Raw genomic sequence first — 144,179 nt, forward strand, 5'->3', positions numbered from 1 at the left:
TTGGGTGAATACTGTCCAATCATCGATAAATGGATTTTCTGATTAAAAGGACATTACTGATTTTTTTTTTTTTTTAGAATTTCAAGTGAACAGTGACGTAAAAGTCAAGTTCTTGAAGTCGAGAAGTTGGTGTAGGATAAAAGCAATAAAGGAAACTTATAGAGACTCTTTGAGGCTAGTGAGCTGATCTCCTCCGATTTCTGTGCCCATGAGCAGTTGACTCCTAAACCTCTGTATTGTTCAGTGGCCTCACTGTTGACTCTTGGTCCAAATAGATGTCCCCAGGGAGATGTGGCTCTTTGAGAAGAGAAGTGTTCCAGATTAAACCCAGTTCCTTTTTTTCATCAGCCTCCTCTAGTTCCTTAAGATCATTTCAATGGCTGCAGCGTTGGCATCACCTAAAAATCTCTCCCAGTGCCTCATCGGTTCCTAGATCACTCATCTTTCCTCCTCTTGCTGCTTCTGAGTTACTTCTCCTCAGTCTTTGAAGAGGCCGTTGGTGGACCTTCTCCCTGACCAATGAGACCCACACATATCTGCCCTAAAATACACGTAGGGTTCCAAGACTCCACATGAACTGAATTGAGTTCTCACAGCCTGGAGCTTGTCAGAGGGGTGCTCACCCCACCACCACCACCACCCCACTCATCAACCTTAAAACTCAATTTTCTTCCCTCCCTCCCTTCCATTCTTTCTTCTGAAACCTATCATGCTTTCGCTCATTTCCCATCCATGTTTTTTTTTTTTTTTTTACCTCAAGAACCCACCCCGATGCCACCTTTCCGGTTCAGTTCCCTAAAGTCTCCCGGTTGCATTGAGTTCCTCCTTCCTCTCAGGGGTAGAACTGGTGTCCTCGTTAAGTGCTCCTGGCAAATAAAAATACTCTGGTAGTCTGGCTAGTGCTGGTTGTTGTTGGACTCCAGCCAATCCCAGGAGTTTGATTGGAGCCGGTACAGACTGGGCAGTAACTGTGAACAGGGCAGGTCCAGGAAACCCCGGTGTTCTATTAATTATGGGGTAAGTTCCTGGAGATGTTTTTGGTAATGTATTCCTTAAGTTTTGGGCTTCTTAATTGTATATGTGTTGAAGGGAATTTGCTTCTCATGTCGAAAACCTAACAAAAAACATATTTCAAAATGAGTTTTATAAGGTAGAATAGAAAAGTAACATTAATCTTGGTTGTTGATTTTCCTAACAAGATCTGGTCTTCTCTGATGTACTTCCACATCCTTTTGAGATATCCTATTGCTTATTATGGTTTTATAGAAAACATGTATTATACAGATGTACTAAAACGACAGATCCACAGGTGATCACAGTTTACATTTTCGTATTTTCCGTCCAGTCTTTCACTTAAAGAAACTGAAAATTACAGGAATGTGTTCTATATTGAATTTTCCATACCTGGCTGTAGTGAGTTTGTCTGAAGCCTGAAGGTGCATTACTTTTATTTTCTCTGAACTTCAAACCGTGTCGCTCTTTCTCTATTTGAGAAAAAGAAATAAAACCCAGAGAAGTGGGTCCACCCCACTGGAAGGGCTCCACTAGTGCTGGGTTCCTGAATCATGGCCGGAAACATGCTTGCCCATAACAGTACATCGAGGAGACAGAAGGCTCTTCCTTTCTAGACAGAAATGACGGCTCAGGGGAGCGAAAAGCAGCAAATGGTTTCTTGTTTGCCTTCTGAAGAGGAGAGCAACAGCCTTAAGATGTGATGAGGCCGTGGAGTGCTCCACAGGGACCGCTCGGGAGTGCCTTGCTGGCCCCTCCATCCTGAAGCACAGCCAAGGCCAAAGCGAGCCTCTTCTGTGGACAGAGGCTGATGGGGTCTGTGAACCAGCTGTAGCCAGGAACGATGAGCACTGGACATCTGGACATGCATTTTCCCACAGCATGGCTTTGCTCCATCGTGGGGTTAAGAGCCCTCCACCTACACTTTGGCTTAAGCAGGCTTTTCTAAACTGAATTGGGAAGGACTGCTTGAGGATTTATGTTTGGGGAATAATTGCCAATGATGACTTACATACTGCTTACATACAACTACCTTGCACATGACCTCTGCGTATATTAGCCTGCTCCTGAGTCTGAGGCTGCCTGTGGACGCCAAGCTGGTGACTAACAGTGAACAAATAATAGCAGCATCCCTCTTATGATTTAATCTCCCGTGTAACTGACAGGCTATGTGCAAGTGTCTCTTTTTTCTTAGATGCCTAAACTGTTCTTCATTCTATCTTCCACAGTCTTTTCTCGACCTGAGTGGACAAAAATGTCCAGATGATGCCCTCCATGCCTGACACCTCACTTACCTACAGGGCATGCATTCTAAGACAACCCCCGACCCCCTGCAGCAGATGCCTGAAACCTCAGTTAGTACCAGACCCCATCCATACTAGGTTCCCCAAACCCCAATACATACAATCTGATTGGCTCATGGTTGGATCTGAACTGCTCTTCACAAGCTCGTGCTTTGACCAGTTGTCCCCTGACTGGTGGTGCTGTTTCACGAGGCTGTGGAACCTTTAGAGGGTGGTGCCTCTCTGATGGTGTAGGTCAGTGGTAAGAGGCAGGCTTCTGAAAGCTATAGCCCATCCAGTGATTCGGCCTTATTCTCCGCTCCCTGGCCCACTCTCGCGTGAACAGCTTCCATCTCACACTCCTGCCATCATGAACTCCGTGGCTTCTCAGCCATGCTGGGTTGAGGGCTCTGAAACTGTGAGCGGAAGTTAATCTCCGCCCCTTTCATTTGTCTGTCAGGCATTCTCTCATAGTGATGCAGCTATGACTCATACACGCACACCAATGATAATTCTGATATATAAAATAGTAAGATGTTAACAAAAATTAATAATAAGCAATGGTGATAATGCACTGTAATGAAATTTTCAGTCCCATTACTCTCGTGCTCTGAGCACCATCATTAATTAGATAAGGATTACTCAAGCTTGTGGTGGCTCTCCAATTGTTCTGGTAACCAAGATGGCTGCAGAGTAATGAACATGTAAGTAGTATATGGAGCAAGGGCACACTGGCAAAGGGGTGACTCGCATCCTGGGCAGGATAGAGTGACATGGTGTAACACTTTATCACGTTATCCAGAACAGCATGCAATTTAAGACTCACGAATTATTTATTTCTGGAATTTTCCATTTTGTATTTCCAGACCATAGTTGCCTATGGGAATAACTGAAACTGTGGAAAGCAAGCCTGAAAGTAAGGGGAGAGCTACTGTGAGGAATGCCTGGACTATGCCAGAGAGTCGGGCTGTGCTTTTGATGTCTGTTTCCTGTAATTCTGACATCCACATCTGCAAGGTTGATCGCATCCCTACCTACCTTACAGATTAGAGATGTGACAATCAGAAAGGCTAGGGAGTCTAACCCAGAACACACAGCCAGGGTGCAGATGAGACTGAGGTTCTAACTAAAGTCCCTCTGTCCCCAAGGCTATCATGCCATGTTCCTTAGTATATGTTCGCTAATTTCCATTGTCTAATTTGATACAAGACCTCTGTTTATGTGGATTTTGAATTTTGTGTGTGTGTGTGTGTGTGTGTGTGTGTGTGTGTGTGTGTGTGTTTAGATCAAAGAACTTGTAGGAGTCTGTTCTCTCCTTCCACCACATGGGTCCCTGGGATCAAGTCAGATCATCAAACTTGGTCACAAAAGCCTTTACCCACTCAACCAGCTTTCCCCTGTTTATATGGATTTTGAACAAATCTAAAAACATAAAGGATCATGAAGATTAAGGAATCTTTTGTTTTATTCACCATTAAAAAACATCTAGAAGACTATTTGGTACATTCTATTTAAAAGTTTAGTGAGCATGCATTACATGCAATAGACAGCTAGTCTCTGGGGCCAGGGGCTCTCTTGAGCTGGGCTGCTCTCCCATCTTAGAGTGGGCAGAGAAACGATAAAGATATAAAATCTTCAGGGCAGGAGTTGCCAGCAAGATGGTAAGGTCATCTGTGAGCTCCTATGAGCCCAGGTTAGTTGATTCCATGGGTTTTCTTGTGATGTCCTCAACTACTCTGGCTCCTACAATCCGTTCTCCCTTTCTTCGGCAGGATTCCCCAGCTCTGCCTAGTATTTGGCTGTGGGTCTCTGTATTTGTTTCCATCAGTTGCTGGATGAAGCCTCTCTGATGACTAGTAGGCTAGGCACCAATCTATGAGTATAGCAGAATATCGTTAGGCATCATTACATTGACTTTCCCCCCTCCACTTGTGTTTGGTTTTATTCTAGGTCTCGAGGCCATGCAGCCTGTGGCTCCTGGTGCTCCAGGCAGTGGCAGGGATGGGCTCACTCTCCCGGCATGGGTCTCAGGCTGGACTAGTCATTGGGTGGCCACCCTCACAATCTCTGTACTGCTTGTACCCCTTACCAGCCTTTCCAGGACATCCCAGAGGCAGGACAGATTGTAGGTCGAAGGTTATGTGGCTGGCTTAGTGTCCCAGTCCCTCTACTAGAAGCCTTCCCTGCTCACAGGAAATGACCTACCTTTCAGGCTACATATCTGCTATTGCTAGGAGTCTTAGCTGAGGTCATCCTTGTAGATTCCTGGGAGTTTCCCTTGCCCCAGGTTTCTACCTGACTCCAAAATGCCCGTCTTTTTCAATCGACTCTTTCAGTACTCCCCCCCAAACTTGACTGCAATTTCCCCTCCCTCCTCTCCTTCCAGTCCCCACCCCCCACCCCCACCTATTCACCCCTTTTCCCACCTTCCCTTTTCTCCCCTCCTCCTTAGTTTCTCTTCAGAAAGGGGCAGACCTCCCGTGGATATCACCAGCCACGGAGAATCAAGTTGCAGTAGCAATAGACACTTCCTCTCCTATTAAGGCTGGATAAGGCAACCAGTAAGAGAAAAGGGTCTTAGAAGCAGACAGCAGAGTCAGAGACAGCCCCCTGCTCCCACTGTTAGAAGTTCCACAAGAAGACCAAGATACATAACTGTAACATGTGCAGAGTGCCTATGTCAGTCCCATTCAGGCTCCCTGGTTGTCAGTCCAGTCTCTGTACTCAATTCTTAATATTTTGTTATTTGCGTATTCCTCTCTCTAAACACAGAGAAACACGTGTGTACGGTCTCTCCATCCCTATCTCCTCTCCACCCCTGTCTTTTGCTCTGTGGCCTCCCTCTTCCCACATGTGAAGATATATGTATGTACACAGACATGCACACACAATTTTATTGGAACCATTTAGAAGTTGTGTTACAGATGTAACACACCATTAAATAATCCAAATGTGTACTTAAAAATAAGGCGTCCACTCACTTCACTACATTACCATCACCACACCTCGGAAAGTTAACGCCCAATCCAAAATTTATTCAATAGTCTGCCCATGTTCAGCTGCATAGCCTTATTTACTTTTCCTTCTAGAATCTAGAATCCAGTTAAAGCTCATACATTTGGTCAGCATGTATCTTTAATTACCAGGGGTGGGTTTTTTTTTTTTTTTTGTAGCAATGATTTTTTTCAAGTCTCTAGAAAGCTCCCCAAAAGATTACTAAATGGATATTAGCTGTGTGTAAGTGGGAACTACATATAATAGACATTGTAGTAAATCTGTGCCTCCCACTTCTCCTGGGGGATTGACACAGTGTTAAATGGTTTAGCTCTGAACTTGAGCTACCAAGATGAGGGCTTTGCTGGAAATCGTAAATGTGGAGAGGTCTCAGTGGGTAGAGAAAGCAGATGAGAAAGTACGGGATGCATCCTTTGTAATTAAGAACGTGGTTGTTCTTGCCTGTGCCGGTGGCTGGCCTTGGTTAGCTCTTGGCTCGGTGGCTCTTCCTTCTGGCTTTGCCTCTGACTAGGGCTTGGCTCTTTTCCAGCATCATTAGGTTACAGCAAGGAGTTGGAAACAGACCTGCAGTCATTTAAATCTTCCAGCCCAAATCGCCCCTGCTGGCTGCCATACAGAGCTTGTATGTTTGAAGGCTGTGTGCTGAATGGCGTGCCGTGTTCCAGGGTGCATGTGTGCATCTGGGAACGTGCAGAGGAAGAATACCTCCTTGTTTGTACTCACGATCCCGGATCCAGGATGCCATAGTCTTGGGGGACTGCGTGGAGGTCAGAGGCCTGTCCTTTATTGTGGTCACTGATGGTTCCTAGAGAGCACCTACTCACTTCCTCCCTTTCCTGAGAGGTACTCACTTCAATCCAGAAGACACTCAGATGCCCACTGAAGCCCACCTGGCATCTGTACTGGTCACTGCCTTGTTTGGAGTTGCCTTCTTCAGGAAAGGGGATGTTTATGCCTCTGAAATGTGGACTTGCAAAGCAGGGGTGTGCCTTATTCTGAACATGGCAGCCTCTGAGCCAGTGTGGTCTTTTGAGAGTTTCAGAGCCAAAAAGAATGGGAGAGAGACAGAGACAGAGAGAGGGGGGAGGGAAGGAGGGAGGGAGGGAGGGGGGGATGGATGCGAGGACATACTTGTGTTAGGCAAACAGGAAAGAGAAAAACCGAGGCGGGGAAGGAAGTATAGAGGGAAAGAGGGAGAGACAGAGAGGAGGAGGAGGGCAGGAATTTAAGGATGGATGAATAAGCATAAAGAACTAGGAACTGGAGAGGTGGAACAAGAATAGCTGCTTTGGGGGCTTAGAGTTTTTACCTCTGGACAATCCCCATTCCATCTCTGTGATGAGTTAGCTGGGATGCAAGATTAACTGGTTGATTCAGTATGATGTGTAACTGCTCTGTGTCTCAGCTGCCCCTGACTCCTGCAGCCTGCTTTCTACATCTGTAAGACCCTCTGAGATCAGTCCTACCCTCCACAGTCCCACTGTCCTTTGGTACTGACCTCAAATTCCGTGCTTGGATTCATCAGACATACCACACTGTTTTGCCGCCTGCTTCTTTTGTTGATTGTAATCTTGGGCCATTGCATAATTGTTCTAGGCTGCAGATCACTCATCTGTCAGTTTAGGATAAGGTGGGCAGGGATTAAAAGAGTTAATATAATAAATGCAGCCCTTGGGAGGATGTTGGTCACATAATATGGGCCATAGAAAGGTCAACAACTCTCTACTGTTGCTCTTTAGAGCCCAAGCATGTTAATTTTTTATTGCCACATTAAAAATGACCATAAACGAGCATCTCAGAGCAATACCCATTTGTTACCTCACATTGTCCATAGATTAAATGTCTAGATAGGGTGAGACAGGGCTCTTTTTGCTCAGAATATCACAGGGCTGAAATCAAGATGCCTGCAAGGGTGCAACTCGGAGCATCTCCCAAGCCCATCCCAAGTTCATGGCGGTTGATGACATTCAAGCCTTTGCATCTGTGGCATTCAGGGCCAGCAGAAACTCTTATATCACCCTCTGTTTAAAAGCTCCCTGATTACATCAGTGCCAATCAGATGATCTTTCTCTTGGTTAACTTAGAGGCAATTGTTTAGTGCCATAACCTTATCACAGTCATGGCTTTCCCTTGTTCTCAAGGGGAGATTACCTAGAGCGTGTTCAGCTGGAGCAGGGTTCTTTGGGACCTGAGAGTCCTGCCTACACACTGGGTAATTAAAAATATTATCTTTGCTGATCCCTTTGAACTACCTGGGGTGAAGTGGGTAATCACCACCCTCAGTTCTGTTGTTTACAGCAGTTTCTGTCAGCATTCAGAGGGTTTCTCATTGATGTGGCTCCTGGGACCTGATAGCCCTCGTCCTGCAGTTCTAACAAATTGATGGAGTCAGTCCTCAAGAAGAGGACAATTAGAGATTCGAGGCCATAAATCTGTTGACCAGTTGTCCTGGGGTCTTCAAAGGATGACCCGCACAGTTTGCATTCACTTTCAGAACCATTCATTTACTCCTAGGACCTCCCGTAGATGAGCAGCCCAGATGGAATCCTCCTTAATGGAGAGTACAGTTGTCAGCCAATCCAGCTCCTCTGCTGGTTCGCAGTGAATCTGTGCCTGCCAGGGCATGTTCAGCAGGAGGAGGAGGGTCTTTGCATTGTTCTCAGAAGTCTTCCTTGCTCTCAGTTTCCTTCCCAATCAATCTAGGTTTTTTTTTTAATCAATTTTTAGCAAACCAAGTAGCGGGTTTCTTCAGGACATCTTCCTGTATGGCATTGTATCTTGTTCCCTGCTCTTCTCCCCCACTCTCCCTACCTGCTGCTCCCCCCCCCACCACCAAATACTCGAGAGATGGCAGTGGAACAAGTGTGACATGAAAGAAGGGACCAGATTGCTTTTATCTTGTAATTCATCTCGCATTCCATTAAAAGGGTATTTTTAGCCATGACCCATAATGAATGTATGAAGGGTGTAAAAACCTGAAAAGAATATATTTAAATTAATTAATAAGAAAAACTTGAGGATGAGAACACCTGAGGCAACAAAACCTTTTATGATTTTCAAATTATCTATTTTTACAATGTCTACTTTTGTGTGTGTGGTGTATGTTTGTGTGTACGTGCATGCATGAAGTTGCATGTGTACACATGTTGGTAGAGGCCAGAGGTCAATGTTATGCCTCTTCCTCTGTTCCTGTTTTTTAGTTGCTTTTCTGTTGTTGTTTTGAAATGCCATGGCCCGCGGAACTTAGACAGCATTAAATTGGGCTTATGGTTTCAGAGGGTTAGAGTCCATGATGGCAGTGTAAAGACAAGGCAGCTGAGAGCTCACATCTTGACCTGTCATCGGGAAGCAGAGAGAGCACGCTGGGACTGGTGGAGTCTTTCGAAGCCTCACAGGCTACCCCCACTGACACATTTCCTCCAACAAGATCACACCTCCTCCTCCTCCTTCCCAAACAGCTCCACTACTGGGGACTAACCTTGCAAATACATGAGCCTATGCAGACCATTCTCGTTCAAACCAACACAACTGTCCACTTTATTTTTCTGATACAAGATCTCTTATTGATCCTGAAGCTTACCAGGAATCACCAGGAGTTCTTCTGCCTCCAGCTTGCTGGAGCTTGGATTTCAGGCATATGCCATCATGCCTGGTTTTTCCCTTGGGCGCTGGGGATATGAATGTGGGGCCTCATGCTTGTTCAGCAAACACCCAACAACTAAGCCATCCCCTGCTCTACTTGTTAAAGTATCTATTGAAACCAAGTTCTAAGCAATGAGACATGGGGAAAGGATTTAGAAGCCATGGAAAATACCTGGCTGTTTAAAGTACTCTTCCTTAAAAAGATACTATGTTCTCTTTATAGCGGCATTTCACTTACAGTTGTTTACAGATGTATCAAGCTAAGGGGAAAATTAAATTTGCCGTGCCAAGGATTTTGGAAACCTGAAGTGTCTGTTTATTCTGGTGTTTCCTAACTGCACTTTTGTTGTGTGACACACCATGATTTAGATGTGACTGTAGCAGCCATGATGGCCGGCATCTTGACAATAGCACTTTGGGCTATTGATGAAGTGGGACATCATAATCTAAAATAACACTTGGGCTTCTTTGCTTCCTTCCAGGACAATACCATCTTATTCTTGAGGGGCTGTAAAGAGCTTGGCCTTAAAGAATCTCAACTCTTTGACCCAAGTGACCTCCAGGATACGTCCAGCAGGGTCACTGTCAAGTGAGTAATGCCTGATTTATGCTTAAAGGAAACCCTTGATGTTTCGATTTGCAGTTTTGTGAGGATGTTGTAAATTCTAAGAGGTAGAAGATTACATGTTCCTAATAAAATAAAAAACACACAAGCAAAAGTCAAGCTTTCGCAACAGAACCCAGTGTCTTGTCCGCTGTGTGGAGCTCTGATTCTGAGCTAATATAATTTTTCAAATGCATATAGAACCAGAATTTTGAAGAAGAGAAAACATTAAGTAGAATTTAGCGGTGAGGCTACAGAGAAATGTGCACAATATCTGTGCACCTTAGACAGGAACTCTGTTCTTGGCTCCCGTGGGACAGTTGAATAGGCTCTTGGCAGACTGCACTGGGCCCCAACAGATTGAGTGCTGTTGATGATGAGGAGTAAAGTGAGCTGGCTCCTGCATTTACACTTGTAGCCATTTTCTCCCATGTGACAGTGATTAAGCTTTTCAGAGATGGCTCATTGGCCTCTTGGCCATTTCTACCTATATCTGTTTAGTGAAGCATATTTGGGGGCAAAGAATTCTTGCAATAGGATGCGTTTCTGTATAAAGAGATAGCTCATGACCAGAGTAAGAAGATCCATCCTTATGAGAAAGCAAAAATAAGTTGCCTGTAGTTCGGGAGTTCTTCAGAGCCTGTGATGTCATATAAAACATTTGTCATTTTATTCAAACAGTATATAGTGTGAGTATGGTTGAGCAATAAGTGGGATTCACTCCTGGGGCTGGAGAGATGGCACAGTGGTTAGGAGGGGGTCACACTCTGGCAGAGGACGCCAGTTCGATTCCCAGCACTCACGTTAGGCAACTTACAACCTCCTATAACTCCAGCTCCAGAGGATCTAGCTCTCTCTTCAAGCCTCCATGGGCACCTACATTCATGTACACATCCATACACTGATACACATATACATATAATTTAAAAATAAATCTTTTAAAAAACATCTAAAAGTAAGGTGTGATGCCATATCCTGTAATCCCAACACTTGGGAAACAGAGGTAGGAGGATCTCTATAAGACTAAGGCCAGCCTGGTTTACATAATGCATACACCAAATAAACCAGGGCTCCATAAGGGCAACTCGGTCACAAACAACAGCAATAACAACAAGACTCAATTAGCTGAATTGAGTCGAGGGGATCTGGGATTTGATAGTTTGGGGCAGTGCCATCTTATCATGGAAGAACACAAAAGGGAAAGAAGCCACAGTTTAGAGGATTTTTGTGGTGGTGGTGTTGTTGTTGTTGTTCATAATTACGATGATGTTGTTGATTTCATAATTACGATGACAGGAGACCTGAAACTCCTGAATGAATTGAAGTTGGGAAGTTTACAGTGGATTTTATGATGTGTGGCTGGGAACAAGGAGAGCCAGCCATGATGGATGATCTGAAGTTCCTTCTGGGTTTTTAATGTGCCGTTCTTTAGTACTTCTCATGGAAAGTGGATGTTGAGTGAAAAAATCCACAAAAGGTGTAATATTTCACTGTAGACACCTTCATAGGCGTCACTGTAACCATTTCAGGCTCCATTTGTTATCAAGCCTAAATCCGGCCTCTGCTAAGCTCATCTTCACTTTGGGAAATCGCTTTAAGTTCTGCCTCATCTCGTGTTCCGGTTTCACCTGCTTGGCAGGTGACCAGAAACAATAGCAACTGTGCAACATCATAGGTAATAATAGTTGCTTGGAGGGTGAAGGCAAGTTTACTCTGGTGGTTTAGCTCCTTTTTAAAAAAAAATTTTTTTTTTTAATTTTTGACTACCTTTAAACAATCGATTACCAGAGCAGGAGAGTTCTGAGGCCAGTTGGTTTCAGAATGAAAACAGAAACTCAGATCTTCACCGCTCCTCTGCGACAATGAGGGAATCAGAAACCTGGGTCGAGCTCCAGGTCTGGAGCTGCCTGGACCTCTGGCTTGCTCAGCACCTTTGCTTAGCACTGTGCTGTCCCCTGCAGAGGAGGACCGGATCAAATCGTTCCGAATGTGACTCTAAATAAAGCTTGGTCATTGTAGACCTGGGAAGACAAGGGGATCAACTGCTAAAGGGATGGATTAGCTCAGAGACACGGGAAGCAACGGGCTGGGAGAAGGTCACTGAGGCCAGTCACAAGTGGTCACCATCCCTTTGTTTACTACGGCGGCATCTTCATCTTTTCTTGTCCTCTTGGTCTTTTCTTTTTTCTGTCTTCTCCTTCCTCTGCCTCCCACCTCCCTTCCCTTCTTTACTTTCTTCTCATCTACCTCCCCTTTTGCATTTCTTCTGCATCCCTTCCCTTTTTAAAATGCCCTTCCCTTGGACACTGGAGTCTCTAGATACTGCTTCCCATCACCTTCCCTTATATCTGTATCCCTCCAGTCAGCCATTGAACAAAGATTCACTCAGTAGCTCCTGTGAGGAAAACGCACAAACAAGATGACCAGCGTCCTCTGTTCATATTGAACTTCCACTGCAGTGCCAATAACTTAGACACACATTAAGTAAGAAAGAAAATAACTATGAGAGTGCTGGGGAGAGCATAAAATAGTGAGGCAGGAAAGCCAGTGGTCCGTCTGGAGGGGGTCAAGGATAGGCTAGCTGAAGGGGTGGGCACTTCAGCATCAGCCTTGGGGAGATTTGCTGGATGTTTGGGGTGGAGGCAAAGCAAGTCAGAGGCCAAGGGCGAAGCAGCTGTTGGGGCTTCAAAGGACCCAGTGAGGGTGGAGGGTTGTGCTGACGGGCAGGTGTGGTGGGAGCACTCATCACAGGCAACGGGGCGTTGGACTTGGAATCATTTTGTAGGAAGATTGCCTCACCAGATTGGCATTTAGAAAATCATAAAGAATTTATACTCAAATTATGTCACAAATTAATTTGTGGAGCTCAGAAAGGCATTGCTTCTGGGTTTAGCAGGGGCGTAGGAGTGGAACGTGGACTAAGCTGTTAGCTTCACAGTGTTTTCATAGGTGATTCTGCTTTCTGGCACCAGTCGGGGACTGGTTTTTAGAGTGTTGATTTTGTAGCGCAGAGAGATCGAGTACCACGGTTGTCATTCTCTGGTTTCTCTTCTGAGAGCCCAGCAGCTCGCCGCAGAGATGAAGAGCATCATCTTGACGAGAGTTTGTAGCATCATCAAGGAGATACATGATCAGGGATAGATCCCATGGGGGAAATTTGTACTTTTTAAAATTGTCTTTAAAAAAAAAAAAAACAAACAACTCTAGTTTTAAGTAAGGTAATTTTTCTTACCTTTTCTGTCCAAATGTAACTTGAGTAGAAAAAAAAATTAAGAGGAAAAACCCTGCAGATTATTACAATACTGACTGTGTAATTGCATGAACCCTACCTGTAATGAATGCCAGACAACTTTGATGGAAGTGGAAGCACAGTGCAGAGGGGGGCGCAGCACGGGGTGGAGCCCCCCCCCCCCAGCACGGAGGCGGGGGCACAGTGCAGACCATCCAGGGAATCAACACAGTTGCACAGAAGTGTGGAGAGGCTGTGGATGGCTCCTGGGGCAGGAAGTCTCCTTAAAAAATGGGAAGTATTCCAAGTAATTGGTGGTTACAAGAAAACCACTGTACAAATATTTTGTGAGGTCCTACTGTGTGCCACATATAACGTTTTAGCACCCAGTCACAGTTTCAGTCAGTGAACTTTTATTGTCAATGCAGAAAAATGGTCGTTTTTGTCCACATTTTTGTTTTCCTAAGACATGGATTTTTTTTTAATCTTTCCATTGTTAAATGGAAAAAAAATCTGCAGATATTTAAGCTGAGGATAGCATGCCATTACTTTCCTGTTAAACTCAAAAGTATAGAAACATTTTCTTGAACAAATGCAAATTGGATGGCTTCTTGTCTTAACTGAAGCCCTGGATCCTGAGCTGCTCTCCACAGAGTGGGACTAATGTTGACTGGTCCTTCCAGTATCAATAACTTAAGCCTGTCCACCTCTTCATCATACTTAGTTTGTTAGAATATACTAGCAGCAAGTAATCATGGTCTAAATGCTTTGCAGTGTTCTCGGCTAGTTTATACGATGGATTTTCTACTCCCTACGCCTCACCAAAGTGACCAGAGAAAAGAAATCCAGCATTCATTTTCCTAATATTTATTTGTTGATGTGTTCATGGAGCTTTCAAATACCTTTAGAAATATTTTGATATTTCATGGTGTGAATAGTCAGAGCTTTGGTGAGTTTTAGTTAGAGAATAAACATTATTATGTGTTTTTTTTAACACATGTGCATACATTTGAAAATAGCATGCATATTTTCCTATTTATGACCAATTTTTCATTCTAGTTTGTAGCCAGGGGGTGGGGTGGGGAGAAACCATTTAGATAGTATGGCTTCTTACACATGTATTTTCAGGTCTATTTCACTAAGTTGTCAGACCTGTATTAAATGCATGAAGAAGACTTAGGAGATGTGGTCAAATTTCCTTCAAGACAGTATCTTCAACAATCAAGTTTGTAAATTCAAATATAAATAGTCCCAGTTTTAAATGGAATTCTCATCTTTCTTATGTTAAAAAGCATTTACCTTTCCTGGCATCCTGCAAGACTTCAATCCTCCCTGGTCCTCCTATGGGTTTTTGTTTGTTTATTGTTTTGCCTACAAGTGAAACTACCAGCCATAGGCCTTAAAAAGCCTGCCATATTCTTCTGATTTTATTTTATGTATTTTTTGCAAGTGTGTCTTTGAGGTGTTTAAGGAAAGACCACACTGAAGAAACTGCTATTCTAATAATGTTTTGTTTTTCTTTCCTGACCTAGGAACCTTGACTATAGCCGGAAGCTAAAAAATGTAAGTGTTTTGACATCTCTCTCTAAGTTTGTATACTTTTGACTTTTAATGATGCAAGGTTGATGTTTAGCTAAATGCAGTGCCTCTAATAGGCCTCATTAGAAAGATTCTTTCTTAGGAAAAATGTATATGCATCTCTTATAGAATAGTTAATAACTGCGCTAGAGCTAAAAAGAGTAGATTTGGAGGTTTTGCTCTAACCAGAGTTCAGTCTAGAAACAAACAAATAAAAGCTTGTGTTCCGTGGCTGTTTGTTTTCTTAACACACACAGCGATAGATTTCAACATTAACATTTCCATTTGTGGCCCAGATGGGATCTCAGTCAGCACACGTTAGTTATATTATGGTTCTAGTTAATGTCCTTACATTTGGTATTGTCTGTTCTCTGGGAATTTATTTGTAAGAACTCAGTTAATAAAAGACCTTCTGGAAGTTTTGAAGGATTCATGATGTAAGAGTTTCCCACAGCGGTAGAAAACTGAACCGCATCATAATGCTCATGCACATAGCTATACTTCGGGCCCATGGCCAGCTGGACCCATATGCCTATGTCCCATTATCCAGAGCATTTTCTGGCCCACTATGGGGAAGGTAGTGCAATAAGTCCTTTCCAGCATAGACGAAGCAAAATAGACAGACTATGAAAATAAAGTCTAGGCTTTTGCATGGGCTTCTCATCCCTATGATTCTGCTAAGGAGCATATCTTTAGCCAACCCCTGATTTTTTTTTTCTCCAATTCAAAGTAAAGAAGATTTTTGTTTTTGTGGACAGTTCTTTGGAGAGACAGCATAAAACAAATGTTGGACAGTAACCTCAGACCACTGGATATCCATGAACAGTCCTCAGCATCCAAGTTTGTTTAACTGATAGCAACTGTGTCAAGGCTAAAATATTCCCATCTCAGATTAATGGGGGTGTGGCGACACTCTGATGCGAGAGGCCAGTAGGTCCCACTCTCTGGGTATTGCTGACTCTGACGTCACTTAGATGTACTGTGTTGATCCTGTGCCGCAGAGCACTCAGTAACCTTAATCACTCCTTTGGGAGTTTTGCCATCCATCCCAGTAGGTTCTCCATGTGCACAAGTGGAAATTAGGGGCTCTGAAAGAACCCATCTCAAATGGAGCTGACAGACTCCTGCATCGCTTGTCTGGGTAAAGACTCCAAAGAGTTTGTGGGACAATGCTGTCTGATGAGAGCATCATTTTGGAGGATTTATTTTCCCTTCTTGCTCACTCAGAGATCACTTTCTCACAACCTCCTTTTCCCTAGAGCTGGAGACTTGCTTGACTGAATCGTGTCTCTGGGTCAACCGGGACAGCATTGGGTTCCCATTACCACGATCTCACCTTAATGGGTGCAGCATGACTGATTTTCACGAGTCGGTGGTGCTGAGCTGTTCCTTCCTGCTTAGCTGTTCCTGGAGGGTTCCTGAGCCCCATGCTGAAGTATCGTTCCTCAGGACAAATCCTCCCACCCTTATGCGTTGTTCTGTTCCATAGGTGTTGGTGACCATTTATTGGCTGGGGAAAGCCGCAAACAGCTGTGCGTCCTACAGTGGAACCACCCTGAACCTGAAGGAGTTTGAAGGACTCTTGGCTCAGATGCGAAAGGTAGCTTGGCTTTTCTTCCTCATCCCTGGAGGGTTGGACAAAGCGGGAAAGCAACACGTTTTTAAGATGATTACAGTTCTGGGGCTAGAGTGCTCAGCAGGGAAGCGCATTTGATACTCTTCCAGAGGACCTGGGTTCAGTTCCCAGCAGCCACGTGGAAGCCCACAACCTTAAGTAACTCCAGTTCCAGGGGATATGATGCCCTTTTCTGACCCCTGTGGGCATGCATGCAGAGAAAACACTCACACACATAGAATAAAAAAAAAAAAAAAAAAACTTTACTAAAAGGAAGATAAATATAGTTTCACATGGCAGAACTGTACTGACCCAAGGTATACATTCAAGAAAGGGTCCGTTTGTCTTACCCAGAGCATATTTGCCTCCTGAGTCTCAGTTTTATATGTTACAATCTTTGGTGATTGGAAAGTCTGAGCCGGCTCCAACTGTAGTTTCGAAAGAGCGAGTTTGGTATGTTGGTGCGTGGCTTGGTACAACCATGGAGCTCATGGCTTGTGCATCTGGGGGAGGCGATGCTTGAATTAAACAATGTGGCATTCTGTAAAAACAACCACTGGCTCTGCACTTTCAGCCTAAAGGTCATTGTGTTTGCCTGTTAGGGCCGTGATGTGGGTGAGGTGATGCCAGCCATGTCCTTGCCCCGGGCCCCGCCCTGGACGGGCTCTGAGAAGTTAGACGTTTCCTTCTACTGGGTCTGTCTGATGATCGTTGTATCTGAGTGATCTGGAAACTCTGAAAATGGTTTTAAAGCTTGATGTGTTTATTTGACAAAATATTTGATGGCATATCATTAAAAACTTGGTTTGTTTGCTTGTGGGGAAGATTGACAGAAGGTAGGAGTTTGTCAAAGAAGCAGCAGAATGCTTTGTATGTGCCTGCCTTTAAAGGCTCCACAGTGGTTCAGCCTCAGTAAGCAGGAAGGCTCGCTTGAAGTTATCATCCTTGTATTTTGGTCAGGGCCGTCTCAGAGCATAAATAATTGAGGCAGCTCTTCCTTGCTTTTCAAAGTAAATACAAAATAAATCCACTAATGAGACTCAAAGATATCCAAAGGGCCAGCAAGTTGGCTCATTGAGTAAAGATGCTGCCACCACGCCTTATGACCTGAGACCCACGTGGGGGAAGGAGAAAACTGATGCACACAAGTGTTCCTCAGACCTTCATGTATATACCCAGATCTCACACACACACACACACACACACACACAGAGAGAGAGAGAGAGAGAGAGAGAGAGAGAGAGAGAGAGAGAGAGAGAGAGAGAGAGAGAGAAATAAAAATTTTTCAGGATATTCAGACCTTCATGATTTTAATTCTGAAGGCAAGAATTTGTTCCAACTTTCTAATAAATTGTTCTTCTTTCCTTAAAGCTGTGGTTCGCAATCTGTGGGTCATGACCCTTAGACAGGGTCGCATATCAGATATCTTGCATATCAAATAGTTACATTATGATTCATAACAGTAGCAAAATTACAGTTATGAAGTAGCAACGAAAATAATGTTATGGTTAGGGGGTCACCACAACATTTGGCACAGTATAAAGGGTCGCAGCCTTAGGAAGGTGGAGAAGCACTGCCTTAAAGCTAAGAGTCTCTACATTTGCCCGAAGCCAGTCTGGCTCACATATCTATAATGGATAAAGCAGGGTTGAGTGTGTACTCAGTGTAGAGGACTGGCCTGGCATGCAATAGGCCCTGGGTTTGCTCCCTAGCACTGAAAACAACAACAACAACAACAACAACAACAACAGGACAACCTTTGTATTTATCATGACCTATGGAACAAATACACCCATACAGTAAGTACAACCCACTGTCTCTTGCCTTGGCTCTATTACCCTCCATCTTTCATCTAACTAATAGAGTGCCATTGCTGGTTGGGAGTTGGACGTGTGAGTGGTTGCTTCTATATTCAGTGGTACTTGGGCAATACTAGGTGGGTCATCTGTTGAAAGCTGCTGAAATCTCACAGCCCTGCTGATGGATGAGGAAGAACCTAGTCTGCTTTGCTAGCTCCCTTCCTGCTGAGACTATGCCTGCAGCTGCTTCTCTTTGGAGTGAATGTAGACAACACCACAGGAAATGATGCAGGGTTTGGCACGGCTAGGCAAAGCATGGCTCTTCACGACTGTGGCCCCATGTGGTACTCCCATGCCATAGCGGTGCTTGAGACCAGACGACCTGGAAGATACTGGTCTATCCAAACACTGGCAATATTTTGTATCTGATCTGTATTCTTCCATGCTCTCACTTTCTGGGTTCACCTGCAAAATGTAAGAAACTCAAATTAACAGCTGAAAGGAATATTTTATTTTTTCTCATATAAGTGGGTGTGAGCATGCAGTCCAGAGCTAGTGTGGCAGTTCTACACCTGGACGATGCCAGAAAGCCCAGACCCTTGTGTCCCATGTGCCATCATCCTCAGCCCACAGCTTTTCCCTGCTGGCTCAAGCTAGCTAGCTGCTCAGACTTTTTCCCTGTCATGTCTGCATTCAAGTCAGGAGGAAGGAGGAACAGAGAAAGGGGCTATCTTGTGAGCACGCTTTTACAAAATTACACACTGCATCCTGCTGTGGTTTGAACGCCCCCGCCCCTATAAAACTCATGCTGGACCTTAACTGCAGTGGTGGTAACAGGAGTTATACTCTCAGGGCTATTTGGCCATGGGGGGTACAGTCTCACAAATGGATTGATGCTATGGTTGCTAGAGTGGGTTTATAATCCCAGCTGTGTTATCAAGGCACACTGTCCATTGCATACACATTCTCTGGGTAAAGAATGGCTTCTATCATGTTAGGAAGGTCTTTCTCCATGACAGCACCTTGACATTGGATTTAGCAGACTTCGGAACTTTGATGTGTAAGTTCTTTTTAAATTACCTAGTCTGTGGCATTCTGTTCTAGCAGAAGAAAATGGACAATAACAACTCCCAGCTTACATCTCATTGACTTGAACTTGGTCACAAATTCATACCCATCCACAAGTAAAGGCTTGGAAAAGAAAGGCTTTATTTTGGCATATATATATATATATATATATTTTTTTTTTTTTAACTAGATGAGAAGTAGACAGATTTTTGGGACAACTGAACACTGTGAACAGAGGCTGGCTGAAATAAATTTGAAATTAAATTTGTGTCTTCCTCAAAAGGGACTAACTAGAAAATTTTAATATTAATTTTTTCAGTGGAAAAATGTGTACAAAATCAGTAACTATAGGGTACTTACTCTATAATTAATATGTGGAGAGCCCTTAGCAAGAATCCTGAAGTGGAAGGGGGCTTGGAACTCTCAGTGTTGTGAACCATGTGGGTTATTTCTCCATGACCTTCACTCATCATTCCCATCTATCCTGGAGTTTATTCTCCTTCCTGTAAGAAGTCAATCCTCATAAAGGGATGTAGCTAACAGCATCTCCAGGGAAGATGCTTCTAGTTCCTGGAAAGGTAAGGAAGTAGTTCCTCTAGGTCCAGAGGTATAATTCCAAGGAATGGGTGTTCTGTTCTACACTAGTCATTGTGACCATGGGTGGCCCACCCCATTCCTGATCCAAGAGGCGAGGGCATCACTAGGAGGAAGGGATAGAAAGGGGGAAGTGTGTCTAGCAAACAAAACCTGGAGAGACGAGTGCATGAAATAGCCACTACCATCATACTCATTCTCCAATTTTGTATCTACTTACCTTTTTCTGTTTATCTGTGGTCTTCCCTTTCAGAACACAAGGTTCCTACAAATAAGGTGCCCGTTGATTTATTTTTATGATGCTGTGTCCCTGGGGCTAGAATACTACCTAGAAGGCCCTTGGGCAGTATCAGTAGAATGAATCGCTTATGTTGGAGAAGTTAAACCTCAGACATGTTGGAGCAGCACTCAGCCACCCTATAAATCACACAGCAAGCCGAAAAATGTTGAGGTGTCCAGAGAAGGCATCTGGAGTGTCTTAGATACTGTCAGTCACCCACAGGCCCTTGCTGGCTCTCATTAACACTCACAGAGGGCCTAGGAAGAAGGGGGATTAGTGAAATAAGCCGTGAGTTTGTGGAGGCTAGAGGCGCCCATTCCCTTTATGAACCCTTTCACCAGAACAGCAAGTAGTTGGTCCAGTGGGTTGATTTCAGTCTTTCCTGCCTTCCCTTGAGAGCTCTGTGGAAGACAGGGGCTACTGTGCTCCAAGATGAAAGGCACAGACAATGCAATTAGACCCCGTGAAAGACTTAGACATACCTGTCTTTGTTGGTTTATATTTTCCACCCTCCCCCAGATCCTCACTCTAAAGTCCTCCCAGCCCCCTCCCCCCCCCCAAAGTGTGGTGGCTTGATTGAAACCAGTAAAACTGGAAGTCCAGTGGATAGCCACATTTTTTACTTCTGGCTAACAAGTCAGCCTCTTGGTTTACCTGTGGCATTCCTGGGAGGCCAGCGTGGCCAGGTTGGCCACAGTGACCTACTTTCTGCTTTTCAGACTGTCCACGCCATTTATTTCCCCACTGGGGACTCAATCTTGGCTTACTACGTAGTCATGAACATGGTAAGCTTTCTATTTTTCTTCCCCGTGAGCATCAGGGAGACAGCTGCTGAGGCTCCAGGAACAGACACACTGATCCTCTTTCTTCCTGAATCTTCTCCTGCAGTTGGGAGTGCAGGGAAGACCCAGGCTTCATGGAAAGCCTTTCTGGTATTTTTGTCATGTGGCACCAAGCAGTCTGTAAGCATGTCACTTCCAGCTGCAACCAGTGGCCCCACCCCCTGGCTGTCTGTTTTTTACAAGGCACTGAGGTATAAGTAGAAAAAGAACAGGTCAGTGTGGAAAGTGTTGCCTTTGACACCGGTGTATAAATATTGTATAATTTCTATATTAAAATGTATATGCCTCAGTGAAGGAATAGTAGTTAAAGTCCTTACTCTGCATCATCCCGTTCCGAATACTTTCCACAGATCACGTGTTTAATAGTCCCAGAAACTCGGTTGGATGGGTACCTTTGCTATGTCCCATTTTATAGATGAAGACCCATGAGGCGACGTGAGTTGCCTATATCACACAGCTAACAAGATTTAAACCCAGCCATTATGGCTTCTGAAGCTAAGCGTTTGGCCATGGCCCTAACTTGCATCTCTTTTGTGACATTTCTCCTTCAGTCATTTGGTCGTAAACAGCATCAGTTAGGAGACATAACCCAGATTGGCAAGCATTCACAAGGATGCAGGCAGCACCCAGTCTTGAGCCATCTTGCCAAACCTAGAGATGAATCGTTTTAGGTTTTATTTTTAAGTATTTACTATTTACTGTGTGGCTTAAGTTAAAGTAACTCTTTGATTCCTATTTTTCTCTTCTATAAAATAAGGGTATTATTAACTACCACATTGGCTGGGTATGGGGGTGAATAACACGATATGCAGAAAGCATGACCCAGACATATAGTAAGTGTTTAATAAAAGTATGCTTCACCTTTTAGTCATTTGGTTGATGAGTAATTTACAATAATATCTTGTATTCCCAAAGAAGCTAAATTTGACCCTCTGTCTAATTCAGGTCTGTTTTTCGGTGAGTTATACGTTCTTTTTTCAACTTCTCAGGCCTGGATTTTATTCCAAATTCTGGTTAACTTTTGACCTGCACATAATTAACCTTAATTTCCATAAGTGGCATTTCTGAGCCGTGGTTCTGAACCTGTGGATCTTGACCGCTTTGGGGTTGAACGACCCTTTCACAAGGGTCAGATATCAGATCCCCTGCATGTCAGGTATTTACATTACAGTTCATGACAGGAGCAAAATTACAGTTATGAAGTAGCAACAGTTTTATGGTTGGGGGTCACCACAACCCTGAGGAGCTGTATTCAAGGGTCAGAGCATTGGGAAGGTTGAGACCCACTGCTCTAGTGTCTTGTTGCTGGACTCACCCAGGCATTTGACAGCCTAGTCTTCTGGGGCACTAATTGGCTGGGGCTGCAGGGTCCCCCCCCCCCCCCCCCCGCCAGCCCTGCCCCTGTCCTCTTGCCCACTCCTTCCTCCCTGATGGGAAACCTGAGTGTGCCTGGTGAATTACAACCATTCCAACCCCATGCCTGTCTCCCCAGGGTGGGGAATGGGTCAGAAGCGCACCCCTCCATAATTGTTAGAAACAGCCGTCAATTATAGTTCCTGCAAAGGCATGGGCTCCCAGGGCCCCTTAGACAGAATTAGACCAGCAACCATCTCAAACTGCAAACAGGGAGAGTGGTGATTTTTTTTTTTTTTCCTTTTCCATTGGGAACGCAGAGGGGACCTCCATGTGCATCCCAGGGAGATCTGCGGGGCAACATTCCAGATTTTGTCCGTGAGAGCATACTCCTCTGCCAGTGTGCTCTACAGGCTTGATTTCTAGTGACAGTCTCGGGGATATTAAGCGGAGGTTTATCTTTGAGTCCCGTCGTCCGTTCCCCCCCCCCCCCAGCCTGGACTATTGTAATGAATGCGAAGGCACTGGCGGGAACAAGGCTTTTATTATAATGCGAGGGTGAGGATGATTTTGACTGACCTTTCTTCTGCTGGAGTTTCAGTGTTTTAGTATGTGCCGCTTGTGCTGGAAAGAATTTATAATCACAGGCTGTCAAAGGCAGCCATTGTTCTCCTTGCTCTGAACATGTGGGTCAGCCACAAGTGCCTGCAGCTCCCCCAACGCCAAGAGCTGGCGGAGAGAGAGCATGCCTGGATTCTTCTGAGGCATCAGGAAAAGCGTTTTGCATATTTTTCATTGCTTTTTTTTTTTTTAACTTTTGCCTCAGAAAGACAGCTCGCTTTCAGAGCAGGAATTTCCCTCCAAGGTAGCAGGAGAGGGAAGCATGCAGCTCCAGAATTTCACAGCCCTGATTCTGCCTGCATTTGCCAGACAGCCTTCCCCTGGGCAGTAGCACTGAATTAGGGACTCGTCCCAGAGACATGCGGTTATGGATTCCGAAAGACAGGTCAAAGGTTTTGTCTTTATTGTCAATGATTATTGCATTTTTGTGAACCCAAACTTTGTGATTCTTTATGTTTACTTTTTTAAAAAAAAATTACGGGATATGAGTTTCTTGGGGATTTTTTTTAAGTTGTGCATGATTTTCTAATTGAAAGAATGCAGCAGAGAAAGGCTGAGGAATTGGATAATCACCTGTTGATTAGCCTCATGAGCTAGCTGCTCCGACTTTTCCACACCAGATTGCCTAATGCACGTATCTTGCGGACCCCCGGAGGCCGGATAACATATGTATGTTGCCGTCATATCTGAAATTCTTCCGTTTTATTTTGGGACAGGAGACTGATGACATTGAGAGTCCTAAGCGCAGTATCCGGGACAGTGGCTATATTGACTGCTGGGACTCTGAACGCAGCGACTCTCTCTCTCCTCCTCGCCACGGCCGAGATGACTCCTTCGACAGCCTGGATTCTTTTGGCTCCCGCTCCCGGCAGACACCTTCACCAGATGTAGTTCTCAGGGGAAGCAGTGATGGTAGGTTGGCTCTTCATACACCGCCCATCTTGGAGTTAATCGTTAACAGGAGTTTCAGGGGCATGGTTAGAGAGTGCAGGGCCGGGAAGGCAGTCTCCAGACCCACCTGGCTGGAGCCTGGGAATTCTATAAAACTAGTAGGGGGAAGGGAAAAGTCTTTGACTCTTGTTCTTCGTGGCTTTCAGAATTTTGCTTGGCTTTGCCCGCGGTTCATTCGAACACTGCCTCCCTCAGTGAGTGTATCTTCTGTTGGAAAATGTGTTACATCATTCTTCCCTGAAACAAGATGCTGTGCAGACCATTAGCTCATAAAGTGTACTCCCGTTTATATACTGTGGGTGCAAGAAAGGGAAATGTTTAGTGAGTAACACACTGTGGAAGGGAAAATGAAACAACTCCCCAGCAAATTAGAAGTACGCTTTACATCCTCAAAGCCCAGGGGCCCCCGAGGCTGTGCCCCTCTCCATTAGCACCTGTTTTATCAATCAATTTGATGCTTAGCATGTCTCACTGGTGGGCTAGCTCAGTGCAAATGGCCATGAATGAATAGTACATAGCCAGACTGTTTGTTGGCCCCAAAGCTGAATTTTATTTAAAGCCTGCAGATTTGATATTACTTGTATGGAATGATCATTATTTTCTCTCCAGAAAAAAAAAAAAAGTGTGGTCCTATAGCCTGATGTGAGTTCAGTGGCTGTTACTAAGAGCTGCTTGCTTTACTTCTCTTACACCTTGGGGCTTTTAACGAGAGCAGGTAGCTTGGTTCTGCATGTAAACTTGCAGAACAACAGTAAGGCTGGTGGGGGATTTTTGTTGTTGTTGTTTCTGTTTTTGTGTATGTTGCTTGGTTGATAGTAATATTTTGGGATAACCTTCTACTGTCTGAGATCAAGATTATCTTTTGTGGCTGCAGTGTTGACATTAAATTCTTACTATAGTTTTTTGTTTGTTTAGTGAAGTACTAGAGATTGATGCTAGGCCTTGTGCGGTCTAAGTGAGTGCTGGACCACTGAGCTGCATCCCAGCCCCTGAGCTGTGCAAGTCACTGTGATACTTGACTATTTTCCAGGTCCAGGTTCTAAGTTAGACTAGATGCTTAACGCTCGCAGTGTCTTAATCTTCAGCCTAGATGTTGGTGTCTGGCAACATCTTAGGTTATCCTTGCATGGAGCTGGGAGACACCTTACAGATGTGTCTTCGGGAGTTGAAGTCTGTCCCAACATTTCTAAATGAGGAAAATCGCTGTCTGTCTAGTAGTTTAATTGTGTCAGCCTCAAGAAGCATGGGTGCAAATGGGTACTCTTAATTTACCCGGGCTACTTTGGTCTTTACCCAGTAGAAGTTTTATTCTAAACTCACTGAACAAATGTGTTGGCTCAGAATATATACTTTTCAGCTGACAGATTAGCCTCAGGGCCACATAGTGTGCGACTCCTAAAGAATTCCATGCTACATTGTGAGCTGCTTGAGAAATATTTCTGAAATTTTATTTGACATCTTAAATACCACCCACAGCACTAGAAGTTAAAATACCAAGTCCGTGATCTAATTATGCTTCAATATAACCCAAGCATGGGTTTCCTTTTACAAAAGCCATCTTGACCAAACTGTTTCACCCATACTGTTTGTTTTAACCTCTAAAAAAAAATGTGACTGTTTTTCCACCTCTTTTTCTATAACTGGTATTGTGGATGCTTTAGTCTGTCACCAGCTTTGAGGGGTTCAGAGTTTAAACCACATCTTGAAAGGATTTGAGATGGTGATTAGTAACATTATGCTAAAATATCCCAAAGCACAGTTTAGTTGCAGCAATTAAAACTGATAAACTAGAGCCTATTTATAAATGCTTTCTCCATCAGATGAACAGTGGGGAATACAGCCCTACCATTTCCCCACTCTGTGCATCTCCATAGGTTTTACCAATCAATCTGATACCTTCAGGCATATCTTCCTATAAACTAATCAAGACCCAGTGAAGCTTTAAAAGAAAAAACACATTTCTTAATCTTCCTTTCTAGTTTGTTCCTTTAAAATGATGCTCATCAGTAAGATTGCTAGTTCTAATAAATAGTTCCATGTTCGGAAGATTTCGAGGAGGGGGGGCATGTCTTTGCATTTTTTTGTCCCCAGACTCACAACCAATCTGGGGCAATTTTAACATAAAATTCTCTCCCTTTGTATTGGGTCCATATGGAAGGCTTCAACTGTGTTATTATGGATGGGTACCCACTGACCAATTCAAAAGAGACAAGCCATGTTCAGAAGCGCCATGATTCTGATTTGGATACAGTTTCCTGGTAGGCTTGCTTCAGCCAACATGTCTTGCCAGCCAGGTACCAAGTGCCTCCTTCCGCTTCCACAAGCATCACCTGTGAAGTCACTCAGGAAACTTCAATGAACAGAAAACACAACCTTGTACTCATGTTGCTTTAAAAATTAGTAATAGTTCATAAATATGACTCATTGCCTTAATTCAGTATACCAGTATTTTTTTAAAAAAAGATGTGTTACAAAAAAATATATAAAGAGTAAGTACAAGTAAAGTGCTAGGAAAAAAGTGACAAAGTCTTTGTAATTTGGGGGTGTTTGGCAGCAGATATGTGGAAGGAAGAGGGGGTGGAGGAGGGTAAGGAAACCAAATGGCTCTACTTGCCGATAGGCACATGGAAAAGAAGGGTGAGACTTTGATAAAATGATAATGCACCGTGTGTTCTGTTCTGTTTTCCTAACTCTGAACGTTTGGGGAGAAGCCAGCCTGGTAAATTTCCAGGTCCACAGGATGAAGTGAAGTAACAGTCTTTTTCAGGTCTAGCCTTATAATTACCCAGGCATACCATGCCAGCCTCCCTGAGGTCCTCTGCACCATTTCACTGGACCCTCACAATACCCCAGGGGAGCACTAGTGTCTCCTCTGTGAAGGCCACGGGAACCGAGGGGACCTGGGGTTTCAACTCCCAGTGTCGTGGAGCTCTCGAGTGGTGCAACTGAAATGCCATCTTGGCTGTGCATCTTTGAAGCTGCCCACTTCACAGCTCAGACCAGGGACTTCGGCAAGTTAACATTTCTTAAAATGTCTGTCGAGACCATCCCGAAGAGTAATTCAAGGAGGAAAGGGGTGTGCTTACATGCTAACACATTTTGAGACTTTTGGTATATTGCGATAATATTTAGAGATGATACAGAAATATGGCCCCTAGACTCTAGGTTGAGGGATCCAAGACAACTGTAACCATCACTAAGCTGTCATAGTAAATGCTTTCATTCATTTATTCAGCACACTGGAGTAGTTCCCCTAGCCCGGGACACTGTAAAAAGACGTTTTTCTCAAGAGCAGTGTGCTCACAGGACAGAACGTTGGGTGTCTGGAGAGCAGAATCCAGTCTCCCCGAGCCCACACTAGTCAGCCATGGGGAGGGGAGGACCTCTGCGAGCCTGTTTCTATCCTTATAAAGAGAGGCTACTATCAAGTGGGGAAACAAATCCATGTGCTTGGCACGGCCAGGCGGTGTGCGTATTTGTTTACAGGCAACATTTTATTTTGGCTGACAGATATACTTGTTAAAACTTGTGGTGGGAAAGGGGCTAAGTAGTGAATCAAACACTAACAAGCCAGGAAGTGGCCAAAATTTCAGAAGAGAGACCGTAAGTAAGTGCCATGAATAATTCATAGTCTGAATATTTCACATACAATGAACAACTTGTTCACAGCCAGTGCTTTTTAACTTTTACGGTCTCTTAAACATCATTTTATTGTCTAATCTTTGGGGCAAATCCTTTCATTCCAGTCTCACAGAAGAGGACATTTAAGTGTGTTAGAGACAAACTTAGGAAGCCACAGCGCCTGTGTGATGGACCCAGACTGTTAGGACATAAAGAGTGGGCGGCGTGTATTAAACACTAGGTACCGGATACTGGGCCAATAGTTGTAGGTGGATTCCACCCTTCCAGTAGTCCCATCAAGCAGATGGCGTTGTTACCCTCACTTTACAGATTAGTAGTCGGGTTAACAAGACTAATAAATAACAGAGCTGGAGATGGAGTGGCTCTAACCTTACATACTTACTACCCCCTCTGCCTTGTTGCGGCTCTTGGCTCTCTTCCTAAGCATAAATGTCTTTGTTATCAACAGAGTCAGAATGATGTCATGCTCTCATTCATTGATTAAGAGTTTTCAACCAGCTTTATAATAGCAGCTACTCATGTGATTGTGTTTGTCTTCATTCTAATAGACCTTAGAAATCTAACAACATGAGACTTGGGCTTTTCAAAAAGAATATATTACAGTTACTGGGGCTGTGCTCTAGGAGCAAGGCTGGTGTTGGCAGAGCTGGACTCCTTTGCATTCAAAACAAAACAAAACACTTTTTCAGCCAAACTAATTCATGTCTCCATCTGAGTGTGAGATGCCCATTGGCTGCAATGGCATGCCTTAGAAGCTGTATACTGGGCGACTCTGGTTCTTAAAACAAAGGGAGAAAGAACCATATCTGGGGAGAGAAGACATGACCATGGGTTGGTAGCCACAGTAGGAAGAAGATTGTCCCCAGCTCAGGGAACTGGGAAAAGTGTGTAGAAGAAGGTGTAACCTCTTGGAAGGTCAACCCTCAGTGAAGTCCAACTGGTCACTTTTCTAAGCTCTGCCATCCTTATCTGTCTTTGCTACTAGATAATTCGCATCTTCTCTGTGTTCTGAAGCAGAGTGAAAGGCACAGGATGACAAATCACTTCTAATGCATACTTGTCACAATGTCTAGGACAGTACACTCTGGCTAGACATCAGTAAAAACCCCACTGGAGAACTGATGAGATTTTCTTTTGAGAGTGGCCAAAGCGCAAGGCTTGGCAGGCAAACAAGTCCACACAACTGTGTCATTTAGTGTAATTCCAGACACATTTAAGCATATCTCTACGGAAAAAAAAGAGACAGAGAGAGAGAGAACAACAAAAACTACTACCACCCTACTACCTCCAATAAAAAAACATGTGTATAGTTTTTTTGGTTTTTTCCTCACTGAAATTGAGGCCTCTTTCCAGAGGAGGTTAATGTAGACATTTTCCAAGTTACTAGCTCAAGGTATGAATTCCAGAACACTCAAGAGTTACCCTTGATTGTATTGGAGATGCCACTGCGCGTCTCTGCTAGCCCAACACACTTTCCCAGCCTTTATCCTTCCTTTGCCAGGAAGAGGAAGCGACTCTGAATCCGACTTGCCGCACCGGAAGTTGCCGGATGTGAAGAAAGATGATATGTCTGCACGACGGACTTCCCATGGCGAGCCGAAGTCTGCAGTGCCTTTTAACCAGTACCTCCCGAACAAAAGCAACCAGACCGCCTATGTCCCGGCGCCTCTGAGAAAGAAGAAGGTGGAGCGGGAGGAGTACAGGAAGAGCTGGAGCACGGCCACCTCCCCCCTGGGCGGGGAAAGGCCCTTCAGGTAGGAATGAGGTTTCAGTACTTCGATGCACCATTTTGGAGGAAAGTAAGTGGCCAGTGCATCCCGGAGAGCTTGTCATAGAATACCGATTTCTTGCGCCGTGCCTGGCACAGAGTAAGGTACCCAAGAAATACTTCCGCTGAGGAGCGGATGCTCTGGGCCGGTTCTGTTGACAGAAGGTGGAAAACACACATGTCACGTGTGTCCTGTTGTGGAGGCTGCCCGATTTCTGAGCCCGTTACAGTGGAGGTACAAAGACTGTGCACAAAGAGTCTTGATGCTCTCGTGTAGAGCAGGTAAAGTCGAGAGAACAGCACCGATGGGCCTTGACAATCGAGTGTAGACAAGGGTCAGAATAAACAGAAGACATGTTTTACGTTTGGTTTAGAGAAGGAAACTGTTTCCTTAATCTCCGTATTAAGGTACATCTTTATTCTGCAAGTATTTGTTAAGTGCTGAGTATCGATTACATGCTGGGTGCGGTCTTTTAGGACTTGGGGACCCAATAGTCAAACAGTAAGAAACAGTCCCCATCTTTAGTAACCTTATAAGGACTTTACTATCTCATTTTTATTATCTATGATTTTTTTCACTGAGGAAATGTTTAGTTAAAAATTTTGCTTATTGATCAAAACCAGTGAATTTTACCTTTCCAGCAGAAGAAGTTTTTTGCTTTCAGTATCAAGTTTACAAGAGTCCTTGTTCAGTGTGTAGGAGAAATGCCTTGTATTAATTAGCTACACTAAGTTGGCCTCACATTAGCAGGATCCCATTCTGGGCTGTGATTGTTAATTTTTTTTTTTTAGTTAAAAGTGATATCAGAATGTCTTGAAAGCGATGTCCGGTCTGTTCCCTGACCTGTCTGTTAGCTTAGTAAACTATGTTGTCCAACTCACTAGTTATCCTGAAACAATAGAGGAGGAGGAGGGGAGTGAAGCAGGGTCTCCTGGTGAAGATGACCCCAGCAGCCAGACGGCCCTGGATGGGTGGCTTCACGGTGGGTTAGAACCTCCTCCCAGCCATGGTGAGGAACAGTCTCCTGAGGTTGTTGCTGCGGTACCGATTGCCGTTCCTGAAGACAGAGATGCCGTGGAAAGCCAAAAGCGCCGAAAGCTGGAGCAAGCTGGGATCAAGGTCATGCCCGCGGCACAGCGCTTTTCCAGGTTAGCTCTGCCAGCTGAGGGCTGGCCTGGCTGGCCTTCTGCATGCCCGCAGGTTTGGACTCCATCTAGCAAGTTGGACTTCTCATCTTGTTTCCCCAGTTGCTACATGTCCATCGCATTACTCTTCCCTGCTCTGGACAAATAGAAATAGATATTCTGCCTTGGGGCATGTCTCTGCTAAGTCCTTGGCTAGTTAAAGTGGAGATAAAGTGTGAGCTCCTCTGTGCTTCATTAGACGCCATCCCTGTGGTCAGTTATTATGGGCTGCAGGGTTTACCTAGCAATAACATTTTATTTTCCTATTGCCTGTGTCTTGTTAACTTTTATACTACTCCTAAATGGCTCATTACCTCATGTGACCGACCCATCATTAGACTATGTTCAGTGTCTTGAAATAGGGGGCAGTCTATTCACAGAGAATAACTGACTGGCAAAAATACACATTCTTTTAAGGAGTAGTAAGGACTGGATGTGTCGATGTATTTTCTAAAGCATGGTGATTCAGAAGCTAAGAACAGAACAGGGATGTCATTGCAGCTAAAGGCATTAGTGGACAGTGCTTCTGGCTTTGAAGGATAGGCAGGATGAAGTGTTTTAACAATCAAAGCCAAGAAATTCTACAGGTCTACAGTTTTATTGGGGTGGGGTGGGGTCGAAAAGCTTGTTTTTTTTTCTTATAAGAACCACAGTGATCCTCACAAATAATCGTGCATTCAATGCTTATGTAACAAATGGATGCTCTGAGAAATTTGACACTTGAAATTCCTTTTCATTTAAAAAAAAAGTCACTAATACACTCACTTTTTTCAAAAGGAGAAACAAAGGATGGGTGATTATATTATATTACTTTCCTAGTGCTGTGAGAAAAAGTACCTGACCTAAGCCACTTCAGGGAAGAGTGATTTATTTTTGCCCATGGTCTCAGGGGATATCTTAGTCCATCGTGTCAGGGAGAGTGTGGAGGTGGGAGCAGCGTGGTCGTATTGACAGGAGCACGAGACAGCTGGATTTATTGTGGCAGGCAGTAGAGAATGGGATCAATAAGGTCCGGCTACAGCCCCTCCCCCACCTGCCCCCAAAGCCTTGTTCCCAGTGATTCCCTTCTGCCAGTCAGATCCCGTGTCTTATCTCCCAAAACAGTGTCACCGTCTAGAGATCAGGTCACCAAACACATAAGCCAGTGGGTGTTCAGGTGACAGTTCACCTTCAAAACATAGCAAAGATGGTAAGTGACCTGTAGAGCTGGCCGGAGCTGGCCTGGCAGCCAGAGTCAGGTCCTCTGACCACAGCACTGCATCTGCCTCCCACACATATATTTCTCTGTATGCGCCCTGTATGGTTAGTTCCACGGTCTAGTTCTTGACTGAAGTATTCAGTGTTGGCTTTTATCTATTTAATTGTAAGATAGCTTTGTGTTGATTTTTTTTTAAAACACCCAAAAAGAATATATTCCTTCCCCGTTGATGGTATCCCACAGTTAATCTTCCTACCTTAAACATGTATGTGTATCTAGAAATTTTGGTGTAAAGTCTGCTTGTGTTATAAGCAGGTCTCTGAAATAATGAAGAATAATATCACACTGTGTCTTCTGAATATCCAAATATTCTTTGGCTGTGTTGGAAATATACTTTCCTGTTTCTTCCAAACATCTGCCTATCCCAGAGACCAAGCTAAAAGCTAAATACAGAAATGAATACCATGCCCTCACCCTGCACCATTTTTCAAACTTGCCCGACTCCCCTCTTTAATCTTAGAACACAATCAGAGTATTACTAAGTTATACAGATAAGGGCACAAACCTGCAAAATTAAGTTTCTACGTCTCGGATGCATATACCTTATTTTTAACATATCTGTGAAGTCTTTTAGCTAAAATTCATCAAGAAAATCTTTGTCTTTGCAGTCTTTGAAAGAGCAGTAGAGGGTGAGCAAGGAAAGGCAGGGTGCTTCGGGGCACACACAGGAATAAGATGACAGAGGACACAGTTGTGTACTTTTGGGAGTCCCCTCAGTGACCTGTGCCACTCAGTGAGAAGCGTATTTTATAATAAAACATTGAGTTCTTGGATAACGATTCTCGCTCAGCATACAAACATAGAGTTGTGCTTTAAAATGTGATTCTGGTGGGGGGAGATCCTGTATTTAGGTGGTCATTTATGCTTCCATGCTTGTTTGGTTGGTGATACCTGATTTACTTCTTACCTGTGTCATCCGTGTTAACTCTGAAGCAGAAGTCTGCAGCTTGTTAGCGTCATCCCACCTCAGACCTTCTCTCACAGCATTTAAAATGGTGTCGGGGCAGCTATGAATATTCCTAGAGAATGTCCCGCAGAGAAGCACCGTTCATCCGCTTCAGTCACCAAGAGTTCATTTGCTAGACAGTCCTTCAGCGGCTAGCTCACTCCCCAAGCCACATGCACCATGCCACCAGCCCAGCGTGTCTAGTTTTTGTCACTTAACCTTTTACAAGGCACAGTAGAGTTGGGAGTCATTCTCAGTTTATCCGCACTTGGGGTCCTGCTTTTAATGTGGCAAAACGTTGCTTGACTGGAATGAACTGCAAATCATGACGGGTGTGCGTGTGTGTGTGTGTGTGTGTGTGTGTGTGTGTGTGTGTAGTCTCAGTGTGGGGAAACGTAAGACTATAAATCATTGAGCTATGCCAGTGTCTCTCAGAGCATTTGACCTCAAGTCTCTTGTTTTGACATCCAGATGGATTCTGGCCATTACATTTTTGGACCCAGCAAGAAGCTAAAGATATTTCTTGAGGGCTGTTGCTCAGTTGGGAAGGGCTGTTTGTCAGGCATATGCTGTACAAGAAAGGGACATACACAGGAGGGTGGGGGACACCTTTATAGCCAGGCCACTTTTCTCTTTCCTTCCCACGGATCCTCACATACATCTGTGCATTACTTTTAAGCCAATATATACACAGAGCAAAGGTGCATGTCATTCCATTTCCCATGAGGTTGGAAGCCAATAGGACCCATACTGCTTGTGAAAAAATGAATCAGGAGGTACCTTAGCATCAAGGAACAGAAAATAAGACTTCTCAGTAGACATGTGGCAGTTAATATTTATTAGAATTTCCATCAAAGTTTAAAAAAATAGCATATAAACTGCTTTTTCTTCTGTTTTATTTTATGATCATGTTAACTTAATTACTCCTCCCCCTAAGATTCTGCCAAAGAAGCCAGATTTCTGTTTTTAAGAGGGTAAAATAAGAACCAAGATTCACTTCCCCCTAAATTAAAATACCATAGAGATTTGAGTTCTCTTATTTGGTGTTTCCCATTGGAGAAGTACATTTTTTAACTGAATTATAGGTTTCACGTGACCGTACTTCTCTTCTAATTATTTGCACGTGTTTCATCACTCAGTATTTTCCACTAGTCTGTGAATCTTCTCAACCACATGGTAATTAATGACAGAGGGAGACAACCCTCCAAGGGACAAGAGACATTTTAGAACTCTTTGGAGGAAGAACAGATGTAGCCCAGTGCCAGACACATACTTACTCTTCCGTGGCCCGCTGGACCAGATGCTGGCTTCCTGCTGATTTCTGCACAGATCCCCCAGTCTAGGGACCAGACAGACACAGGCATGACCTTTGTGACTCTGCATGTGTCTGCTGTGCCTGGAGACAGGGTAACAGGGAGGTTTCTGCTGTTGCCCATGACATTCCCAAGAGAACGAACAGGCCTTTCTGGAGAGCCCAGTTTCTTTCAATAGAACAGACTCACTGCCAAGCCAAGCTGTCTGCTCATTGCCAAGGAAAAGGGGTGAAAGAGAATGCCAACTCTTCCTTAGTTTATTTCTGTTTTGTGTATGTGTATGTGTGTGTTGCATGTGCGTGTTTGTGCTCTTGAGCATGCAAAGGCCAGAGGAGGACATCGAGTATGTCGCTCTGTCAGTCTCCATCTTAGCCCTTGGAGCAGGGTCTCTGATTGAATCTGGAGCTGGGCTGGTGGCCAGAAAGTCCCAGTGATGCCATTGTCTTTGCCCCTCCCCCCAGTCTGAGATTATGAGTACATGTGCAGCTACTCCCCTTTAAGTGGGTACTGTGAATTAAAAGTTGGGTCCTCTTGCTTGTACAGCAAGGGCTCACCTACAGAGCTATCTCCCCAGCCCCCTTTGCCCATTCCTTAGTTTTAATCCATAATCTCTCTTATCATGACAGCATTCCTTTGTTTTGTTTTGTTTTTAGATGAGACTGGCAGAGTTGCCAGATCATAAGCTGGGCTCTGCATTTCTCCGTAGTTGAACCAGGTCTTGAACTTGTGATCTTCCTAACTCAGCCTCCCAAGTAGCTGTGATTGCAGACCTGTGCCCTCGGGGCCCGCTAGGCTTCTGCATTGCAAATTACATATGGATTGTATTACTTCTAGTGAGCACTGTCCACCCAGCAACTGCCAACCCTATCAGTAAATGTAAGTCTGAGCAGTCTGACTGATGCTTATGGTTAGTTAAAGTTACTTAACTAAGTTCGTAAAACTTGAACTAGAGACTTTAATATTCTCTGCAATGTAGATATCATAATTCCTGGTTTGTAGGGTTCTCTTGGTCATCAGTCTATGCACCAGCTTCTCAGACTGGTAGTTATTGAAAATTAAAACTGTATCAGAGTTTAACAATAGGCTGCCTTGAAGGACTAAGTAATACAGAATAGAAGTCATTGAAATATTTTTGGTTCATAGATACTTGTGACCATTCTTCTACATATCTGCCTTCAATGCATTTTTATATCGTGGTCAGTAGTGCCAGCCAATAATTTACATCATTTTTCATTTCTCTGAGATGGCCACAAAGCTCTGAATTTATAGAATTCATACAATGAACAAGAATTGCTCATAGTAACAGTTTTCCAGTTGGAGTAGAGATATTCCAGAGCTGGGAGTATCTTAAAGTGGCCATTGACAGAAACTTTATTCAGTCTCTTCTTTGAAGCACGCATATCTAAATTGAGATCACTTGAAACAAGTCCTGCCACACTGGGCAGTCAGCCTAGAAAGAAACACTAGGGGAATTTGCAGCCCAGCTGGGCCTGCAAGATGCATAAGGTACCAGATTTGCACAGCTCAGATTGGCATTGTAAATTGGCAGGGCCATTTGCATACATGCATACTTTTTATTTTAACACATTCTTCCAGAGATGAAGACCAGGCCTCGCAGTCAAAAAATGGAAAGAATTTTAGTCTTAGACTTGATTCATCCTGATGATCTGCCCCACACAGGGGTGCGAGACTGTGTGAGGTGCTTGTCAAGGAGAGGGTTTGTATAATAGTAAATGCTGAGCAAAGTTGGGAGGTGTGACTAGTTAGCATTCTGCTATCATCAGTCCTCTCCATGTTCTGTGCAGTGCAATTTACAACTCTATTCTAAGCCCAACTCACAAAAATCCCTTTATTTAGTAACCAAATTACTTCCCTTTTTCCTGTTCTCATAGGAATGATAGTGCTTTCCCCCCCCCCTTCTTTCTTTTCCTTTTTTTGATATGGTGCTCTGCTTTCAAAGCTGTTCCTGGCATTGTTGTTTGTCCAATCAGTAGCACAGTGGTCTATTCATTGTCATGGAGCAGGGCCTCTGGACCCGGCCTGCCTTAATTTGTATTCGAATTTATGCACCAGCTCTTTGACCTTGTGCAAATTTCTTGGCCTAATCTTACTTTCTACTTGATAAAATGAGGAAAAGTGTATACCCTAGGCCATTCAGTTTTAGTTTTAGAATCACTGTGTAGGACATAGTGTATGCTCATTATCCACTGGCCAGCATCACTATAATCAATTTACTTTTGCATAATGACTGAAGAGATTCAGTGGTCTGTCATTTTCTACTAACTATTCTTCATAGCCATTTTGACCAATCCAAGTTGATCTCTGCCAAACATGTCAACCAAAGATTCAGGAAAGGAAAGTGAACACAGTTTAGGGAGGGACTAGGCAGGAGACTGAGAGTTGAGTGTACAACTCTAAGGGCACAATTCAATACTGTAAATAATAAATTTATTGAGAAGTAAAACATCATACACACATCTGTGTTTTAAAATCTTATTGAGAACAATGGCTAATGTTGAAAAGGTGTTGTGAATATGACCAAGCACATTTTGATTTTTCAAATCTCAGAAAATCTGCTGTCATTCCATGGTAATGACCTCCTTTGCAGCCGAATAGTACAGAATAACAGTGGACCAACTGGTCAACCAGAGAAGATGGTCTGGTCACTGCTTCTGTCCTCAGCCAGGTTAATTCCTCCTGTGGTCATTCTTGACATGAGTTTGTCCTTTGATGATGAAGAACTTAGTCTTTAAATTTTTTGAACATTTAGTGTGTGTGTGTGTGTGTGTGTGTGTGTGTGTGTGTGTGTTTGTGCGCGCACGCGCGCGCGCGCATGTGTTTGTGTTCATGCCATTGTGCTATAGTGTACATAGTGAAGGTCAGAGAACAATTTATAGGAGTCAATTCTCCTGCCACATTGTTCCAGGAATCAGAAAGTTGTCACACTGAGCAGCAAGCTCCTTCACGCACTGAGCCATCTTGCCTGACCTTAAACACATTTGGTAGTGGGAGCGGGGGTAAGGTGGGGTGTAGTACTACTGATTGAACTTGGGTTTGTGTGCATGCTAGGCAAGTGCTCTGCCACTAAGCCGTATCCTCCATTTGGAAACTTTATATTACCTTTCATAAAAATCCATACAAAATAAGTACACTTTTTTTTTTTTTTAAGAAATCAAATGATTTTGCTCTTCTGCTAGGTCCTCAGCTCAAGAACTTTTAATCATCTTTCTAAAAGCCCATACAAAGTAGGTATGCTTCTGTAGAAATTGGATTATTTTTATTTGCTTGTCATCTTTATGGGCTGAGAATACAATAAACGGTTGGGGAATAAAGTTTCCAGCACAGGTTGTGATTTAAAAATGAAACTGGTCTTTGAAAGGGATGGAGGGATGAGATTTTCTTTGAATGCCGCCTAAACACAATTGCTGCCTTGCCTGCCGCCCCAGGACATAAAAGAAAAAATAAGAGAGGTCCTAAGGCTTGCTGCCTGACATATCACTATCAAATTGTCTTTAGCAGTTTAAAGCTGCTGGTTTTAAGGGGCCTTCAAGACTCCTTTGGAAATGGAAATCATCTGTAGCAGTCATTTGGCAGAATGCCTTTACCATGCTGTACTCCACTTCCACCAATAGGGAGGAAGCAGATCTGGGAGGTGGAGCGCTGAGGGATGGAGGGGAGGAAGCAGGCGCTGATGGGAGAATACAGGGCTTGATCAGCTTATGTGCCATCCTCTGAGTGGTCCCGATCTAGTTCACATGCCTCCGCTCAGCTCAGTTGGTTCCCAAAAGACCTTCCTTGGGCTTTCTAGTGGGCACATGTCCTGTATCCTAGCACATGGCTTCCTTCATGAGTTTTCTTCCAGATTCATTTCTTGGCCTCATTCTTCTGCTCTCTCAGCCCAGACCAAGCTGAGTGCCTACTGTGTGCGTGGCAAATGTGCTCATAAAGAAAAGTGGCAGTGATAAGCTCCCTGTGTTTTTTCCCAATTTCACAAAAAGAATTTGGATTGTCACTTTATGAGCCATTTAGGATTTTGCTTTTATGGATGCTCATGCAGTCCTGCAAATTCCATGACTTTTTAGTGTTTGTATCCGGCTGAATTCAAGATTGTAAGCCTATCCTAACAATGTTGCGGCTCTGTACTAAAATAAGGCGGCGATGCCCTTTGAACTAACAGCATTGAGAGGACTTTTCAATAACAGTGCGATTGCCTGGAGATGGGGAGTTGAAAGTTTTTTGGTCTGATCACATGTGGAGTTCCGTTTGATTTTGCTCTGTCAGTCAAAAGCAATCGAGTGACGAGAACGAAGCTACTCGTGATATCATCCTTCGGAAGGAAAACCCTTTCCTGACCCAACATGGCAGAGACTCAGAGTCAGAAGACGAAGTCGCATGTCGACTGCCTGACCTTGAGAAAGACGACTTTGCTGCAAGGAGGGCAAGGATGAACCAGAGCAAGCCACTGGTGCCCCTTAATCAGCTCCTGTATGGACCTTACCAAAAAAAAGACGGAGAGAAGGCAGGTGGCAGCAAACGGGTCTCAAAGGGACGGTCAGTCAAGAAAAATCTGGAGTGTAAAAGGTGTGTGTGCATTCTGTGTGTGTGAAAGAGAGATCACAATTAAGCACAGGTGATCTGTACACAGTCTCCATCCCCACTTTTCAGCCTCTGGTGCTGTAAGTTCGCGTCACTAGCCACCTAGACATGTCCAACTGCCTATCAGAGAACGGCCAACACTCAAGGGCGCTCCACTCCATTCAAAGGGGGCAGAAAACAGCCATTACCTTCCTATTAGCGTCTCATATTAACAACTTTTTAGATGGAAGGAGAAAAACAAAGCTTGTTCTTTCTTCTCTCGCACAAGCAAGATCACTTGGACAAATAATGGTGGATATTTCTCGTAAGAAACAAAGCAGAGCTGGGCAGATGGTTCAGTAGGTAAAGTGATTCTCATACAAGTTTAATGACTGGAGTTCCGATTCCCAGAACCCACATAAATTCCCAGCAGTAGCACAAGTGTCTGTGATCCAGTGCACTCCTAGCGACCAGGCAATGAGAGATGGAGACAGGAGAATTGTCAGAAGCTTGCAGGGCAGCGAGCCTAGCATCTAGCAGTAAACAAGAGAGCCTGTCTCAACCAAGGGGGAAAGAGGCTCAGCATCTGTGGTTGCACACTGACCTCCACATGCCTGTCATGGCCCAGGAGCAGATGTATTCACACACATCAAATATGTACACATGCATGCATGCATGCACACGTGCCTGCACAATCACATGTGCACACACACATGCACATCCCTTCTCGGACCTATAACACACTTCCATGAGTACTGTGGGAGAAGTCATTCTCAAGTGAATTTCCTCCTCCCATCTTTCTCCCATCATCTTGGTTCAAATGGCCCCCAATCCAAAAATGTTTAGAGACTGACATTTCCACAAGTGGGAAATCCCACCCCTGACGTCATATGACAGGTCACAGTCAGAACACAGGGGCACTAAAGAAAACTGTATACAGATCACCTTTGGGCCATGTCCATAGAGTGTGTATGAACCATAAATGAAATTCATGTGTAGACTTGAGCCCCACCCCCATGATATCTCATTGCGTATGTGCAAAAGATTCCAAAATTTTAAAAATCTGGAATCCAAAGCGCTGCTGATGTAAAGTATTCAGATGAGAGGCGCTCAGCTGGTACATGTTGGGGTGACCTGAGGAAGGAAAGTTGTAGTCATGTGGGCTCTGGCCAGTGAATTGTGTACAAAGAGAGCGTGGCAACAGCCAAGGCGTCTGCTTCGCAGAATTTCACCCTGCAAAATGTATCATCTTGTGGGTTTTCCTTATGTCAAAATCGGAGTTCAGATTGTATTATTTTTCTGCCCATCATTTTAGAGAGTTGAAGTCTGTGGAACTAAGAATATCGTTCTCTCTCTTGCACTTTCCAAATTAAAAGTCACTCACTCTATAAGCAAAACTATCGAACTTTTGGTAAACAGTTGGTGTTTGTTGTTATACGTGTTTTGCTTCACTTTGGACATAGGGTTTTGTGTAGCCCAGTCTGGGCCTGGAACTTGCAAGCCGAGACTGGCCTTGAACTCCTGTTCCTCCTGTCTCCATCTCCCAAATGTTAGGATTACAGATAGATGTGCACCATTATGCTTGGTACATACACACAAAAGACTGTGTTTCAGTGTGATAGACTGCTGAAGTATATGGCTGACACAGCTTTAAATTACATGTGTCGACCTGCATTAAATTTAGTAGAACAATTGAGAATATCAGTTCAGCATTCAGAAAGGTCAATAGTTACTACCCAGAGAAAAGAGTGTATATTCTCTCTTCTTGTGCTTATAGTAGCCAACCCAGATTAATGTATGAAACAGAGAATGAGGCTCAATGTTCAGAATCAACCTAACTCTACTCTCAGGCCGTTGGGGATTTACAGTTGAGATGTTCACATCCGAACCATGTTCCAGCTATCTCCAAAATAATCCTAGAGTGTGGATCATGCCAAGCTCATTACTGACATTTACTGATGTAGCAAAAAGCATTCTAAGAGGGCTGAGAGATTCAATCAGAAAACTCGAATTCATTATAGTGACTTGAATAGTGTGGGAATTGAGCATCTAACTGAAATCTCATAACCATCGTCAGCAGTCTTTAGCCAGCCCTGGCTTTCCTTCCTAGACAAGCTAGAGACTATCACAGATGGAAGGAAAAACATCTGCTTTATTATAGTATTAAAGGGGTAGCACAAAGGGCTGGAGATGTAGCCCAGTGTTAGAGCACTTGCCTAGCATGTGCAGGACCCCAGGTCCTGTTCTATGAAGATGCTCACAGCTCTATTAATCCCATGTTTTTGAGGAGGAAAAGGATGTTCCTGTGGTTGCATTCTGCCCTCAGCCTCTAAGTTTCCATGCTTGACATTCTGTTTGTCTGCTCCCCCTCCTTGAACTTGTCTTTTCCAATGATGTGGGGGCCCCAATCAAATCAACAGAGACCAGGACCAACCTGAAGAGGGGAACACAGTAGTGGCCTGTGTCATGAGAACTCAGGAGATTGAACCAATAGAAACGAATTTCAGGAGAGCACCGGATCTTCAGAAGGACGACCTGGCCCAGAGGAGAATCCGGGGCAGACAGACCCCTCACCATGAGGCTCTGAGCTTCATTAAAGTCTCCAGTATTACAGAAGCTGACCTGGAGACGTGGGAGAGATTGAAAGTGTCAGGAAAGACAAGGTGTGTCATGGTTTCACCCCCCGACAGTGGTAGGATTTAAGATGCAGAGAACTGAGCAATTATCTAGATTTCATTTGCTATTTTGATGGCTGGAAAGAGTGCCTCTCTCAACGCAGAACGTCTGGAAGTGAACACGTTCTGCATGAGAGGAAGCATTGATACTAAAAGCCACGTTAGCAGAAAACATCCTCTTTATCCAGCTGACTTTCTAAGGGTGGTTATTTATTCTCCTAGACTTGCTTACTATAAAGAATTTCAACTTGATTTTTGAATAACTAACCATGGCACTGCACCCACAATTTTCTTATGCTATCAAATGTGGTGCTAGAATTAATGCTTTGAAAGCAACAGAAATTTAAAGCACTGTTTACCAAAGCAAGAACAGTGATCATCCTTTCATTTGAGTGGTTGATGGGAAAGCCATTGTGTTCTACCCACAGTAGTGTGCTTCATGTATCTAGTTTTGGCTTTCCGGCCTCACCTTGATTTGTACTTGCCTTGGGGATCTCCTGGAACTGATTTCTGGTTCTGACCAGGGACGGAGATGCTCAGAACACCTGTGCCCCTGAGCCCTCACCAGAAATCAACGCAGAGACGGCCATCCGAGATGACTTTGCCAGCCGAAAAGCAAGGGCCTATAAGAAAGCATCCAGCCCCAGGCAAAAGTTTGTGCATTTTGGGCCCGTGACTGAGATAGACCAACAGACTTGGAAGCGGCTCAGCATTGGAAAGGCGGGGCCTAGGGACAATGAGGAGGTTGTCAGTCACAGCAGCAGAAGCCAGACTCTCTCCCGGTTGCCTTCCTCTACTGCTCCTTTTGGCTTAAAGGAAGACCAAATGCTTAGTCCACAGAATGACTGCAGGTACTTTTTTTTCCCTCCTATGCAAGGAGGTCTGCATGAGAGTCAAATGCTGCTTTTAAAGTTGTCTGGGGCTGGCGATGTAGCTCTGTGGTAGGGCATATGCTTAGCATGTGCAAGATTCCCCAGCACCCAAAAAAAAAAAAAAAATCCCAAAACAAAACAAAAATAAATTCAACAAAAACCAACCATCCAACAACAAAATGCCAAGAGTTTGATGAGATACATTACAGGAACTTCCAGAGATGACATAAATTTGATAGACTCTTCCACAGAAGAGCAGAAAAACAGTGTTAGGGGTCCATCGTTGGGGAAACACGTGAGGTTAAATGGCAGGTGTCTATTTCCAGTCTGTTGTCATGGGAACCAGTACCCGAGAGGGCCAGTGATCTCCACAGACATCCTTTTGGGCCTAACCGTTGGACACCATTTTATTAGTTGAACGACTTGAAATAATTAGATGGAATATCATAGTGGTACTGCCCATGTATCTTCTGAATACATAAAACCTGGCTTGTGTAACAACATCCCCCTCTCCTGTCTCACAGTTAGAAGGTACTTGGGAACATCATGAACTCAGTTTTGGACATCCAAGTAGACCCATTAAAAAGGGGCTCTCCCTCCCCCTAAGCTTTCAACATGTCTAGTAAATCACACCCAGAACAAGATTGCACTCACCTCTTCCCTGGAGGCCCTCTGAAGCCCTCTTCTGGCATTTCAGGCCTGTCATCTGGTCTCCCTTCTCTTAGGCAGAAGCAGAACATTTCTCATTCTCCTGCTTCTCCTAGAACCTCCATCCCACCCACTTGGTAGGAGCCATGTGACGGTCTTTTTTTTTTTTTTTTTTTTTTTTTTTGGTTTTTTCAAGACATGGTTTCTCTGTGTAGCTTTGTGCCTTTCCTGGAACTCACTCTGTAGACCAGACTGGCCTTGAACTCACAGAGATCTGCCTGCCTCTGCCTCCCGAGTGCTGGGATTAAAGGCGTGTGCCACCACCGCCCGGCCATGTGACGTTCTTCATGGGGGAAGAAAACATAGCCTTCCTCCCAATACTTTGTCCTTGAGACCCAGACGAGGTGAGAGGCGGTCCGTGACCTGTAGGCGATCTCTGGAGCTCCAGACTGGTTGACACGAAAGAGGAAAAGCTGTCCATATAAACGTGTTAGGAACACATTGGTGAGGCGTCAGGGTTTCTGTGTCTGAGAGAAGGATGGGGCGAGAAACTGCATGAGAAATACGGCTTTGGGTCCTCAAGTGCTCACAGGCCACTAGTCAGTCCTGCAGTGAGTAGGTCATACCAGGCCCTCTCGGTGTGTTTTAGGCCTTTGGAGAACTCACACTCTACCCTCTACATCTGATTATGTCACCTTTACTAACTGGCCGGTGGAATGACAGCCGAGGATCTCTCTTAGTCTTTCAGTCATAACCCTCTACCTTTTGTCTCCTGACACCATGCTACTTGATTAACATTAGGATAGTGCCGTATGGCACAGATGACTGTCTCAAAAAGGTCCCGTGCCTGGCGCCGGTGCCGGAGTCCCAGGAAGAGCAGGTCTGCGTTCAAATCGACAACCCAAGGACAGAGGAAGGTGAGGCCCAGCATATCCTGCCTCCCAGAGGTGGTGGCTGACAGGCAAGCAGGCTTTTGGTGAGGCTTCTTCCCATAACAAAACTGTCCTCTCTGGCTGCAGTTACACCCACGCAGCTGCCACAGGATGGCAGAGAACAAAGTGAAGAAGTTATTCAAAAAGAGCCTGAGATGCTGCCGAGAGCAGAAAGACCGGAGGAGTGCAGTGGACCCCTGTGAGCCTCCTGCCTGCCTTGTGTGTTACGCTGCCTCTGCTGTGTGTGGCCGCTGTGTGCCTAGATAAGAGCTGAGCATCCCTGTCCGTTGTCAGTGACTGAGTCAGTGGGGGAGTAAAGTCACTTAAAGGGATGTGCCCGTCCGCCCGTCTGCACTAGGATTGGAGCTGTGCTCCCGGGAGCACAGCCTGAATGGAGATTTTAGCCTTTGCATGTGGCAGGGACTGGCTCGATTTCCTCCTCAACAATGGTGAAAAGTAGAACGGGGACCTTTCCCAAGTACCAGCTGCATGACAGGGGCCTGGCCGGATTAAAAGGGGGATTTCCTATGCAGCTGCTCCATCTGCGTGCACTTGTGCCTTAATTAGTGTCCGTAAATGACACGATTGAATTCCTTTAGCAGTAAATGGTCTCTAACTGGCTGGACCAAATGTTGCCCTAAAGCATGTCCTCTGGCCTCTGCGTGGGAGCCTTTGGGAACAGAAGCGGAGTCGGAGAAGAAAACAGCTTCTTCCTGGAGTGGCTGTGGACTAAAAGGCCCTCAGAGCAAGATGGCTGATTCGTGAAAAGATGATATGATGGCCGGAGAACTGGGGTGCTCCCTAGACATCCCAGATCCAAACCGATCTAGTTTCTTTTGTATAGCAGCAGAACGTAATCTGCTGAGGGTATACCCAGGAATGATCAGAGCTCAGGTTATCCTGTGCCCCGTGACTTGATTTCTCCCGTCGGGGCCTTGCCACATGCTTTGAGTGTATTACTAATGCATCACGGTGTATCAAGGCCACTCACCTGCTTCGGCTAGAAGAAATGGAATGATTGGCACTGGGCCAGTCAGTGCCGAGTGTTTCTCTCTTTTGCATGTAAGCAGGTATGAGGAGTAGTTGACTAATGAGTTTACCTGTTAACCATTCTTTTTGATCTTCGTCTTGTGGGCAGACTAAGTGAAGAACTCTTCTTTGTTCCTGGCTCACAGAGGAGCCTTTGGCAAAGGGGTCAGACTTCTGTCTGTCCAACCTACTTGGTTTTATGGATTTCAGGCCAAAGAAGACAAACAACCTTCATAAAACTTGCAATGTTTTCAGCATTAGCCAACCTCACTGCCATCTGGTGGCAGGATTTCTACCCCACTTTCTGAGTTAAGATCCTGGAGTTCAAGGTCCTATGTGTGGAAGCTGGTGTTGTCATTTAATGAGACGAATTGTGTGTGTGTGTGTGTGTGTGTGTGTGTGTGTGTGTGTGTGTGTGTACATGTGGTATACCTACCCCATGCTGGGCAGTGAGAGAGAAGTGCTTTGCTATCTCTTAAGTTCAGGATGAAGCAGAAAGTACTGGCATTCTGCTTCTCGAAAGCCCTTGATGACCCTGGGTCAAGGACACAGTGGGGGCCAGGAAGAGCATTAACTGATCCAAATTTAAAAAATAAGTATCCTAGCCATCTTTATAAGCTGAATTGGACCCAGAGTGTCTATGCTTCTGGATAATAACAATGGTAGAATCATATTACAATGTAGAATCTTACTACAATGATGTCCAGGGAGCAGGTACAGTAGCTATGCTCCACCGTAGATGTGGAGTAAGTTGTGTCCTCTTCTGTGTGTGTCTGCTCTCTCCCCAGCTCACCTCTGAGAAATCACAGGCAGGTTGAGTGGATATTCTCTCATTTCACCAATGAGAGACATGACGGGGAGAAAAGCGAAGTGTTTGGGTCCCACTTGCTTCCCAGGCTGAGGCTGGTTAAGTTGTGACAAAGGAGACTGAGTGACCAGCCTTGTCCTCCATTGTCACTCAGCTTCCTGATGTCCCAGCCTTGAGGCTTTATTCTGGATCCTTGGCCTGCTGTAGAGCAAACCAGAGAGAAAGGAAAGAAGGAGGCGGGGCTTGCAGGCTGGGAACTGGTGCATTCTGGGTGCATTTCTGGTTTTCACACACACGACCTTTGAGAGTGTGGATTTCTGTTGCAGATGGGAAACCAAACTTCAGGACATACCCCAGAATTAGAGCACCAAGATTTAAACTTAGCTCGTGGTGGAAAACCCCTTGAAGGGGAACTTCAAGGCATTGCCTACACAAGTCACAGAAAGAGTCAAAGAGGCCTGGAAGTTCCTACCACAGTCTATCTGCCACTCATTTGTAGTTCATATTAGGATTAATAGTTAATGTAAGTGGAGAGAGCCATGAACTTTATGACATCTTTAAAAAATTTTGGGGAGTTTGTTTGTATGAGAGAGAGAGAGACAGAATGAATGAATGAATGAATGAATGAGAATGCCCACTTGCCTGTAGGGGTCAAAGAACAGCCTGCAGGAGTTGGATCTTTCCTTCTAACATGTGAGTTACTAAAAAACAAAAACAAACAAAAAACCCTCGGGTCATCAGGCTTGGTGGCAAGCCCCTTTGCCTGCTGAGCCATTTCCCAGCCCATGCCATGCTTCTCAATCGAGCCAACCAACACACTCTGAGAATTTGTGTTTCCTTTTGACAAAGGGTTACTGAGTAATTACTATGTGCAGAACGCACGGCTGAGTGTTCGTCCTAGGTGAGTGGTAAAAGCCATTGTCAGCTCTCGCTTCAAGTTAGTTTGGCCTACAGGGACCTCGCACTGGATCCTTGTGGATTCTGAGATGCTCTGTTAGAGCTAGGAGTTGTGTAAAGACATCAGTCAGTATCTGACTTGTTTCTGTTACCTTTCCCGATACCCCTGCCCTCAGATTGAGACTTGGTTAACTGACTCTTCTGATAGGCTGCACATTCCTACTGGCTCTGCTTCTTTGCATTGAAGAACCTTCTGAGAGAGAGAGAGAGAGAGAGAGAGAGAGAGAGAGAGAGAGAGAGAGAGAGAGAGAGAGAGAGAGAGAACACTGTTTGATAACTGAAAAAAAGCCCCTTGAATCCCAAGTGCTGATTATCTTCCTCTTACCAGCAAAGGCAGTTTTACTTACATTTGTGCCCTTTAACAGATTGGTCAGAGGAAATTCCTTAGATCCATGAGCACACAGAAAAGGGCTATAAAAGAAGGCAATCTTCAGGGCCTGTGCCTGTTCCTTCCAGTGCTCCAAAATAACCCTCAGGGGCCTCCTCTGGCCACTGCTGAGGGAAGACAATCAGGAAACTTCTTGCATAGTGAGACTTAGAATTTTGTAGGAATCTGTTTATCTGCACAGATGTCTTTGAGTGCTGTTAATTGTTCTGTGAAGAAACAGTTGAAATTCAGATATATCCCAAAGCCAACACTGTAGGAGTGTTAGCTAGCATGAGACTGTGTGTGCACAAGTTCACTGTCCAATTATGCTCTGCTTCAATCTGACAAGAATTAGACTTCCAGATAGTGACACGAAACCACACAACTGCTAGTTAGCTGTTCCCCATTCATCATCCCTCAAGAATAACTTCTCTTTCTAAGATGGTTTAGCAAGCTCTACGTTTGAATATGTGTATTCTAAGACCTTTTTACTAACTGTAACCCAGGTAACAGAACTTATGATTGATGCTGCTTATGTTTTCTCTGTCTGGTGGGGAGGATCCTCATCATGCGCTTTGTAATTGTGGCATTTGGGGCACACTGAGACTCTTACTTAAACTAGCACCTTCTGGAAATGCCCCTGGAGAACAGAGTGAGTCTTCCATCACAGAGGTGGAGCCTAACAGCCCTTTCCTTGGCTTGCTTGTGGCCATTCCAACAGAAATCTGGGGGTTTACCCACGCATAATTTGGACAGTGTTAACTAGCATGAGACTGTGTGTGCACAAGTTCTGCTTTCCTCTTGTAGAACTAGTCTTTGATGTTGTCTGTGCAGATGCATTAACACATCAGGTCAGCTGAGGGAGGGTGCGTGTGTGTCGCATGCCCATTACAGTCCATTACCATCGACACAGAGGCGTGAGCGGTTTAACTGTTTGCGACCAGCCAACCATGGTGTGCTTGTGTTTTAAGCTGCCTTTTCCGAGCATCGTGGGTTACACCTAAGCTTCTTTATGTTTACATTGGACAGAGTTTTTCTTTGTGGGCAGCATGGGATTATTTGATTTCTCTTCGGGGTTTTAGCACAAACTTTATACCCTGTGGAAATATCAAGGCTTTAGTTTTTCAGTAGCTAATGAATATTGCTATTGGTGTGATGACATTTCTTTTTCAGCATGACCAGCCAAGAAGGTTTGGTATACATGAATCGATTTCTCCCCCAGTTTGCTTTTTCAGCTTGGTCCCATCATCCACTCTCTGCCAACCCTCTAATTTTTTTTTTTTATTTGATCTTGTAGATACGGTCCGAGAACTCCTGTGTCAGATGACGCAGAGTAAGTGGCGTCGCATTCGTAGGATTACATTAACCACTAGCTTAAAATGCATGCTTCCACTACTTACCACTAATTGGCATGCACCGGATGCCGCAGCGAGGTGCATGGTGGGCCCAGTCCACAGCAGACCGTGTGGGACCACCAGGCAGAGTGCGTTCCGTGCAGGGAGGAGGAGGAAGCAACTTAAACCTGCTGCTAATGTTGAACTGATGCTTCAGCTCTGCTTTCCATTTTTCGTAGCTGGGCATGGCTCAAGTTGCTCTTTTGATTTGGACGTTGGTACCCTTTCTGCATTAGGAAGTCATGGAACTAATGGAGTTAGGAAAGGGGTGTCAGGATTTTTGCAGTTTAACCCTAATGCACTGGGGCTTAGCATACACAATGAAGTAGTCATTCCTACAGTCACATTTTTTTTTTCCGAACTAAGAAAATAAACCCTAACCACTAATTATAGATTCAGAAGCCCAAGTCCCTACCAGGTTGGAGTCATATAAACTGTGGGATGCTTAAGACCCAAACATTGGGGTTTTGTTCAAGTCCCATGGCATAGCAAGGGGTCAAGGGTATAAAACAGGACCTGGGTTCCTCTGCCTACCACTGGCTTTTCCTCCCACACACAGGTCTCTTCCCCACTCAACACCTCACATCCCAGTTTGAGAAGAATCTTAACTATCCCATCTATGACCTTAAAACTCTGTCCCGCAGCTGGATTTCCTGTAAGCAGATCATTCAGCACCAGATACATAAGGCAGAAGGGTTTTTCAGAATAATATCTTTCTCAGGTCTGAACAATTGGTCTTTTAAGGAACAGGATTTAATATTTCATTCCGACATCTGTTACACAAAAGCGTGTGGCCTGACAGAGATGAATCCGTCCCCGGAAGGCTGAATGCTGCCTGTTCTCCTTAGCCAAGGTGTCCACGTCACAGAGAGGAGTCTAAATCGGGGTGTGGAACCCACAGATGGCACAATAATGGTGTTTGAGCAGAGGAAGGACTTTAAACAGTGTTTTCGTATCATGCTATTCCCATGTTTGTGTTGAAGACGTCAGCTTAGTTTAGACTCAGCCCTAAGCATTCATATTCCATCCCCAAGTTGTGATGGACAATCTAGAACTATTTAGTTACCTGGGAGACAGAACCTCCATGCCTCAAAGGTGAAATTCAGCCTGCGCTTGACTGGCTTCACGGAGTTAAGCAGTCTCTGAGACTGAGTCCCGGTTCTTACTCGTAAACCCCGCAGTGGCAATATTTCACATCCCTGACAGGAGGAGGGTGTGAGATTGACAGGTACGACACTACTCGGATCTGGTGAGCAGCAACATTGTGATAGAATGGATTTGTTCTTAACTGATGCAAAGCTGCCGTGCAATTTGCCCAAAGCAGATCTTGGGGAACGCCTAAAAGGTGAAGGGAAGAAAACTACTACATTCAAAGGAATTTAGATCTTCCCCACACTTGCCTCTGAAACCTCGGCCACAGCAAAGCTTAGTGGCTGTTTAAAGGAACCGGGTGCAGGGCTCCCCTCTCCAGCGTTTATAAAACTGTCCTGTGGACCAGGAAGAGGTCAAGGAACTTCTTGTCCAGAAGTTCGGTTTGAAAATATACAAAGTGCCAGATTAACTGCTTAGAGCAGACACGGTTGACGTGAAGTCACGTGGGAACAAGATCAAAAGGTACTACGAAGAGTTCATCTTTAAATTAGAGATGTGTACGGTTCTTACCTTTTCCCCTCTCCTTTTTCCAAGTTCTTGAAAGGCAATTACTGACATAAACTGCACTGATTAATAATTGACACATTAAGATACAGCCCAGTGACAACACAATGTGTCCTGATAACATGTCAGTCAGGGTCGACCTACCGTAGAGATGGCGAAACCTCCACTTTCTGGCCCGTCCTGAGTATCTCTGTAAGTTAATTTCACCTCCTCCCACTTTATTCCACTGAACATTCCTCTTCTCTCAACATGCCTCTGCAAGAGGAGCCTGCATCTTGGGAGCACCATGAGGCATTTTATTCTGAACTTTTTTTACTCCCGACTTTTGCCTCAGAAACCATCTTTGGGTGCCACCAGAGGCAGGTCAAAAATGTTCGCTTGTGCCCAACTGAGTCTTGGGCTCTACAGCCAGCAGCCTGTGTCCTAACAGCCTGGGACATAAGTATTGGTGCTGAGGACGGGTGGGGTCCAAGTCACAGTATTCTGGAGGCTGGTTTCTCCAGAACGCCTCACGCCATCTCTGCCCCACCCCACACCCAGACCCACACTTGTGCATTCAGATGTGAAGTTCAGCCTCTGAACTGAAGAAGAACATTTTCTAAACCGTGACTTGGCCCATTTTCTATTATTGTCAATTTTCAACTTTTTCAGTTCCTTTTTTTTTTTAATAATTAAAGAAATGTCACAATTTTGCTATTTCCTTTCTTTTTTCTTTTTTTTTTTTTTTTTGGAAGTTGTTAGAATTTCTTTTAAAATGAAGGGATAGGGATGAAGTTGTTAGGATTTCTTTTAAATTGGGGGGAAGGGGGAAGGGATGGTACCTCCTGCTATAGGAGCAGGCAGGTGAGGGCCACTTAATTATGGGGCCTTTGGCCACGTTTGGGCTGGGGTAAGTCAGAGCTTCGAGGTGGGAACAGAGACAGAAAATCAAGGCTGAGGAAGGCAGCCGTGGAGGCCTCTCGTTCCCTCCACGAACAGCTAGCGAGCGGGCTGAATCCCACACCTTGGAGAAGCCGGTTACTTCCTTCCCACCCCTGCAGAAGCCACTGCGTAGCCGCCTACTAGGCAACCCGGAGTTCTGCCCTTTAGAACTCACAGGCAGCAGAATCAGAGGCCTCCTCTCTCCCCACAACTTGCTGACTGCTTGGTCCTGTAAGATACTCAGCTCAGAGACGCTTGTACATCCAAAGGCCTTAGTAGAAATTGTAATTTGCCTTAAAAAATAAGTGGATGGATTGGATATTTTAAAGGTAAAATTTCCCTCTCCTCGCCCCCCTTTAACTATAAAGTCCTCCCCCACCCCAGCCTGTTAACTCTAAAGTATATGAGTTTCAATCTATTTCTAGAAAGCCTACTTAGATGATTTTTTTATCTTAAAGTTAAAAAAAAAAAGCAAAACAACACAGGCTAGACTTCTTAACCCTGTGAATTCCCAAACCTTTCTTAATATTAGTAAGTAGTGTAAAATAGATGAAAAAGACCCCAGCCCCTTTTCCCCTTTGAGGGGGAAGTTTATTTTTCTACAAGGCACCGCTTTGGAAACCAGCATTCCCAGGAGAGAAGGCAACAGCAGCTAATTTCCCTCTGTGCCCCTCGTCACCCCTGTACTGACAGACGCCTCAGATTCAAAAGGAAGTCTTTGCAGTTGGATTCCTAGAACACTCTGGAGGAAGACAGTCTTTGAGTTTTAGGTCTCAGATTAGATTTTAAACCTCCAGCACCTGGAGAAAGGGGCGAGGAACCCAGCCATCTGTGCAGATCCATCCAACAGTGCTGCTGCTGTTTGCGCATCCCTGACCGTGTCTGGGATCCGAGGGTTGCCAAGCGCATGGCTTTGTTCTTGTTTTTCCTAGAGGTTACGCTGGCTTCCGCAATGGATTACCGCCATCTTCTACACCTAGGGGACCTTCAAGGTTTCTCCATTACTTCTCCATTCCGTCTCAGAGCGTATCATTTCTTTAAGGGGGGTGGGGTGGGGAGGAGGGCTTTGCGTGGCCTCTACTTCTGTGTTCCCTGCTGCGTCAATGCTTGCTCTTAACAGGTCTGTTGAGAGCTCCGTGCGTGGTCTTAGGGAGCTCCCACAGAATTTATCAAACACACACACAGCCGAAAGGTTTTGCTTGTCTTCGTTACCTGCCCTTTTTGCCTTCAAAAGTAAGTTAAAAATATCCTGACCAAAAAAAAATAAACCAAAACGATTGTAAACACATTAGGGTACAAAGTGTACCCCGATTTATATATTTGTCCCATCCGCTTATTACAGAAGGCCTTATTTTCTTGATCCCAAGATGTACTATCAATTACATAATTGTATAGAGAAGAAAAAAAATAACCACAGCATGCCCAGCATCAGTTTAAATATGCAACAGTGGGTGTCTTAATCTTGAGGCCCTACGCTTTTTTTTTTTTTTTTTTTTTGAAAGTGATGAAGAAATTGTCCCTGGGCATCTAGATCAGGCCAGCCCTCTCTTTTCACCCAGAAGTTACACTGCAGTGGCCATGTGCCGGTCCCCACAAATTCTCCCTAAATTAATATACCTTTAAATGAGGAGAGTGCAGGCCGTCAGATGCTTTCTCCTAGCCCGCATCTGGCACCTTTCTAGAAAGCTGCCCCATTCGGGGTCATCGATGAGGACAAAGACATCCCCTCTAGGCTGTGCTGCTGGTAAGACTGCTTCCCGTTGCGGAGCCGCGAAGAGGCGGCGGCGGCTCTCAGCCCGGTAGCGCCCCCAGGCGGCGACGCTCAGTGGCGAACGGAGCCCGCAGCCCGCCCGCGCTCGCTCATCGCGCTTGCTTTTTGTTTTTGCTCTCTCTCTCGGCATCAGGAGCACGAGTATGTTTGACATGCGGTGTGAGGAGGAGGCGGCAGCGGTGCTGCCGCACAGCAGGGCCCGCCAGGAGCAGCTGCAGCTGATAAATAACCAGCTGAGGGAAGAGGACGACAAATGGCAAGATGTGAGTTCGGGCCAAGGCCGCGGGCAGCTGGGGAGGGGACCCAGCCGACCACCACCACCGGGCTGGGAGGGTAGACTTGGACTTCAAAGGCCTGCTGGGGAGGGCCGGGCCGCCCCAGCATTACAGACGGAGACCACACCAGTGGGAAGATGAAAGGAGGGGTCTGTAGGGACGTGGAGAGAGGAGAAACTGACGCTCGTGTGTATCAGCAGGTACTCTGGACCAAAGCTTGGTGGTCACAAAGAGAACGGGTGGGAGGCAGGCACAGAGCTGCGGTGTGCTGTCCTTGAGTATTCTGTGTTTAAGACTGATGGATGACTACGGTGACTGCAACTGTCAGCGTTAATTGGACCAGTAGCAGGCACTGTTCTAAATGCTTTGCTCTGGGTAATTCATCCCACCCGTTTAGTAACTCTGTACTAACAATGGTTAGCTTCCAGCACCCACAGATAGAATCCCAGCCCAGCCAAACCGCTGCCCAAAGTTCCACAGCTAGTGAATAGAGAGGCAAGATTCAAACCAGGAAAAGAAGGTGCCAGAGGCTGGTGAGAGCTTGGAGGTAGTGTGCTGAGAGCAAAGAGCTACTGCAGGGCGAGCCTGGGCTTAGCAAGGAGAGAGGATCGTTTTATTTGCTTCTCACAGAGCAGGCAGGTCACCTGATCCTCCCCCATTAGTCAAAAAGTTAACTTCTCCGAAGTTGTCACAGTGTAATGACAATATGTCTATCAGTCTAGGCACCTAAGTGTGTCGGCACGTTGAACGCCACACTGAACCCCACGACTCGTAAGCAGAGTTGGAACAACCGACCCCATTTTAGAGAAGATAAAAATGAGTTCAGAGAGGCTAGGAAACCGGACAGTGCGTGAGTAAGGTAGAACCAGGCTATTTCCCACAGCTCCAGCTTGGCCCTCTGACCCAGAAGCCTCACCATTGTGCTATAACAACCACCTGTAGGACAGGTCCTCCGCCACTCCTGAGGATTCCGAGGAATTCACACCTATAGAAGCAGTGGATCTGTGGGGCTCAACTCCAAAGCCACGTTTTTCCCCCGCCTTTACCCTCATCCAAGAGAAAACTGTACATGAATCCCTCCCGTTCTCTTGCCAGGATATCTATTTCCAGTGCAGAGGTGGGGATAGAATAGAATGAAGGTTACCTCGTAAGACAGTTCTCTCAAATTTGCCCAGCAACGTAAAGGATGATTGCATCTACCACACCTCAGTGTTGCGGTAAACAGCTGCCCTGTGGATGATCGTGTGCACACTCTCTGCTTCTTTCCCTGCCTTCCAGACATCCTTGTTCCAACCAGCCCTTCATGGGATCGTGTGGAGGTGTCCCAGCACAGCGCCTCGGCCGCTTACAGGTCTATGAGTCACGGAAAGGGAATTCCGTGCAGGCTGAGAAAGAACATGGTATCTCTCTCTCTCTCTCCCCCCCACCTCAGGACCTGGCTCGTTGGAAGAGCCGTAGAAGAAGTGCTTCTCAGGACTTAATCAAGAAGGAGGAGGAAAGGAAAAAAATGGAGAAGTTGATGTCTGGAGAAGACGGGATAAGCGAACGCAGGAAAAGCATCAAAACTTACCGAGAGATTGTCCAAGAAAAGTGGGTCTTTCCGTTGTCGGGGAACAGTAGTGTCTAGCTGTGCTTTTTGTAAGCATAGACGTTTGCTATCACAAAGGCTCCGGTGCTGCTACTTATAGTTTGGTTTTACTCTTGCCTTGGTGGGGATCTTTGCAACCTTCCCAGCTGCTCCATTCATTGCTCTTCTTCCCGTGCCCCACCTTACAGAGAGCGGAGAGAGCGGGAACTGCACGAGGCGTATAAGAACGCTCGGTCACAGGAGGAGGCGGAGGGGATCCTCCAGCAGTACATCGAGAGGTTCACCATCAGTGAGGCTCTGCTCGAACGCTTGGAAATGCCAAAAATTCTGGAAAGAAGCCATTCCACGGAGCCAAACTTGTCCTCCTTCCCGAATGACCCCAGCCCCATGAAGTACCTGCGGCAGCAGTCGCTGCCCCCACCCAAGTTCACTGCCACGGTTGAAACGACCATCGCACGCACCGGCCTCCCAGAGACCAGCGCGGCAGGCGGCAGTGGGTCTCCAAGCAAAACCGTCGCCCCCCATGCAGTGCCTATGCTGACACCCAAGCCTTACTCGCAGCCCAAAAGCTCCCAAGAGGTTCTGAAGACTTTTAAGGTAGGATGAGTTCTTTGAGAGAAAAAATGGGAAGCGAACTCTGGGTAGTTTGTGGAGAGAAGGCTTCCTGACTCGAGAAAAAAAAAAAAAAGCAATAATTTTTATCAAACAAAAGCCAAACACGTTAACACTGACAGTAATGCATTTATATTTCAGGCGGTTTGGTCCACAGATACTTAAGGGACGGGCGTTCCCTTAATCAAGTACTGTTGTTACTCTTAGTGGACTCTCTGTGATTGACAAGTCTTCTCCATAAGCAAGGCCTAGTCCTGGTTTGTTGATGATGTGGTTTCTCTTAGAGAGGTGTAAGCAAATCCTAATTTAGCAATACTCCATATCTATAGTTATCTATCTCGATGCATGGCAAACTCAAAGTACATTTGCTTTTAGTTTAAATAGAAAAATACACAGCTATATCTTTTTTTTTTTTTTTTTTTTTTTGGTTTTTCGAGACAGGGTTTCTCTGTGTAGCTTTATGCCTTTTCCTGGAACTCACTTGGTAGCCCAGGCTGGCCTCGAACTCACAGAGATCCGCCTGGCTCTGCCTCCCGAGTGCTGGGATTAAAGGCATGCGCCACCACCGCCCGGCTACACACAGCTATATCTTAAGGAAGAAATTGACACTACATCCAAAGAGTTGCTGCACTTTGGAAAAATAATGCAAGGCCCACATGGTAGCGTGGGGTGTGTTCATCATCAGATAAGACAAAGTTTTTCTTGAGTGGTAAACTGCTGTATTACTGAAGAGTGTGTTAAATCGTTTTTAAGAACCAAAGACTCTTTGGCAACCAAACATATTTTCACTTGCTCATATTCCAGTGTCCACCTGTACTGTGGGGGAGCATTCATCCTGAACCCTAAACTCCTTTGACTCCAAAGACAAATCAGTTCACATCGTCCTTGTACCCTCCATGAGTTTTGTAGTAGATGTCAAAAGTGGACATCATCACTAGTAGTTGTTGCCATTCAGACTGGTGAGAAGTTTGTATAACTCAACTAACTGAGAGTGAGTGTAGGGGACCTTTATTTCAACTAACCAAGAGTGAGTGCAGGGGACCTTTATCTCAACCAACCGAGAGTGAGTGCAGGGGACCTTTATCTCAACCAACTGAGAGTGAGTGCAGGGGACCTTTATCACTGGCCTTCAGAGAGACCCCAAACCTACTTTCTGACTTAGGTTGAAATAAATCTAAATACATCTTTAAAATTTGTATCTTAAGCTTTGCTAGCATAAAAAAGATGAATGTCTGTCCATTTCATCTAGATTGAATTAAAATGTTTGTGCCTTATAGGGTAAGAACTGTCTTTATTTTTCATGGCTTCATCCGAAGATCCTGACATAGACAAACACCTAGGACATAGTAGGCATTCAGCAAAAGTAAATAACTTAATTCTTCCTGAGATTAGCCATAGAAGTTGAAGACTTATTTACAATTTATTTGTGTGTGTGTGTGTGTGTGTGTGTGTGTGTGTGTGAGAGAGAGAGAGAGAGAGAGAGAGAGAGAGAGAGAGAGAGAGAGAGAGAGAGAGAGATCTGTGCCTAGCAGTGTCCTCAGTGGTTGAAATATTTGAGCACCTTCCTTCACCTAGGGCCAGGATGCTGAATGGTGTAACATCCGATGAAAGCATTATATTGAGGTGGCCCAGACAGAGGTGAGAATACATTTCCATAACTGCTATCAAAGGCATCTGATCACATTATTTAGATGTCCACTTCCCCTCACTTACATAAATGGTACAACATGACCACATCATGGTTAAGATAGAAGAATTTATGACAAAAGTTAGGTTCTGAGGAAACCTTGTCATTTTTGTTTGGCAGTTTCTCTCTCCTTCACTGTGTGTATAGGGCAGTGGGGGTGTATGCCCACAACAGCAGGACACTTTCTCAAAAATAAGTGAACAGTCCTTGTCAAAGTGACATGTAAATAGGACAGTGGTTACTAGATTAGGGAGGTGAGACAGCTTAGAAAAATGTGCACACGTGTGTGTGTGTGTGTGTGTGTGTGTGTGTGTGTGTGTGTGTATACATGTGCCCACAACAGCAAGACCCTTTCTCAAAATTAATGTGTAAATAATCTGTAGCATAATTTTAGAAAAAAAAAAGAATAAAGGAAGATCGAGTGATGCACTTCAAGCATTGGTTTTCAAAAACAATCTTATTTGGGTTTTTGTCAGTTTAATGGTTTAGAATCACCATTTTGAAAAATGAAGTGGACAAGAATACAATAGAAAAAGTCACACAGATCACACCCAATAAAGATAAGCGTACCGTTTACCTGTCTCCACCACATTCATGGTGTGTGCTGTTGTGGTGTCAATTTCTTTCTTTCTTTCTTTCTTTCTTTCTTTCTTTCTTTCTTTCTTTCTTTCTTTCTTTCTTTCTTTCTTTTTTTTTTTAGTTTTTCGAGACAGGGTTTCTCTATGTAGTTTTGGTTCCTGTCCTGGCTCTCACTCTGTAGACCAGGCTGGCCTCGAACTCACAGAGATCCTCCTGCCTCTGCCTCCCGAGTGCTGGGATTAAAGGCGTGCGCCACTGCTGCTGCTGCTGCTGCTGCTGCTGCTGCTGCCGCCGCCGCCGCCGCCGCTGCTGCTGCTGCCGCCGCCGCCGCCGCCGCTGCCGCTGCCGCCGCCGCCCGGTTGTGATGTCAATTTCTTACAGGTGGCAGGCGATAAAGCATGGTGGCCAGTAGCACAAGGTAGACAGAACAGCCAGTGTCCGACCTTCTGTTGTTTCTTTCAAAAGATTTTAGAAGAACAGGCAGTAGTGTTAGGTGTTGCTCCAAGTCCTGAGCATGCTCTAGTCGTCCAACCCCACAACAGCACTATGAGGAAGGTCAAGTTGTGTCCAAATCCGCATTTTTACACACACAGTCAGAAACTTGCTGGAGATTGCAGAGCTGCTGAGATGTAGCATCAGAACTGGATCGGAGGTCATCTCACCACAGATCGTCGGCCTCAGACAGCAGGACGGAGGTTTCCAGAGGCCGGCCGAGACCCCCCCTTTTACTTCTCACTCTCGCTGCCTCCTCTAAATATGGACTGTGAAACAAACACGTTTTAGTGAGCATGGGCTTTGTTTCCTCTTGAGGAAAAAAGTAGAATTATAAAATTAAATAGAAAATGAGATTTAGTTTTGTAATACAACATATCAGAATCCTTGCCCTCCACGATAACTTTACAAAATACACCCCATCTCTCCACTCCAAGGCAGCCTGTAAAGTGTTCTTGATCAGGTCCCACTTCACCGGTATGCTAAGCAGAAAAAAACAATTTGAATTGTGGAATTGCCATCACGGCTTAAATTGAAAAGTGACTGAAACCCAAATATGTGGCGTGTGTTCAGGACTCCCTGATTTTTCTACACTTTCAAATGAAAACGCACTGTAAATCAGATGAGCATGAAATGTCATCCGGTCGTGATGTGACTGACAACCTCAAAGAAACGCCCTTACAGATGACATTGACCAAAGACTGGCTTCTGGGACCCCTGATTCCTTTTTGAGATGGGGACATACACAGAGAATTCTTTAAGGGGATTCAGAATATGTGTTTGGTTATCATCTTTGGTTGTGGAACACTGTTTTCTTGTTCATCCTGGCCTTTATAGGTAGATGGGAAAATCAGCATGAATGGAGACATGGCCCACGGAGATGAGGAAGAAAAGGAGAAAGAAGGGCCCATGGCGGAACCGGGCCCCTCCTTAACCAAGTCCCAGGTGTTTGAAGGTGTGGCCACAGTGCATGGTTCTCCTGTTCAAGTGAAGCAAGGCAGCAGCAGCATTGAGATCAACATCAAGAAGCCAGACTCCGCTCCCCAGGAACCAACAGTAAGACGCACCATTGCCCCTTGGGATAATTCTGTCATGGCTTTTGCAATAAGTAGGTCATGACAACGTTTCTTTCTTTCTCCTTAAGTGCATAAGTTGGCTAGAGCTACATAGCATACAAAGTACTTCAAACTACAAGGCCTCAACAGTAGAAATCATCTTGGTCCTAGTCAATAAAAGTCCGGGGGAGTCTGCCCTAGGCCTCTCCTCAAGCTCTTGATGCTTGCTGGAAATCTTGACTGCCCAATGTGTATAGGTACATCACCCCAACCTCTGCCTTCTCCTCAGGGCTCTTCCTGTGTGGCTGTGCCCAAGTTTCCTGTTTATAAGGATATCAGTATGGCTGGATGCCTGCTCCATTAACCTTAACTAAATTCAGCTGAAATAACCCTATTTCCAAATAAGATCATATTTGAAGGTTCTAAGGAAACCCAATTCAATCTAAAACAATAGTTGATAATTAAAGATAATATAATTTGAGAACAATAAGTTAACTTTTCTTCATATTATTGGTCTATTGTGTTATAGGAAAACATGTATCTTTAAATTATCCTTTTCCTCTATTTGTTAAAGGCATCATTAGACTTGTTTTTATAATTTGAAAATAACTAGTACTGATCTAGGTGTGGTGGTATACACCTGTAATTCCAGCACTTAGGAAGCTGAGGCAGGAGGATGGTGAGTTTAACGTCAGCCTGGGCATCATAGTGAGACCCTGTCTCAAAATAAGATGAGTGATGCTGTCAGAACCTGACTTCTTATCTTTGATGATGTATCTCTTGTCTGTCTATCTGTCATCTGTCTATCATTTATCATCTACCTATTTAGCATCTATCATCCATCTATCATTTATCATCTGTCTATCTTCTATCTACCTACCTATCTACACACACACACACACACACACACACACACACGCACGCACGCACGCACGCACGCACGCACGCACCCACACACGCACATGTGTTTTTATTAGTTAAAAACCAAAAATTTGTTAAAAGTACAGTTAATTTGTATTAGCTTCAACTTTTAAATTCGAACTCATCTAAGGCAACAGCCCAGTCTTCAGTGAACAAGGCAGAAGGAGTAACTTAGGAAGAGCGGCCATGAGAACCCAGAACGGTGCCAGGTTTGCCCCTTTGGCGTGTGACCTGCCATCAGGAACTCAGGCTGGTTTTGCTTATCCAGTCGAAGCTGTCACCTGCACAGGGACAGCCAGGGTTTTGGGATTCAGGCCGCCCTCACTAGCAGCCAGCGTCCTACTGTGCTTTGGGGTTTGTCTGATAGTTAAGGATGGATAAATAGTTGAGGTTTCCTCTCCAGCTCCTCAGAAGGTTTGGTCTGAAGGTAAACTTGTTTCCCACTTCCTCCACTCAGCATGAGGTACCCCCTTGCCAAACCCACACACTGGACCTGATAGCTTCGTCCTTTTAGCGGCCCTATGAGAATAAGTTTTGTCGGAATTGTTGAGAGGATGTCGTTCTCCCCACAGCGCCCCCCCTCTCCCCGCCCCATGCTCTGTGACAGAGACTCACACAGGAAGAGACTGAAGTCACTTCTTCACCAGGTGTTGTGACCCAGGCAGGTGCTCATCTCCTGTACTGTAATTTTCCTTCCGCTTTGTGTAGCTGTCACCACCGCTGGGGACACGTTACAGAGGGGCAGGATTGGGGGGTTGAGTTCTGCTACCAGGAGGGGAGATCTTAACTAGTCAGATAAACATTCACTTCCACTCTTACATTTAAACTAGAACCCCACCCCACCCCCAATAATGAAACACTGTGGGGCTGGGCTTGCTTTTCAGAAAAAGTTAGCAACTCTCCCCACTCCATGGTCCTCAGGAGCATTTTCGAGATTCCCTTCATTCTTAAGTGATTACACACTTAAGAAGCAGCATCCATCATATGAAATAAATCGTGTTATTTCAGAAGTCAGCGTGTCCCCATAAGAGGAACTCCAAGGGAAAGACGACCTTGTGGCCCTTCTTCCCCACAGCCAACACTATCCTAGGCAGCCTCAGAGGGCAGATCCCAGCTCATGGGCAAGCCTGGGGTTTCTTCCTCTTGTGTAGTTTTTCCTAGTTAGGATTCATGTCTAGTTGAGTAAACTTGAGTGCTAACAACAGAGGCTGACATTTATGATCTCTAGTGCTTTTAGCTCTTAAACTTGATAGGAGTTATTCCATTATTTTCTGAGTGGATCGATCTATCTATCTATCTATCTATCTATCTATCTATCTCCCTCCCTCCCTCTCTCCCTCCCTCCCTCCCCAACTCTGTTCATGCATTCATGCGTGCATGCATTCGTGTGTGTGTGTGTGTGTGTGTGTGTGTGTGTGTGTGTGTGTGTGTGAAAAGTTGTTATCTGTACTATGTGGAACTTTGGCTCATTACTAAAAAGTTCTTCACTTACACTGGTTACTTAAGATTCTAAAACTTGCTGGGCGGTGGTGGCGCACGCCTTTAATCCCAGCACTCGGGAGGCAGAGGCAGGTGGATCTTTGTGATTTTGAAGCCAGCCTGGTCTACAAAGTGAGTTCCAGGACAGCCAGGGCTACATAGAGAAACTATGTCTCAAAAAACAAACAAAAGATTCTAAAACCTTTCCACTCAAGCGTGTTATCCCAGAAGTCATCTTAAAGGAATCCCTTCCCAGAAGTTAGTCATTTGAGTCATGCCTGTTTAAGGAGCTCGTTCAGGAGGATTGTTGCAAGTCTGAGGCCAATCTCGCCCTTGTCGTAAGTTCCTGGTCAGCTAGGGAAACAGTGAAACACCATCCAAAAATTAATAGATAATTGTTTTTTTAAAAGAAGAATCAGAGGCTGGGCAGTGGTGACGCACGTCTTTAATACCAGCACTCAGGGGGCAGAGGCAGGCAGATCTCTGAGAGTTTGAGGCCAGCCTGGGCTACAGAGTGAGTTCCAGGAAATGCACAAAACTGCACCAAAAACCTTATCTTGGGGGGGCGGGCAGGGGGAGAAGAAGAATCAGTTTTGTTTTTTGGTTTTTGTTTTTGGTTTTTGTTTTTTGTTTTTTTTTTCAGAAATCTTACTCTTTTATTTACTTCCTTCTCTGTTATTCCAAAAAAGCAAGCAAACTGAAGACGTGGAATGACTTGATCCTAGTGGGGAATGATGGCCGTCTTGAGACAGAATGCTGTACTTCCATGCCTCCTAGGAACTGGTACCGGGTTGGACTTGACTTCTGTTTCTAACTCATTTTCCCAGTTCCGCGGGGCTGTCAAAAGAATAGTGTTCTTTTTAAATAGTGTCTTTCTTCCAAAAACTGCATTCTCAAGTGAGACACCCTCTACAGAGGAGTGGCCACACCCACCACTAAAATGTCACCGTTGCTTTAGGGCAAGTTGGAGCTGTGCAGAGGGCACAGGGGCAGCAGTAGGCAGGAGTGTGAATTCAGAGCGTGAGGTGAGCCACAAGGAAGTGAGGCCGTGATGCTCCCACTGGGTGCCCTGAAGTGGGAGTGGTACCCTCCCAGGCTGACGTGGGTACTTGTTAGGATGACACGTCACCTTTTTCAATTTTCTTCAACTTCCTCTTTCTCATTGGATGCCATTGAGACAATGGTTTTCTTCTTTTATAATTAGATTGGAAGGAAATCTGGATCTGTTCTGATACCTGGGCTGTATCTAACTAGACCATCCCATTTCAGACCCTCCCGGTAGGCTCAGTTGTATAAGAATAGGAGTATAATGTTTGCATAAATGAACTGGAGAAGGGCATCCAACAGTATGTAATCAGATGCTCGGTTATAGACTAAGGACACCAGAGGACTGTAAGATGGCAAAGAATGGGTAAAATCAGTATAGAGTAGGTGTGGTCTGGGAACGTTTGTGTGGGGTGTGGGCTTTGACTTTGAAGCCTGACCTTCAGCGTGGATATTCACAACCAATTAGAGGAAAGATGTGGCTGTTCCATGTAACGGGAATATTAGAATCCAAAGACCGAAGAGGGTTACCAGGTAGTGCTGGAGACTAGCTGCTATCCTATTCTGGGCCAAGGGATTGATTCCCCTCTCTCCCTGTTACTTGTGAGATCTTTCAGAGTTTAGTTTATTTTTGTATCTCTGTTAGAAGCTAAGTAAAAAAGAGCTAGCCCCTTGCATTTGAAAATGCTGGCTTCTGTTAGAATACCATGTCACAGCACACATGCAGGTTCCTAGACTACAGGATTGGAAAGGAAATTGAGAAGTCTTCCTAGTGAAGATTAATCTATCCTATGTTTAGTAGCCTATATTGAAAGACATGCTTTTGTCTTCATGATGTTTAATATTGATTGTCAACTTGATAGGTCCTATGATCACCTAGGAGACAGGCCTCCGAACATGTCTACATTGGGTTAACTGAGGTAGAACGACCCCCTCTAAATGTGGATGGCACCATTGTATAGTACTGACTGAAAAGGAGAAAGGGAGCTGAGCACCAGCATCCATCTCTGTTTTCTGACTGTGGATGCCATATGACCGGCTGCCTCAGACTCCTGCTGCCATGACTTGGCCGCCATGACAGACTGTATCCCCTTGAACTATGAGCCAAAAGAAACTCTCCCTCCCTTAACTTGCTTTTGCTGTGTGTTTTTATCACAAGAGAAATAACTGAGATAGTCTCCCTCAAAGCTGTCTCCATGGTGGTGGCTGTGTTATTTGTTTTTTGTCCATTGGCCATTTATATTTCAATTTGAATCTCTTCCGTGCTTGGTGGTCTGACAGTGATCCTTTCCTGAAATACCCCAAGAACACCATGCATTAGGTTAGACTATACTGAACACATGTAAGTGTCTGACCTTGGCCTGTATTTAGAAGGTAGTTAGTAGACTAGCATTGCACACACTAATACATGTCAGATGGTTATTGTGAGAACGCACATCTGCCAGGCACTTAGCACAATGCCAAGGCGACTTGTAAACCATGGGTGCCCTTAGTTTTGATATTGCCATACAGCAAATGCAAGGTAAAATAGTACTCCCCCCCCCCCAGAAACCCCAAATTGGGAGAATTTACATAAGATCATCAAAGTTACTGTTTGGAGCAGACGTGAATTTCACATGCATGAGGTGAAGTCCTTGTCATCTCCCAGCTGCTCATGTCGATCATTCTCTGAAAACCCGGCAGCTGTGAACAGTTCTTTCCAGAAGACTCCATCGCTGATAACTCTCCGTTCTTCCTTTGGCTCTTTCTGTTTCTGCTGTGGTGTTCCCCAGTCTCGGCTTCCTTGTGCCACCTGAGCTCCCAAGATTCCCCTCTGCAGACAGGACTGACCCTTCTGTCACTCCACTCCGAAGGCTGACCAGATCCCCGTCACACACTCACTCATCCCAAATGATGGTGGCAGTTTTTCCTCAGCCGAGCCAAACTCGGCTCCTGGGTATCTCAAGCACTCCCCCAGCTTTTCTCAAACTGAGTGATGAGGTGGGTCTGTGTTCCCCATCTTGAGAAAGCTTGTGGCCTTCCTCAAAAAAAAAAAGTCAGCACTTTCCTTCTGTTTTCTGATCCAGGGGAACAATCAGATCTTTCTTGCTCCGTTCTGCTTTGCCGTGAGAGCAGGGTAAAGGCATCTGAGTAGGCGCTGTTTGCCTCACGGCTCGCACCAACTGCAGATTCCTTTCGGATGTCAAATGTTGACAGGCAGTTCTTCATAAAGTGTTTTTCCCCAACTAGAAGTAAGCGTGAGGCTGATAGATGAATGCTTTTGAAAAAAAATCTATTAAGTATTATCTTAATACTTTTACATAGAAGCTTAGCAGTTTCGAGAAGATGTACATCAGAGGAAGTAAATTCAAGCTGGCCCAGCTCCAGTGGTTTGAAAAGCAGGTTATAAATAGCACAGTCCCAATGCATGTATGTATGTAGCATTTAAAGTCTGCAGAAGCTGGCCTCCTGTCTTGCTTCTTCTCCATCCAGTGGTGACAGATTCTTAATGGCCCAAAAGTAGAAGGAGAATCATATGCACAGCACATGTGGCACTGGGTCATGATGCCAGGACACAAATACGCTGGTTTTCCAGGCTCACGTCCAATTATTCAAGACCGGAGCCAGAAAAACCTCTCACCGTCCCAGAATAGTCTCTCAAGAAGGTCCTTGGACATCACCATGGAGGTCAAGTGATGCTCTGGAGCTTAGGTCTCAGCCTGGATCTTACCCTTCCTTCTTACAGTCTCCATCCCTTAGATTGCTCTCTGCCAGTCTGACAAGGCTGAGGTCCCGAGGAGCAGCCTGGTAGCCAGGTAGATTTTTGTGGCTAAACCATGTGATTCTGAAGCCAGGAAGCCGCCACCTCCTGCCTGAGGCCTTGGGGCTGAGTTGGGCAGTGAGGCTAGCTTGGATGAGTTCTTGGCTAAGGGGAAGCCGACTCCTGGCTTCATCCACGTGCAAACCCTTCTGGGCACTCATTCATTCCCATCCAGCACTCTGTTTGTGTTGACTTGTTTTCGTCCTTACGAAGTGTTACCGCTTGGAGGAGGGAAGACCTCTCTTCTGAGCTGCAACCAAGGGAAAGCCCAAGTCAGAAGACGCATGTGCCAGCAAGGATATGTTTCTAAAGCAAACCTCTGATTCTATCAGGGCTGGTTAAGACTGCCAACTTTGAACTCATTTCCTTGCACGTAATGCCATTAGTACAGAAATAACAAGCATTCAGGATGGAGAAGCCAGACCTGAGTTAATTAAACCAGCTTTGGGAATTTCCCTTCGTTACAGATAGTCTTTGTATGTTGCAGAACGCAGAAAACTTTATAGAAAAAAAATGTAAGGTGCCCATTACATTATCACTATTAAGTTCATTTTTTTAAATAGCTTAAAAATAGCTTTTTCTTGGTGTATATAAAGAGTTCTTTTTTTTTTTTTTTTTTTTTTTTTTTGGTTTTTCGAGACAGGGTTTCTCTGTGTAGCTTTGTGCCTCTCCTGGAACTCACTTGGTAGCCCAGGCTGGCCTCGAACTCACAGAGATTCGCCTGGCTCTGCCTCTCAAGTGCTGGGATTAAAGGTGTGCGCCACCACCGCCTGGCTAAGAGTTCTTAAACTGAGTTATAGCTTCTTTTTTCTCTCAATTTTCCCTGAATATTTTGCTAGTGGTAACTTGATTTGGGTGTATACTACACATTTAAACCTAGCTTTTGAGCATGGATTGCATAGTTAATGCATTTATTTAGGAAGCATTCATTTTCCTTATAGGGGTTGTGTGTCCACCCTTGCCACTTTGAACCCAGGGAAGGCTTGCTGGCCAGGGGCAGTTATGGTCTTGGCTTCTCTGAGAAGAGGAGCTGACCAAACTGCCTTCTGCTCTGAAGGAGTCCAGCAAGTCCTAACCTTCTGCTGAATAATGAGCGGAGGTAGAGGAAAGGACAGGATTAGAAATGGCAGTTTGAATTGTTTTTACAGTGAACTTGAAAGTCTTGAGTATTTAGTTACTTCTATGGGATCAAAAACTAAATGCTGGGAGACCATGGTGGTAAGTATGACTCTAAAGCTGGATGGTAGCATGGGGAGGCCATTAGCGCAGCTCAGAGCTCCTGCCTCTCCTGCCTGGGCACTGGCTCCCTGGCAAGCCGCTTACCTTCAGCCTGTGTAAAGAGAACCATGTTGATACTGCCCTTAAGTTCACCCTGATGGGTCAGTGACCTCATCCATATCAAGTGACTCAGTGGCACTGAAACCTGCTAAATGAGGTCAATATTAATCATGGCAACTGTATTACAGCCATTATTGAACCACAGTGAACAGCAGAATGTAAGGGTGGTTCTTGACCATCATTTCAGGGTGGGTGTTGAACTGTATAGAAATACCTCAGCAATCTGAGAACTCTCAAAGGTAGGTCTGTTAGTCATGCATAACTAAAATATTACTGGAACGTGATATGCCAGTTACGTAACCCTGGTTGAAGTAGTTAATGCTGGTGGATCTTGTCCTGTTTGCATTATGCATTATGGCAGACAGGCTTCGGGAATGCTCTCATTTCATTGAGTTCAAGTGGCACCCTTTCTGTGTTTTAACGTCTACAGATCAAGACTACTCTTGCAATCCGTAGTGTGCCATGCTTAGCAGTGTGCTTTCTTTCTTAGGAGTGCCTGAAATAGTACAGCTTGAACTGGATGGCATCTTAGATCGCAGAAAATATGTTCATCTCTTTGTTCATTTTAGCCTCTGGGCCCTGTGCACAGTTACTCGGTTCTAGGAGTTGGGAACATGAGTGTTCCCAAGAGGCTCCTTCGTCAGTATTTAGCTGCCAATTTGTTTTCCAGCCTTAGACAGTTTTCTATAATTTTGTCTGTTAGGAGAAGGAAGCCAAGGATCAGTAGTCCTGCCAGCATTTTATATATTAACATCATAAAGCAAAAATACCACCTGTAGTAATGTTTCTGTTTGTATCAGAGTCAACTTCAAAGATAAAGTCTAGCTTATTCTTTTACAGTGTTGAGCTGGTTGTTCTTCAGTGATTCTTGTAAATACGAGCACACACACACACACACACACAACCTCAATATAGTAAAAGAGATTTTTGGTCTGGTTATTTTTATTCATTATATTTCTTTCTTTGTTTCTTTTTGTTGTTACTGTTTTTGTTTTTCAAGACAGGGTTTCTCTGTGTAGCCCTGGCTGTCCTGAATCTCACTCTGGTTGGCCTCAAACTCACAGAGATCCACCTGCCTCTGCCTCCTAGTGTGGAGACTAAAGGCGTGTGCCCTCCTCATTCATGTACCACTCTGCTCATTCATTTATTTTTTAAAGGGATTCAATTCAAGCTTGTTGGTATGATTAAATATATTAAAAATCCATTAAATAATATCAATATGGTTATTTTCTGACTGTATTTTTCTTATTGGCAGTGTATTTGGGGAATGTTTGTTTCTTTTCTCTTTCTTTCTTTCTATTTATTTATTTATTTATTTATTTACTTATTTGTGATACTGAGGATCAAATCCAGAGCCTTGTACATGCTATACATGTATTCTACCATTTATCTACACCCCTAGACCTTTTCAGTTTTTCTTGTGATAGGGTGTTACTAATTTGTCTGTGCTGGGCTTGAACTTGTGATCCTGACTCAGCCTCTGCAATGGATGAGATTACAAGGGTTTTTAAAGCCAGCATCACCGGGTGGTGGTTCTCTGTGAGTTCGAGGCCAGCCTGGTCTACAAAGCAAGTTCCAGGACAGGCTCCAAACCTACACAGAGAAACCCTGTCTCAAAGAACCAAAAAAAAAAAAAAAAAAAAAAAAAAAGCCAGCCTCAAGACATAAGCTTAGTCTCAACTGTTTGAGAGGCTGAGGCAGGAGGATTTCAGGGTCTTTCTGGATACAGAGTGAGTTCAAAGATGGCCTGCATAAATTATCAAGACCCTGACTTGAACAGTAAGAAAGGGCTAGGAGCAGGTGTGGCTCAGTGGTAGTGTTTGACTTGTGGGTAGGAATCTCTGTTGAGTCCTCAGTACTGGAAAAGAAAAAATAAACCTACATTTTTAACTTGATATTGTGCTCTTTCCAACTTGATGTATGATTATCCATCACTAGAAAATTCCAATCTAGCTGGGCCGGTGATGGCGCACGCCTTTAATCCCAGCACTTGGGAGGCAGAGGCAGGTGGATCTCTGTGAGTTTGAGGCCAGCCTGGTCTACACAGTGAGTTCCAGGAAAGGCACAAAGCTACACAGAGAAACCCTGTCTTGAAAAACCAAAAAAAAAAAGAAAAGAAAAGAAAATTCCAATCTAATTATGAGTATTTCCAAGTATTTCACCTGATACATCTGGTTTAACCTTCCGCTTATTTTCATCGAGCAACTGAGACAGGAAAGAAGGAGGAAAATTTCAGACTCAACTCTAGAGTGAGTCCCCTACCCCGTGAAGGTAGTGTGGAATGTCAGGATGGTTTTCTGATTGTCCAGCATTTATAATATATGAAAGAATAGATAAAGAAATGGAAAGATCATCCCCACATGTATGCACCTTTAAAAATAAGCACTGTTGACATTTTCTGTTTGCTTGGAGTTCTGCTTCTGTTGTTATTGTTTTAGTTAACAGACTGATGGCTTCATGACGAAACATGATGACATTATGACACATACATACACTGTCCATTGCTCTCATTCTCCCCCTCCGTCGCTATCCGCTACTTCTCCCCACTGCCGCCACTGTTCCAATGTTAGTCTCCTTTTGCTTTTATCACACACACACACACACACACACACACACACAAGTGTGTATATGTATATGAGTATAAATGTATGTACATTGTATATTTTAATACGTGTACTAACAGGTACATTTATATGTACATAAGCATATGCACAACCTTATATATGTAGACATAATGCTATGTATATATGAACTTCAAATGTTTTAACTTCACATTGAATAACAAGTTTCACGTATCACTACTGTATAGCATGTTTGTTTGTTTCTTTTGCAGCGCTTGGGCTCAAACAAGTCCACGGCCTCAGGAACATGAGGCAAGCCCTCTCCCACTGAGCAATGTCCCCAGTCTGCTCAGCATCTTATGTTCAATGACTGAGTAGTACTTCCCTTCACAGTCCTGAGTAATTCATTCCGCTGTTGCCCATCTAATGAACGTTTGGGTGGCTGTGCAGCAGACGTTGTAAAAAGCACACAGCTGACAGCGGGAGGCATGGCTGTGAGAGAGTGTACTTGGCCGTGGTGTGGACGGTGACTGGCATCCGTGCCAAGGGGACCCATTCGTGGAAGACAGAGGGAAGAAAAACTGACCTTAGTTCCCAGCTGTCGGAACGAAAGGACAGAAAGGGCTATAAAAACTCCCGAGAGCTTCGAGGATAAAACCTACAGTGTTAAGAGCAGGCACAGGCCGCTCTGCCCAGGACAGCCAGCTGTGAGGTTTATCCTTTAAAAATCAAAACGAAATCCCCTCTGCTAGTGATAGGACCTGCAGCCAACTTGAAAGGCATTCTGGAGCGAGCAGATGGTGACTTGGATTTATGAGATTTGGTGGTAAGACAAGGAAGTGAGGATGTATGTGTAAGGGGAGGGCCAGGGGCAGTGGCATGCTGGTGCCCACTAGTTCACGCTCCCAGACGCCTCCTTCCAACAAAGTAGATCCCCAACGTAGAGCTGCTTGGAAACAGAACACAGTTTTTGTGGGCGGCCCATCTCGTTGGCCTGAAAATTATTATTGAGGAAATAGCCTTTGCTTTTCAGAACTTTCAAGGGTCTGGTTTACTCAGGGGAGGAAAAAATCTTTTTCAGGCAGCCTCTGATGGAGCTGAGTCAAATGGCCAAGAGGATGAGAACGGTGGTGGGAAGTCGGGGACACAGGACGTGGAGCGGTCCTCAGCAGGTCTGTCTCATGGCATGCTGGTTTTCAGGTAAAACCTGGTAACTTGGGATAGAATCCTGCCGGTTTCTCCTCCTAAACGGCAGGGGCTCGTCAGGCTCTGTGGTGGTGCTGCCACCTAGAGGCTCTGGGGAGAAGTTCTCACTATGGCATTAACGTTGCTATTATAAAAATAGGAACTCAGGCTTTGGGTTTTAGGGTTTTTGTTTGTTTTTTGTACTCTGATATTTTATTTCCTAAAAGCATGTCTTCATGCTTATTAAAAATACCTGATTCCTTTATAGAAATAATTCAAACACTTGAGTTGCCTTAGTCGCTTTGTAGTCCCTGTTGATAAACATCAAGTCGTGGAGAAAGTGTTCATCAAGGACAACAGCTCACACAGCAAGGGAAAGTTAGCTTATCACCCAGTCACACGGACAGACGGGTCTGTGGACATTCCGCCCCACTGTCGTTAAATATTTGGTGTCACGTGGTTCTCAGATGTGAATCGTGACTGCTCAGAACAGTCTTAGATAGTTGGGCAGTTTGATGGGAATCCTGCCATCCCAGACCCTTTGCTGTGTATCCCAGCTTGTCCCCAGGAGGGAGGACTCTGATGAAATGGCCACAGCGACTTTGAAGGAAAGTGATCCTCTGTATGGTTTCCTTTTTCTTCCCTCCAGAGCCACGGCATTTCACCACAACTGTGACCCGATGCAGCCCGACCGTGGCCTTTGTGGAGTTTTCCTCCAGCCCGCAGAGGAAGGATGAGGTACCAGAAGAACAAGACCAGAAGAAGCCAGAAAATGACATGAGCGGGAAGGTGGAGTTGGTGCTGTCACAGAAGGTGAGGTCACGGCAGAGCGCAGGATTCAATCCACAGGTTAACATGGCTTCTGGGGCAGCCAGCAGTCCTGAGGACTGGCCTTCTCACCTGACCTTTTCCCTGTCTTCAATCTGTATTTCTTTCTCAAAACTACACTGCATGTTCATCATTAAATATTACAAACACACACACACACACAAACACACACACACACACACACACACCCATACGTTGTAAAGAGATACCATGACCAAGGCAACTTAAAAGAAAGCATTTAATTGGGGGCTTGCTTACAGTTTCAGAGGATGAGTCCATTTTCGTCATGGTGGGAAGTGTGTCGTCAGACAGGCAGGCATGGTGCTGGAGCAGTAGCTAAGAGCTTGTATCTGATCCACAAGCAGGAAGCAGAGGGAGATAGACAGACAGACAGACACAGGGAGAGACTGGGCCTGGTGTGGGCTTTTGAAACCTCAAAGCCTGCCCTAAGTGACACACCTCCTCCAATAAGGCCACAACTCCTAATCTTTCCCTAAATCATTCCACATACTAAGGAAAAAGCGTTCAAATATATGAGCCTGTAGGGGCCATTCTCATTCAAACCATCAATGTCTATAGAGAAAGAGAGAAAGGGAAATACAGACATTTGCATTATGATTATGTCAAATACCATAGTATCTATAAACACATTTGTTAAATGTAGAAACAATAGAATGAGCGAGGGGTGTTCTGTATTTTCAGCATTTACAATTTTCATGTAATTTTCAAGATGCTTACTTTTATTTAAACGTGATCATGTTGTAGAATCCTTTTAAAGTTAGGCTTTCACTTGCTGTGAATGGACTTGCTGGTTTGTTTTTTTAATGTGACATCTTACTAAATATTCTCTTTCCATTGTGTACCTACTTCTTAGCAATGGTATGTCTGATACCCCTGGATTTGAATATCAAGAAACTTAGCATGCCATGGGCTTTGAAATCTTGCTCTTAATTAAATGTAGTTCATATTTAGAGTCTTATTTATATTAATTTGGTTTGTTTTTAAATGCCAGATCTAAAAACTCTTCACATTTGTCTCAGTTGTTGATTTCTAAAGAATTTTAAAACTAAAGAGTGTATTCCAGACCAGATAGACACTCTGGAACATGGCCCTGACCTCTGTAAAAGCTCCTAGAGAATCCTCATGACCACCAAGGGGGACCACGCTATGTATGGTAGTCAAATTATTTATATCAGTGTTACACCATTAAAAATCAACCTAACTACAGATTTGACCTTAAAGTGAAAATTGTACCACTTAGTTCCATTTCATACATCATTTCCTCAGGCACATTAACTGGGCACCTACGATGTGCCAGGTACCGTACTAGACACTGGATGTTTGATAGGGAACAGTACACAACACCTAGCCTCACAGAGCTGTCCTTGGAAGAGCCTCTAAAATGCCTATAATCTGATGTGAGTATTTCAGACCTCAGCTAGTCCCCTTTTGTTTTGTTTTGTTTTGTTTTGTTTTGTTTTGTTTTGTTTTGTTTTGAGATGAGGTTTCTCTGTGTAGCTTTGCGCCTTTCCTGGAACTCGCTTTGTAGACCAGGCTATTCCCCGTTTTTATACAGAGAGAATTACTGAGCTGTCTGGAGAGCAGAGGAAAGTTGAATCGCGGGTCTCACAGCAGAGAGGGACAGGCAGGGTTTTTGTCTTTGCCAGCTGTACCTTATCTCCCGTGTGTTTGTAATCATGATTTACTTATTACTCCAAACTCAGCACTTCACGTAATGCTAACCTGAAAAGAAAACCTTGTGACATTCCTGGAATTTAGGACTAACCAAACACAATGACTGCCGTAACTTAGTGTATTCCTGGCTAATGCTCGCCTGGGTCCCCTCATCAGTGTGAACCTTCTTTAGAGTGCCAGTTTCTTGTCCCACTACTGTGGGTAAACACACTCGCGCACGCGCACACATGCATACACACGCGCGCACACACACACACGCACACATGCACACACACACACACACACACACACACACACACACACGCTCAGGTTCTCAGACTGTTTATCTGTTTTGTTTTTCCGTCATGAACCTTTTGTCTATTTAGTAAACACGCGTCTCAGAATCCTATTTTTAAAGCATAAAATACCCAGAATTCCCAGATTATCCTTGGTATCAAATGCTACTGCGTCCACAGCTCTAAAACTCTGTGCTGTCAACTGCAGGTTCGGAAGCTCTGATGGTTGGTTAGCAAAAGGAACAATGGCCTCTAGGGCAACACTTTGCCCACCCGCCCTCTCTGTGGCCCCCTCCCCCTGCTCTCTTGGTCTTAGATAATGGTGAGCACCATGCTTGCGACAGCTTTTGATTTTTCTGATTTCACGTGGGGATGTTACCTTTGTAAAAGCAAAGCGCCAGGCTGACACTTCTGGGGTGTTTAACTCTTTGGTTCGCGACCAGTTCTTCCCTGAAGCTCCTTCTTTTCAGTCTGCACCACGCAGGAAGTAGGGTCTGTGAGCTTAAAACTGGAGGGTCGTGAGGCCTAGGGAGGTGGCTGGGTGGTTAAGAGCACTGAGCTCAGTCCCCAGCACCCACATCAGATGGGTCACAGCCAACCATAATTCCATCTCTGGGAGACCCAGTACCTCTGGCTTCTGTGGGTATCTGTTGCACTCACAGGCACATACCATCACACACACACACACACACACACACACACACACACACAGAGTTATAAGTAAAAATAAGTATTTAGGAAAGTAAAAGACAGCATGCTGTGAACTTTGGCAAAACCAGACCTCAAGTATCTGCTCTACGTTGAATGCTGAAGTCTGTACAGCTAGCTGGTTGACCACAGCAACGCTGACCAAAGTGACTGATTATATTTTCTTCAAGATGCTCCTGGGACTGAATGTATTCTTAATAAAGAGAGGTACAACAGAGAAGAAATAAACATTGCACAGCCTGAGGTCACTGGCTGTCACACTAAGCATGGAGGGCAGCTACCAGCCAGAGATGAAATCAGAGTTCAGTCCCGTGAGAAGCAGAAAGAACCTAACCACATACAGCTGCACTCTACATTCAGATTCAGAAGTCTGGCTGTCCTCTGGGGCACTGTGGAAATGTTCATCAGTCTGTCTCTAGCAACAATAAGATAGCAAGAGGGCGCTCCACTAAGGGGAAGAAAAAAATACAATTAAAGAGCAGTGATATGAAAGAATCCTAGAGCGAAAATGACAATTGTTAAAGCCTATAATTTTAGAACTATTCACCATAAGGACAAGTGATCTAATGTGCCTCAAAAACTGTAAGGACACCCCTGTGCTGGCACTGTGTGATACTAGCTGTTGTTATGGGTAATGCATCTTTGTCAATGGGCAATGGTACGTATGTTGCATAACTTTGTAGGAGGGTAGAATACTGTCTTCAGAATAATGTCCATTAAACGTGGATTACTATGATGCTTAGCCTTACAGCAAAGATGGTCTTAATCATCTTCTGTGGAATATTTCATCTTCAGCTGACAAGCTCAGCAGGATGTAATACCGAGAGCTGAAGCCTTGAGTGGTGATGCACACCTTTAATCCCAGCACTCAGAAGGCAGAGCCAGGTAGATCGTTCAAGGCTAGCCTGACTTACAGAGCAAGTTACAGCCAGGGCTTCATAGTAAGACCCTGTCCCCCCAAAAAGAGAAGGAAGTGTGGGGGCTCCAAATGTCTTCTCAGGTTGAAGAAAGGGGGTCACCACATTTTTGTGCCCTTGTGTAATTTCTAGGAAAAATCAGCCACTCTATTGATTCAGAAAAGTGTGATAAGTCATTAGGGAAGGAAAAATTCTATTGTAAAATTAAATGTTTTTGCTTACCGGCTTGTTTAAATAGTCAGAGTGTAACAATGATCTGTGAGGTAAGTGCTGGACAGTCTTTCTAATGTGTGTGTCTCCTGCTGTGGTCCAGGTGGTAAAGCCAAAATCCCCAGAACCAGAAGCAACCTTGACGTTTCCATTTCTCGACAAAATGCCTGAAACCAACGAACTGCATTTGCCAAATCTCAGTTCTCAAGGTAAGGGTGCTCTCTTAGATCTTTATAGTCTGCCGGGCCCCCCTGTGGGAAAACGCACTTCATATGGAAAGCAGGTGGCAGCCTTCATGGGACGTTCCTGGAGCCATAGTCTCCGCCAGAGTTTGCGAATGGAGAATTTCAGATTGGAAAGCTGGGATGCATTTTCTCTTTGACAACAGGACCCTGGCCATGAAGCCCACCTTGTCAGCTAGGCATTATGGGTACATCAGAGCCTGACTAGGTACTGAGACCTTCCAACTTGTTTTGTCTTGGCTCCAAAACATGACAAAATAATTAAAAATAAAAACTCAAGTTGTTTTTCAAAAAGTTTATCTCTTAATATTGTATAAACTTTATTATTAATTCCAGTCTTTATAAAAATATTCATTTTATTTAGTATAAACTTTGGGGAAGGTGAAAATTTTTTGTTCTATAATAAGTCTTGGGTGTACACAATAATTAGTGTAGTTACTCATTCAACATTTTACTCTTTTAAAAAATTCTTCATGGCCAGGCGGTGGTGGTGCATGCCTCTAATCCCAGCACTCGGGAGGCAGAGGCAGGTGGACCTCTGAGTTCAAGGCCAGCCTGGTCTACAGAGCAAGTTTCAGGATAGCCAAGGTGATAGAGAGAAACACTATCTCAAAACAACACAAACAAAATTCTTCATAATAAGAAAATTTAGAGAGATGGCTCAGAGGTTAAGAGCACTTGCTGCTCTTCCAGAGGTCCTGAGTTCAATTCCCAGCAACCACCTGGTGGCTTACAACCATCTTTAAGGAGATCTGGTGCTCTCCTCTGGCTTGTAGGCAGAACACTTGAATGCATAATAAATAAATAAATCTTTTTTTTAAAAAAAAAGGAAAATTTAATATTTTCAAAAATGAAAAGTAAAATGCATGAAACATTTAAAGATACATCTTAAGTATGTGTGTAATCATACATACACACTAAAGACAGGTTTTAATATGTTTAACACATAACATACTTCGGGATGCATTTCAATGTGTTTTGTGTATTTGCTGTATTTTAATGTTTGATGTAATGTAGGGAGAGGTAGCGTTGAGGAACGTGGGAGTTAAGGATCAGTGGAGGTCTTAGAATTGTGTTGGCTCCCACTATGTGGACCATCTGTGAGTTCTGAACTCACCCTTTTATTCTTTAAGAACTCAACTTTATGCCCTTTATCCTCATGGGAAACCCCAGTGCCCACGCCCCATGAAGGCCCTCAGGAATGTGGACTGGGGAACATGGCATTCCAAGAATGCTGCCATCCCTGGGCATTATTCCTCCAAGTGGAGAGACTTAGACTGCACCAATGCAAATCCTCTAGGTTGGAAACAGCTGCCGGGGAGGTAGGATCATAAGGCCCCACGTGCCTCTTTGTTGACATTTTTCTCCAGTATTTTATAGATCTGATCTGTCAGAGACGATGCTATGACATCATTATTCGTGGTTTATCATCATTTTTCTTTTAAAGCGTGAGAAACTATTTGGGGTCACCATTAACACCATCTGAGTTGGTCTCCATTAACTTTTGTTGGTCATTTGGGGAGCCATATACAAAACAAGGAGCATTTGGTAGGAAACTAATTAGTGGTACACATACTAATGGTATGTACCTCTTAACATAGAGGCAAATTCAGTACCACCTCCAAAGCATTTGACACAAATCTTTCAGCGTTACAGTCCTGAAAATAATTAATAAAAATAAAACTCACATCTGGGTCAACCAGTTGGCCCTATTTAGACATTGTAATTTCTAGCACTTTATAACTATGTAAATAAGAAATATAGTTAGGATAAACATGTAAGCCTTATGAATTAGTCTTGATGGCTTATATTTATATTTTTCATCCCCCCATTAAACACAAGGCATTCTGGTGTTGAGAAACTGCTATTGAAGTAAGGAACTTTACTTCAGGCTTTGTCCAAGTTGAATAATTTAAAAAATAAAAATTCATGGCATTGGAGTCTTTCAAAGGTCATTCTTCAAGGGAGAACTGGATTTGGCAGGCGCTTGTTCTGTTGTGACATGAGGATCATGAACTCCGTGACTTTTAAGTGTAGCGTTGGAGATAGAACAGCTGGGTTTAAATTCTCGCTCATAGAGTTCTTCGCTGCATAGTTTTCCCCTTTCGGTTTTCCTGTGGGCTTAACTATCACCCGTCCAGTAGAAATAACCATACACTGGCTTTTAAGAGAATTGGATTTAGTGATTATAAAATTATAGCAGTAAGGGTGGGAGTATGGAGTCAAGTGCCTGGAAGAAATAATAAACTCTTCTGGAATGCTTTCCAAAAAAAAAAGAGAGAGAGAGAGGAGGAGGAGGAGGAGGAGGAGGAGGAGGAGGAGGAGGAGGAGGAGGAGGAGAAACAGGAGGAGGAGGAGGAAAACTAAAGCATTAACAGGACAGCGACACAGCTTGAAGCAATAGTTCTCAAACCTGAGTGTGTGCCCGAGCCTGCAGGACTGGGGCCAAACCCTCAGGGTCTGGTTCTGTAGATCTGGCCAGAGGCTCCGTCTGTACTTTAGCAAGACCACATATCCAGGTGATGTGGCAGCCCAGGAATCCCAACCTGGAAGCCACTGACTTGAAGTATTTATTTAAATGGTGCCTCAGAGACATTGCTAATGGATAGACTCCACAGAGTACAGAGTACAGGTCTTCCTGGAAGCCAGAGGCCTCTAATAATGTAGCCTTTGAAGACATGATTGTCTTTGGAGTGTGGTGGGAGAAGTCCTGGGTTATGACCCAGATATGAGAATTTGGTACACACTGAAGTGGCTAGCATAAATTCCAGCATCAGTCCAAAGGAACCAGAAGCCCTGGGGCCACACCTCATAAATTCTCTCTCCCCCAGAAATTGGGGTCTTCCCAAATTCTTTAAAGTCATCTATTTATAGATGCTCACTGCAGATCTGCCTGTCAACCCAAATAAGATTCCACAGGCGCCCCCAGGCACACGCATGCACATCAGTACAGTCTTTCAACACTGTGGAAACATTCATAAAATACAGTTAAAGCTGACAGACTGCCTTGATCCAACTCTCTGGAAACAGTCAAGTTATGCTAAAGTTATGTTTCTGTAAAACACGGGCTTGGACGTGCAGTGTCCGTTGCTCTGAGAACGCAGGTCTCAGAGCCAATGTGTAAGGTGCAAGTGTTTGCCAGGAGTTCTGTCTGCTTGGTGCACCACAGGCTGTCACAGACGTGTACCTGTCTGTATGTGGCCAGCCACATCATCGCACCTTCATCAGGTGGGATGTGGGTAGCATCACGATTCCACCACACGTCTCCACCGCCCTCTTACACTTTCCTAAAGTTGCTTCTGCACAGCATACTGCTGCGTCATCATAACCTTTAACCCTTCTACCATCTCCCCACTAAGTATGGGCCTGAAAACCTGCACTCAGCACCCACAACAACAGGAACACAGACTGCCCGGTTCTACCGCCCATGGTCCGTAGGGTCAGGTTTGACGTGTATTCCTGTGAGCGGTCTTATGTTAGAGTCGTTCAGTCCCCGGCTCGACTCCGGCTGACCCTTCTTTGACAGGTGGGGGTGTGTCCTCAGCTCTCACCCGGTTTCATGGATTTCTGTTTATTCTGTCTTTCGCCATCTGATCTAGAGGTGCCTAGCAGTGCCAGTGTCCCGCTGAGAGTTCAGAACTCTTGGCGACGGTCCCAGTTTTTCTCCCGGTCAGGTAAACGACATACTGGGTCGCTGCCTTTCTTTTGTGTAAAAATCCATGTTGGGGCAACCGGTGGTATCTGTCACTGTCTTCATCTCCGACTTCACATACTTGAGAGAAGAAAGGTGCTTGCTGGTGACACACAGTTAGCAATGAGCTTGCTCTTTGATGTCTGCACGGTGGCACTCAAATTGGGAGGAATTTCACAGAACTTTATATTGGTTTCTGAGATGCCGGAGAAAGAGCACCATCCACCTGGCTCTTGACCACCCACGTTCCCCGGGAAAACAAAGATTAGACTCCATGGCCACCAATGTGGTGTTCTCTTGTTAACTGTGTCACTCTCTGGGTAACATCTCTGTGTGGGACCTCTCCATGCCAGACAGTAGGGTACCCGCTCCCTTCACTGGAATGCAAGGTGTACCAAGAGCCAGCACTAATTAATGGCTTAGTCGTCGCTTCCTAGAGTCTAGCACCTGGCGCTACTTGGTGTGTCCCGCTCCTCTTTCCTCTCGGTGACGGGCACACCCTGCCGTGAAGCTCTGCTTTACTGTGATTTCCTAATGCTGCCAAAGTTAACACAGGAACTACAGTCGTAAGATCAAAAGACCACCGCAGCCGGAAGCCACTCACACTGATGCCTTCTCTTCTGTCTTTTATTCCGTCTAGCCGATTCTCCAAGCAGTGAAAAGTCCCCTGTAACTACACCTGTAAGTAGACCCGCTTAAAGAACTAAGCCATGCATTTAGAGTGATTTTAACTTATGTTTGATCTTCTTAAAGAGTATTCAACCAAAACTGAGATTAAAAAAAAATTTTTTTTATTGTGAAACAATTTGATGGTTCCTGGTACCAAGATTGTAAAGTCATAGATCATCATTCTATGAAGTCAATATCCTGCCCTGCCTGGAAAGAAAGCACTTATCTCTTTGTATCCTTGAGTCCAGGTTTACTAGCATAGGACACTGGAGGTACTTTATAAATCCTCCTCAATTAATTTTCCTTGACTGTGCAGTGAGGTGCAAATAGATTTCTTTTAGGGTTATTGTGAGCCTTACTTGAAATCGTCGTACAGCTGCTGCTATACTGTGCCTGATACGGGAATGATCCCTCCCTCTCCAGTGACCAGTCCACAATGCTTACCATAGCCAGTACCTCCTAGTATCTACAGGCAAAGTTGCTCCCTTGGTGGCCATGTAGAATGTCACCTAGCCTCAGTATCTCCCACCACATTTCAGAACTAGGAACCATATGTGAAAGTTCAATCATACACCCATGCTGGTAACCCCAAGTTTCCTGGAAACTAAGAACCCCAGAATGACTATAAAGCTGGTATCACCACACACAGCTGAAGAGGATGATGTAAGCCATTGACTCCCAAGGTTGTCAAACTCTTCATGTGCCCCTGGCAAGGGGGGGTTGGAGAGGAAAAGGCATTGTAGAAAGATGGACCGCCGTTTCCTGTTTGGGGAAGATAGAACAGGCGAAAGAATCGGTGGATTCAGATGGAAAATCCAACTGTGTTCTTGTTTGTTCTCAAACCTGCTCAAACCTTCTCGAAGGATTTTGTTTGTTCTCAGTGTTGGGTGTGAGTATTTATTATGCTGGCCTCAGGGCTGGGGCTCCTCCGACTCCTCTTACCTCTCAGAGTGACATCAATCCACTTTGGGGGAAGCTGCCATGGAAAGTAGTAGTGGTATACAGACTTCGCTTCGGGTACGGCAGTCACTAGTCCTTAGACGGTGCGTTTCTCCTGGTGTAAGCCAGAGTTAGCACACGCTGTGAGCATCATGCTCAGGAGCGTGGCTGCTTCTAAACTCCTCATGCTTCTGAGAAAAATGAAGCAAAGCCTTCTCAGTCCTGTGGCTAGTCACTGTGTGTTTCCATGATCCATAAAGAGGCACAGAGACACAGAACCAGCCTGGCATTTGGGAATCAATGTAAAGAAAGAGCAGGGGGGGGGGGGGGGGGAGATTAAGTCTGCCACCAAAGAGGGCATTTGGATATATGAAGATTTGTTTCTACGTCCCTTGGGTACCATGTTGGAGGCTAATTGTCTTCTCTTGCCCTGGCTGGCCCTTGAGGACCTACCTAAGTTCTGATCATGGGGTTGCGTTCTTTGTTTTTCCGGAGCAGTTCAAGTTCTGGGCGTGGGACCCGGAAGAGGAGCGTAGGCGTCAGGAGAAATGGCAGCGGGAACAAGAGCGTGTGCTCCAGGTAGGACCGGCCTGCTGCCTTCCCTGTGTTCAGTGACTGTGCGCTCTGAATGTCTGTCTGTCTGTCAGCAAGAGCGTGTGCTCCAGGTAGGACCAGCCTGCTGCCTTCCCTGTGTTCTGTGACTGTGCGCTCTGAATGTCTGTCTGTCTGTCAGCAAGAGCGTGTGCTCCAGGTAGGACCAGCCTGCTGCCTTCCCTGTGTTCTGTGACTGTGCGCTCTGAATGTCTGTCTGTCTGTCAGCAAGAGCGTGTGCTCCAGGTAGGACCAGCCTGCTGCCTTCCCTGTGTTCAGTGACTGTGCGCTCTGAAGGTCTGTCTGTCTGTCAGCAAGAGCGTGTGCTCCAGGTAGGACCAGCCTGCTGCCTTCCCTGTGTTCAGTGACTGTGCGCTCTGAAGGTCTGTCTGTCTGTCAGCAAGAGCGTGTGCTCCAGGTAGGACCAGCCTGCTGCCTTCCCTGTGTTCAGTGACTGTGCGCTCTGAAGGTCTGTCTGTCTGTCAGCAAGAGCGTGTGCTCCAGGTAGGACCAGCCTGCTGCCTTCCCTGTGTTCTGTGACTGTGCGCTCTGAATGTCTGTCTGTCTGTCAGCAAGAGCGTGTGCTCCAGGTAGGACCAGCCTGCTGCCTTCCCTGTGTTCAGTGACTGTGCGCTCTGAATGTCTGTCTGTCTGTCAGCAAGAGCGTGTGCTCCAGGTAGGACCAGCCTGCTGCCTTCCCTGTGTTCAGTGACTGTGCGCTCTGAAGGTCTGTGGCATTGAATAGATTTCTAGCACAGGGAACATGGAATCCAATTCTCAGAAACTCGTGAGTCTCTCGATGCTTTGTGTCCAGGCAACAGAGTCTTGTACCTGCTTGTCCCTGCGAACAGGTCCAATGATGAGAAGGAGTAGGGAAAAACATTCACATTAATACTTTCAAAAAATGTATCTCTAAACAGTGATTAAGGGTCAGTCTACCCGGATTCATTACCTCCTTAGCCACCAGTTCCCAGTTCAAGAAGCAATGAGAATGAATTCCCCAAAAGATACTCGACAGCATTCAGGTGGAATGAAACTTGACATCAGTCTAATTCCTTCAACAGAATTTTCACTCCATGTTTCAGTGAAAGCTGATAATGGCCAATTCTAGAAATATTTGGAGAAGAAATGTAACATGCTTCCACTTGCCTCATGCCCAAAGTGACCTAGCGACCTTCAAAACTGGCCTATTTATATACTTGGGGTGTGCCGGGGACACATCTGAATAGCCAGTTTTTAGTTGAAGAGGTGAAGGTTCACAGAGGTTGGATTAACCGCCTGATATCACATGGCTGATAGGTGCCGAACCTGGGCCAAATCTAAGTCTGTACAACTCTAGAACCTGTGCTGTTTCCACTAGATACCCGAACGCTCACATAGAGAAAGTGTAAACCTCATTAAACGGGGTGGCTCCCTGCCACTCCAGAACTGAAGCGCGATGTGATTTATTCTATTTTCTCTCCAGATTTTTGTCCTGATCCTTTGCCCTGATTCCCATGGGTAAGGGAGTGGGTTCTGTGGTAAAATCAACTACTTGGATTTAGCTCTGCAGTTCAGCTTGGTGCCTTTGAAAACTTCAGAGGGTTAGGCCTTGATTACTTACGTGATAGTAAGAGCCTTGGAATTCCCATTCTGAATTTTGACAGTATTCTGGACTAGGGGGTCATTTGTTTTGATTTGGGAATTGGCTTTGGTTTCTTCTGTTTGCTTGTTTGTTGAGACTAATTACTAGGTGACCCTGCCTGGTCTGGAATTTACAGAGACCTGCCGCCTCTCTCCTGAGTGTGGGATTCCAGCATGCACCGCCATGCCCAGCTTCTGCACTATTTAGTTACGATAATAAGTTTTTACTCATATCTCCGGCTCTTGCCACGGTTCAGCCAGCAGTGCTCTGCTAGAATTAGCAAGAACGCTGGTCTCCAGAAGTCCCCAGGAAAGCTTTTTGCACCTAAGTTATAACAGCCGCTCTCTGGGGACAACTCAGTGCCTGCCTTCCCCCTCCAGAGAGACACATAGTCCTGTCCTAGCTTCAGACAGCTGACAGAAACCAGTGAGTTTCAACCAGTGTTGGCACGTCTGTGCACAAGCCCAGGTCTCCTTTGTCTGCCATGAGGACACTATCTTCAAGGGACCAGTTCTTATTTCAAATATTGATTTTAATCTTCATATACTCTCATATTTTCCCGGTCAGCTGTTAGGGACTCCCTGCATATTTTTTATGTCATTCTTATTCCAAGTGTTTTATTTTCTCTCAGAAATGGTGACAAGTATTACACCATTTCTGAACACAAGGACGGAAGTTTGTAGTCACAAGGTTTCTCTGGTCTTGCCTGGCCCCAAGGTCCCACAGCCACTTATTAAATAATCTTTCAGAGGCTTAATATTAATTACCAATTGCATGGCCTATGGCAGGCTTCTTGCTAGCTAGCTCTTATAACTTGACCCATTTCTATTACTCTATAAGTTGCCACGTGGCCGTAGCTTACTGGTGCTTTCACATCTTGCTTCTCCTGGCGGTGCTGGCTTCTCTCTCCTCTGCTTTTCTTCTTCTTCTTCTCTCTCTTCAATTTTCCACCTAGCTATAACCTGACTTACCATAGGCCAAACGGCTTTATTTATCACCAATCAGAGCAACACATATTCACAGTGTATAGAAAGACATCCCACAGCAGAAGTTCTCACACCAACACTGCCACGGACTGGCCCATCAGGTATACCACGACCGTAGGGGAACCAGGGCTTGGGTAGTCAGGAAGGCAAGGATTCGGTGAGTGACAGACAGACAACACACTCAGAAGGGGTTTGAATCTGCTGCAGTTTTACTTCTGTATATCAGTAGTTTGTATACAGAAAAGAAAACTATCAAGTCATACAAGGAACAACAAGAGCTTGGCAATAATTCAATTACATCATCTTTTAAAAAAAACAGCAAGCACATAATTATTAATTGGCGCTAGACATATCCCTTCACCCACAAGAACTTTATGACCCAAAAAGCAGTCTGTGTTTTTTAAACTTAGTACAGTTCCTAGACTTGTGAAGGCTTCTTTGCGGTTGCGACTGGGTCCTTCATCTTTATCTCAACTGCTCGCTAGTTTATTATGCACTTCTACTTTTCTGGTTCTCATGACCCACTTAGCCAGTTTGGATGTTGCAGACCCTCTCTAAGTCTTTTTTAGTTTTTTACCATATATCTCTTTAGTTGGGATTTCTAAAGAATTCCTAGTGGGTGAGTGTTCATTCCCTAGAAGTGCCTGAACTATTATACTTTCTTTATCTAGCGGCTTGGGGTTTTTAAGAAATAGCTCATTCTGCTATATCTGATTAAGATCCATGTCCAGCTTCCCCTTTCCTCCATAGTTCACAACCCAAGCATTCATTAATTTTGGCTGTGCTTCATAGATTAATTAGAACATTATCAGAAAAGCAGTTATACAAAACCCATAGCCCAGGGAGCTCATGATCCGTGAAGCACATCTCCTTCGAGAAGGAGGCGTAACACGGGCACTCTGCCAGGGACCTCCAGGGAGCTTAGTCCCGTGGGACACGTATCTCCCGTCTGCTATTATTGACATAATTGTTCATGTCACACGGACGACACTGGAGTTGGTGTGGCACAACACATTGTAAGGGGTGGTATAAAGGCTCTCTCGATTCAAGTTACTGTGAGCTGGGCCTGGTACCTCATCTCGTTGCCATGGTGATAAGCAGAGTGCTTCTGCCTCTCAGCTGATGGTTGTCTTGAGCACTTTGGACTTTATCTGCCCTGTATCTCTTATAAACTTAGCAGGATTTTATAACCTTTTATTAAACTTCCTTAGCAGCAATGTTGGTTGGTTTTGGCTTTGATTGGTTGGTTTTTGCGGGGGGTGGGGTTCAAACCCAGACCATGGCACATGCTAGGCAACTACATCTCCAGCCCAGCAATATATTTCTATTAGTGAAATAACAAAATTCACCTCTGAGGCTGGGCAGTGGTAGTACATGCCTTTAATCCCAGCACTCGAGAGGCAGAGCCAGGCGGATCTCTGTGAGTTCGAGGCTAGCCGGGTCTATAGAGTGAGATCCAGGACAGGCACTCAAAAAAAAAAAAAAATCACCTCTGAAAGGCTCATTTGAAGCAAACTCTATGTATAGCCTACCTAGCACCTCCCAATATCTTGAGGGAGATTGTTGATTTTTTTTCATCTTTTATGAACAAAGGTCTATCTGAAAAGAAATTCTACAAAACATAGCAGCAGAAATCTGGCTTCCCATGGGATTTTAAATGTCTATGTTAGTTACTTTTCTGTTTCTGTGATAAAAATACTCTGATGAAAAGCAAGGTAGGGAAGAAGGAGTCTATTTTGGCTTATGGTTCCAGAAGGCTACAGCCCATCATGGTAGGGAAGGCGAGCCGTGGGAGCTGGAGGCCTGCCTGGCCCTCAAGAAGCAAAGTGGTCACGTTTCATTCACACACGGGAAACAGAGAGAGAAGAGGAAAGGAGACTGGGCTATAAAACCTCAGAGCCCAGCCCCAGTGACATACTTCCTCATCCCAAAGGTTCCAGAACCTTCCCAGACGACACCACTAACTGGAACCAAATGTCCACATCCATGAGCCAAAGGGGGACATTACTCATTCCATCCCCCACACAGACCTGACTTATGTGCATAATACCCAACATTTCTTTCTTTTTTTTGATATGCGTGCGTTAGATTCCAAATGTTCACTCACAAAGACTGTATTGCTCTAGAAGAGGGGAAAACACCCCGGTGATGAGTGCGATGGTCACTTGTTCTTTGAACATCCCATGACAGGAGAGGTACCAGAAGGAACAAGATAAGTTGAAGGAAGAGTGGGAAAAGGCCCAGAAGGAGGTGGAGGAAGAGGAACGCAGGTACTACGAGGAGGTAGGAAACCGCCAAGAGGAACGCGACCCGTCCCGCCGTTCCGCAAAGTCTGTCACCTCCCTTTGTGTCTGCAGCACGTGCTGGTGGTGGGTGTGTCTGACTCTCTGTGCTCGAAGTGGGGTTCCTTCAGTCTCTTGAAAGAGAACCACATCATGCCGGTTCCAACAGACCACAGTACCCCTACACACACACACACACACACACACACACACACGCACGCACACACACACACACACACACACACCACGTGGATTGTAGGAGGAAGGGATTGAACCGTGTTCAAGAAGCCGCTGTAATCACATCTGCTCTCCAGTCCTGTCTGACTCCTGATCTGTCTTAGGTAACATAAACACAGCGACGTGTTACTTTGTGTGTGTGCTCCCTGCAGCAAGAGTGTTTGGTAGTAATGAATTCATTTTGTAGGATAACTTTAGCACTGAAGCTACATACATCCTCACTGTTGACTCCACTACTACACCACGCTAGAGGAATTTGTGGAGGAGAGTTGTCCCAGTAACATTTTAACAACGAACAGGCCGCATCCCAGAGTTTGGAGGAGGCTACCTAAAGTGTCTGTTACCTGAAATTTGTTGTCAATATTGTTGGGAACTTTACCTTCAGCAATAACTTAACCGATCAGCTCCACAGTAGTTTTTCTTAATTGTGTTCTTCCGTAACACTAATTAGACTTGGTGTTTGTAAATTCAGTACACAGTTCTAAACTGCTGCCCACTTGGTGTTAACTTGATTTGTGTGGAAAAATAATTTTCCTAATGCCCTGCTTATCTATGTATGTTCTGATGAATTTTCTTTTCCTGGAGTTCCTTAATATATTTCTTTCTCTTGACAGATTTAAATTTTTTTTTGTCATTTATCCCCATCTTTGCCCTAGGAGCGTAAGATCATTGAAGACACTGTGGTCCCGTTCACTCTCTCCTCAAGTTCTGCAGACCAGCTGTCTACTTCCTCCTCTGTAACGGAAGGCAGTGGGACACCGGTGAGCGACCACTGTTGAAAACCGAGTTTGACGTCAGTAACCTCAACAGGTTTCCCATCACACTTAGTAACTTAAAACCAGAACTGGCTTTTCATCCCGAGCCACAGCAGCCCCTACACTGCTGTCGCCAAACCCTAAGCTCCTTCCACAGAGCAGGAGTCATTGCCCTGGCCAGATCTTCCCAGACAGACTAGCAGGATCTCCAGGAGTAAAGCCATGCGCTGGAACCTTCTCTCTGCCTGACTCGAGCATCACTCTTCCCTCCACAGCCATGCGCCCCTTCCCCACTGTGCCGTGCATCCCTCTGCATCATTGAGCAGCAGACATGCCCCCAATGCATTCCCTCCCCACTGTGCCATGCATCCCTCTGCATCATTGAGCAGCAGCAGGCAGGCCCCCAATGCATTCCCTCCCCACTGTGCCATGCATCCCTCTGCATCATTGAGCAGCAGCAGGCAGGCCCCCAATGCATTCCCTCCCCACTGTGCCATGCATCCCTCTGCATCATTCAGCAGCAGCAGACATGCCCCCAATGCATTCCCTCCCCACTGTGCTGTGCATCCCTCTGCATCATTGAGCAGCAGACATGCCCCCAATGCATTCCCTCCCCACTGTGCTGTGCATCCCTCTGCATCATTGAGCAGCAGACATGCCCCCAATGCATTCCCTCCCCACTGTACCGTGCATCCCTCTACATCATTGAGCAGCAGACATGCCCCCAGTATATTCCCTCCAGCTGCCATAAACTAGCTTCTTATCCCCCAAATTCCACATGAACCTGACGTGTCTTTGAGGGTGGAGAGAGCCTGTAAAGACTGGTCAGCCCCGCATCTCCCAAGTAAAGTGATGGGGGTACTAGATAGAAACATGCCAAGACGTGTAAAATAGCTCAGAGGCCATTTGTCCTTAAAGTAAGCAGTCCCATGACTTCATTTTGTTTGGAAAGGGGGTTTCTGGACCCATCCCTTTTGTGATAATTTCTAGAAAGATCTCAACTGCACATTTATTCCAAGCATTTGGAAACTGTTGAGCTCTGTTAGTTTAGAAGACTGTTTTTTGAATTGTAGATAGTGGGATGGGTAAATCAGGGTTGGTGCAGAAGTAGAAGAGCAGGGTGGCTATAACCAGAGCACACTGTGTGTGTGTGTGCAAGCCTACAGTGAGTCTCATTCACTGTACAGGAAGTACATAGTAATAATTTCCTTTAAAGTTAGAGCAAATATGGAAGAAAATTATCATTATTCAAAGAAAGGAAAAGGAAAGGATTGTGTTTCAGGTCATCCATGGTCAGATATAAGTCACTGGGGGTGGGTTTCAGAGAGTCCATGTCACATATAAGTCATTGGGGGTGGGTTTCAGAGAGTCCATGTCACATATAAGTCATTAGGGGTGGGTTCAGAGAGTCCATGTCACATATAAGTCATTGGGGGTGGGTTTCAGAGAGTCCGTGGTCAGATATAAGTCATTAGAGGTGGTTTCGGGCAGTTCATGGTCAGATACAAAAGTCATCTAGCGTCTTTAAAGATTATATTCAAAATGATCCCAATTTTCTATCAGAATAAGATGGACTTGGAAATCTGTCAAGACAAAGAAAAAGAGAGAAGACAGAAGCCACCTTTCCAGGAGAACGACAGTGACCCGTTGCTCAAGGCTAGGGAAAGTGGTCCACCAGAGGAGGACAGGTATGTGCCCATCCCAGACCATCCGTGGGAATTTCCAAAACTGAGCTCTGTCGTTCCCTCCCAGGAAGGTGGTCCCACTGCTTTAAAAGGATCGCTAATGATGCAGTCCATGTTGTTTAAAAATGCTATAACAGCTCTGAAGTCCGTGTCCTTGTGCTTTGGAATATATGGACTTAACAGGCGAGGCCAGTTGTGAAGAGAAAAAAGGAACATAAATTTGAGGCCAGCCTTGGGTACATAGTGAAAGCATATCTCAAAAAAAATTAAATATAATAGCTGGAGAGATGCTCAGAAGATAAAGTCACATGCTACTCAAGCCTGGAATTGAGTGTGATCCCCAGAAAGCACGTAAAGGTTGAAGGAGAGACCCAAGTCCACAATCATCCCCTGTCCTCCCCATACACGGTATGGCGTGAGCACACGTATCATACACATGTATATCACATGATTCAATCTGAATGTTTTAATAATGATGTAAAAAGTTTAATAAGGGAGACCTGTTTTAAATAAAGAAAATAGTATAAATCATCAAAGAAGCTTGTTGTTGACCCCAAACCTCAAGCTTCCAGTTACTTGAAATAGAGGATGTGCCAGAGAGGAAAGACATTGAAGTCCTGAGTCCCACCTACCGTGGTTCACTGTGGACCCGAGCATGGCCGTGGGTGTCCTCTCTGATATGAGTGGTAATGTGAAGGATAACCAATTTGTCAGAACAGTTGTGGGTGGTCACCTTATGCATGAACTCTAGGATGTTCCACGGGAGATCCAGAAATGAACCCAGAAGCCCCAGAACACACAGAGTACCTCAGACTGGAGCAGACTCTGGGCTGCAGGTTATCAGTGCACCTCTTGCCTAACCTGGAAGGAATCTACAGGAAGCCCAGGAAGTTGGCAGCATCCCACTTAAGAAACAGATGCTTGCCTCAGGGGCGTGAGATCCCAGACAGGTGTCAGCAAGTACGCATGCACCTATAACACGTGTACAGCATCCCAGAGGGACCCGAAAATGAGAAAGGTGTCCGGGTGTCATAGATGGGTCAAGGTGAGCAGTTGGCTGGGAGCAGGGTTCTGGGGAGGGCTTGCACTCAGTGGGCTGCTGGCACCGGACTCTGAGCACCAAGTCTGACTGGCAAGGCATGGCCTGGAAGAGCAACTCAGTTTCTGGGTGACACTGCTTCAGAGTCTGGGGAGTGAGCTGTTAGGAAGGTTTGAAGGATCCCGAAAAACACCCCTGCATGTTCGTTCCCTAGTTCTCCAAACAGGCCCTGCCTGTGGATTTGCTGTTGGCTTTCTCCAGGCTGGTCTCCTGGTCACCAGAAATGGTGCTTTCATCTCCTTAAATCTTTCTCTGCACACAGAAGTCACCGAAAGGCTGGGGAAGTAACCAAGGCTGCAGAGATCCCAAGTGAAGTGGTCCCAGTGACCTATTTATCTGTTTATTTTTAGATAGTATATCTCTTTGCAGCCTAGGCTGGCCTTGAACTCACTATGTAGCCCCGTTTGGCCTCGAACTCCTGATCCTGCTGCCTCTGCCTCCTGAGTGCTGGGATTACAGGTGTGCTTCACCATGCCTGGCTTCCAACTGAAACTTATAATAATTGCTCTCTTGTGAAAATGTGGGAGCTTCAGGTCTACTCCCTAGAGGTACTCAACATGAAGAGCCTATTGGGCAGGGAGGACCCCAGAAATGATCATTTCTTGACTTGGTTAAATAGATGGGCACTAAAAATGCATAGTATTGTATAATGGTTTTAGTTTAAAATAAAAAGAATGAACAGTCTATTCCTTTCCTTAGATTGTAATTGCTAGGTCTGTGTCCCCGGGTATGGAAACAGTAGGTTTGATCTGGATGCTGTTATCTCTACTCTGAAGTATGTTTCTTTGTTTTAGCATTAGCAGCCTAACTCAAGGGTCCTCGGCTCACTCTGAAGAGTCCATGTCAAAAGAAATCCATCTGGACCAGCAGCCCGAGGCTGAGGCTGGGGCCCCACACTGTGTTACAAGCCCACAGCTAGCTCAGGGTAAGAGTGGACCAGCGGCTACACACACACACACACACACACACACACACACACACACACACACACACACTATGGTACAAGCCCCCAGCTAGCTTAGGGTAAGAATGGAGAGACAAATCCCAACATTTAAGTTAACATTTAAATCCTTCATGCTGTCCAGAGCTGACCTCTGCTGGTGGCAAGTTTCTCTCTAAGAGCCCCGTACCCCAGCTTCTGTTAAATATGTAACACATAAACTCCCACCGTGTGACCAGACTCTACACGAGGTCGTCGGGGTCTCAGTGAGACCTGAACAGTTCTTAGCATTTTACAGAATGGAGGCTTGTGGCTCCCGCAATGACCCAGCAGGAAGGGGCTGCCACTAACCCTGATGACCTGAGTTCAGTCCTTAAGACTCATGGAGTGGAAAGAGAGAAGCGTCTCCCAAAAGGTGTCCTTTGGCCGTCACACACACACCCCTGTGGCATGTGCTTCCCCCACACACACACACAAAATAAATAAATGTAATTCTTTTTCATTTAAATGGAGGGGCTGGAGGGATGGCTCAATGGTTAAGAGCAGTGGCTGCCCTTTCAGAAGACCCAGGTTCAATTCCCAGCTCCTCTATGGCAGCTCGCAACTGTCAGTGACTCCATATCCAGGGGGATATGACACCCTCTTATGGCCTCCATGTCACTGCCTGCGTGTGGGGGTCACAGATGGACGTGCGGGCAAAACACCCATACACAGAAAATAGAATTTTTTTAATCAGAGGAAGACTGTACAAAGAAACCTGTAAGTTATCATAAACCGTGCATTCTTCAAATGTCCCAGTTCTACCACTGAACATGACCCCGCCCCAACCCCCAAAATGCCCTTGAGGGGTAGACTCTGCCAAACCAGACTGGGATACGTGTGCAACCCAGCCCACCTAGGATGGCTGTGAGGACCGGAAGCCATCGGCACTTTAAAGGGCGGTGTGTTACCGGGTATCAAAGTGACTTTGCTGAACACGTTTATGTTCCTCCCTTGGTCTTAGATCCACCTCAGAGTCCTCAGGTATCAAACCCATCATCGTACGTGTCGGAAGATGTGAAGCCCAAAACCCTGCCCCTGGATAAAAACGTTAATCATCAGATTGAGTCTCCGGGCGAAAGGCGGAAGTGAGTAGACAGGGAAGACGGAGGTGGGATTCCTGTATCAAAAACAATTGTATTGACTCAGAGGGGGGAGAAGTGTAAGGTGGCAGCAGCGTTTTTGTGCTTGGTCTCCATTTAATCATTTTGAAGGATATACTTGGGGATAATAGGTGTTTAAGCGTTTAAAACTCTTCCTGTCAGTGAGCCTTCCCAATAATGTCATGAGGTTGATAATCCCAGTTTTCAGATGAAGAATTTAGGGGAGTTACGTAACTTACCCACAGAATCTGACTGATGACATGTTCGAGGAATATACAGAGGGCTCACAGCTTCAGACCACAGTTAAGCCGCATCACACTTATGGCATTTGTTCCTTTAACAATCATTCCACTTGGATCCGGACTGTGTGGGTTCAGAGTGTGTCTGCTGCCCCCTACCTACCCGGAACCTTGGGCACGGGTCTTAGTTTCCTCATTTATCAAGTGGGAATGAGACTGGTACCTTCCTCAGATTCCCAGGCCTGGTAAATGCCCAGCACTGCAGTGTGGGTCATGAGCATGCCCGTTAGCGTCTCTTCCTCCTTGACACGGTATTGAACCGCCGCTGCCTCTCTCTCGGGTTGCTCCGGTTTTCATGGCGGGATACCTGTGGCACCAGGATCAGCAGGAGCTCAGATGGCCTGGATGGGATTACTCACAATGGTTACTGGGGTGTTTCTCAGTCTTTTGTTCTTTCCAGCCACGGTGCTGACACTTGGAAAATGTGACTTTTGGAGGAGACAAGTGCCACCTGAGGTGGGAGGGCCCGGTGAGCAGGGCCTCCAAGGATCTCGTGGTCAAGCAGCCAGGAGACAAGGGACTCTGCCTCTGTCTGCCTCCGTGGTCGTCTTTTCCTTTCCTTGGTCTTTTCTGTAGCCTAACTGGTTCTTCACTCAGGAAACTAGCTTTTCAAAACTGAAAACTTGATCCCACACGGGGCTGGCTCCTAAGCAGCCCCTGCACCCGGGTGCAGCATCAGATGACGGCTCTTCTGATTTCTCATGACCTAATGAGTAACAAAGGGTCTCAGCGCCACCCTTCATGGCAGGAACCGTGGCACTGAAAATTGCTTCCTCTAAGATCTGCCCTGTTTGCTTGAGTGGCCATGTAACCCCAGCTGCGTGATATTTGTTATTTGCAAGGTCTTTGCCATAAAGCAATTTTTTTTAAAATCTCCCCTGAACTTCTGGGCTGCCCTTAGGAATCTCCTCCTCTGTCTTTATTCATCTTTCAATCCCACAAAGGCCGTAGTTTTCATATTAAACAACAGTTTGCTCAGCAGTGTCGATAAGTCTGAAGTGAAGGAGAATTCACCAGTATTCTCCTTTCTAAGCAGCAGTACCACTAAGGTTTTCATTTTACATACGTGTGCATTCCTGCCAGATGTAATTGCTAATTTTGTTCCAAAAAGACAAAAATAAACAAAATCCAAGGGTGGTATGGTAGCACATGTTCCTAACCCCCACTTGAGAGGCTGAGCCAGGAGGAAGAGGAAGCCTCAAGCCAGCCTGGGCACCATGGTGAGACCTTATCTCAAAACAAATAAGTGGGAGGAGACTCCTTTGTGGTCCTTTAGTTTTAGTTTTAAGCTAAAATGTCCTTTATTGTGGCTTCTGTTGACTTCTTGTAACTGTGGGCTCCTTTACCGTGTTACAGGAAAAGCCCTCGTGAGAACTTCCGGGCCGGGCCCCTGTCCCCCTGTTCTCCTACCCCTCCTGGCCAGTCACCAAACAGGTATAAGAGGTCAGCGAGCCTTTCGGAGGCTGTTTTGTGGTCCAGCACCTAATGGGCCTGATTCTGGCCAGATGAGTGCTTGCCAAGTGATGCTGAGAGGCTTATCATCCTCATCCCTCACCCCCCATCCCCAGAGAAGGGAGGAGTCAGGAAAACATCTCCATCTGCCTGCATATTCATCCGCATGGGGTAGAAAAAGTCATCTGGGTGGTGCTGGCCGTGGCCATTAGGTTTTAATGACGTCGTGTGGAACAGGCAATCTAATAATAAAGCCCACCAGACAGCTGGTGGGCTCCTACAGCAGGGTCTCTGCCTCCGAGATGATCAGCCCTCCCAGGGTAATGGGCTGCTGGCTCCTCCAGAGAAGCAGAGAAGCTGGGAAACAAAACCTCATCCTCTCCCGGCTCTCCCGAGGTCTCAGGACATTAGTCGGTCCCCACAATACCTTTCAAAGCTGCTTGGGTGTCTGTCTGTCACAGGCGCTAATGACTAAGGGCTCAGTGGTTTTCGTTGATAGAGGATTTCTCTTCATGGCTAGAGAGAGGGAAATCTTAATTGATGGTGTTTGATGAGGCCAGCTCTTCCTCCGCCGATGTCTGTCCTTCTGTTTCCTCTGTCCCTTTGTGCAATGCATACTTGGGAATTTCTCCCAGGGCTCTGCAGCAGTGGGCATCATGGGAACGTTGTCCTGAGAGGACAGCCCTGTGGTGGCAGGTGGGCAGTTGACTCTGCCCTCTCCCCTGGTGGGACCTGCTGAGTTTAGCCCCTGTGGGTGGACAGTGTCCAGGGCTGTAGGTAGAGGCAGGGTGTGGGTTCAGTTCCAGGAGGTTACGATATAGACAGAAAGCACATACCATTCCTGCCAACGGTGTTTTTTCTGGAAGACACAGTAAAGAGAGGGCTGGCCAACCCTTTCCCTGTGTAGGTAGAAGGGAGACCCAAGGAGAGCCCTTGATGGCACACCATGACTCGGAGGAGCAGGGACCCGATCCCTGAGGCCTCCACAAGCGTCCCCATCCCCCATGACAATGGACTCTTTTAAAAGAAAGGCAATGGAGACTGCTAAGGCCACATGGGGACCTTAATGAAGCTAAATCTGAGTGTCTTTGTAGGACTTCTGTAAACATAATACATATGTTGAATCATCTCAGGGTTCTCAGACCCAGCACATTCAGCACCATGCCATCCATCACCCTCAGCTTAGGCCCTGCTGGCAGTGTATGGCTCTGCTTAATTCTGTGTTCATTGTCGATGTGGGATCCTCATTTTATTCACGGTTTAAGCATTTTTTAAAATCCATGTTCCCATTTTTGCATGAGGTTGCCTGTTGCATGAGCCAAGGTTCTCACTATGTCTTTTTTGATTGTTTTTGTTTTGTTTTGTTTTGTTTTTTTGACTCAGGTCTATAAGTGGGAAGAAGCTGTGCTCCTCCTGTGGGCTTGCTTTGGGTAAAGGAGCCGCCATGATCATCGAGACCCTGAATCTCTACTTTCACATCCAGTGTTTCAGGGTATGTATGCAGCACTCTCCTCTCTGAGCTGATGTCAGGGGTTAGGTCGTGTCCTGTGCTGAGAAATCCCTCCTGTAACTTTGCAACCTCTCCCCATGTGGTATAGACAGATGTGTGGGTCAAGTCCAGCCTTAAGGATACAGCTCAGCAGCCCTGAGTCCCCTGGGAAGAAAACTCCTTCTAGAAGAAAAGTAGATCTGTGCAATTTGTCTTTGCATACTTCTGTTGCTGACAGTGGATGTTCCAAAGGGAAGTCGGGAGTGAGACCCTGGGAGACAGCCGGGCCTCAGAGTCTGTGGGGCCTTAAGGATTTATTTGAAATAGCTTTGCTGTTCTTTAACTCTTACGATTTCCTATGACAAGGTTTTAGGTGTTGCCCTAGTGGAGTATTTCCTGCCCAGTGAGTGGCAGTGGCTAGCTGTAAGATTTCAGTGTTCTGAGAGAGCATGTCTGTCACCTTAGACGGTAGCCCCCTCTGCGAAGCCCTGGGTTAAGTCTGTGGTTCCGTTGTTGCTGTTCCTTGGTGTGTTTTGTTTTGTGTGAAACAAGGTCTCGCCGTGTGGCCCAGGCTGGCCTCAAGCCCCTCACGGTCCTTCTGCCTCAGCCTCCCTAGTGCTGAGATGACTAGCAGACACCACCACATCCAGCCAGTCAGTGGCCTTTGCTGAAGAATCCCAGGTAGCCTTTCTGAGTCCTTATTGCTCATTATGCTGTGTTAGTTACCAGCTGCTGTGATAAACAGTGAGCTCCATAAGAGTAATGATTCTGGCCGGGCGGTGGTGGTGCAAGCCTTTAATCCCAGCACTTGGGAGGCAGATCTCTGAGTTCGAGGCCAGCCTGGTCTACAGAGTGAGATCCAAGACAGGCTCCAAAGTTACATAGAGAAACCCTGTCTCGAAAAACTAAAAAAAAAAAAAAAAGTAATAATTCTGTCTTCCTCAACGGCCACGGTTTTCCTTTGCATCTACAGGGGTAAGTATCAATAAATACTTTAGATGGACTAGTACAGTGCCCCAAGGAGCCTGGCTTCTTTCTAATGCCAGGTCTCCTGCTACTCGGGGGCAGGGGAGACTGCCATACTTGGTGTGCTATCAGATGAATGAATTGTACTCCATCAGCACACCCCAGCCTCTCTTTCGACTCATGAGCACCTTTCAGGCGGATGTAGTTGATTTTGAAGCCAAGCCTCTCTCTCTCTGAATATCTGAGTCTTCTTTTCTCTACATGATGCTACTACATTTTCTTTTTCTCTTTGGATTTTGCCCTCTTTCTCGTTGGTAGCATCCTTGGCTATGCTATCCTTGTAAGGGATGAAAACAACACCTCCCTTTGTCCCTAGTGTAAGAAGCAGTCAGTGGAGTTCACAGGTCGGACAGGACGCAGTGAAATGCAGGTTCGCCTGTTTGCCGACTGTGTCCCTGTGACCTGGCTAGTCTAGAGTATGGACTAGAGGCTGCATCGGAACCTCTGCAAGGGGCTGGCACCTGGAGGGACCCCATGCCACCTCCTCTGCTGCAGATGCCTCCTGCATTTCACTTCTACTCTCCAACCACTCGGCTAACGGGGGTTCCGTACCCAGGGAATTTATTACCCCGGGTGCCACGCCTCTAATGTGGAACTAGACAACCGAATGTGTTCCTTAGTAATTCTCTGGTGGGATGTTCCCGGAAAGCTGAGATTATTAGTAGTCAAGTACCAACTGATGTCCATTGGCTGCATGTTTGTTTAAAACCAGTAGGGTGTAGTATGTTGGAGATGATGGTCCTTCTATCTCCGTTGAGAAATCGTGCATCGTAACAGTAGAGCAGGCTCTCAAGTCACTGCGATGTCACTTACCAGGTTCCCAACCCCAGGGCAAACCGGTTAGTGTCTCTCAACCTGTGTCCTCTGTAAAACACAGGCGTTAAGATAAAATGGTCAAAATATGTTTTACTTACTGCCATAAATTGGCTTAGGGTGCCATAGCCAGCCCATAATAGATGCTCAGTGAACAGGGAGCTCGTGGGAGTATCCTGGCATGCGTCACATAAGCAGTGTCTTAGTTACGGTTCTGTTGCTGTGAAGAGACACCATGACCAAGGCAGCTCTTACAAAGGAGAGCCTTTTGTTTGGGGCTCACAGTTCCAGAGGATGGTAGAGTTCACAGTCGTCAGTGCAGGAAGCGGACAGGCATGGGCCTGGAGCAGTAGCTGAGAGCTTGGCATCTTGAACCACAGGCAGCAGACAGAGTGAGACCCTGTGCCTGATGTGGGCTTTGGAAGCCTCCCAGCCCACCCCCGGTGACAGACCTCCCTCCAACAAGACCACACCTCCTAATCTTTCCAAAGCAGTTCACCACCTCGAAAGTCCACCTGGGGACTAAACGTGCAAACAAATGAGCCACTGGGGCTGTTCTCACTCACACCGACACAAACAGTCACCAGCAGGTTCCAGACACGACTCCCTAATGTCTTATAACTTCTGTCCCCTCTCTCCTTGTAGTGTGGTATTTGTAAAGGACAGCTCGGAGATACAGTGAGTGGGACGGATGTTAGGATTCGCAATGGTCTCCTAAACTGTACCGACTGCTACATGCGATCCAGAAGTGAGTATGGAGAGAATGTCTCCCCCAGTCACACTTCTTCTGTGGGATTTGGTGCATGGATTCAGTTATTGTCTGCCTCCAGTTGGCATTCCTATCCCCGGAAGGAGGATTCTGAGGATGGAGGTCAAAGAAATAAAAAGCCAGTAGGCAGTTCCTCCTCACAGGAAGTTCCTGCTCCGGTGGGCACACGACTCTTACCCAGGAGTGTGTGAGCTCCTCGGCAGGTGAAACTGCAGGCAGGTTTGAGAGACCCACCTGAGCATACTGCAGGGACCTTGTTGAGGCAGAGGAAGGGCTAGTTTCTGCAGCACTGTCCCCTGGTCAAGCCTGTCTGCAGAGGCCGGCAGCTGCTGGAGGAGGTGGAATTCGGAGCGTGGCTGTTTGATAGGTAAGTACCCACTCTGCAACGGCAGAGCCCTTCAGGGATTTCATTACAGAATACGGTTTCGTTCTTAAAGGAACTTGAAAGTTCATTGAAAGGCAAAATGATGCCTCCTACTTCTCTGACCCCACCCACTTCCATACTTTTGCCTGCAGTAAGATCTTAAAAACTGGCTGGCTGTGGGTACTTTCTGGGTTTCCCAAAAGGGAAGGTGCGTGTTTTATCTGGAGCCACCAGGGGGCGCCGCTGTCTAACTGTTGAGACAGTTTGAAACAGGCTGGTTGGTGGCTTGCTGGCCCAGTCCTCATTAAGTAGAGGCGCAAACAGCAGGAGACCTTTTAGTGCAAATTCACCAGTTCCGCGGAAGAAATGGCGTCCGAAATTCAAAGATATTATTTGTCAAAATAAGTGAAGAAATTATATCACTGGCTTCTAGATTGGAGGATAAGAATAAAAAAAAATTAAATGGTTTTCATTTATAGCTACAGATTTAGTGCATTAAGAAATACAGAGAAATAGATGCCTGTTAACAAAATCGAATGCAGATTGTTTGGATCTGTGATAAGCCTTGAAATCATACAGTTCCAGTTGGAGCTACTGTTGAGTAATGGGACTGTTGACGTCATGGATTACACATAGCATTAATTGTCAGATTTTGTATCCTATATGAGGTGAATAAGCAGTATTCAGTACATCTCATGAATATGCATGCATGTATACACAGATGCATACATACACATGCAATGTATAATAATTGTACTTTTTTTCTTTTCCTTCTTCCTTTCTTCCTTTCTTTTTCTTTTTTTCTTTTTTTTTTTTTTCTTTTTTTTTTTTTCCTCTCTAGACAGGGTTTCTCTGTGTAGCCCTGGCTGTCCTGGAACTCTCTCTGTAGACCAGGCTAGCTTCAAACTCACAGAGATCCGCCTGCCTCTGCCTCCCTAGTACTGGGATTAAAGGCAAGCGCACGATTGTACTTTTTAAAACTAGGCTTCTGTGTGTTTTATTTTTGTGTTTTAGAAAGGAACTCCCCTTTCCCACAGGTTTCAAAGTGATTTCCCCCTATCATTCTTTATAAATCACACTTTCTTCTCAACCTCAGCAAGAGGCTGGATTGGAATCATAGTCCCAGAAGGGGGCACTGTTGGAATAAGTTGAGGCAGCACTATGGAGCTGAATTGTTTTTGTATCTGAGCATGCGCAAAAAATGTCAACAAGCTTGAACCTGCCTCCGGGTGGCAGTGACCCGTTTTTTCATCCAGACTTTTTGGGAGTTAGGTGATTTGTTGCCATTTCCTTTGGAATTGGGTTTCTGGCTGTAGGTTAAGAACTTCCGTTACACATGCAAATATAAAGGGCGTTAACCGTTTTTAATTCCGACTAAAGATAAGAGCCAGAGATTTCCTGGAGCAATTTCTGTAAAAAGAAAGCTATTTGAAGGTAGACTACACATGAGATTTTTTTTTCTTGTTTATAATGAGTTTTTTTTCCCTTTTATTAGCACATATTCTTTATACCAAATGCTAGGACTCTTTATTCCACTTTCGTATGTGTACATCCTGTGTGCTCATCATTTTCTCTCTCTGTGAGAGAGAGAGAGACATTATTTTTTCTCAAAATAGAATACTGTGTTTTTTAGAAGGTTAAGAAACACCAAGAAGAAAGCAGGGTACCCGATTGTTTCTCTGCTCACAGTGTCTGCATCTGTGCCCCTGTAGACATGCAGAAGAATAAACAAGTGACTAAATACTATAATTCTGTAAGGTTAGACATTTTGAACAGTCCCGAAGCATATGACATTGGAATCAAAGTCTGTCTGAGGCTACCCCTTTCCCGTGGTTTCTTCAGGGCAGGGGTGGAATGGGTGTTTGTATATTGTGCACGCACTTGCACACGGGCTAGCACATGGGCTTGCACACGGGCTGCATTTAGCTACATATGTGTTCGGCTTCACTCCACAGACGGACTGGGCTCTGTACCGAGTTGTTATTATAGCTGTGTTTAGCATTGCCCCTGAATGTCTTCTGGGTGGATACTCCGGTTGTGGCCAAACACTTCTGTGAACATCCTTGTGTCTACCTGGATGAAGATGTGAAGCCATCTCCAATGGGTAGATGCTGAGCAGGAGCAACATTGTATTAAAAGGCATGAGCTTTTTACAGCTTCAGACATGTTGCCTGATTATCGTCTGAAAAGAAACGAGTCCCCCGTGCAGAGTGCATGGGGATCCTCCCTCTTCTCTGCTGATAGCAACTCTTCAGATGATCATCTGTTAAACTTTTACCCTTGGGCTGTCAGTGTAGCTCAGGACAGAGTGCTTGGTTAGCGTGCATGAGAACCAGCACCAAAAAAAGAAGAAAAAAGGAAATGGAAAAACCCACTCTGCTAGGCAGGGAGGAGCTTGTATTCCTTAGATATGTAGCAGGTGGGTATGGGTATGGTGTAAATGTGTGTACAGTGTATGTGTGAGTAGTGGGTGGGTCTATGGGTATGGTGTAAATGTGTGTGCAATGTGTGTGAGAGTAGCGGGTGGGTATGGGTATGGTGTAAATGTGTGTGCAATGTATGTGTGAGTGGAGGTCGGCAACACATGTGTTCCACGGTCACTCCTCATCATACTTTTTGAGACAGGGTCTCTCATTGAACCGCCAGGTTCACTGTTTCAACTGCCCTGGCTGGTCAGCGACCTCCACAGACCCACCTGTCTCTACCTGCTCCCCAGTGTTGGATCACAGACATGCACTACCATGTCTGGCTTCTGTGTGGGCACTGGGGATCCACACGCAGCTGGTCGTATGTACACACTTACCATCTGAGGCTTCCCCTTAGCCCCAGAGGTGTATTTTTAATTCTGAGTTTAAGCCTCTTTCCCTGTTTTTTTTTTTTTTTTTTTCCTCCATTTGTGTTTATTTTTCTGTAATGTGGTTCTCTGTCCTTTGTCCCTCTGTCCGGAACCTGCTCTGTTGAAGGACTTTGCAAGTTAGATGTGTTCCCGGTGTGACACTTGCTGCATGCTGCAATTCTAATTTTTTTCACTTTGTGATTTATTTTCATGCAAAAGACTTTCATTTTAAATAAACATACAAATTCTTTGCCTTTTAAAATTCTGGGCCTTATGTCCTACTCAGGGAAAGCAACACTTTCTGTTCCAAAGGTATAAACAAGATTAGCTGAAAGTTACCCTAAAGTTTCCTTCAGACTGAAATGTGTGATTCTTAGGAACATATTTGGAGATAAAAATTAGGCAGATATTCGTTAAGTTAGCCCATGGCATGAATATTACTTCATGATCATTTTTTTTCTAACTAATATGGAATACTAGCTTTCTCCTGAGCTCCCTGTGAGTTTGAGTCTGCTTCTGGATATATGATTATATTTTACATTCCATGACTGTGTGGTTTTAATTGTTGTACCTTCATAATATGTTTTAAGATTGACTAATAATAGCCACATACATTCCAGTTTCTTTCTTTTTTTCCCCCAAAGCTTTCTTAACTCTTGCCCATGATTTTTTTTCCAGACATTTTAGGCTAATTTTAATTAAATGAACACATGTCAAGGGGAGAGACCAGGGTATATGAGAGTACTTCTCTCTCTCTCTCTCTCTCTCTCTCTCTCTCTCTCTCTCTCTCTCTCTCTCTCTCTCTCTCTCTCTTGCTGTCTTAAGAAATAAATGTACTCGGGAATGATGTGATGGGGTAGGAATCATTTAGCTGAAGAACTATAAATACACTTGACAGGTTGACTGTATCCCCAGATGTAAGTGGCGTGGGGGAAGGACAGCTGACAGCGATTTTTCTTCTTTTTTAAAATCCTGCTTTGAATTGAGAAGGGAGATGGATTGATGGAAAGTATGGCTTACATCAGAGGCATTCCACAGAAGCAAAAATCACTTCATTCCGTGGAATAATAAAACCTGAATATTTAATCCTCTTTTCCCCAAGTAACTAGTCACATTTAAATGAACTTTTTTTCTGTTGGAGGAAAAATGGCATAAAGCATATTCAAATGCAGCCCCTAAAAGCCACGTAAGGAGTTTTTAAGTTCGTATGTAAATGGGAATGGGAGTGCAAAGCCAATTACCCGTCATGACTCCAGCCATCACATGTTTAACTGGTGCCGATTGCGCCTGGGCATTGGATGGCCGTCTTCGTACATGGCATTCTGTCCCATCATTCACTCTGGTGAAATGCACTTAGCACAGACTCCCCCGGGGCCTTTCCAATGTGAAGTTCGCCTCATCATGACTGGAGTGCCTCAAATGAAGAAGATACCTTGGGAAAGCTTCAACAAGAACTCGAAATTTAACCCTCCCTAGATGGGGTGACCAGGTAGAATACAAGATGCTCAATGAAGTGTTTGAAACTTGAATTTCACAGAGGGCCATGCATTTTTTTGTTATTGTTTTTGGTTGGATTGGGGGGGTTTTGTTTTTTGGGGTTTTTTTTTGTTTTGTTTTGTTTTTTTATTTGTTTGTTTTTTGGTATGTGTGTTTACAAAATTCAAATGCATATGGGAAGCCAGGGGTGGTGACCTTGGTTGTCATTCTTTAGATGCTGTCCACTTTGTGTGTGTGTGTCTGTCTGTCTGTCTGCGCCTCAAGTTGGCTAGGCTGCCTGGCCAGCAAGCTTCAGGAATCTGCCAGTCTCTGCCTTCCCACTGCTGAAATTGCAAGTGTGTGTCATCATCTTAAACTTACTCACCTGGATTCTAAGGATCCGACTGTGCTGGCTCCTGTGCCCCGTTCTGTATGGGGGAGGGGGTGGTGGTGGTGGGGAGTGGCCTGGTTTGAGATAGTCAAACTCACACCTTAGCACAGACTGACCTCCAAGTCACTGTGTAGCCAAGATTCTGATTCTCCTGTTTCCACCTCCCATGTCCTGAGATTCCAGGCATGCACTGGTACACCCAGCTAAACAATAACTTTTCACATTTTATTTCAGATATATAATCATTCTTTCAATATATATTGCATGCTCCAGATTTAGCACAAGTGTGTCCCAAATATCACATGAGATATACTTACGCGTTTAAAATGTGTATTTATCTGGAAGTCAGATTTATTAGGTGTTCTGTATTTTACCTGTTCAATCCAGCAATCTGGTTTTTTAGATCATTTAGATTCCTCCAGTTTCAGTGAGCTGATTCTTTGACCTAAGACCTCAAAAAGAAAACAACAACAACAACAACAACAAAAAATTCTTGCTAATGTGTCCCAAAGGACAAATTGGAAAGCTTGATGGGGAGTCATTTGGTTTAGGGGAAATTCAGAGTCCTTACATCAGGCTTGAATCATCGGTACCACCTGTACACCTGGCTGTGTGGGGCTGAGGAGCTGCGTTCTAACAAAACCCATGGGATGCCACATTCCGTGCCCAGAGATGATGCCAAAAGCATCCAGGGGGGCCAAGACTCCCCTTCCTGTGGGAAGAGACTTCGGCAAGGGTGGCTGCTGACTTGAGAGTTTTGAATCATACGGAATGAGACTAACCCAAGTTTCTGTTTCTCTCGCCACAGGTGCTGGCCAACCTACAACACTGTGATGTGGTTGGGAGCTTCTGGATCGCTGAGCATCACTTTTTTAAGGGTGTCCCTTGGCAACTGCTTAATTAAACCCCAAGTTCAGGGGCTTCTCAGCATTCATCTAATTTCTGGAAGATTCTGCTGCAAGGTGGTATCTGCTCTTTTGTATAGTAGCACAATGTTTGTGCTTTTTTCTGGTTGGGGGCTGATTTTTTTCTGCATTTGCACAGTATATACAAAAGAATATTGCATTGTAATGATCCTGAACAGTTAACGGGGGAAAAAAAAAACGCTTTTAGCATGGGCAGAGAGACTTATGGCTGAAAAGTTGTTATTCTCTTCTTTGGGAAATAGCAAAAGGGTGCAATAAACCTGTTGTGTTTTAGTATTTCTAGAAATTAAACATGTCATGTTTACAGAATTGAGCTTCAGGAAGTGCAAGACATGCCAACTTAAGACAGGAGCATAAAGTGAATGCATTTCAGAAAAACTAGACACCCCAGGAAGCTCTGACTCTGGACTGTAACTTGTTTTTTTAATGCAAAGACACTAGTCTGATAGTATATACTGTACTCCTGAGAACATTTGTGTTACTTACCTTTGGGGGCAGAAATCCTACCAATAAACTATCCCACTGCTAGTATTAGATTTTGTGTACCCTAGAAGTCAAGTCATTAATAGAGGCTGGTCCAGCAAATGAAGAGCGCCCTTTCCAGACTGCTAGACTTCCCCTCTGTGACATTGTCCAAAGGTAGGAAGAAGCAGGAAGGAAACAGACCAGCCGTTGTCTTCAGACTTACTTATAAAATCTGTGAGGAAGGGTAGTCTACCCTGCCCGTGTGTCAGTGGTAGCCTTGAGGCGTGGGCCGCCGGCTTTCTCCAAGCACCGGGTTAGGGCTTGTTGAGGGCTTGGTGTGAGGATGTGGGTGTTAGGCATCGAGGACAGTCTACCTTTAGGAATGGGCACATCTCATCTTCGCCTGCAAGCTTGCCTTGGGGGCTGACGCCCAGGTATCCAAAGAGAAGCATTAAGTCGATCCTCACAGAGCCCAGATGGCACGGTGTGTGACAAGCCCACAGCCTGGTCTGTAAGCGGCCGCAACCAAGGCGGACGGTGCCCTGCCCACTCCCGTGGACCTGTGGGCACCTTCCTTCTCCCACGTCGCCTTCTTTACTCTCAAGAATTCTGGACCTGACCCATGGAGTTTAGAAAGGGATGCCTGCGGAGGTTTATTTCTCTGCCCTATGTGATAAGTTTCAGCTGGACACGACAGGCATGAAGTGGCTAAAACCAGCATGACTTAGCTCTCCAGGCTGTTTTCCTTAAGACTGGGGAAAGGGGAACTATTTATTCTGCCTTAAAAGGATGGCACCCAAGTAACGACGCTGTTAGGTGAATGTAGACTATGGACACACTCCTAGTAGGCTAATGTAGCATAGAGAGAGAGCAAGTAGATGTTTTTCTGTTATGTAAAGCAATAATTTTTTTCTGTGTCTTACGAAGTATGGCTAGCAATTATTTATTTCCAAGCTAGACGGTTCTTTGCATGTGGGTTCCTTATAGGTGCAGGCATCTCCTGGCCGCTGGAGGCATATTGACCACTTTGTCATTTGGACGAGCTGTTATTGGATTGAAATTCACACATCATTTCATTCAAAATTGTGCCTTAGAAAATGCAAAGCTGTTGCACATAGCGATGAATGGCAGATCCAGAACACCGAAGGGAAATGACGTCACTTCCCGGTTCCCATGAGTTCTCTCAAAGGTGTTTGCTGCTTTACAAGAAAAAAAAAATAATAAAAGATTTTAAAAGACAAATAAAAAAGGAAAAATTTAAAAAGAAAAAGAAAAGTTTTGAAAATGTACAGATCAAGTCCAATATTTTGATGAAGCACCTGCATGTTTTATTAACTATTTTAATAATGTGGATGTTTACACTTTGCATGATATTAACAGAGTACTTTACGAGAAGCGATGCACAAAACATGTACAATATGGTCATTCATAAGCAACTTTTATAGAATACTTTTTCCGTGCGCGAGGCCATCCATTCTGTCAGGAGCACATGAGTATTGCACATTCTTCTGGTTTCACAAAGCCGTTTATACATATTTCTTAGTGAGACGCATTGTACATGTACTGAAGCCAGACTGGAGTCAGGAAGAATCAAGCCCCATTCCCAAGCGGAGCGTGCTTTCCCGTAATGAACACTAGTCACCAGCCTGGAATAATCTCCAGCATTTTCTAAATTCTAATTGCCAACTGTTTCTATTTCTATTTGATTTATATTTCATTTAGGGCCAGTTACATGGCAGCTTCAGCAGACTAGATCTTGTTGTTCTCCAAGGCAGCATAGAAGACTATGATCTATTTCTCTTCAAATAATCTTTGAGATCCCAGGAAAAAAAAAATGAGCTGTTGTGTGGAGCTATAATGTAAATGTGTTTGTTTATAAACCAGACGGGGCGAGTGAGTGATTTATTGTTCCTGGGGGACTGTAGCTGATTCTCCCCCGCAGACTCCGAATGCTTCCTTCCCAAGAACAAGAACGGTGACTCTGTTTCTCACTAGCAAACTTTCATGACATCTGTCCTTCTTTCTGTGTAGTGTCATTAACATGACCCGTATTCTAGTTACCGTACACGGCGTAAGATTCAGTGAGCCGAAATAATCCACCTTTTGATGTGAGTCCATCCAAGAGATGTTCCTGTTCTGGGTGGGCAACATTCTGTATCAATTACACTAACTTCCATTTACAATATTTATTCTAAAAATGCCTCTGAGAAATAGTTTAAAAAAATTAAAAATGAAAAGTTGCCTAAAATGCAACAGCTTTTATAGTAAATGTACATTTATAAATAAAATACTCAAATCCACTTGGTATTGCTTTTGTTATTTCTGGGGGGAGTAGGGTAATTCTTCTTGGGGAGCAGAGAGTCTCACGGCTCTTGGCTCAGGGCTACCTTGTCAGATGACAGCAGAAATGTGCGTCCAGCCGGGCGGTGGTGGTGGCCGGGCGGTGGAGGCGCACGCCTTTAATCCCAGCACTTGGGAGGCAGAGCCAGGCGGATCTCTGTGAAGTTTGAGGCCAGCCTGGGCTACAGACCAAGATCCAGGAAAGGCGTAAAGCTACACAGAGAAACCCTGTCTTGACCACCCCCCCCCAAAAAAAAAAAGAAATGTGCGTCCAAGGTCACCTATTTATGAATAATCAGAGCTACCCGCTGGTTGTAGGGGTTGCTGTGGAATTGCCTCACAAGGGAAGGTTTTAACTCCTTGAAATTAGATACACAGTGACCAGGAGAGATCATTCAGGTGCCTATGGAAGCTTCCAGAAGCAAACAGGTAATGATCAGTGAAACAGCACTAGCCCATTGAAGTCAATGTGTGCTACCACTTACCCCCGACTTCCTCAGTGTTCTTCACTCACTGGACACAGTTGCCCTCCTCACTAAGGGCCTTTTCCTCAGTTACGCGGAGATTGGACCAGAGAAGATGCTGAGAGACAGGGACACCCTGCTGATACCCTCCCCTCTTTCTAAAGCTCTGGTGTCCTGTGCCTTGTGCTCAGTCCCACATTTGTAGGGAGCGGTAACCGCAAGCAGATCCCCTGAAACTTTCCAATGCTTTAGGGAGCAACATTCTACTTGTTACCCCTGTTTGCATGGGGTTCTGATTTTTGAAACGTTTGACAGGCAGTTGTTGCGGCCATTACCATGGGAAAGTAAGTGCTTTTCCTTTAGTAGGAGAGTGTCCATAGTCACCAGAGGAACAGCACGATGGCTGGGGCCAGAGAGCCGGCTCCACAGTTAGGAGTGGGTATTGCCCTTGCAGAGAACCCAAGTTCAGTTCCCAGCTCCCATGTCAGGCAGCTCACGGCTGTCTTTAACTCCAGTTCTAGGTGGTCCAGTGCCCTCTTGTGGCCTCTGCAGGCACCTGCACCCTTACACATGTGCCTACACAGAGGCACACACAGACAGTTAAAAACAAATCTTTAGAAAGTACAATTACCACAATGAAAGCCTTGTGACTAGACTGCATTTCAGAACCAACAAGTATTACTCTGAAATCGAGGAAGAATATCATTATTAAAAACATTTTATCTCTGCCATATTGAATTAGCTTCCTTTCCATTCACATTCTTTAGGTTCTGAGGACTAAATTTTTTAACACTAATCTAGACCACAAGGTCTCCCTCCCCATTCTTTGGTATTACCTGAGGTAGGAGTTAGAAACTAGAATGGTTCGATAGTTCAAACTTCAATGGAAATGCTAAGTACTGTGCATGAGGACAGCAGCAGACCGAGCACTGTTCTGTCTGAAGAAACCGGCAACCTCTAATGTTGTCCATTTGCTTGCCTGTGAAATGCCCAGTTTTTAGAAGTACCCAACTCAAAACTCCCCCTAACACGGTGCCATCCCAAGTTACAGAACTCAAGAGCCAACAAGATGGCTCATTGGGCAAAAGTACTTGCTGCTGAGACCCATGACTCGAGTTCAGACCCTGGAGCCCACACAGAAGAACAAAAGCAACTCCAATGTATCGTCCTCTGAGCTCCACAAAAATGTACCATGACATGCGTACATGCACGCACATGTGCACACATGCTTACACAAAATAAGTAGATTAAAAAAAGTTTTTCAATCTAAAATTATGGAACTCAAAATGATTATATGTATGTATGTAATTTTATATATTACATAGGTATGTATATACATACAACTTTCAGGAAATCAGATGGCAAACTATAACTCTTCTTTTTGTCTATATTGGCTGCTACTAATTAGCCGTGATATGAATAATTAATTTATTGACAAATATCATGCAGCTCACCTGCATTTCAGGATGTTTGGGTTCGTGCAGAAAGGCTCCCACATCACCAGGTGACAGGGCTGGGACCTTTGGATAGCTTCCTGGAGTGTTGTGTCAGGGATTACTACTGTCGGAGCACTGTGTTTGGGGTCCAGATTAACTGTGCCTCTCCCCTAAACAGTTTCGTACTTGATTATAAGTGTCTTCAAGGGACTCAGGAAACAAGACTATTTTTTTCTTTCTTAAATCTGTTTAGTATCATTTTAACAGCTGTACTGTTTTGAGCAGTGTTTTATTTCTAAGATAGCATTTCTGGCATGTTCCAGGATAGCTTTATGTCTCCCCATGTTTTATCGGTGAGAAACTAGGGTCGTAAGAGGAGGAAGTGATGTGTCTCAGGTAAGTCCAATGTTTCACAGAATTGTGTATTTCATCAACTTCTGCAATCAAGGTTGATCAGGATAAATTCCTCTTGAACTGTTCCAGATTCTCAGGATCTGGGACATCACTTGAGACCCAGGAGGAGAACCTTTGAGCATGGCTGGAACTGGTACAATTTCATCTGTACCCAGGTGAAAGAACCTGGTGTGTGTGTGGGGGGGGTGTCCTCGTGTGTGCTCCGGTGCCTGTCTTTTGAGCCAGAGTCTCTTCATGTAGTCTAGGGTAGCCTGACACTTAGGGTCTTTCTGCCTCTGTCTCCTGAGTTCTGGAGTTGAAATGTGCCTACTCGTGGCAAGCACACTTGTGTTTAGTAAATTTACACTAACACATATTCAGATGACTCAGCATTCCAGCTTTCCCTTTGCCTTAGTTAGGATTTCTTTTCTTTTTTTTTTTTCTTTTTGCTTTTTCGAGACAGGGTTTCTCTGTGTAGCTTTGCACCTTTCCTAGAACTCACTTTGTAGACCAGGCTGGCCTCGAACTCACAGAGATCCGCCTGGCTCTGCCTCCCGAGTGCTGGGATTAAAGGCGTGCACTGGGGGCTGGAGAGATGGCTCAAAGGTTAAGAGCACTGACTGCTCTCCCAGAGGTCCTGAGTTCAATTCCCAGCAACCACATGGTGGCTCATAACCATCTGTAATGAGATCTGGTGCCCTTATCTGGCCTGCAGTCATACATGCTGTATACATAATAAATAAATAAATCTTAAAAAAAAAAAAAAAAAAAAAAGCGTGCACCACCACTGCCCGGCTAGTCAGGATTTCTATTGCTGTGATAAAACACTGCATCTAAAAACAACTTGGAGAGGAGAGGATTTGTTTTGGTTTACAGCTCCATGTCACAGTCCAGCATTGAAGGAAATCAGGAGAAACTAAAGGAAGAAAAAGCAAGGAAATCAAGGCAAGAACTGAAGCAGGGGCCATGGAGGAACGTGACTGGCTTGTTTAACCTGCTTTCTTTTGCCCTCCAGGACCACCTGCCCAGGGGTGCCACCACCCACCATGGTCAGGGTCCTCCCATGTCATTGTGTGATATTTTGTTTGTGTTCTGACAAAGCTTGCCTGGAGATCAGAGCAGGGAGCTAGCCACTAGTTAACCATAGAGGCTGGGCAGTGGTGGCTCATACCTTTAATTCCAGCACTTGGGAGGCTCATGCCTTTAATCTCAGCACTCGGGAGGTGGAGACAGGATCTCAGGGCCCCTTTCGGTCTGAGGATCTGGAGAGGTAAGAAGGCACTGGTGGCTGCTCCTTTGCTTCTCTGATCTCAGTTCTTACCCCAATATTTGGCTCCTGGTTTTTATTGATAAGACTAATTAGGATCATACTTCATTCACTAGTTAAGAAATGCCCACAGACTTGCTTACAGGTCAATCTTACAGAGGCATTTTCTCAGTGGAAGATTCCCTCTTCTCAGATAAGTGCAGGTGTGTGTGAAGTTGACAAAAGCCAACTAGCATATCGCTTGAGACTGAATGTTGTTACTCTGGGGGTGGGGGGGACCCAGCTGTCCTTATGGCAGGGTTCAGATACTAGATGTTTGCTACATGGAGGCTGGGACATGACAGTGTCAGCCCCAACCAGAACTCCAATCCAGCCAACAAACACCACCTCCAAACCTCCCTCCCCTCTCCATGGGTTTGAAATCATCAGCCCCGAGTTGTCCAGCTCCACCTAGCTGGACCTCAGCTTTTTCAGTTCAACAGCAGCCAAGGCTAGCAGGACAAGGACTCCGGAAGTCCCCACATTGATCCTTGTGCTCAGTGCTCTTGGGTGGAAGATCCGCTGGTACAGAAGGAACGAAATGTCATTGTAAGTGGAAGCTAGTGTTTCTTAGCATTCACCAGACAGATGGATGATTGTTTCAACATGCTTTGTGGGTTTAGAACACGCTGGCAGAGAGAGATGTCAGAACCAGCCCTTGGAGGCTCCCATGAACACTCAGCTGGCTTTGGAGCCCATGGCTGTAGTCCCATCTATAGTCAGCTGAGGGCAGGGCTTGAAGCCCAGTCTGGACACCATGGCAAGCCCCTGGCTGAAAGGGGAAAGGAGAGTCCATCATGCCAAACACTGCACTCACTCTGCACAAATATTGAATCAATTACCATTCACACTCTGATCTGGGAGCACTGGCTGTTCCTCCTGACCATGGACAAATGTGATCATAAGTGACCCTGCTTTTCAACACCAAGAGTCTGGAAGCTTGGTTTGTATGACAGCACTCTAGGAACCAAATGGAAAGTTTGATAACAAAAGAAGGCCTTTCCTGATATGGTCCATGAAAGTTCAACCAAATGGTCTTACTGAATAGTAAAGTAGCTAAGAAGATAATAATAGACAGAATATGGATGGGGGCAAGCATTGCCAAACTAATTATATTTGATGTGGCAAAGAATAAAGGTCAGAGACACCCAGATAAACAACATTTTAGTGTATAATAATCATCATAAATCAGTGCCACACAAGAAATAGTTGATTAATGTCATCTCTTCTACAATAATATCAACTCCACCTGGGTCAATCCTCAAATGCTTTTTAAAAATCAAAATAAGAAAAGAATGAAAGGTCTAAATATAAACACAAACTTTGGAGAAACTTAAGTAAACTCTTAAAACTAATTATATGACAGAAGGTTACTTACTATCAGTAATGTGGAGACATACGTTAAATTTTTGAAAATCTCATAAAAATAAATATAAATGACCAATAGACCATGAAAAGCAACCCTCAGCCTTATTAGTGATCAAAACAAATGCAAGTTCAAATAACAGTTAAGGGGGTAGAGACACGACCCACATTAAGAGCACTGGCTGCTCTTGCAGAGGACCTGGGTTTGGTTCCCAGCACACACCATGATGTACAACTGTCTGTAACTCCAGTTCCAGAGGATCCAACACTCTTTTCTGGCTTCTGAGGGCACCAGGCATGCAAGGGGTGAACAGACATACATGCAGATAAAACACACATGTAAAAATATTTTTAAACAGTTAAGACAGAATCTCCCCAAACAGGGAACCAGTTTACTATATTAAGAACTTACAGATTGCAAAATGAAACAGAAAATGAAAGTGGCAAAGAAACCAGATACTTGTTGCACAAACAATTAGCAAAGATTTAGAATAAAAAAACATATCAAGAATTCTAATGTATCAATGAGACATAAAGAAACTTAAAATATCCATTAAAAGCAGAAACCATTAATAGAAAATACAAATCATGGCCAGGTGGTGGTGGTGCACACCTTTAATCTCAGCACTTGGGAGGCAGAGGCAGGTGGATCTCTGTGAGTTCGAGGCCAGCCTAGTATAAAGAGTGAATTCCAAGATAGCTAAGGTTACACAAAAGAAACCCTGTCTCAAAAAAAATAAAAATTAAAAAAAGAAAGAAAATATGAATCACAACACCACACACACACACACACACACACACACACACACACACACACACACACTGAGTTGCTAGAAAGGAAATGCAAATTACAACCAGTAGACGTGTCATAGTATTTTTTACTGGTGCTGGGCATTGAACCCCTGGCCCTGAGCATGGTGGGCAATCCCACCACTACTGAGTCACATTGCCAACCACAGTGCCATTTTATACCCGTCCGACTGGGGAAAACTCGAGGCTTTGATGGAGCCAGATGTGAGTGAGGAATAAAAGTCAGGAATCCACTGCTGATAAGAGTGTTTATCGGCAGCCAGTCATGGTAGCTCACACCTTCAATCCCAGCACCGGAGAAGCAGAGGCAGGTGATTCTCCATGAGCTTGAGGTCACAGAGAGAGTTCTAGGCCAGCCAGGGATACATATTGAGATCCTGTCCAAAAAAAAAAAAATTATTGGCGATTAATATAATGGCATTGATTGACACAAAAGTTTCACTTCTAGAATCATGCCTAAGCCTCACTTGAGAGAAGCTTAAGAAGGAGTCACATGTGGTCCAGGACATATGTTCAATAATGTCCTCATAGCACACTCTACTTGCTTATAATTACGAGGGAAAATTATGAAAAGCGAGTGAAGAACAGATCACATATATTCAGATGTATCAAAAAATGAGGGACTACAATACTAAGACACCTAATGATATGTTTTGTGTTTGTATATATACATATATTATATATATATATATCACTAGGTGTCATATATTATATGTAATGTGATACACAATACCATCGACTTGACACCCAGAGACAACAGAACCAAGCGCTGTAGCCTCCACAGACATGCATCACGGCCTGAAGTGAAAGAAGAACACAGAACTCGGGACTTGGGGCAGGAGGAGGGGACGCTACTGAGGACACTGTGAGGACTTCGTCGCTCTTTTGTTTTTCCCATTTACTTTATTAGGAGTTCTTTCAGAGACCAGCTAACACGGGGTGATGTCGAGGCCAACACAGGCTGCGTAAAACCCTGTCCCCAAATAAATTAGATAAAATAATATAGCATACCAATAGTGTTCTTAAGAAGATAATGCATTTTAAATAGGGTACATTTCTAGTTTGTAAGAAAATGTTGGCCATTCATATTAGGATTGCTGTCTATTACTATCTGTGTATGTGTATGTTAAAAAGATATAATAATAGAATTACTTGCCCGGTATTTACATTTTTTTACATTTTAATTTTATGTGTATGGGTATTTGCCTGTATGTACGTCTGATACCACATGGTGGCGGGTGATGCAAATCAAACCCGGTCCTCTGGAAGAACAGCCAGGGCTCATAACCACTGAGCCATCCCCCCAGCTCCAGGACTTACATTTTTTTCAGTATGTAAAAAACAAAAACAAAACAAAACAAAACTCAGTTCCTCTCCACGCTGCAGGACAGGATCGCCAGACTAGGTCTTCTGAGGGAGAGTGTCCCCTGGTTAAATCCTCGTATTCGGCGCTGGGAATCCCAAGAGTTCAGAACCATGCTCGGAACACTGCCAAATAAATATGTACCGACTTAAAAAGGAAGAAAGCAGGGCCAAGCCAACCCCAGCACTTGCAACAGTGGCTGCTGGTTGGTGGGGTTGTGGCTGGCGTACTACTCTAGCTGTCCACTTTAGTGTTTACCCATCCTGGCTCTCTACCACTCTCGTGGTGTGCAAGAATAGAACTATTGTAAAAATGAAGAAGTGTCTGTCTTCTATATCCATGCAGATGGGAAAGTCTGTTGGAGCTGGTTAGATGATCAGATTCTGCAATGAAATGTAGCAGAGGCCTGAAGGAGGCAGCGTTTATCTGAGCACTGGGTCCTGGCAGAGTCCAGCCGTCCCTTTGGCCATGTGGCTGCTCTCAGAGGCCTGGGAGCTCTCCAGCTGCTGTCCCTTAATGCAGGCAGAGTTTCGTCCCCCGGGGGCAGAACAGAACTGCATCTTACCCTGAACTTGGAACTGACGCCAGAGCCTCGTCTCATCTGCATTTAACATGGGCAGCATCCACCCGGGCCTTAGAAGTGGCTCAGAAGAAATGCTTCATCTCGACGTTGATATCAGGAAGCTAGAGCCTCAGGATGTACCATAAGGTGGAAAAGGGGATCCAGTTAAAGGTGCACAGAGTGGACCCTCCACCCTCAGAAAGACAGCAAGTACGATGAATCAGTAGCATCTTTAGATCAGATACGCTATTCTGGAAAGAATAACCTTCGGGCCTTTTTCTCCTCCTTTCTATTACTTTTTAAAGGGGGTTTCAAGCTTTCCTTAATGGATTTCATTGTGGCGTAGCATCCTAGAGGCATCTAATAACACAGACTGACAAAGGGCAAGTAGATAATTGACTTACAGAAAGCCTGGTGATTTGACAGGGAGGCGAGGAGCGTTTCCCAGTGTGCATTACGATGTGTTCTCTGAAATGCTGTTCAGGAAGAGAATTTCATGGCCAACATGTGTCCAAACATGGCGTGTTCTTTTTCCTGGGGCTATATAAGGCATATTAAAAGATGGAATGGTGTGTGCAAATTTGCTCAATCCATGTTTTCCTAGTGCTATCTCATCAAGAAACTCTATTCCAGATTTTTTTTTCCTCAACATCTAGTATTTGGATTCCACAGGCTGTGCTTTGGAAATAATTAGACATTTAACACATTTGAAAAAAAATCACTCTGAATCTTTGCCAATGTGCACTCATGTTTTGAAATTCTTAGGCCATTTTTAATTCTGAATTCCCAGCTATAAAGATTGTCAACAATAAAACCAGTTTGGGAACTTTTCTCTGAAATGAAGCAGGTAGGAATGGGAGGCTCCTGCGGGGTGGAGGGGGCCGAAGGAGTATGGCTGGAAGGCATTAGACCTCTTGATTCAAGCCCATGAGCTCCCAAGAAATGTCCAAGAGGGTGTGGTGCTTGTCGTAAGCAACAAGACAAAGCTGTTCTTATCTAACGATAACTAATAACTCCATAGTTTATTTGGTTAAAAATAAAAGTCAGAAACTATCTTTTGCTTTTGGGAACCATTCATTAAAGCGTTTAGTAATTTGAACAAAAACGTGACAGTTCCTAACCTTGTGCCCTCAGTCTTCATCCTCTGATGCAGAGTTTCAGGGTTTGTGGACTCTGCTTTGGACCACTGTGCGATTCTTCGTCCTCTGAGTCACAGGAGCGGATGAGTAACATGGAGGCTCTGCTGAGCATCTTGAAATCGACTTTGCTCTGACGTTTGTCAGAACAGGGCCCCAGTAAGAACGCTGAGATCCCTAAAAGCTTTGAAGTTACTATTGTGCCATCCATTGCCTATTGTTGAAAAAAAAGTACAAAACCCAGGACTCTTGAATTCACTGTCTCAGTGACTGTGTGTGGCGGGTCCCTGGTGCGCCTCCCATCACCCATCCCACAGCAGCCATGTGGTTAGGTGGGATTAGCAGCCCCACTTGGCTCTAGGGCCAGGCTCTGATTGCAACAATCCATCAAAATAGCCTTGCTCCTTTGCCATCCTTATTGATTTGAGAGACTAGGATTGAAGTCAGTGACTTAAGCCTTTTGTTAGAGCTGAGGGAAGTTTCCCCTTTTTCCCTAGATGCGGAAGACGCTTGTGTATCTGCTTGTGCTGCGCCTCGGGGGCTGCTGAAGTTGTGGTGATGGAGAAAAGAGTCCTCTGAGGCTTTCCTGGGCCCCAGCTCTAAATCCACATGTGGAGATTCTTAAAACCTTCAGATTCCTTTAGTGTTTCTTTCAATGTTGGCTGCTTTTCCTGCGACTTGCCAGGAAAAGCTTCCTGTATGAAGCAGAAGTCAGTGTGTGTCTCAGACACAAAAGCACATTAGAATGGCCATAACTGCTTCTGCTTCTACCTTTAGTGGTGCCTAGATTTGGGGTTTGGAACTGATACATGATTAAGTTCAAATTTTAATAGGTTCCTCAGTTTTCTCCTAGTGGTCGTCCTACCTTTGATACTGTTGGTTCATAGTTTATTATCCCCACCCTCTTAGCAGAGGGCTTCTGACTTTTCTGTTAGGGAGCAGTAAAAACGGGGGGTGGGGAGTGTGGTAACTCTTCTCAAGTCAACACAGTTATACTTTCACCCATAAAACCTCTGGCCAGTTGTTTTGGTTCACAGGTAAGGCAGCTCCTCTGGTTATAAAGGAGCCCAGGTGCCAGCGAGGCCCCGCCTTCCTCGGGCTGACTGTAGAACTGGGAAAGGGGTTTGTCCTAGGACAGTTTTGTTGAAAGATGAAATGCAGAATGAACAGACAAACACAGGGTCAGGTGTGCTCAAATCCAAATCCGTGGCTCCTCTCTTTATTAGTTACCTTTCTCATTGTGACCAAAGGCCGGGCAAGAAGCAACTCAGGAGAAAGGGTCTGCGGTATAGGACGGGACTAGGGCTGCCTGCGTGCGCCTTCAGTGCGGACCTGGCGCCTCTTTTGTGAGACAGCCGCTGAGGAGACTCCAGGGCTCACCTTGGACAGTAAGAAACCCAAACCAGGAGTCAGTCCTGGGAACAGCGATCGTATTAATTAGAAGGTGGTGGGGACCGATGGCAGTGGTGCAGTTTAAGATGAAAAGGTATCAACCATCTAGTAAACCCATGAAAGCCGGCTGTGAGCGTCAGGGTTGGTCAGTGAGGCAGGCCGGAGTCTGACGTGATGGGCAGCCAATCATAAAACAGACACAGCCGCAAAGATGAGAAAACGGGAGGATGAAGATGCCATGGTGCATTCCAGTCGCAGACAGGAAGTATCTACTAAAGAGGAACCTGTTCCTTCCTCCAGAATTATTACAGACCAAGAATACATTCTCAGTTAGTGCGATATGGTTCCAACACAGCCTGCTGACCCTACGGTTTTCTCTAGTCCTTCATCTCCCCTTCCCTATCCCTTTATTGGACATAAAGTAACTGGTGGGGATGCAGAACATATTGTACCTTTAAAACACACACACACACACACACACACACACACACACACACACACACAAATGGCTTTGATCGGCATCAAATGAAGATGGTACAGGGAAAGTACTGGTTCTGAAAAATGCTTCCTTTCTCCATCAGTGGCACGCTCATTCAGATCGGAGCTTCATATTCCAGTAAGTTATTTTGTTTTAACAACAACAACAACAACAAAACCCAACAACTTAAAACTCTTTACAGATCTTGTTCAATTGGAGAATTTTAATGTTTTTCATTTATCATTGTAAAACCAAAGACGACAATTTTATAGCTTTTGTACCTAGCTGTTCCACACAAGGCAATCTGTCTTTAAGTAAGGTTAAATTACTCTGGGGGCGGGGGAAACAGTGAATCCAGATAGCTTTCCCTTCATGTCAAGCGTCCTGTTGTTTAAATAAACTTCTCATTTAAGATTTTTAAAAGAAGAGATACATTTTGTCCTGGCAGGGAAGGCTTGGTGTCAGAAGCACGAGGGAACTGGTCATATTGTGTCAACACCACAGAGGACAAAATAGACCCCAAGCGGGACCACGGTATAAAACAGCAAGTCCAGCAAGTACTGACTTCCGACAAGGCTCCACCTTCTAAAGCAATGGTTCTCAACCTGGGGATCATGATCTCTTAGGGGTTGAATGACCTTTTCACAGGGGTTGTCTAAGATCATCAGAAAACACAGATATTTACATTACAGTTCATAACAATAGCAAAATTACAGTCATGAAGAGCAACGAAGGTAATTTTGTGGTTGGGGGGGTCACCACAACATGAGGGACTGTATTAAAGGGTCACAGCATTAGGAAGGTTGAGAACCACTGTCCCGAAGGCTTCCAAACCTCCCAAGCCACCATCACTAGCTGAGGACCAAGGGTTCAAACACAAGAGCCTATGGTGGGACATTTCACATTCAAATCACAAGGCCCTCACACATGGAACACAGGACTCCTTTGACCTTCTAAAACCCCTGTCAGCTCTTCAGCTGACCTTCTTAAGATGGGGGGCAGACTTCTATGGGAAAAGATTCGCATGTTTAGTAGTAGTAAAGTCAGGAGGCCTCTCTAGATTTGCTTCCACTGTGCCCTTTGGAAATTATGCCAGTCTTCCTGAGTCAAGCCACAGGGCAAGCCTCTGACGGACAGTAGTTGAGCCAAAGCCCCGGAACAGTAAATTGTGCATAAGAGGACACATGAGTACTTCACACAGGGGGAGTCCTGCTATTTATTTCCAAGCCAAGGTGATTCCCATCAGCAGCCTGAGCTGGAGTGGGTAGGCTAAAGGGCATGGTTGGCAAGAAAGTAAAAGGGCTATGTCTACTCGGGGACTAACCCCATTTGACTGTCCTAAGTACATCTGGCTTCTTGAGTGTGCTTTTACTGCAGATGATTATGAATGTTCCAAGTGGGCTCACTGCGGCCACCTGGCTTAAGGACTGTGAGGCACTTTGGAAATCCAATTTCAAGACAGAAGATTGGTTTGAGAAACAGTGAACACGGAGAACTCTTCCCTGGGAGGAGCAGCCGTGTGTCAAAGTTTCCCTCATTATCTTATGGCAGGTAGAAAAGAACAAATTAAGACATTTAACTGCCTAAAATTTGAGCTCCAATTGCATTTAACACTGTAAATCTTGTTACCAGAGCCCTGAGCTTACCTTCCCCTTGTGTGAGGTCTGCTACGTCTCAGCAAATAGCATTTCTTAAAGCTGGAGTCTGAATCTGGGCTAAGTGGATAATCACTGGTCCATGTTCTCTACTGGATACGAGAAGGTCCTTTAAGACTCAAAGATATTTTTGATAGTAGATTTTTTAAATCTCTGTGAGAGGGGGCTGGAGAGATGGCTCAGTGGTTAAGAGCCCTAACAGCTCTTCCAGAGGACCCGGGTTCAATTTCCAGCACCTACTACATACTACTGTCTGTAACTCCAATTCCAGGGCATCTGGCACCTTCACAGGCATACATACAGGGAAAACACCAATGCACATAAAATAAAAAAAATAAAATAAAATCTCTGTGAGAAGACCTTAAAATCACCTTCTTGCCTGGCTGCCATCACTAAGCCCAGCATGCTTTAAATTAATAGCAATTATATGACTGTACGAGTCCTGAGGTTTAATATATGAGGCCATTCAGACTCTGGGATTAGTCTTTCAAATTGGCTCCCATAATGAAAGAACCATTAAGAGCTGAGTGGTGTTCCAAGAACTCTTCAAAAATAAAATAAAATAAAATAAATCAAAGAGGGGGGGAAACAGTAACTCCCTTCCCTTTGGCCAGTCACAAATATTTTAATCAAATTTTGATGAGACGATGATGGTTGTACTATCTTTCCATCCTACATGCTAAATTAACAAGACCGTCTCATTTCCTCCTTTGAAGGCACACTGAGATGAGTTTCTACTAATTCGACATAAAGCAAGATGTAGACATCTCAAAAGTCTTGCGTGGTGCCTGGAGTCAGCATTTTCTCAAGTGGGCGCTAGGCTGGGGCATGGTACAAAGGATTTGTGAAAGAACTCCACCATAATGTTCAATCAGCTAGCAAAAATGAATCTCAGTAGTCCTAACACATTCATAAAAGCATTTTAAACTTTCTAACAATGTTTTTTAAATCCTTATTTGCGTGTCTTTAGAGAGAACATGTCTCGAATGTTGAGTACAGGTAGTTCATATTTGTCTACAAAGCGAGAGTGATGAATGGAGCAATCGGGAGAAATGGATGATCTCAGCGCAGCCTAGCACACAATTACTCATTCGCTTCCCACGCTTCGTGTGTCTAAAAGACTTGGAGGTAAAGCTGCAGCTTCAACTTTTTTGTTATTCTGAATAGTTTTAGATCCATCGGCTTGGAATTTTGACCCACTTGCTAGAAATATGAAGGGTCAGGAAAGAGGAAAGTGATTCGTTTTTCTGTTCGGGGTTTGAATATCTGGACATAATCATCATTTTGCTTTTTAAAATCCCAGGTAATAGTAAACTAGCACAATTACCAAAAATATAATGCTTCATTAGTCCAGCGCACAGAAAAGCAGCATACCACCCAGCAACCATCTACTTGCTACAGGTCACAGGGGTCAGATGCACAGCCCTCGGGGAAGCCCAATGATTGCCACAACATTCCTCAGATTCATGGGAGACAAAGACACAGGGCCAGAGTTTGGATTTTCTCTAAGATGAGCTGATCTCCAGACATCTGAGATCCAGGTCTAAACTACAAATGTGTCTATGGTCATGCCACCTTGAATGTGCCAGGTCTCACCTACACTTCAAACTTATTCTTGAGATACGCCCTGTTCTAAGATATCAATGGCTATGAGACTAGGTAAATTAGGTCTTCTCCAAATTTGTATGGCAAAGTGCTAACTCCCAGAACCTCAGAAGGTGGCCTTCTTTAAAAATGGGGTTGTTCTGGATCTAAACAAGAGGATGAGTGTGGGGAGGTGTATGCTTCATGGGAGTCATCTTTGAAGAGTACATGCAGCATGTGATGATGCACTGACAGAGAACAGCTAGAGGAGGGGCGGGTTTGAAGGAAGGAGAGCTTTTAAGATAGATTTTAGATGGGCTGAGATTTGGATCCACAGGAGACATCCAGTAGGCACGTAGGCAGACCCGTAAGGCGTGTGGTTGAGGAAAGTCTGGGCTAGAGATATAGATTTACAAGTCCTCGTCAGGTAGAACCGGAACAGGGTGACTGTGGTGAGTGAGAGGAGAAGAGAGCCCAGAGCAGGCAACTCAGGACCTCCAGTAAAGACAGGGAAAGCATGAGCGAGGGCGTTTTCAAGGAGACTGAGAAAGTGGAGCCAAAGCGGTATCAGGAGAGTTCAGCTCTGAATCACACAATCCCAGGCAGATCGGCAGTCAGACCTCCAAAGACGCGGGAGCGAACAAAGTGGGTGATACCACAGTGACAACATAAGCCCCAGGCCTATTGGCTTTGCACCAGAACACAGCTCCCTTGCACTCAGCTGCTGCAGGACTCCCTGCCTCCTAGGCGGTGGTTCAAGGGGCCAGACTTGGTCCAAGGTCTCTGCCACATAGGGTAGAGGCCAGCAACCATGAAGGTAGTGTGAGAGAGTGTCAGGGCTTACATGCTGTGCTTCAGCACCGAGGCCACACTTGTCACTTACCCTTCAAGGTTTTAGGCAGAAATGGATTTTAAACTGAGTACAGGGTTACCGAATATCAAAGTCCTTTTATACATCCAGGAAGAAGGGGATGGACGGATAGATAGATAGATAGATAGATAGATAGATAGATAGATAGATAGATGATAGATACATAGATAGATAGATATAGATAGATAGATGATAGATACGTACATAGATACATACGTATATACATCATTCATACATACATAGATACATATACATATAGATGATAGATGACAGATAGATAGATAGACAGATAGATACATATATACATACATATATACATCATATATACATACATAGATGCATAAACATAGATGGATAGATAGATACAGATAGATAAATACATAGATACATAGATAGCGATAGTTGATAGACACATAGATTCATACATATATAATTATACATATACACATAGATGCATAGATACATAGATGGATACATAGACACATAGATAGATAATACATACATAGATACATAGATAGATACATAGGTACACATAGACACATAGATACATAGAACTGAACATAATGATCAGATAAGGTAAGAGACCAAAAAAGTGCCTCTTGGCTGCATTAAAAAATTCTCTGACTCTTAAGCAGATCACACTGGTGGATCCTTAAAAAACACAGTGGAGTAGTGTCCCTAAGTATCATTCTGAAATAATCCCTGATGGCTCTTCTAGCCCTAAGGGCCTTGGCTTCTACTGGGCAGGTCTTCTAGTCTCTCTGACACCCACAAAAAGCCTGAGCCAGCCATAAGGTGTCTTCCACCACACACAAGCCAACTTGGATGAGCGTGCGGCCAGCCTGGCTGACTTTGCCTTTTCCGACAGTCTAAAGTATGAATCAGTTGAGCTGTGTGGAGGCTCCAGTCTAAGCCAACCTTTAATTGCATTTTCTTCTCTCATGACAAGTAATTAGAAGTGACTGTTTCCTACCAGTCTAAATTACAAGATGATTATTTCCCTTTTCCAGTCACTAGCTGCTTGGCACTGCAAGACTCTGGTATTATCTTTTTTAAGTATACTGATGATTGGGGAAAGCAGCCAATAAGAAGCAATTTTCCAGCTTTTGGGACAATTTTGGTCATAAAGAAGGGGCAGGGTGGGGAAGGTTCCATGGAGATCCCACATATATAGATGTTTCAAAAGGTTGTCTTGGAAATATGGGGAAATCACTGTCACAAACCTACTTTTTAACTAGCTCCCCACAAGGGAGCTAGTTTAAACAATAATCATTATTATAAAGTTAGTATTAAATAACATAAAATAATAATTTTAATATTAGCTTTAAAAATATGAAACAAATAAAGGCAAAAAAAACCCACCCCACAATGAACAAGACTACTGGCCACCTGACGGGATGGGAAGGCCAATCACTATCAATTAGAGAGTTCAACCGTGCTCTTCACCAAGGAGGAAGAATTCTAATCTTCAGTAAATGCAAAAAAAAAAAAAAAAAAAAAAAAAAAAGAAGCCTGGGGGAAGGGTTAGTGTGTAAACATCATGTGATCCTGCAGATACCATTTCCCCCAATGACAGGGAAAAAAATCAGTATTGTAAAAGGAAATTTACAGCCCTATACATGCATGTGATCTCCTCTCCACCTCTGTGCATGCATGTGTGTCTGTCTGTCTGTCTGTTTTAAAATAAGTAATTAATACAGTCTTCAGGGCCACTCCTCAGAAGGACAATTCTTCATTGTCTCAATTAAGGATTCATACTGTTAATAAGACAATGTTTCCTTCTGCGTCCATTATATCTCAAAGTAAGAAAGTTGAGCTAAAAGCTTCTAATTCCGATAGTTTTGATTACTCCCCTACAATAAGTCTTCAAATATGGTGTGGGTGCATGATCGTGGCAGACACTGGTACAGGAGTTTGGAAAGATGAGAGAGAGGTCCACATGGCCAAAGTGGCTGATGTCACTGGGCCCGTGGGTGGATGGGTTTAGCATCAGGAGCAGCAGCCCGAGAGAGGGGCTTACAAAGGACCATTGCTAGGTTTGGGGGTGGTGTGTTGAGGGAGTAGGTATTGAAGACTCCATCCACAGGGTGGTGGTGCTGGTGGGTTACAAAACCTTCAAGAGGTGAAGCCTCATGGGATTAAGCAGATCATAGGACATCACCCTGAAAACAGATTAATGTTATCTCCCAGGGGGACGCAGCTCCTGTGAGACTAGATGTGTTCTGGAGCTGAGAGAGCTCAGGCTTTAAGAGGGTCCACTGGTCTTGCTGGATCCCAGCACCCACACCAGCAGCTCACAACAACCTGTAACTCCAGTTCTTCTTCTGATCTCCACAGGCTCCTGAAGACAGGTGATGCACATAAACTCGTGCAGGCCTACACATACAAGGACAGAAGTAAGAAAATCTTTTCTAATGAGTCCTGCAGAAGAGGCTGGCTCCTTCCCTCAACCATCCTCATGTCCGTGGAGCCAACATCACATGCTCCCACCAGCATGATACCATATCCTCATGTCCACACTGTGACACCATCCTCATGTCCACACTGTGACACCATTCTCATGTCCACACTGTGACACCATCCTCATGTCCACCACTGTGACACCATCCTCATGTCCACCACTGTGACACCATATCCTCATGTCCACCACTGTGACACCATATCCTCATGTCTACCACTGTGACACCATATCCTCATGTCCACCACTGTGACACCATATCCTCATGTCTACCACTGTGACACCATGTCCTCATGTCTACCACTGTGACACCATATCCTCATGTCCACCACTGTGACACCATATCCTCATGTCCACCACTGTGACACCATGTCCTCATGTCCACCACTGTGACACCATCCTCATGTCCACCACTGTGACACCATCCTCATGTCCACCACTGTGACACCATCCTCATGTCCACTGCGCCACCATCACAGGCTCTCAGCACTGTGATACCATTATCCATGTCCATCAAGCCACCAGCACACAGTCCCATCACTGTGATGCTACCCCCATGAGGCTCTCTCCAGGGCTGAGAAGATGCTGCCACCATGTTCTTAGCCTCTCAGAACTGTGAGCTAATAAACCTCTTTTCTTGACAAAGTTACTCAACCTCAGATGTTTTTGGTGTAGCTACATAAAAGCCAGCCACGGAGCAGCCACGGAGCAGCCACGGAGCAGCCTCAAACCATCACTACAAGCACAGAATAAGCTGTGATTACCAAAACAATTTTTTTTTTAAAAAGTGAAATTATTTGAAAAAGAAAGCAATAAAGAAAAAGGTATTTCTGATGGGAAAATGGATGGACCAGCCTGTGGGGAGCATCCTGGCAGTGTAGCCGAGCTCTACAAACGAAAGGACTGAAGAAGAAATGCACTCAAGTGGGAAACTTGGCCTTCTTCCCGATGAACCAAACCATTCTCGTGTGCTAAGGCTGGTGACCACAGAGAGGTGTGCTCTCACTCGGTGGCTCTGTCAATCCCAGGAGAGTAAACCAGTCACGGCTGTGTGGATTTTTCTTTAAAATTGTGTTTGCTTGACTTCCGATGTGGCCTAAATAGGCTTCATGAATGAGGTAATATTTACTGGAAAAAGGTAAAAAGTACGTGAGTTTGCAAAATGTAAAAAAAATATATTCAGAAGGATGAGCCACAGCACATACAAAAACGTGCATTGATTTCCTATTTTCCGTGGTCATGTTCTCTGAAAACAAGAAACTGCTTTCACAGGGCTGGGACTGTAGCTCAGCTGGGAGAGTGCCTGCCTGGAATGGTTGAAATCCTGGGCTCCCTACCTAGCACAAAACAGGCCCGGAGTCATGTGTTTATAATCCCAGCACTCAGGAGGTCAAGAAAGGTGGAGCAGAAGTTTCAAGGTTATCCTCAGCTGTGCAGGGAATTGGAAGCCAGCCTGGGCTACAAGAGACCCTGCTTCAAATGAACCATGATGAAAAGAGGACTTTTGGGTTGTTCTTTATGCCATGGCCAAGTTCGTGGCTATAGAGTTGAGCACATCTTGTCCACTCTCTCACTTTCTGATCTCACATGGACCCAAGTCATGTGTACCCCCTTTTATTTTATAGAAATAATAAAGTATTTAATGGGAAATAATTTTTTATTTAAATCATAGTCATACACCAAAGGATACTCATAGTAAGCAGATTGAAAAAATAACCTCATAGACTTTAAAGAGTAGATGACGGATGATAGGTAGGTAGGTGGATAGACAGACGACAGACGGCAGGCAGGCAGGCAGGCAGGGTTCCTCTGTCTCCAGATCTGCACGTACATGGTGACTGCATAGAGTAGTTAAAGGAAGTCCGTCAGGTGCTGGCTTCTTTGTTTTGTTGTTTTGGCTTGATTTGCTCTTGAGGCCAGGTCTCCCCACATAGCTTATGCTGCTCTGGAGCTCACTGGGTAGCCTCTTGAGTACTGGGGTTACAAGGATGCGTCACTGCTCCCGGCATGCTTGCTGGGTTTGGTGAGGGACAGATAGAAGAGGAACAGATGGGGGCAGATGGCTCAGTGAGTACGAGGGCTTCCTGTACAAGCATGGGGATCTGAGTTCAGTCCCAACCCCTGTGGAAAAAGCTGGGTGCTGCCGTGCATGGCCTGTAACTGCAGTACCATATGGGACAAGGAAGGATCGTTAGGGCTTGCTGTCTCCCAGTCAGAAACTAGTGAGTTCTGGGCTCCATGAGAGACCCACAGAGAGAAGCACAGCATCATCAGACATCCTTCTCTGGCCTTCATACACATGCACACATGAATACCACACACATGTACACACATGTACACCACACACACATACACACATGTATACATACCACACACACATACACAGTGCACCACACACATACACACATGTACACCACACACACATATACCCACATATACACACATACTCATACACATGCACACACACTCATACACCAGAAATAAAAGTAGTGAGAGATGAGACTTTTATTTTAATTTATCTATTTAACAATTGCTTTGTTTTTTGTGAGTGACTACTACTTCGGTAATTCTTAACTTTTTTAAATGGAAGATCTAGATTAATGAAGACATTCACTGATGGTAGTGGCAATATTTCTAAAAGACAAGCTGCATCTTTAATGCAATATGTCTTTGGGTCCTAGAAAGTGACTTGAAAGTTAGTTCGTGATAACTTCCAGCAACCTAGAAAGATTACTAACCAACTAAATGTAGATGGATGTCGTATACTGGGGAGAAAAAACTTCACTTTTTAAATGAATGGTTCAACAGAAAAATAAAAACATTGAATCTGAGGTAAGTTTCACGTTTACTGGTTTCATTAAAGCAAATCTTTCTGTAGACGATCTGAAGAGATTCTGAGTCGATGGACATCTCAGCTGCCCTAACGATCATGTGTGTATGGTCTGAAGCCTGATTTTTGTTTGCCTTATTACAAATGCCACTCCTATGGACGTTAAATAAGATAATGGTGGTGTGGTTGTGGTGGTGTGGTGGTGGTGTGGTGGTGTGGTTTTGGTGATGTGGTGGTGAGGTTATAGTGGTGTGGTTGTGGTGTTGTGGTTGTGGTGGTGTAGTAATGGTGGTGGTGATGTGGTAATGGCGATGGTGGTATGGTAATGGTCATGGTGGTGTGGTAATGGTGGTGGTGGTGGTATGGTTGTGGTGATGCGGTGGTAATCATGGTGGTGGTGCTGTGTGGTTTTGTTTTGTGGAGGGGAGCAGAACTGCTCAGGAAAGAGAAAGAAATCCCTGCAGTATCTGCCAATAGTTCCAGACAGACAAGAGGAGCGTGCTGAAGGAATCCTATACACAGAGACAAAGGGTGAATAAGCAGAGTAGAGAGAACTGAACAGCAGCAACTGGGAGATAAAAAGACTGTGGGGAGCAGAGCCACACCTGCAGGAGGGAGAAGGGGTCAGCAGGCCGGATGACGGTTGGGTTGCAGCAATTCCATAGCTTTTGTTTTGTTTTTCGAGACAGGGTTTCTCTGTGTAGCTTTGCGCCTTTCCTGGGACTCACTCTGTAGCCCAGGCTGGCCTCGAACTCACAGAGATCCGCCTGGCTCTGCCTCCTGAGTGCTGGGGTTAAATGCGTGTGCCACCACCGCCCGGCGCAATTCCACAGCTTTATCAGAAGGTGGGGCGAGTGTCTTGTTGTGGCCTAATTGTCTCCCACCCTAACTTTTAAATGAGTGGGGAGATTTATTTTTTAATCATCAATAATCTATTTGCATTATCGGATTCTATAAGTAACTTGAGAGGTCGCTGCAGAGGATTCGTTAATAGCTCTCATTTCAGATAGGACTTTTCAAACAGAAGATGATGGAGAAGCTGACCTCTCCTCCAGTTAGTGAGAAAGGAGGTGGGACTTCTGACCTTGTCATGATGGGAGAGGGGGCACAAATTAAAGCCACTTTGACAGAGATGTTTTGTAGCAAGGATCTTCAAGCCAGGCATGGTGGCACACACCTTTAATCCCATTACTTGGGAAGTAGAGGCAAGCAGATCTCTGTGAGTTCGAGGCCAGCCTGGTCTACAGAGTGAGTTCCAAGACAGCCAAGGCTACACAGAGAAACCCTGTCTCAAAACACACACACAAACAAAGGATCTTCAAGTCCTACTGAGGCCGGTTATTCATGTGGTCTTACTAACCAAGCAGACACAGCTCCCAGCGTGACTTGGAAGCCTGTAGACCAGAGGCCATAGACGTATCCTCACTGACTGATACTTAACAATATCGATGCTGGTGTCGTGGATTGAGTGCCCTGTTTTAAACCACCCTGCTGAGTGCAGTACTTTGCTTGGAAACAATAAAATAATAACAACCATCATTTTTCCTCTCCCCCTCTTCCAGGCTTTGACCAGGAGAAAATAACTACAAGAAACTACTAATTTACAGAATGTGCAGATGACCTACTTTATTCATAACCATAGGAGTTTTAATTTATTAAGCAACAATTTAATATGAGCAGTGCCTAGTAATTCTAGTTTGCTGTGTGTTTTGTGGGAGAATAATGTATTACTTAATGGAGAGGATAAATTTATTATTGGGGAATTTTAATAATGAACAAAATTATGTTTGGGTATTTTCTTGGGAAGTAATTAGTTGCATAACTGTCCTTCCCTGAAGTGTGGCGGTATTGGTGGCAATTGCTATTTAGTGGTGAATTCCCTACGAAACATCCTACCCGTGTCTTGCTGCAGTGGTGCAGGAGTACTGAGGGATGTCAGGAGCCCTGGGCCTGGGGAGGAACTCACTAAAATAAGCTCCCGGCTTCCAGCGGCTCTGCTGGTCACTTTCACCCGCACCATGCAGACCCGAGACAATCAGGAGGTCACTGATTGTCTTTTGCTCCATAGCTCCCACTGACTTGAGAGGCTGCAGCCTCCAGGGGCCCCAGACAATCTTCCTGTGACTTGCTACACTGTCTGTGACTTGTTTATCCCATTGAAAAGACTCATGTATGTGGACACAGAAGTTCTAGAGGGTCACTGATAGAGTGTAGACATTCAACTAGAATCTGTGACTAGCTGGGCATTAATTAGTAATTATGCTTGGGAAGTAGCGTGTGTTTATTAAAACGCTGCAGGCAAGAGCCTAGTTCACAACAGCTTAAGCAAATGAGGGGTTCACTGGCACACAGAGCTGAGGAGAAGTCTGGATAGATGATGGAATTACAAAGGCAAAGTTCACAAAGAGGCTGAGAATAATGGTCTGGAATCAGCAAGGCAACATGGCCAGGGTTCTCTCAACCCAGCACTGGATGTTGGTATAAACCCCTATGCTAAGACAAGCTTTCTCCGTATAGCCAGGGAGGAGTGTGAGAGGCCAGTTGGTACACCCCTTAGCTTAGCAACACCAGTGAAGAGAGATTCCTTCTTTCGTCTAGCATCTCCGTATTAATCGGCATTCCCTCACTATAACAAAATGCCTGAGATGGTCAACTTAAAAGAGAAAAGATTTTGTGGTTCGAGTCCAGGATCAGTTGGTCCCAGGGCTTTGGATTCACGGAAAGGCCCTCATGTCACAGCAGGAGTCCAGGGCAGAATAAAACCACTCAGCTCTGTGGCCAAGAAGCAAAAGGACAAAAGGAAAAGAGTCACTTCCACATGCTCTAAGGACCTCTCACAAGATCTGACCTTTCAAAGTTTCTACCGACTCTGGATAGTGCCACCCCCAGGTCAACACATGGGCCTTTGGGGGGGGGCATTCAAAATTCAAACTACAGTAACATCAGTTCCAGGAAATGACCTGGACCAGTAGGTCATTCTTCAGTGACAGAGTCCTAAGTGGGAGGTGGCCGGAAGATGAGAAGGCAAAGGAAGACAGAAAGGTTGGGGTCAGGAAGTCTTGCACAAGCCATGTCTATATGCCAGACAAGTTTACTAAGTACAGCTTCTTATATCCTATCTTCCGGGGGTCATGGTCAAGGTCAGCAGAGAGCTAAGTCAGTAATGCTGCAAGGAGAACACAGCCTACCTCAGACATGGGTGCTTTAGGAATAACCACGGTCCAGGAGGAAGAGTTGGGTCCCCACAAACCACGACTTTGATTCCTCTGAGGCCCAGGCTCCAGCTTCTGACTGGCTCTGGGCCAAGTCCATTCTTGGACAAGGGCCTACACTAACGCTCCCTTTGTCCCTTTCTCAGGGCCTCTGAGAAAGTCTTGGGTGGATCTGGCTCCCGACGAGGAAGATCACATATAACCAGTAGATGGCATCTCCACCTGGTGGCCTAATAACTGTTGAACACTGATGAGTCTGGGACAGGAAGACACCATTCTTGGAATCCCCCATAGAGTCCCACAAAGTAGAGTAACAGTTCTCACAAAGGAATAAGAAACCATTGAAGACATCAAGGGAGACCCAGAGCACAAAGTCTGTGGTCCATGGCAAGTCAGATCTAGGAGTAAGAACCTGAGTGATGAGTACCCTCTCCAACACTCAGTTAAAACACTTTGCAGAGTCTCCCAGGTATCTGACCCCTGGTGGCAAACACCATCTAAAATGTCATTTATCCCCTATTTTTACCTGACTGATAACAAATGTTATGATGCTATTATGAATCAAAATCTCTGATTGGCTGTTGATCAGTCCAAAAAATTCTAGACTGAAAAGATTTTCCCTTTCCTTTCCTCTCCCTCCTCTTCTTCTTTTTTCTTTTCCACCCTTGCTCCCTCCCTCCCTTCTTTCCTTCCTTTCTTCCTCCCCTCTCTCTTTCTTTCTTCCATTCTTCCTTCCTTCCTTTCTTTTTTATTTTTATTTTTTGGAGACTGGCTAGCATTGGCTCCTAGTGGCGGTTTCTGAAGTGACATCTAGTTACTAATGGGCACTGCAAAAGAGTTTAAAGTGAAGAAGACACAAGAAGCACAAGAAGAGACATTCTTTGCTTTAGGGGAGAAAAAAGTTTCACAGTCGAGGTCCATGTGGACTAGACTCAAGAGAATCCCCAGCACCAGAAGACTGAAAACCCCCTAGGAACAGGTGTGTTTGGAACAGAGCAGCCATGGAATCTCCAGCCAGCATCTGGAGAAACTGAGCGCAGGGGGAAAGAAGAGGAGAAGTGAATGGAAAAGACTTCCCACAGAGGCAGCAGGAGACCGTGACAATCCAGCCTCCTCGACCTTCCACAGTCAGCCAGGATGTTCTCTACTAAACGCTGGAGACCACAACACACTTCCACAAACTGGGTTCCATCTTAAATCCTTCGAACTTCCTCAACCCTCCACCCCCATCATTGCTTCTTCAACCATCCCTCTCCTAACACCCTTAATCATACTTCTTTGTTTAGTTAAGGCCATCATATTGTTTTCATTTGATTCACACAACAATCTCGTATCTGGGAGCTCAGCCCCTAATTTGCCCTGTGCCAATCCATTCTCCACACTCGTGTGTAGATTTTCTAAAATGAAAATTGACTCTTATTCTCTCACTCAACACTTTGTACTAAAAAGAAATAAGTCACTGAACACAACCTGTTACACTCTCTCTCTACCTAGTCTATAACCAGGTGCCAGCCCTTTATAGTCTAGTCTATAACCAGTCATCAGCCCTTTACAGGTAAGGACTCCAATTCTACAAACTTAACTAGCTGCAGTTGGGAAATTCTTTTTTAAGTTGTATCTGTGCTGCATATGAGCTGGTGTTTTCCTTTGCCATCCCTTAAACTATCAGGTATAATGCTTGTTTACATAACATGTACACTGTAGTGGGAATTATAAGAGACCTAGAGATGATTGGACGTACACAGGAAGATGTGTGTAGGTCATATGCAAATACTACCCCATCCAAGATGTTGGTATCCTTGGAGTCCTGTAATCAGGAACTGTAATCCATTTTCCACGGAGAGGAAATGATGACTGTAGTTCATTCATAACCACCAGAGTTTGAGATTATTAAAAAACAAAACAACAACAATAAATTCTCCTCTCAATAGGTCCATCACATAATCCATTCTTTGTCCACACAGACATTCATTCCCTCTCTCTCTCTCTCTCTCTCTCTCTCTCTCTCTCTCTCTCTCTCTCTCTCTCTCTCTCTCACACACACACACACTCTCTCTCTCTCTCTCTCTCTCTCTCTCTCTCTCTCTCTCTCTCTCTCTCTCTTCCTCCCTCCCTCCCTCTCTCTCAGTTCTTTTTAAGGCCTAAATAATTGTATTAGCTTTATTTTTACTTTTATAGCTTTGGTTTACACTGTACCTTTTGAAACAACCCACTATCTCTCTCTCCCTTTCTTTCTTTTTTTCTTTCTTTCTTTCTTCCTTCCTTCCTTCCTTCCTTCCTTTATTTCCTTCTTCTTCCCTCCCCCCCTCTTTCTTTCTACCAGCTAGCACTGACCTCAAACTTGCTATGTAGCCCATACTGGCTTCAAACTCTCAATATGCTCCTGCCTCAGCCACAAGAGTGTTGGGATTACAGAGTCCTCTTCTTACCTATTTTCAAAGGTAGTAAGCTATGGAAAACCCATTGATTAATGATACACTCAACTAATGATACACCTAACAGACAGTAGCTGAGGCTCGAGGAAAATGGGAAATCTGGATTCTGGCTAGGCAGTCACGTGACAAATTAGACTTCTAGATCTGGAAAGAAAAGAGTGGGTCCCCGGTAAATGATTAGCTATCAATATACTGTTCATCCCCAAGCTTACAGAAGGGCCAAAGGAAGACAAATCCACAAAGTGACATGTAGTCCCTTTGGTCCTCACCAGAATCAACACTAGCCAAACAGAAGGAAGTCACCTCCTGAGGGAGGTGGCAGCAGAGGCTGTAAATTTAGAGAAGATGGCTAGATGCAGGGTACCAAGCAGGCGACAAGTACCAGTTAGTCAGGACTGGCAGTTCCAATATTAAAGTGCATCTGAACCCTTTGGTGAAAAGTCTCTCTGCTAAGTTCTGATTGCTACCTGCCCACCCCAACTCCTCTTCTGGGACACGCCGACTTCTCCCACGATCCTGCAGCAAGAGGATTTGTGTGTTGCACACAGAGGACTCCTGGAGTCAAATCCTGACTGGCCAATGCTTTTTGATTCCTTAATATCACCCCTGGCCAGAGAGCTGACACCGAGTGCCCTCCATCAGCCATCAGATCTACTCCAGGACAGGGACAGAAGTGGGGTGGCCATGGACTACTGAGCCTAACCTAATCCTTTTCCATTTGAAATGTTGCTGTTATACCAGAATTCTAAAGTTGAGCTGGATGTCCAGGACCCATATTGTATGTGGCTGTGACCCCCATGGATGACTTTTATTTTGACAGAAGACAATGAAACTCAGTTCAAGAGTGAGAGGAATGTTGACGATATGTTAAAATAATGCAAAGAAATGTGTAAGAAAACCACCCATAATAAAGTCAAGATGAATGTAATGTGCAGTTCGTTCCCCAAAGGGCTTCTCCACGACCCTGAATCCTCACAGCTGTTGAGAAAGGTGAAGGCGTGGGAAAAACACTGGATTTTGTACCAGACCACCTGGATCCTTGCCTGAAGTAATAAAAGGAATCGTCCCTGGTTACTACATGTACAAGTAATTTCTACAGCTATAAAATGGAGCATACAAATATTTGACACAAAGAATTATGTTAAGCTGGAGAGACGACTTAGCTGTTAAAAGCGCTGGCTGCCCTTTCAGAGGCCCTGAGTTCGGTACCCCCGCACCCACATGGTAGCTCACAAACATCCAGAACTCCAGCTCCAGGGGATTCAATGCTTCTTTCAACCTCCTTGAGCACCAGGCATGTACGTGGCACACATACATATTTGCAGGCAGAACACTCATGTATGGAAAATAAGAAAAACTTTTTTTTTAGAAAAGAGTTATAAAATTAAGATTAAATGAATTAGGACAAGCCAGATGCCTGGCATACAGTAGGCACTCATCAAAGGCCAGTCCACTGTTTCCTTTGTTGTTATTCCCATTTCTTATCCTTTCTCTACTTGTAACCCTTCTCCTGCCTACTTCCCACTACCACCTACCCCTACTCTGCTGCCTCCAGACATGTACTCACTACACACACACACACACACACACACACACACACACACACACACACACGCATAGGAATTTGTAATGTCACCACAGCTAGTTGACATACATCTTTAAGTCTCAATTTCTTAATCTGAAAAGCAAGCGCAAATGCTGTACTTCCTGAGAGGCAGGAGAGGTTATGAATAGAAAGCAGGATATAACTAGGAAGGATTGACAGTTGTGGTCAAGAGGGGCAAAAAGAGGTGACAGACCAAGCAGTGGTGGCACACACCTTTAATCCCAGCACTTAGGAGACAGAGGCAGGCGGATCTCTGTGAGTTCGAGGCCAGCCTGGTCTACAAAGTGAGATCCAGGACAGCCAGGGATACACAGAGAAACAATGTCTCAAAAAAAAAAAAACAAAACAAAGTGACAGATTTTCTTACTTTCCATGCATTTCTCTGTCATTTCTCCAGCAGGACTTTAAACCCATCTACACTAAAGGTCTCTGGGCTAAAGTGAGGCTAGGTCACGTTTGTTGTACCAATCATCGCACCCAGTGACTCAGCCTCTCACTGCACGCCGGTCCCAGAGCGAATACTCAGATGGTATTTCACGGAAGGCATAGTGATAAAGCTATACATTTAAAGCAAAGACAGTTTAACACAGAATTGCATTTGAGGCAGGTGTGGGCTTATTTCACACCAAAGACTGTTTCTGAACAAAGAAACATGAACCGACTCATGTATTATGCTGAAGTTCTCCAGCTGGTAATTGCTTTAAAGGGAGCCTTCCGCCTTAGTCATTGCCAGCTAGGAGATGAAAATGGATGCTTTTCCTGACGTATATTTGAATTTCTAAGGTCTTCCGTTTCACACCAAGAACTATATTGCAGTCAACAATATAAGAAATAATCAATGAATCAACTTTTTTTTTAAAAAAAAAAAAGGAAAAGAGAAAGAAAGAAAAGGATTCCCTTTGGGAAGAAGTAGAAAGCTATGCATAATTCATGATTAACCAATGATTTACCACAGCTGTTTAAGGATTGCTTCACATGAAACGCCCGGCCCAGGGGTGCAAACACCACCCGCTCTGTGGATCTGTCAGACACCCCAGCCCTTCCCAATATCTAGTGATCACTGTTCTACTTTCAGATCCCCTTTTTTAGTTCCCATACATGTAAGGGAACAAGCAATACTCATCTTTCTGTGTATATACACCACCTTCTTTGTCTATGCAGCTGTTGATTGGCACTGAAGATGACCTATTAGGTATTTCGAGCAACACTACAATAAATGACCACGCAGGAATCTCTTCAGTAGGAACTTACACTCTATCCTAAAGCAACAAGGAGCCATTAAAGACATTCGGTGGCCCATCTCAGGTGACGGAGAAGTTGAACAGACCTGTACTTTGAAAAGATGATGCTGATATTGTGTGCAGGATGAACTGGACCTGGACACAAGGAGCTAATTACAAAAGCCCGAGTAACCAATGAAGCTGATCCCAGGCCATCTCAAGGGGGATGCTGATTACAAAAGGGTGTAGGTGCTGTTAAGGGGAGTGAAGACACAAGGATCTGAGGACAATCGGGGAAAGCATTATGAGTCAGAATTGACAATAAGACATGAATGAGTCTTAAGTGAATTTAAATGACAGATTTCTCTCAGGAATAAAGTGAGACAGTTTTCCATTTAATCCTGGCTTTGAGAGCTGCTTCCCCTGTAGAATTAGTTAGAAGCTGCTGCTACTTTTTTTTTTTTTTTTTTGGTGTGTGTGTGTGTGTGTGTGTGTGTGTGTGTGTGTGTGTGTCACTTGGCTCTGATGTTTACTTATTTAAAAGACAGTGTTATTTGGAATTTCCCATCTCTTCTACTCTTCAGGTTTTGGGAAGCCTGTCCAAAGTGACTCCTTCTTATAGACCCTTGTGTTCACATGGGCCATGCTTTCAGTGCCCTAACCTTGAGTCTTTTTTGTCTAGAGATAAGATGATGGGTGAAGATATGAACTTACATTAATAGAGTTTATATTTTAGGACCTCAAGATTTAAAATTATGTTTTGCTGTTGTTGTTATTGTTGTAGTTTTAGTCTCATGTAACCCAGAACGTCCTCACATTTTCCAAGGATGACCTTGAACTTCTGATCCTTCTGCCTCTACCTCCCCCAGTGCTGGGATCATGGGCATGTGCCACCACCACACCCCATTTGTGTGGTACCGGAGATCAAACTCACGGCCTTGTGCATGCTGGGAAGGCACTGTAACACCTCAGCTACATCCCCAGCCCTGCTTCATTTTTTTTTTAAAGGAACTTAAGGACCCGGACAAAGACTAAACATAACATTGTATTCTGGAAAGTATGGGCTGTATACATACCACCGCTTTAGGTAATGCATGGAAAAATATGCTGGTTTTGTTTCTGAAGTGTTCGTAGCTCTTTGCAGTATCTTTCTAGTTATAGCTGCCACTTTCATCTATAATAGTGTGAGGAGGTTTCTTTCTAAGTAACTTGATGTTATACGTGATGAAAACTAAGTGAAGGAAAAGCAATAGGAGCTTTTGAACAGCACAGGAGACTTTCTGGTGTGTGGGAAACAGTGAAGGTGTCCCCAGAGCTCATGAAGTTTGGGGGACAGTTGGTGATTAGGCAGAACAAGAGGATCAGACTCAGAAGATTGCAACCCCGCGTTGGCCATATGGGTCTATGTAGCAAACAAGCTGCTTCGGTTTTCCTGAATCTCACCTGTGAAATGGGGATGGTAGTATCCACCTCGGAATGTTAATGGAGAGAAATGGGTATGTGATGGCACCTTCCAACCTGCCAAATGTGTTGGGATCAGCTCCGATTGTCCTGACAGGTGCCAGGCTGCTCAGGTGCTGATTTACAATAGCTTTCCCAGAGACGGAGCGTGGGGAGTCATCTCCCCTCCACGGTGCACCAGCCCTAAAATGCATCTGTTGCTTCCTGATTATGTTATCCATCTTTAGGGGAAGGAACGTATTGATCTGTTTCCCTTAGAAGTGCTTCTGCGAATTGATCTGGCCGTTTTAGATGTTGCAGGCTTGCTAATGCCTCCGCCATCCCGGCTGTGGTTGGAAATGATCCTGCTGCAGGGAAAAGGGCCTGATCGGTCTGACATCCTCCGGTCTGGTCTGGCTCCTCCAGGTCTGAGCAGCCGAGGCGCGGATGCTTAATTCCTGCAAGGACTTTGTTATTCAAAAACAGCAGCAGTAACCTCAGAACAGGGTTTTGTTCCCAGCAGTGGGTGGTTGGGGCTGCCAGCAGCTGGTGTTTTCATGGTTTGGTTTTTGTTTTCTTATTTCCTTTACAATATCAAAGACAGAGAAGCAAAACCCATCACATGCTCCTGAAATAATTAAACCATTTCCGTCATTTCCCCCATTCCAAACCAAGATTCAACAGACACAGAAAAAGTACTAAATAAAATGCATGGAGTTTAAAAACCATATTCCTGCCACTTATTCTGAGCAACCTTGGGCAAGTCACCAAGCCCCCTCCACGCCTGAGTTTCTACTTTTGGAAAATGACGAAAGGCTCCACCTGGATTGGCTGTGACACCTTGTTCTGTGAGACAAGTGAGTAATTCGTCTCTGGAGGGCAACACTACTTGGCCTCGATCAGGTACAATCTGTGTGTCACCAATGGCAGACATCCGAGGCCCTCAGACCAAAGCTGCTGGTGTCTCTTAGCCAGCCTAAGCGCAGTAGTTATCAAAATGGGCGGGCCACCTGAGCCCACGCTGGAGAAAAGGCATCTCTGCTCCCCCAAAAGTCTTGACCCACAGAGAGAGGACCTGATGACGTCATCGCTGTCCTTCAGAGCCAGCATCTTCCTGAATCTCATTCTGCTGCCGGCTGGCCTGCCGTGCATGAATTAGGGTCTCAAGGAGTAGGCCTGGAGAAGTGCTGGACAGGGACAGAAGAAAGGCTTGTGAGAATGGGTTAGCCCTGGGGGGGACCTCATTATTTCCAGAGTATTGGGGAGTCCTGACTTCCCAGCTTGTCTGGTTCACAGACACTTCACACTGATAAATACTTGTTAAGCACCAGAGACTGTAAAGATGGGTTTTAGGAACTTCTGCCCCAAACAAAATACTCTTGAATAAAAAAGAAAAATCAGACAGGAGACTGCACAAACACTCCTGTTACGCACAAGAGCTTTTGGGGGATTCGAAAGAGCGGTTTTTACTAAGGCAAAAGTGGGCACACACCTGCTGCGTAAAAGTAGATGCTGTGGAGCAGAACCTGTGGAGCGAGCAGAGGGGTCTCTGGGGGCAGGTTGAGAGGAGATGAAATCAGATCCTAGTCTTGTTCCTCCCAGCTGTGGGATGTGGGAGCCCACAGAGGCTCCCTAGTAAGACCTTACTCAAGGTCAGAGAATCTGAGCTTGCTTTACCCAGCAGGGCCGCATAATGGGGTGATTTGGCCACGGGTGTGGTTACCAGGTGTTTGGAAGGGTCTACACTTGGCTGTACATTGTGCTTTGATCTTGAAATGGGGAGGTCTTTTGCCTCTCCCCTGGATAATCATTAGAATAGATCTTGAGGCAACTGGGCCCTCCAGAAGCTATCCCGTGTCTCTGTCTTTCTTATCATCTCTCTATCTATCGTTTCCTCATCCTTCTCTCCTCTCCCCAAGAATTCTTCAGCAGGTTGGAGCTGGTCTCCCACAGACTCTGACAGTGGGAAGTTGAGCAAGCTACTCCATCTTCTTCAATACCAGTTTCCTCATCTCTGGGTGGGGTGATTGTACTACCCCATCTCACATTGTTGCTGCCTCAATGAAATGAAATAATGCACGAGAAGTGCCCTGCACAGTCTCTAACCCATGAGAGACCCCCATCAGGAGTATAATTGTCGTCAGTCACGACTACTGGGTGTCCTTTCTCATGAAGGTGAGAGGTCGTTCTCTGCCCCTGTGCAGAGGGAGTAAAAAGCACAAAGCATAGAAAGTATGTACGAGGTCTCAGCATTGGTGTTAATTACGTTTCTCATTGCTGTAACAAAAATGCCTGAGAAAGGAAGGGTTTGTTTGGATTCGTGGGTGGCAGTGGGACCGTCCATTCTGGAAGGTAGCACCGTGGGGCCGCTGGTCACATTGAGTCTGAGATCAGGAAGGAAAGAGATGCACCCAGTACTCACTAGTTTTCTTGTTCATTTCCCAACTTTTATTCAATTGGACAATTTCCCTTTTATTCAATTGAACATCCAGACTACATTTAGGAGTGGTTTAGGGTGAGATTTTTGTTTTGTTTTCTTTTTCTTTTTCTTTTTTTTTTCTTGATTAACTCTTTCTGGAAACACTTTCACAGACGCATCCAGAGATGTGTCTCCTAGGTGATTCCAAATCCGGTCAAGCTGGCAACAAAGAACAACCATCATAGCCTTTGTGCCCACATATGAGTAGTAGTCCCTCTCCTGTTGCTGAAACTGAACACCAGAGCTGGCAGTGTGCCCAGAACACATGTTTCTTTGGCTCATGCTAGGAAGTTCAAGACTGAGCAGCAGCGGCCAGGGAGGTCCTTCTTGCTGGCGTAGACTCCGCAGAGTCCTGAGGAACATGGGGCACCTAGAAAGAGGCAGAGCCAAGGATATCTCAGCTGCAGAGCCAAGGATATCTCAGCTGCTTCCTCCTCTTAGGAAGCCACACTCCTATTGAATTAGGGGCCTCACCTTACCGCCTCTATAAGCATTAATAACCTCCCCAAGGCCCTGTCACCAAATGTCACAGATTAAGTGTTCCACACTCTTAAAACCACACAGTGATGATTATATTTCAAGATGAAATTTGATGGAGATACTAAAACTTTGCCTCCAGGGGAATAAAAATATTAAACAGAAATCTTACTATCGGTGTTGCAAAGTGGTTATGGACTTCAATGACAACACTTCTGATCCACTAAATCCCTCTTCAGTTTCCTGACTCTTTTCAAATCCTCTATACTTTTCCATCTTTGCATCCTGCACACGCACATGCGCGTGTGTACACACACACACACACACACACACACACACACACACACACACACGAGGTCGGGGGTACACGTAGACAAATGAAGAGAGACAGTCTGTTTTTTACCCTAGGAGAGTCTCCCTAGGTAACCCAGGCTGACCTCAAACTCAGTCTTCCTGGTTTTGCCTCTCGGTTACTGGGATCAAGGCATGCACTCCCACTGGCTGCAGGAGACAGTTTTCAGGACACAATGACTAAAAATGCTAGAAACTTTTGGGGGGACACCTCCCTAACCTTTTCAATCATTTATAGTGGTGCCCCATGTACATCTCACCTATGTAAATATTTAACTTCTGAAATCACTAAACTAGTCAGATTTTTTTTATGACTTATTCCACACTACTTCTACAGGCTGGATATATATATATACATACATAGCTCTTGCTATCTTCTCTCTTTCTTCTTTACGGCAGGCACCCTGAGTTAAGACTAAGAGAAGATGTGTGCAAATTATGGCCGTAAGAAATAAATGACATGGAGGAAAACAAAGAGGTGATGCGTTCCTTACTAGGGTCTCTATTTTTAACTGACTGTGATTCACATACTATAAAACATCCTCTTCTTAAGGGGAAAGCCAGAACATTTCCATCCTTGCCTCTGCCCTTGCCAATGTTTTCCTGAGGTGTGAGCTAAAGGCGGTTCTGTGTTCTAGGCAATGACTCATCTCGACCTGGGAGGCTCTAGAGGATGGGGCAAGGGCTGGGAACTCAGTTCTGGTACTTATCCACTTTGAAATCTGGAGGAGGTCGCTCTTTTCTATCACTGGGATTTCTTTCACATCTGTAAGATGAGAACATGACATCTGCATTCTGGATGCTTGAAAGACTTCCATAGACAGCAATGCAAAATGGCCAGGAGAATATGTAACATACTGTTAGTAGTTTAAAACTCTCTGTGCCTGGGCTGGAGAGATAGCTTTGGGGTTAAGGGCACCTGCTGCTCTTCCAGAGGACCTGGGTTCTAGTCTAGTCCCCGTGTTGGGCACCTCACAACTGCCTGTAACTCCAGTTCCAGGGGAACCTGATGCCATTTTCTGAACTCTTTTCTCTCTCTCTCTCTCTCTCTCTCTCTCTCTCTCTCTCTCTCTCTCTCTCTCTCTCTCTCTCTCTCTCTCTCACACACACACACACACACACACACACACTAAATTTAAAGGGAAGAGTTCAATATGCTATGTCTCAGGCAAACCAGGTGTGTCTTCCGCTTTGCCCAAGGAGGCCCATCACCATGGACCTTAGAGAGATTAAGTTTTACACCATGCTGTTCCTGTCCCGGAAATCGACACTTATACCATCTGAGAAGTCCTCAAGCAGGCAGTCATCCACTCAGTTCCGTAACGAAGTTATGTCCAGGTAACAGGCCTGTATGCACTCCCCGCCCCAATGTCTGGCTTTTCCTACAGGGAGGTCTTTGATATGAGACTATAGCCAAAGTAACATCACTGCTAAATCACCAGGCTGTGGGATGTGTCAACAAGCCAAATAGCTTCAGATTCAGACCAAAAAAAAAAGGAGTGAGTAAACATCTAGGTAGATGCAAAATTGTCGTTCCTGTGTTCTTTTTAAAGCTGTGCCACTCATGTGTGAGCAGGCTAAGCTTTGAGTGGGATCCTTGCTTCCACGTTGCTAATTGCGTGACCTTGCACAAGACCCCATGGCTTTGGATCTCAGGAGGAAAAGGCCGTCCTGTTCCTGCGGGGTCTCACTGAGCCTCTGCCCAGTGTCGGGCTCCAGTGATCACGTGGCATAGCAAGGGGAAGCCCAACTTCTGCAGAGACCTTCAGGTCTCCTCACTCTCTCCTGCTGCAGCCAGGAGCATGTAAAGTCCTAGAGCAGTGGTTCTCAATCTGTGGGTCATGACCCCTGGGGTGGTCGAATGATCTTTTCACAGGGGTCTCCTAAGACCATTAGAAAACACAGATATTTACATTACGGTTCATAACAGTAGCAAAATTATGTTATGAAGTAGCAATGGAAATAATTTTATGGTTGGGGGTCACCACAATGAGGAACTGTATTAAAGGGTCCCAGAGATAGGAAGATTGAGAACCACTGTTCTAGAGTCTTCTTTGGATGGCTTTGAGGACTTGTTTTATTCTGTTTTGTCTTTGGGAGGAACATTTGATACAATTTAATTTTCTTTGATGTTGCTTCTACCAATAAAGTAAAATGATTGCATATTCTAGTCTCGGAGACATAATCCCTGGCTCTCACCAATTGGCCGGGAGCCCCCAGCTTTGTGTGGTGTGTGTGTGTGTGTGTGTGTGTGTGTGTGTGTGTGTGCCACGTGCGCGCCCCGCAGGCCCCTTGGCAAGGTGATTATGCCCATGAACCCCTTCTCAAAATAGCATGCTCCAATGAAAAACACAAAATGAAGTTGGAGGAATTAGGGGAGACAGTGATCCAAGACTATAAAATTTAAGTTATAAATTTGGTCTAAAAGTTGAATAAATCTATCTACTGCTCAACATGGTGACTATACTTCATAATAATGGAATGCACTCTTCAAGGTTTTTAAAAGAACAGATTTTAGGTGATCTCACCTCAAAAAAAAGATAAGTAGATAAAGTTATGAGTATGTTAGTGAGGTTAATGTAGCCTTCTTATAAGGTATACATATTTTAAAATAATCACAATGTATACAATAAATATGTATAAACTTTGCCATTTTGAAAAAACATTACATAAGTCAGTTAAAACAAGAGAAGGCTGAGGGAAAGTGTATAGTTCTATGAGAAAAAGCCAGTTAGAGCAGTGTTATCAGAAAATGGTTTTAATAGACTGGGGTGTAGCTCAGTAGTAAAGCATTTGTCTAGAATATGCAAAGCCCTGAATTTGACTCCAACACCACAAAAACATGTAAACAATTTTTGTTATTTCAAGTTGTGTGCTTCTTTATTAATGTGTTCAATAATAGCATAACGTCTAGGCTAGTATCATAATCTTAAATAATGAATGTGAATCTTATGTTAACTGCAGAAGCTCCACCATGAAATGCAAGTGTCTGTGACTTCTGTTGATGACTAGGTCACGGGTACTGACAGTGACTGCTGTAGCTACGGTCCCTAAATTCATCACTTAGGCAATTCATGTAGAGGTTGTGATCTGCTCCTCTGCCTCATGTAGTCTACACATGAACTCAAGGTGAAGAAACCAGCATCATCTGGAATGTCTACCGCGGTGTTGGAGACCTGATTCTAACCAACCTGCCTGCCTGTACAGTGAGCTATAGGTCTTTGCGTGATGCCTTGCTTTCCCACATGGACACATCACCGGCTGGAGATGACTCATCATTATACAGCCACAGGGATTGAGAACCTCCATCCTGAAATCAAGGCCAAAGATGAAGGGCTTCTTCAGTGGAGCCATGTGTCTGTCATGTGATAAACGAGCCTCCAGGGTAATGTCCATTCCCATTGATGGATCCATGTTCTGCCCTGCGTCTGTGAAATCACTCTTTTCCCTTTCTTGTTCCATGCCTCTGGCTACTCCTCGTCTTGTCCATTTCCACGGAGATAGAACTGGAACTATGCTGTCTGGCAGGAACCAGTCTCCTCCTCCAGGACGGGGCTTCTCTGTACGTTCCTAGCCCAGCACCACCCTTCCTGTTGTCTAGTTTAACATTCACCTGCCTTTCAAGATCTCTTGGGTCTGATAATATGGAACCTCATGGGCTAAAACGAATCCTTCCTTGTCATGTTGTAAAGAACATTGGTGAAAGAACACGAACTCTAGAGACAAACTAGCTAGGACTGGATTCCTGATGCAATGTTACTAACCCTGGGCATGTTGCGGAATCCTTCAGTGCCCCGGGGTCCCTCTTAAGAAAAAAATGAAAATGAACCTTTTCCTCACAGAGTAGTTGTGGGAGCTGACGTCACTAAAGCTTGAGAGCCTAGCATATATGAGGGAGAAAATATTAGTAAGAATTCCTTGGGAGCCCTAGACAACTCTGTTTTGTTACAGTCTCTCCCTCACTGAAGTTCTCCAATCCCAGCCTTTGCGCTTTCACTTACACTGTGTTTCTAGAGGCTGTTGACTTGTTTGAGGTAACCTCCACTCCTTACTGGGAAGAGCAGGCAACCTGACATTATCCTTGTTCTCTTTCCTGTTTGAGTGTCGGCTAATTGTTCACTGTATTCCAGGTTACCATCCCATCTCACTGTTGCATGGCTCTGAAGGCTTTGGTAACAGACCAGAGCTAGAAAAATCAAGAAAGGACCTGGGGGGGGGGCGGTCTGATCATTATCATCATTATCATCTACTGAAAACTTACTGCCATGCCAGATATTTGTTGGGTGATATTTTATTCACCCACCCTACCAACCCTCAGTCTGTATTATTATTATTATTCAAATGTATAGTTGGTGAGTGAGGTCAGGCCCCAAGCATTAAGGTTCTCAAAGGCATGCAGAGATCTGTCTTGAATTGAGGCTCATTTCCAGGTAGCCATTACACTGCCCTCCTTAAGGTCGGAGGTAGCTGCATCTGGACGGTGTTGTGGGCAGCTGATATGCTGGGTTATCAGCTCCTCTCTGCAGCCGCTTGGGTTCTCTACACTGGGATGTTTCAGGGGACACTTGGCTTCAGGACGGCCATCTGGCATCAGTTCACAAAGCTTTTGTGAAGTCACGTGTGGGCTCAGGGTTGCCAGGAAAAGGGATGCCTTGATGAGCCAAAATGCAAATTCCACGGGAGAGGAAAAGTGAAAGTGAGCTTGTTCACACTGTGCAGGACTCCAAGGAAATGCCACAGCGTGAGAGACACAGTGTCCTGCCTTAGGCTCCATCATGTTACAGGGACAATCTTTTGCATTTGATCAAAAACTTGCCTTCCAACAATTTGTTTCTTAGGTCATTCAGAGAAGCAGAGGTGACCCAAATTCAAGTCAC

The 144,179-nt window shown here is 44.9% G+C and overlaps 1 protein-coding gene across 1 annotated transcript; it reads left to right on the top strand.

The window, feature by feature from the left end:
- The first annotated feature begins 14,316 nt into the window (after positions 1 to 14,316).
- Limch1 (LIM and calponin homology domains 1) lies at positions 14,317 to 103,352 on the top strand. Its single transcript, XM_059275937.1, has 28 exons — positions 14,317 to 14,347; positions 15,852 to 15,962; positions 23,251 to 23,446; positions 28,629 to 28,881; positions 29,781 to 30,044; positions 37,879 to 38,178; positions 40,593 to 40,835; positions 41,372 to 41,698; positions 43,169 to 43,284; positions 43,387 to 43,498; positions 47,758 to 47,793; positions 52,336 to 52,465; positions 53,910 to 54,067; positions 54,254 to 54,662; positions 58,273 to 58,491; positions 69,715 to 69,805; positions 70,468 to 70,631; positions 74,555 to 74,660; positions 79,025 to 79,065; positions 80,491 to 80,571; positions 85,384 to 85,476; positions 86,369 to 86,473; positions 88,031 to 88,155; positions 90,046 to 90,176; positions 91,195 to 91,318; positions 94,468 to 94,576; positions 97,058 to 97,160; positions 103,057 to 103,352. The coding sequence occupies exons 2-28, from the start codon at positions 15,954 to 15,956 to the stop codon at positions 103,080 to 103,082; spliced, it is 4,071 nt and encodes a 1,356-aa protein (XP_059131920.1). The 5' UTR covers positions 14,317 to 14,347; positions 15,852 to 15,953; the 3' UTR covers positions 103,083 to 103,352.
- Positions 103,353 to 144,179: the final 40,827 nt, after the last annotated feature.

The sequence above is a fragment of the Peromyscus eremicus genome, chromosome 10, assembly GCF_949786415.1.
Source record: "Peromyscus eremicus chromosome 10, PerEre_H2_v1, whole genome shotgun sequence".
Taxonomy (NCBI): Eukaryota; Metazoa; Chordata; class Mammalia; order Rodentia; family Cricetidae; genus Peromyscus; species Peromyscus eremicus.

Excerpts from the sequence above, each read along its gene's own strand:
- Limch1 (XM_059275937.1), top strand. Across the intron at positions 79,066-80,490 it reads AGTCCCCTGTAACTACACCT|TTCAAGTTCTGGGCGTGGGA; the intron begins GTAAGTAGACCC and ends TTTCCGGAGCAG. Across the intron at positions 85,477-86,368 it reads AACGCAGGTACTACGAGGAG|GAGCGTAAGATCATTGAAGA; the intron begins GTAGGAAACCGC and ends TCTTTGCCCTAG.